Source organism: Urocitellus parryii, chromosome 5, assembly GCF_045843805.1.
Source record: "Urocitellus parryii isolate mUroPar1 chromosome 5, mUroPar1.hap1, whole genome shotgun sequence".
NCBI lineage: Eukaryota > Metazoa > Chordata > Mammalia > Rodentia > Sciuridae > Urocitellus > Urocitellus parryii.
In genome coordinates this window covers 6,344,358-6,484,470 of record NC_135535.1, presented here as the reverse complement: position 1 = coordinate 6,484,470, position 140,113 = coordinate 6,344,358, and the positions used below count along the sequence as shown (strand labels likewise).

At 50.9% G+C, this 140,113-nt stretch overlaps 4 protein-coding genes, 1 long non-coding RNA gene and 1 other non-coding gene across 8 annotated transcripts; 2 read left to right on the top strand and 4 right to left on the bottom strand.

The window, feature by feature from the left end:
- Nucleotides 1-44,958: 44,958 nt before the first annotated feature.
- Serhl2 (serine hydrolase like 2) lies at nucleotides 44,959-63,549 on the top strand. 2 transcript variants are annotated; one of them, XR_003301330.2, is made up of 12 exons: nucleotides 44,959-45,050; nucleotides 46,998-47,147; nucleotides 47,237-47,350; nucleotides 47,611-47,652; nucleotides 47,985-48,004; nucleotides 48,426-48,500; nucleotides 49,714-49,823; nucleotides 50,971-51,050; nucleotides 54,107-54,272; nucleotides 56,458-56,492; nucleotides 61,440-61,522; nucleotides 62,392-62,471. XR_003301330.2 is itself a non-coding variant. In XM_026394287.2 (12 exons), exons 1-12 carry the CDS (start codon nucleotides 45,047-45,049, stop codon nucleotides 63,547-63,549), a joined length of 930 nt encoding a protein of 309 aa, XP_026250072.1. In that variant the 5' UTR covers nucleotides 44,959-45,046. The 2 variants fall into 2 exon arrangements, 1 of the variants encoding a protein (XP_026250072.1); XM_026394287.2 differs by lacking the exon at nucleotides 54,107-54,272 and adding an exon at nucleotides 63,430-63,549 and having other exon boundaries at nucleotides 62,392-62,488.
- LOC144254800 (uncharacterized) lies at nucleotides 60,794-62,385 on the bottom strand. The gene is made up of 2 exons (XR_013343593.1): nucleotides 61,994-62,385; nucleotides 60,794-61,134 (listed from the first exon to the last, which is right to left on the bottom strand). It is a non-coding gene; the product is annotated as an uncharacterized LOC144254800 (long non-coding RNA).
- A 626-nt stretch (nucleotides 63,550-64,175) lies between the features above and the next one.
- Rrp7a (ribosomal RNA processing 7 homolog A) lies at nucleotides 64,176-70,966 on the bottom strand. Its single transcript, XM_026394288.2, has 7 exons — nucleotides 70,886-70,966; nucleotides 69,838-69,980; nucleotides 67,090-67,215; nucleotides 66,273-66,390; nucleotides 65,857-65,954; nucleotides 65,282-65,480; nucleotides 64,176-64,268 (listed from the first exon to the last, which is right to left on the bottom strand). The coding sequence occupies exons 1-7, from the start codon at nucleotides 70,956-70,958 to the stop codon at nucleotides 64,183-64,185; spliced, it is 843 nt and encodes a 280-aa protein (XP_026250073.1). The 5' UTR covers nucleotides 70,959-70,966; the 3' UTR covers nucleotides 64,176-64,182.
- Nucleotides 70,967-78,845: 7,879 nt separating this feature from the next.
- Poldip3 (DNA polymerase delta interacting protein 3) lies at nucleotides 78,846-111,131 on the bottom strand. 2 transcript variants are annotated; one of them, XM_026394346.2, is made up of 9 exons: nucleotides 110,681-111,131; nucleotides 98,006-98,396; nucleotides 97,222-97,308; nucleotides 95,924-96,019; nucleotides 93,047-93,226; nucleotides 92,440-92,517; nucleotides 89,180-89,309; nucleotides 82,204-82,270; nucleotides 78,847-81,408 (listed from the first exon to the last, which is right to left on the bottom strand). In XM_026394346.2, the coding sequence occupies exons 1-9, from the start codon at nucleotides 110,737-110,739 to the stop codon at nucleotides 81,231-81,233; spliced, it is 1,266 nt and encodes a 421-aa protein (XP_026250131.1). In that variant the 5' UTR covers nucleotides 110,740-111,131; the 3' UTR covers nucleotides 78,847-81,230. The 2 variants fall into 2 exon arrangements, with proteins under 2 accessions (XP_026250132.1, XP_026250131.1); XM_026394347.2 differs by lacking the exon at nucleotides 97,222-97,308 and having other exon boundaries at nucleotides 78,846-81,408.
- Nucleotides 111,126-111,275, top strand: LOC113186812 (U12 minor spliceosomal RNA). The gene has a single exon (XR_003301335.1). It is a non-coding gene; the product is annotated as a U12 minor spliceosomal RNA (small nuclear RNA).
- A 2,424-nt stretch (nucleotides 111,276-113,699) lies between these two features.
- Nucleotides 113,700-129,881, bottom strand: Cyb5r3 (cytochrome b5 reductase 3). The gene is made up of 9 exons (XM_077798720.1): nucleotides 129,800-129,881; nucleotides 124,574-124,705; nucleotides 121,894-121,966; nucleotides 121,440-121,546; nucleotides 119,925-120,054; nucleotides 119,400-119,483; nucleotides 119,231-119,316; nucleotides 117,927-118,026; nucleotides 113,700-114,612 (listed from the first exon to the last, which is right to left on the bottom strand). The coding sequence occupies exons 1-9, from the start codon at nucleotides 129,818-129,820 to the stop codon at nucleotides 114,440-114,442; spliced, it is 906 nt and encodes a 301-aa protein (XP_077654846.1). The 5' UTR covers nucleotides 129,821-129,881; the 3' UTR covers nucleotides 113,700-114,439.
- Between the last annotated feature and the right edge of the window lie 10,232 nt (nucleotides 129,882-140,113).

Below are 140,113 nucleotides of genomic sequence, written 5' to 3'. Positions count from 1 at the left end.
TTACTTGGGTTTGTGGTTTCAGAGGCTCAGCAGCCCTGGGCCTGAGGGGAGGTGGGACTTCATTGCAGAAGGGTGGGGGGTGGGTGGCCGCCAGGAGGCAGAGAGTGGGAGGAGCCAGGACTAAATATGTAATCCCCAAGGCAGGCGCCCAGTGACCCACTTCCTCCAGCCCTGCCCCGCTGCCTACAGTTAACAGTAATCCATTCAAACTATTCATCCATGACATGGATTAATCACTGATTAGGTTAAGCTTTCACGATCTGATCATTTCACCTCTGAACATTCCTGCATTGCTCAGGCACTTTGGGGGACACCTCATATCCAGGCCGTTAACAGGCAAACACGGATTCAGTTTGGTCTGTGTCAGATTTCTTCCTGGCACAATGATTACTAAAATGCCAGCCCTTCTCCGTCCCTTAATTCCTGCTTGAACCAGCTCCTCTATGCCAGCCAGCTCCCGGCCCTGAGCTCTTGCACCAATATTGACACAGAGGACAAACATGTAAACAAAGTGGGACTTTCACCCAAGTATGGTGTAATCCCAGCGGCTCAGGAGGCTGAGGCAGGAAGATCACAAGTTCAAAGTCAGCCTCAGCAACTCAGCGAAGCCCTAAGCAACTCAGCAGCAAGACCCTGTTTTGAAATCAAGTATAGAAAAGGGCAGGGGATGTGGCTCAGTGGTTAAGCGCTCCTGGGTTCAATCCCTGGTACAAAACAAACAAACAAACAAAAGGTAGTCTTTCTAGACTGGAAAAATCTGCAAAGGAAACACGAAGCTACTCAGGGCGCCCTTTCACTCACCCCACTTCCTGAGTGAGAGCAGATCCTTTCACCCTACGGTCAAACTCAGTTTCCCTGAGTCCACTACTCAGGGTCCTGGGGGGTCCTGGGAGCCCTCAGTGGCCTCTCTCCTCTGCCCTCTTGTCCTTAGGGTCAGTCCCCGCCCGCCAGCTAGGGAAATCCTCCAAAAACACACTGTCTTATTCTGCTCAAAACTCGCACGGGTTTCCGACTGCCCCAGCCACCTGAATTCACTGCTTGGTGACTTCTGTCCAGGCTCGTGCCTGGAGGGCGGGCACGGTTATTCACGTGCCACTTGTGCTCCCCAAAGGACGCTTGGCGATAGACACGTCGAAGCCCTGCCGCGGCACTCTCCCCTCCGCCTGGCCGCTCCTTCCCCAGAGCCCCTGCCTCCCCTCATCTGCTCCCGCCTCCGCCTCTACTTTCCTCGGTGCCTTTCATGACTGAGACCCTCCCCAGGTCCCAGCCTCCCTCTCCTCAGGGCTCTGCGTCCCTCACTCCTGTCCTCACAATCTGCCATGTGTTTATTTTTCTTATTGATTTATTGTCCCCCTGCAGGGACGTTATTAGCATCTTGTTCACTGCTGTGTCCCTAAAGCAGTGCTTAGCACCTGCCCAAGTGCTGGAGTTTGGATCCTGTGTGTCCCCCAGAGTCCCATGTAGTGACAAAGGTTTGCTCCTCAGGGTGATGTTTTGGGGAGCTGGCCGGCCTCCTGGGAAGTCTTCAGGTCCCTGGGGGATGGCCTTTGAAGGGACTGTGGGACCCTGGACCTTCCTCTCCATCTCTTTTGCTTCCCAGCCACAGGTGAAGGACTCGGCTCTGCCGTGCCCCTGCCATGACGTGCCAGCACTGGGCAGTCCATCATGGACTGAAAGCTCCAACCCTGTGAGCCAAGATAACCCTTTCCTCTCCTAAGTGGCTTCGCTCAGGTATTTGCCGTAGCCGCACACCAGGACAGCAGCCGCACACCTGGCTCTGGACAGGTGGTCGGGGAAGGCTCTCCCAGCAGCCAGCACGGAGGCTGAGGCTGGTCACAATTTCTAACAAATTACTGCAAATATAAGTGGATCAAACCAACAGACTCATGTTTTGGCAGTCAGAAGGGGCCCCTCAGGGAGACCCAAAAAGGGACTCACTAAGCTAACACCAAGGAAGCTACAGGGGAGAATCTTGTTGCTGCTTCTTCCAGCTTCTGGAGGTCACCCACAGCCCAGGGCTTGTGGCATTCTTCATCTTCAAAGGCAGCAACTTAGTGAGACCCTGTCTCAAAATAAATAAATAATAGACTATCCTATGAAGTGGCGATTTTGCCAGGACTTTAGGCCACAGGACAGAGGAACCTTGGGAAGAAGAAGAAACATGGTATGCAGCCATCACTTTTTCTTATCTTCTAGGGAAGTCTGTCACACGCCCCCCCCCACCACTGCTGCACCCTGTCCCTCAGATGGCCTTAGAATCCCCAGGAGGACGCTGGCCAACCTGCATTTGAAGAAGGAAGTAGTGAGATCCCTGGGAGTTTGCCAGACACCCTGGAGGCCACAGCAGGTGTGGGGTTAAAGGAGGATTCTGGGATCCTTCTCACACTTCTCCTTCAGTCTAGCCTGGCTGAGCTCAGGCGGCACCAGGCCTTGGGAGGGCTTGTAGGTCAAGAGCTGCTGCAATGTGCAGCGAGTGCAGACTGCAATGACCAGGGATCCCGGGCTCCAGTTAGCTCGGGCCTGGAAAACGGCGTCAGCAGCCCAGTGCCCGCAGGACCGTGCCAAGGGGATGCGGGACGTGACCGCCCCCGGGATGCGAGGTGGGGGTTGGGGGCGAGGGAAAGAATTCACCAGATGTTTAAACGGACGGCGCTCCTTCCGGACTCGCTGTCTTGGTGGGTTCCTGCCTTTGAGTTCTGCTCAACTTGCAAATGAACTTGCACAAGAATAAATGCCCTCGCCGCAGAGCCGTGATTTCCTCGGCAGGTGGAAGCAGGGGCTCGGAGACCCGTGATAATCGCCCTCTGCGAGGAGCACTCCTTCTTCCCGCTCATTACGGGCGGGCGGCAGCGCGGAGAGGAGGGCCCGGGCGCGCAGTGACAGAGACACTTGGAAACCTGCTGGGGGACGGCGCTCTGTCACCGGGAAAGACAATGGAATACATTAAAAATGTCTTATTTTCCCTTGTTCTGCCAAGCAGAAGCTTCGGAGCCCTTCGGGGAATTCACTTGACAAGGAAAGAAAACGCAGCCCGCGTCCCGCCCCGCCCTCGCCGCCAGGTGCGCCCCTCCGCCCCGGCGCCTGGGGACACCGCGGCTCCCCGCGGTGGCCTTGTTGAGAGGCCTCGTGGAACGCAGTTATTCTTCGCAGTGGCTGATTTCCCTTTCTGTTTTGAAGGCGCCTCTGTTTATTCCCATTGAACCCGGGCTCAGAGAACCGAGGCGAGTACAAAGCCGGGGAGCGCGGGTGCTGGCTCTTTGGTCCTCACAGCGCGGGTCCTGAAGGCTCCGTGTCACGACAGCTCGGCATAGCGACCCTCACTCATGCCGTAGGGTGGACCCCTGACTGTCTCCAGCATGAAGTTGCAAGAGAATGTCCATTTCTTATGCTCTAAAATATTTATCTTGCCAAAAAGGAAGTCACCAAAGAGTGACTGGAGACAGTGACTTTAGAGTTGAAGAGCTTGAATTGCTCGCTCTGAACTTATTGAACCACCAGGGCCATTCTGGTCAATGATCTGCAAACCAGCTGGGTCAGGAAACAAACCAGCCCAGCGCACCAGGTGACAACAATGAGAGATAATTAGGCCATTTTGGCCCATGGGGGACCCTTGGGGGCAGGGGGCGGGGGAGAGGACTGTCTTGAATCCGGCCTGAATTAAGCAAAGTGTAATAACATAAAACTGTTTTAAATAGTCTCTTTACAACCCCTGCCCCAAAGGTATGAAGGATGGACAAGGGGACTTGTCACATGCTAGGCAGGAGCTCTCCTAGGAGTAATATCCCCTATTTTAAATTTTGAGACAGGGTCTTGCTAAGTTGCTAGGGCCTCACTTAGTTGCTGTGACTGGCCTTGAACTTGCAATCCTCCTGACTCAGAATCCCAGATCACTGGGATTATAGTCATGAGACACTGAGCCCTTCAAAATGATGTTTTGACTCTTATTACTAATAACATTGAGGATCAAAGTAAATAATTTCAACTTCCCTCAATAGCCGGGAGGAAAAATTCTTCATTCATTAAAATTACAAAATAGTAGTAGGTGCACCTAGTGGCTCAAGACTGTAATTCCAGTCTTTCTGGAGGCAGACACAGGAGGATCAAAAGTTGAGGCCCTGGGCTGGGGATGTGGCTCAAGCAGTAGCGCGCTCGCCTGGCATGCGTGTGGCCCGGGTTCGATCCTCAGCACCACATACAAAGAAAGATGTTGTGTCTGCCGAAAACTAAAAAATAAATATTAAAAATTCTCTCTCTCTCTCTCTCTCTCTCAAAAAAGAAAAAGTTGAGGCCCGCCTAGGCAGCACAACCAGACCCTGTCTCAAACAAACAAACAAATAAATAAAAGATTTATGAAAATCATCAAAGACTACTTAGGGGCCAAAGTGTCCTTTTATAACCAGATTATAAAGTTGTTTTTGCTTGTTTTTACAGTGCTGGGAATTGAACCCAGAGCTCCACACATGCTAGGCGACTACTCAACCACTGAGCGACACCCCCAGCAACAGAATGCAAGTTCTTGGGCTGGGGCTGTCGCTCAGTGGCACAGCACTTCCCTAGCATGCATAAGGCTCTGGGTTCAGTCCTCAGCACCACATAAAAATAAACAAATAAAATAAATGGATTCTGTCCCTCTACGACTACAAAAATTAAAAATAAAAAGAACAGTTTCCAGAAAAATTATTTCAACCATCTACTAATTCTCCTTAATAGCTTGGAGTTTCTCAAGATGTTTAAGTCTGGACCTAATTTGTGCTACTCATAGTTCTGCAGTTTGCTAATCAATCTGAATTTAGATTCTCACAATACTGAGCTTCCCACTAGGTCATGAATATCTGCTAAGCACCTTTGAGAAAAGATCATGAGTCCATGGCAGGATGTACAATAGACGGCCTACGTGGGGAATATGTGCATGTGAGTTGTTTTTTTTTTTTTTAATTAAAAAAAATTCACATGCAAAAGAGACATTTTCCAGAACGCTTGTGCCTAATAATTGTATAATTACAGGAGAGGCAGACCAAACTGTTGGAAATGGTTGCCTTTGAAATACATTTTGGATGGAGTTTATGGGATCAATCACATCTTGATAATCAGGTATTTTTTTTAATCAGGTTGTGGCTTTGGTTTCTGTGATGCTCTGTTTGCAAAGTTCTTTGTCAGCATCCATTTTATAAATCAAACACCTGGAGCTCAGAGGCCCACAATGAGCCAGGGATAGAAGTGACTGAAACAGGAGGTGTCCTTTCTCTGTAGCCTCGGTGCCTTAGCCCTCATCTGCTCCACGCCCACCCACTCATCTATTTGTGGGACCCAGTATTTCCAGTAATCCTAGAACTGAACAGTTCATGTCTAAATGCAAAGTTTATTTAAAAGGATGCCTGAGGTTCCTATAAGTTTTCCCCAAAGCCTTATTCAATATAGAATAAATGTTGCCATTGCGTTCACTCTCCATTCCTGCAACCAATGGGAATTATTGCCCATGAATTGATTTACTCTGGGTGCTGGTATCATTGTAGCACCTAATCATAGATGAAATCAAGAAGACACAGGCACGGTCTAGATGAAGACCCTACAGTTGAAATCAGGAGACACTGGACAAATCATTGAATTTCTCTAGGCCTTAATTTCTTGCTCCATGAGGTTAAGGGTTCAACCCACAGCAGTATCCATGACCTGGCCTGTCTGCCTGTGTTCTGGGCACCACATCTCTCCCAGGCTGGCAGCACCACAGAGTTGACACTGTAACGCTTGCCATGGTCAAGTTCACGCAGTGACAGAGAAGCAGGTGCTGGCGTGTGCCTCTGCCTGAGGACAGATCCTTCCAAGCAAGGAGGGTAGCAGAGGTCTTAGGAGCAGTGCCATTGGCCCGGCTTTGGGAATTGCCTTTCCAACACAGAGTTTGAGAAGTTCTCTGCCTTGGCTTTAAGCTTCTAGAAGCCACCAAAAATGCATGCTATCTTAGGAGCACCATATGATGAGTTTTAATAAGTGCATATACTTATGACACCAGCCCAGGGAGCATCAATACCGACACATTTTCATCTTCAGGAGGTGAATTTTATTTCTGGAAATCTGCAAAAGTTATAACCAGTCTGATAAATAGAGATTTGAAAAAAAAATAAGGAATATCATTTAGGACTAAAAGCAAAACAAAACTCAAATATAGCAAATAAAGTAATGATGTTGTTGTGTAGCTCTGACTTCCTCCGAGGATTCTTTGTAAGAGAAGTTCCGAAACTATTTCTCAGTCAATGATCATAGCACCCAATGTAAATATCCTAAAATCACTTCTTTATTTAAATATATTACATATAATTTATCAGCGCATGCAATACATTTAAGCAGGGATGTGGAAAATATTTTTCTAAAAGGGTATCCATTGCCTAATAAATACTTTCTAAAAATCACATTTAAGCATAAAAATTACATTATTTATTTAATTGGGGAAAATATGTCGTTCATATTTCCACATACTTCTATCTAGTACTTGTCCTTGAGACGTCTATCTGAACCAATTCACTGAACATTCACTGAAGTCCAAACCTTGGGGCTTGTAACACAAGTACCGTCCTCGGTGACACCAAGGAGAGTCATTGTAATGCTTCCTTTTGTTCTCCCCCCTCACCAACTTGGGTACCAGGGGCACTTAGCCACTGAACCACATCCCCCCCAGCCTTTTTACTTTCTTTCTTTCTTTCTTTCTTTTGCGGGGAAGCGGGGAGGCTTCACTGGGTATTCTTATTTTGAGGCAAGATCTCACTAAATTGCTGAGGCTGGCCTTGAACTTGGGATCCTCCTACCTCAGCCTCCTGAGCTGCTGGGATTATAGGTGTGCCCACCACACCCAACTTCACTGCACTATTCCAAAGTGAGAAACTTGAGGCAGAAAGACCCGAAAGCAACCTTCTGTGGGGGCAGAGGGGTTGTCAGGGACACCTAGATGCATTTGGGGTTGTCCTGACTCAGGAGCTCCTAAAGCGTTGTGGGCCACAGGTCCTCGGAGACTCTGGTGAAGGCTCTGGACATGCTCCTAACAAGCACACAACACATGTGGTGTGCACATGCAAACTTCACACAGGACACACGATCATCAAACATGTGTGGATCCAGATTAGGGACATGCCTCTGCTACCTGTCCTCATCTGAGATGAATTTTTCTCTTTCTGAAATTTAAAATAATGTTTTTCTTTTTTACAGTACTGGAGATTGAACCCATGGCCCTGTGCAGCTAGGCCAGTGCTCTCCCACAGCTTCGCCCAGCCTTGACATTTAAATTTTTTTTAATTTGCTAATTTCAATAACTGAAAAGTTTGGAATGATAGATCACTAATTCTTCAAGATCAATGTCCCATACATCTCTGCCTCCTAACTTCCTCACACCCACTCCCTAGTTAAAAAACAAACAAACAACAACAACAAAAAAAACACTTTGTGGAAATTCTGAGAATAAATCTCTCTGAAACCCCAAGTTTTTGGTCCCCAGCCATTCTTAGCACTGCTCAGCGGGTGGCAGAGCCCCGAGGCCATTGGCTACCAACACACATTCATTTGTTCCTTCTATTTCGAAGGTGCCTACTGGCCTAGGGACTCAGAGCACAAGTGTGAACAACTGTGTTCTGAAGAGCCTGACACACACCTGTAACCCATGCCTTGGGAGGCTGAGGCAGGAGGATCGAGAGTTCAAAATCAGCCTTAGTGTTAGGGTCTGTAAACAAGTCAGGATGGCACCTGGCATTTTGCAGAGGGAGTGGTTTGTGAGGTGACCCCAGCGAGCCATTAAGTGTGGAGATTCCTGATTGGTTGACTGCTGTATCTAGTTTATGTTAATTAAGATAAGCTGTGTGGAATGTATATATACCCCTCCTGTCCTACAATAAACGGCTCCCACTCCTGTTGTATCAATGTACACAAGTTGCTCGTCAACCCCCTGTTATTTTGCCCAGCCAGCCGGGCTGCGGCACCTTAGCAACTTAGGGAGACCCTTCCTCAAAATAAAAAAATATAAAAGGGCTGAGGATGTGGCTCAATGGTAGAGCACCCCGGGCTCACTCCCTGGTACCTGCCTCCCACATGCTGGTGTAAGGACGCTGGCATTTGTGGAGGGGCTGGAAGGGTCAGTGCAAAATTTTGAGCAGGGCATCTGTGTTGAGAAGAGATTTTAGGAGGCCAAAGGAGAAGCAGGTGGCCCATGGAGTGTGAGAGCTTAGCATTCCCGATGAGAGAGGAGGGGCGGCAGAGGGGTGAGCAGGGAGCAGCTTCTGCACTGAATTTAACCCAGAGCTGAGGTGTCCAATGACAATGTGACTCTAGGGTGAAAGAGAAGGAAGAAAGGGTGACTAAGGGTTTGGGTCTGAGCGGCGAGGGATGGGGTGCGGTGGACTCAAAGGGGAAGATTGAGGGAGCCTGGGGGCTGGAGGACCCCTCTGCCCCCAGACCATGGATGTGCAAGCCCGGATCAGAGGCGGCAGTGGGCACGGGAGGAAGGCGTCCAGGGGCAAGGCGCTGGCCAGAGATGTAACCATGGGAGCTGTCAGGCACCAGGGGGGGATCCAAGCCAAGGGACAGAAAAGGTGACTTTTAAAAATTAATTCTGGCTCATGTTAACCTCACCCAGAGGGAAGGGTGTAAATATCTCCATTTGGAACTTCATTTGTGACATGTATTGTACTATTTTTTTGGGTGCTGGAGATGGAACCAGGGCCTTGTGCATGCTGGGCAAGTGTCTACCACTGAGCTACGCCCCCAGTCTCCAGACGCCATGTATAAAATTGGTACAACCTGTAAGAGGAGATGATACCTTCAGCTTTTAGTTCAGGTTCTGAACCTTTTTTTTTTTTTTTTTTGTACTGGGGATTGAATGAATGCGGGGTGCTTTTTTTCTTTTTTTGTCTGAGACAGGATCTCACTACCTGATTAAGGGCTTAGGGTCTCACTAAATTGCCCAAGCTGCCCTTGAACTTGCAATACTCCTGCCTCAGCCTCCTGAGCCACCAGGCTCAGGCTGAATCTTGCAATACTCCTGCCTCAGCCTCCTCACGACACCAGGCTGAATCTAAAACACTAGTGTCGTTTAAAAGTATAAAAACGAAGCTGGGCACAGCTTCACTTGCAACTCAGTGAGAACCCATCTCTAAATAAAATACAAAATAGGGCTGGGGACGTGGCTAAGTGGTGCTCCTGGGTTCAATCCCCGGTACCCTCCTCCTCCCAAAAAAAGATGTTTGAAAACAAGGCAGTCCCGGCCACTCCAGAGGCTACTCAGGAGATGAAGACCAGCAGGCGGGCAACATGGAGAGACCCTGTCTCAACAGAGAGGGAGAGAGAGAGTGTAAAAACATCAGATAATTTAACTTCTAGGATTATTTATCTTCTTTATTCAGCTGGCCTCTCAAAATGACCAAACATGACGTTTTGAAAGAGTCAGGGAAGGTGTGCATAATCTACTTGGAGATTAAAGTCTGAAGCTGCACATGTGGCCAGACGTGGTATCGTGTTTCTGGACTGCAACTAATCGTCTACCCCAGCATCTGGTTTGATGGGGAAACCATCCATCAGTGAGAGGACCGTGTTGAGGACTGAGGGGCCCCTGGTCACCGAGTGCCTGACCCAGGAGAAAGCAGGAGACAGACAAAAGCTCAAAGAGGCTAAGAAAGAAGGAAGTGGGACAGAGCAGAACCACAGCGCCGGCACCCCAAAATCAGAAGACCTGGGCTGCAGTGTGGCACGTGTGAAAGTGACTGGGCATCGTGAAGGGGACACTCATCCTGTCCTGCTCCTCAGTAACCCAGAGCCCTCCGCCCAGCAGTCACATGCCTGGGGTAGAGCATGGCGAACCCCAGGGGCCCTCTCCAGTCCGCCCCTGTCCACTAAGGGCTGCCCCGCCCCGGCGGCCACCCTGTCTGCTCTGCCTCCCGCCCTCATCAGCTGCTCACCGTCTGTTCTCTTGACGGCTCTTTCGTTTCTTTGGCCGCCCTCTCCTCCCCAGCTCGGGTCCTCCTTGCCCCCTCCTAGAACAAGGCGAAGGCTTCCCAACCCGTCTCCTCGGGGTACATCTGTGGAATTCCCCCCTAAGCACAGTTGTCACCATGTCCCTCCTCTGTTTATAAACAGGTAATAGCACCGGAGGGCAGATACAGGTAGGGGTGGCTGCTCCCAGGGCCTATCCCCTTGTAGCGACTCCACCACATCTACCTGCTCCCACCCCCACCCCCGCATACCACTGAAAATTCTGCCAAAAAACATCCCACAGGCTCAGGAGGATGAGGCAGGAGGATGGCAAGTTTGAGGCTAGCCTCAGCAACTTAGCAAGGCCCTAAGCAACTGAGAGAGAATGGTCTAAAAATAAAAAGCGGCTGGGGATGTAGCTCAGTGGTAAAGTGCCCCTGGGTCCAATCTGCAGAACCACCACCAAAAAAGACCCAGATCCAACTTGGGCCACCCCCAGTGGCTCAGCCCTGGTCACAGAGTTTGGTCGAGGGGTGGGCATGAGGCCAAGCCCAGAGAGTCAGAACAAGGACACCTTTGCCCTAACTGGAAAGGGCACGTGGATGAGCCCAAGACTGCTGACGTGGGTGGAGGATGTAGTATCTGGGAAGGAAGCCGAGACACAGAGTGAAGCCACTTCCCAGAGGTGGTCTCCCAGGGCAGCTCTATGCCCACCTCCTAGGTTACAGAGCTGATGAATCTCCTCGGGGACTTGGGCTCATTTAGGTTGGCCTTCTGCCATTTGCAGCTAAAGAATCTATATTCTGCACATCCATCTGCTAGCTAAACTGCCCGAACACCCTGTGAGCTTCCTCTGGTGGAACCGTCACCTCTGACGCCTCACCTGTCCCTCGTAGACACCCATGGGCCCTTACAGCCAGGTGGGCTGTCGCTCTCTGGCCTGTGCTTTCTCTTCTGCCTCCCAGTCCATACCCTCCTGCCTCTGAGTTCCTCTGAGTGCAGGCTCCCACATCAAGACTTGTCTCAGAGGTCTCCTCTGCCTAGGGATAGGTCCCCGCTGCTCCCTCAGAACACAGAGAATTCAGGATCTCTGTCTCCTAGCTCCCTCCCGCTCTGGGTTTTCATCAATCCCTCTGTCCCTCTCATGCCCCAGGGCCTGCTCTGGGCCAGACTCCCTCCAAAAAAGGCTGGTGGGAGAAGGAAACCCCTGGTATTCTAAAGGTTTAAGAAGAAGTTAAAACAGTAGATCTGTTAGGGCCATAGAATTCTAGATGATGTTGGGTATTTCACAAGGAAGATGCTGCCCGCAGTGATGGTGATGACACTCCTTTTGGCTTTCTTATTAGGGACCTGGCACAGGGACAAAGTTCATCATGCTGTGGTCAACTAGGAACTCGGTTTCCTCTTCCTGGGAGTGGCTTCCCGTCCCTTCTTCTGCTTCCTTTGGGGAATTCCATCCTCATTCTGTCCGGCCCTGATGTCAGTCCCAGGGCCCCATTCCCCGAGGTGGGTGTGTGATCTTGATCCACCAATCAGAGTTCTCCACTTTGCCCCCAGGCTTCAGGAAGGGGTGGTATCTCTGGGAAAATGAGCGATTGGGGCTGCAGCCCATCTCCCCTGAGTGCTTAGAAGAAACCAGCAGTTGTGGGACAGAATGAATCCATCACACAGGGAGCCCCCGTCTCCAGCTCTGCCCCAAACGTCCACCTTGGATGTCTCCAACTGTCCTTGTCCTTTGTGGGCCTCTGTAACAGAATTCTACCAACTGGACAATCCGTAACAATACTTTATTTACTGCCTGATTCTGGAGGCTGGAAGTCCAAGGTGGAGGGGTGGCCCCAGGTGAGGGCCTTCCTGCTGGGCCCCAAGGTGGCAGAAGGCTTGGCCATGGCAGGAGGGCAGGGAGAAGGCAGCCCAACTCTTCTATCAGGTCCACATCCTCCATAACCAACCACTCCCACAAGAGTATGAATTCATTCAGGAGGGCCCTCCTAGTCACTGTCCCCCACTCAGCAGCAACAGGACGGCCTCAGCAGATGCTGGCGCCCTGCCGTACAGACCAAGTCCACTTAGTGCGGTCACCCCAAATCCCAGCCCCTGCACAGCGTGAGTTCCCAGACAGCTTGGGCAGCCAGGGAAACCCTGTCTCAAAATACAACTTTAAAAAGGCTGGGGCTTGGGGCTGGGGATGTGGCTCAAGCGGTAGCGAGCTGGCCTAGCATGCGGGGGGCACTGGGTTCCATCCTCAGCACCCTCCCCATAAAAATAAAATAAAGATGTTGTGTCCACCTAAAACTAACTAACTAAATAAATATTTAAAAATTCTCTCTCTCTTAAAAAAAAAAAAAAAAAGGCTGGGATGTGGCGCATTGGTGCAGTGGCACAGCCCCGTTGGCACGTGCCCTGGGTTCAATCCCCAGACGTGAAAACCAAAACAGCAAAGAGGCAAAACCAGAGGTGGCCCTCGCTGTGTTTTACCCTCGCTGGTCCCTGACCACGCACAGCTGAGGAGCCCCTCCTAAGGTGTGTCGCTCCCCGTTTTCTCACCCGGGAAGAACCAAATCCTGGGCGGAAGACACTGGCCAGAACTGGCAGCAGAGCCCCAAGGGCCCGGGGCTTGGGAAGGTCCCCCAGGTCAGCCTCTGGGAGGCCACGGGTAGGGACCCCCGGGGGCGCTCCTGTCCTGCCTGCCTTGTGCGGCAGATCTTCCAGGGTGGCTGCCCGAGGTCGCGGCGCCTGAGGTCTCCTGCGGTCTCCTGCGATGAGGCTGTGGGTGTCACCGTTCGGCGCTCCTCCGCGCCCCTGTGCTCTCCCGGGCTGGACGCGGGGCTGCAGAGCCGCGGGCCGGGAAGCCTCCGGCTGTCGCCCTTCCTGCCGCCGCCCAAAGCCAGCTTTGGCCAGGACACAGTCGGAGAGCGCACCCGCTGCCCCGGAGCCGTGAAGCTGTCGACCCGCAGCCGCCACCGGCCACCTGGGGGCAAATCGGCGCCCATCCAGAGGGCCGGTGGCTGGCGGCGGGAGGGGTGGCCACGGGCTGGGCTAACCACGCACCTCCCCTTCCTCAGTGGCACCCGAGGGCCCAGAGGGAGCCCATCCAGGACGTCCCGGCGCCTCCGCTGCCTGGGCCCTTCCCCAGACTGTGAATACGGGGACCAAGGGACCGCGCCAAGCCGAAGGACCCCGAGCTGGCAAAAACGCAGCTGCCCTAATTAAGGCAGCGGGCGGCCGGCAGAGGGGACCCCAGGCCAGGAAACTGCCAGGAGCCGACCCCTAGTGGATGGCAGTGGGAGCCCAGGGCCACCGGCGGGGTGGTGACCTGAACCTCACGTCGCAGTCCCAGCACCGGGAGACCCCTCAGAACGCAAGTGCCAGGGATACAGTGGCACTCACCCCCTTGGTCACGTGGCCCGTGACCTGCCCTGGTGTGCCAGAGGCCAAAGTGACTGCCGCCAGCCTCCCTCCAGCTGAGGTTCACTGAGCTCAGGGCATCATCATGACCACCTCCAGCGTCAGGCCCAGAGGAGCCTGCGTGGAAGGCTCTGGTCTTAGGCTGGGTCTCTGAAAGGGGCAACAGAAAGCCTGCGGTCAGCACTTCCAGGAGAGATGCCAGGCTGGGCAGGAGGGGGGGTGCCCTGGGAGCCTCAGCCAATTCCACCCAGTTATGCTAAATCAGGGTAAAGGACTGCCCTTTGTACCACGGCTTCAGCTGGCCACTGGTCATGGGCTGCTCTTGGCAAGACATAACCCTGGTAGGGAGCTGGCTCTGTCCTGCCGAGTTACTCCGTGGTGAAGAGAATGTGGTTTTCAGGCCGAGCCCAACCCTGAGTCATGCATTTTATAAAGTACTCAGTAGCTGCCCCTGAGCTGCTCCGTGGGAGTACAGGGCTGAGGTAGGGCTCCACACCTTATCTGTCCAAGGCAGCCGCCCCCATCTGCCCGGCTCACACCCACAAACCAATCATGCTAATAAGTGACGACCACCAGTGACCTTATCAAATTAAACCAGTTGCCATGGATGCCTGGGTGTACCACTCCAGGCCCACGAGCCAATCAAACACCCCGAGCTCTGACGACAGCAAGCCCCTCGCAGGAGAGCACGGAGGAGGAGCACCCCAAGACCCATGGTGTGGGCACACACCCGCCATCATCGGACCATCTTGTGAAGGGGTCATGAGGTCCACAGGAGGTCACCGTGACCCTCGGACTCTGTCCCCAAGCTTCAGCTCGGCTGCATCTCCTGCTCGACAAGGCCCACCTTGCAACCGCCTGCCTGCCCCTGGACCCCGGCCGAGAGGGAGCCCTGTGCTCTGCCCGCGCTGCACCCGACCAGCCTTCAGCGGCCCCTCGTCCCCCTGAGCACTGCAGCCACTCTTGCTCTCCGCCTTCATCCTCGGGGCAGCCTCCGGGCCGTGGCCACCTCAGCCCTCTCTCTTAGCCTTTCTGTAGACTATATCATTGTGTAAAGCTGCTGTGTCACCTCAGTGTGATAATTAGAAATTAAGATGGAATGAAATAAAAGGACCCGTGACTGCCCAGCCGAGGACTGCCAAGTGGCCCAGGAGTGCTCCAGGCACTGCGACTGCCCAAGCTGGTGTAGCCGGTGAGTTTAGACCACTCAGTAAATTCTGCCACCGTGAAAGACACAGACGCCTTGGGTCTGGCAGTGGCCCTGCTTGTTCACTGCAGCTGGCCAGGGCAGCTCCCTGGGAAGAGCCCAGCTGTGAGGCCCGTGCTCCCTGGCAGCCAAAGGATGGCACCCCAAGACCCAAGAACGACACTCCACTGGGCCCCGGGGAGCCTGCTGCGCTCTCTGCTTCCTGCACATTTGGGTTTTTTCTTTCTGCCACTCGGGCTGCAGTGACAGATGACGGTCATAACAAGGCTTCTCAGGTAAAAAGAAAGAGGAAACTCTTTCTTTTTAGAGAAACCCTAAAGATGGAATATAAAACACAATTCCTGGGACACAGACCGGGACCCGACATGGCTCAGGTGATATGGCCTAGGGACAGTCACAAATACCTTTATGACCGTGTGGATGGGGTGGGCAGGTTCCCTCAGAGGAGGCACCCTGGGGATTAGGCATGCCCATCCGAAGGTGACAACTGCAATTTAAAGGTAACCACATCCAAAAGGAACTTGGGCTTCCAGGCTGAAGAAATAACATATGCCAAGGCACGGAGTGTGAAAAGGTATGACATGTTCCACAAATTCATACATTTATTCATTCAACAAATATTTACTGAGCACCTGCTAAGTACCAGACGCTATTTCCGGCTGGAGATACAACTGTGAAGAAAACACAGCCCCTGCCCTGGTGGAGCTGACATTCGAATGAAACAGATGCTGAAGCAGCAGGTGGCGAATCAGGGGTGCTCAGCCCCTCAGAGACCGCGAAGCCTGGGAGCAAGGACTGGCTGTGCCCATTGCAGGGGGAGGGGACACTGAAGCTGGTCAGAAATGGAAGCTTGTGAGCAAGGGCCTGCAGGAAGAAGCTGGGTCTGCCTGAGCTGGAACCCTGGGGTCGGGGAAGCCGCAGTCCCACCAGGGGCCTTGAGAGCAGGAGCAGGACTCTGGCTCTCCATGGGGTTGGAGGAGGGCCATCCTGGAAGGAGCGGCAGGTGTCCTCCCCCGGGATTGGCAAGCGAGGCACAGTGACTTCCTCGCAGGGCTGTTACCAAGGTCCTGGGCCCAGAGGTCTGACTCTGGGGGTCCCAACAAGCCAGGTCCAGCTGTTTACCCCCCCAAAACAGACAGAAAAGGTGATGGCAAAAAGCAGGAAAGGCTGGTAGTGAATTGGCCATACTGGGAAGGCAGAGTGACCTCAGGGTGCTGGAATGAGCTATAGAACGGGGGCAGGAGGCAGAGGTCTTCATAATTAAGTAGTCTTGCCAGGTGCCTATAATCCCTCCACTGGAGAAGCTGAGGCTGGAGGATTGCAAGTTCAAGGTCAACCTCAGCAACTTCATGGGACCCTATCTCAAAAATTTAAAAAAGGCTGGGGATGTAGCTCAGTATTCGAGCACCCCTGGATTCAATCTCCTGTGAACACACACACACACACACACACACACACACACACACTTAGTCTTGGTCAACCTTCAGTTTGGTTGATCCCTCTCAGTTTGGGTTCTTCCATTTGCTCTGGATAAGTCCTTTATCATCTGAGGGGTCAATTTCTACTTGTTGCTCAGGATGTTTATCTATTGGACCTGTGCTCCTAAAAGGGAACTAGAAAGGGCAATAGAATGAATTCATTTGGAAAAATAAGGGACCCAGAATAGCCAAAGCAATCCTTAGCAAGAAAAGTGAAGCAGGAGGCATCCCACTACCAGACCCTAAACTATGTTACAGAGCCACAGTGACAAAAACAGCATGGTATTGGCACCAACACTGGCTTGTAGACCAAGGGTACAGAATAGAAGACACGGAGACAAACCCACACCAATACAGTTATCTCATACTAAACAAATGTGCCAATAACATTCACTGGAGAAAAGATCGCCTGTTCAACAAATGGTGCTGGGAAAAGTGGAAAGCCACATGTAACAAAATGAAATTAAACCTCTGTCTCTCACCCTGCATGAAACTCAACTCAAAGTGGATCAAAGACTTAGGCACTAGAACAGAGACCCTGTGCCTAATAGGAGAAAAAGTAGGCCCAAACCTTCACCACCTCAGCCTAAGATCTGACTTCCTTAACAAGACCCCTAAAGCACAAAAAGTAAAAACAAGAATCAATAAATGGGATGGATTCAAACTAAAAAGCTTCTTCTCGGCAAAAGAAACAATCAATAGGGCTGGGATTGTGGCTCAGGGGTAGAGTGCTTGCCTAGCACGTGTGAAGCCCTGGGTCCAATCCTCAGCACCATATAAAAATAAATAATAAATAAATAAATAGAGGAATTATGTCCAACTACAACTAAAAAATAAATATTAAAAAAAAAGAAACAATAATATGAAGAGAAAGCCTACAGATGGGGAGAAAACGTTTGCCACATTCACCTCAGATAAAGTATTAATCTCTAGGGTATGTAAAGAACTTTTTTTTTTTTAATTTATTTATTTTTTTTAGAGAGAGAAAGAGAGAGAATTTTTTTAATATTTATTTTTTAGTTCTCGGCGGACACAACATCTTTGTTGGTATGTGGTGCTGGGGATCGAACCCGGGCCGCACGCATGCCAGGCGAGCGCGCTACCGCTTGAGCCACATCCCCAGCCCTGTAAAGAACTTTAAAAAAAAAAAAAAAAAAAAAAAAACCTTAACAACAACAAAAAATAACCCAGTCAATAAATGGGCTAAGGAACTGAACAGATACTTCACAGAAGAAATATAATCAATGTGAAAAATGTTCAACATCTCTAGCAATTAGAGAAATGCAAATTAAAACTATTCTAAGATTTCATCTCACTCTCGTCAGATGGCAATCATCAAGAACACAGGCAACAATAAGTGTTGGTGAGGATGTGGGGGAAAAGGCACACTCGTACATTGCTGGTGGGACTGCAAATCCGTGAATCCAATATGGAAAGCAGTATGGAGATTCCTTAGAAAACTTGGAATAGAACCACCATTTGACCCAGTTATCCCACTCCTAGGTTTATACCCCAAAGACTTAAAAATCAGCATACTACAGTGACTCGGCCACATCAATGTTTATAGCGGCTCAATTCACAATAGCTAAACTATAAAACCAACCCAGGTGCCCTTCAATAGATGAATGGATAAAGAAAATGTGGTATATATGTTAGATGGAATACCACTCAGCTTTACAGAAGAATGAAATATGGCATTTGCTGGCAAATGGATGGAGTTGGAGAACATTATGCTAAGTGAAATAAGCCAATCCCCCCCAAACCAAAGGCTGAATGTTTTCTCTGAGAGGCGGATGCTAATTCACAATAAGGGGAGAGGTGCAATAAGGGACGAATAGAGATACTTTAGGTAGAGGGGAGTGAAGGGAGGAAGGATAGAACGAATCAGACATTATTACCTTATGAGAGCATGACCCTTGTGATCCTATAACGTACAATCAGATGAGAAATTATACCCCGTTTATGTATGATTTATTAAAGTGCATAAATGCATTCTACTGGCTCGTATAACTAATTAAAACAAATAAACAATTTATAAGGTAGAAAAAAATAATTGGAGACTTTAGGCAGTACTGCAGGGGTCTAATGCCGCAAAAGCCGACAGTTCAGTGTCCCTGCAAATCTTATCTCAGTCTTGAAGTGTTACCGCTGTTGGCTTCCCCAGTGTTGAAGAATAACACCAAAGAAGCAAGCCGAGGCAAGGTCAGAGTAGAAATTAGAAGTGTATTAAAGGACAGCAGAAAAGACTTCTCCCGGAGGAAGAAGGGGACCCAAGAGGTGGAATCCGTGGAAGTGCAGTTGTCTCCCCTTTTTATAGTTCTTTCAGTGATGGAATGTAGGTGGGAAGGCCCGAGGGGTAGGACACAGGTGGGCCAAAGAAGTAATCTGGGCAGGAAGGACTCCTGAGTCAGCACCTTCAAGTTTGCTGGGGTTTTTCATTAACACGTCTTTGGGGTGGACTTTGGCCTAGGGCCTTCTTGGACTTCATTAACATTCCATGAGTTGTCCTGCATTTCCCTGAATCATTCTCAGCATGGCCTCCATTTTAGATTTCACTCGATATTAGACCCCATCTAACTACACTGACTACCTAACTTTAAATCTGGCTTCAGAAGCAGAGACAAGATAGGTTAGGTCAATCCAGAGCTAATAAGCTGGGCACACATCTATAATCCTAACAACTTGGGAGACTGAGGCAGGAGGGTCGCCAAGTCAAGGCCAGCCTCAGCAACTCAGTGAAGCCATAAGCAACTTAGAAAGACCCCGTCTCAAAAAACAAGAAGGGCTGAGGATGTGGCTCCGTGGCAAAATATCCCTGGGATTAATCCCCAGTTCAAATAATAACATATCTTGGGCTGATAAACCTGGTATCACCAGTTTTTAGATGAACACTCCTTAAATGATTAACAGGCACCTGACCCAAAGGTTAAGGTGATAAGGAGAGCGCAGGGAGGTGCCAGGCTTCCTCCTGCTTCCAGTTGTTCCCTGGGCATCTGCAGGCCTCAGAGTCACTGCATTCAGTAAAGGCAGCCTTTGTGAATCCCTGCTATGGGCCTGATGTTGGCATGTGGTATATTTTACTTAGTAACCCCCCATGCCACCCCCCACCCCCCCCACCCTGCCAGTCACCACCCTGCCACTCTGCCTCTTGGATAATTTGCTGGAATGGCTCACTGAACTCAAGGGAGCACTTTCCTTGCATCTACTAGTTTATGTTAAAGGATGCAACTCAGGAACAGGCAGATGGAAGGTGGGGGATGCAGGGAGCTCTGGCTAGGTGTGGGGGATGGGCACTTTCTTGCCCTCCAGGCACCTGCTGGTGCTCACCCATGGGGAAGCTCATCAGATCTCATTGTTTGAGAGTTTGGATACAGCCTGACCTCTGGTCCCCCTTTCTGGAGGTTGGTGGGTGAGACTGAGAGTTCCATCCCACTCATTGATAGCCTCAGGAATGGGGCTGGTCCCCAGAAAGACCTATCTAGGGGGCCCCTCACTAAGCTGCTCATTAGCATGAACTCAGGAGTGATCGGAAGATACTCCCAACCCTCAGGAAATTCACTCTTTAGGAGATCTGGGCCAGGAACTGGAGACAAAAACCATATATATTGTCTTATTATAATGCAAGTTCCAAGTTGTATTATCCATATGAACCTCTTAAGCCCACTCACCATGGGATGGACAAGTGAAGCGTGGTGCAGTCCTACTGTGGAGCACCGCGGGAGCGGACAGGAGCTACCCCAATACCACCGTGCGTGAGTGTGGGCCTCGCCAGCACAGCGGGCAGAGGAACCCAGCAGAGCCTGAGCCGGTCCCGGGCCTCGCTTGCTCTTAGCTGACTTCTGTGTCACTAAGTTGAGAGGTCACAGAGCTGGGCAGATTCCTGGACTCCCCCTGGCTTTGCTGTAGATAACACCCCCGACCTATGGGTCAGAATGGTGACGGTGGCCTAAGGTGTGCTTCAGGAACTGAGAGGCAGCCTTTGTCTTTCAAACTGATCGAAGAAGTCACTGTCCTCTTTGCTTGGGTCTGTACAAATATCACCTGGGTGACCTTTCCTCACCAGAAGTTCAAAACCCCACCCCAGATCAGGCCAAGGCCACGTTTTCTGAATGCCGTCTTATGAGAGCCGAGATGTTTGACTACGAATGTGTGGACCGCAGATTGCCTTTCCCCATGCCTTAGGCCACCTGCTTCCTTATCCCACAACAATCCTAAGCCCTGTTGACCGTGAGGCGGATCCCAGACTTGTGTAAGACGTCACTGCTTGGCATATGGCACTGGCAAAGCAGGCCCGGTTCAGTGATATTCCACTGTATGAATCTGCTTATAGAAAAACAGACGAAACTAACTTATGCTATTAGATTCAGGTTAGTGGTGATGTACCAAGGGAAGACTTAGTCAGCCCTCTAGCTTCACCTGCTCTGAGTTGACTTTAATAATCACTGGTTTTGGAGGCCACTCAGCTAAGCCATCTGTACCTTCACCTTTGAGTCAGGTTTCTGCTCTACTGTGAACGTAAACACCTTAATCATCTCTTTCCCCTAGAGCCCAAGGCTAGAGGCCTTCCTTTGGGCATTAAGATAAGCCAGGTCTGGCCACTCACCCCAAAAGCCAAACAGAAAAGGTAATGGTGAAAAGCAGGAAAGGAAAGTCTAATCGGGATGGCCCACTGGAGGGCAGAGTCACCGGTGACAGGTCTGTGGTTTACACGGGAGCCTTAGGGGGAGAGGTCCGCAGAGTTCCGCGGCCTTGGTCGAGCTGCGGTCTGGATGCTCACTCTCTCAGCTCTGATTCTGCAAGGATCAGTGTCCACGTATTGCTCAGGATGTTTATCCAACCTGTGATCCTGGAAGGGCACAAGTCAGTTCCCATAGGTGATTGCTCCTGTGTGTGGGGGGCAGTCTCGTGATGGGTGCTGTGTCCGCCAGGCTCCGCTGTTCCTGGAAGCTGTAGGCAATGACTGGAGACTCGTAGGTGCCACTCTAGGGGTCTTAACAGGACGCTGTAAAACCTGACAGTCAGTGGCCCTGCAAATCTTGTCTCAGTCTTGAAAGGAGACAAAAGAGGTTGGTTATCAGGGCTAATGAACCTCGGACTGCTAGTTTTTAGATGAACGTTCCTTAAATGATTAACATGTCTACCTGCCAAGGTGAGCCGGAACGCGACCTGAAGTTTAAGGTAATGAAGGAGATACAAAATGAAGGCAGAGATGCCAAGCTTCATCCTGCTCTTGAATAGCTGGAAGAGTTACCCAGTAAAACCAGGTAGGCAGGCCCCCAAGAGGGGGGGGGGAAGGTTGGTAGAAAGTGCAGACTGCTGCCTAAAAATGGGTTGTTCCATAGAGACCTTCCAACCCCCATCCAAGGGCGTAATGCGGGGGTAGGGACAGCCTACTCCCCTAGTGACTTCCCGGTGGCCCAGAGAAGTGAGAAAGAAAGCAAGGTGGGATGGGCCTGCGGGGAGCTGCAGATAATTTCAAACTCAGTGGCTAAAAGGACACAGATAAGCAGAATATCACGACCCAACCAAAGAACAAGTCACCTTCCAGACACCAGATTATCATATAAGTCAGGCAGCACCCTGAGCCATGCAGATAAATACCCCTAGGCCCAAACCCGCCCTCTGCAACCCTCTATGGGGACCCCTCTTGCTCAGTGAGAGCGCTTCCTTCTCTCTCGAAAAACTCTTACTCTCTCACACTCGGCCTTATCCACCGTGAATTTCATTCTTCGAGAACACAAGACCAGACCCTGAGAAGAAATCCCTGCTGATCTGCTGCCGAACAACGACGCTAGCAGGCATTGCCGCTGCGGAGCCAGAAGAGCTGGAACACGAACAGTCCCCACCTGCCACTATTGTGGCAGCAGCAGAAAATCCGGTTTTACTTTTTTTTTTTTTTTTTAAAGAGAGAGTGAGAAAGGAGAGAGAGAGAGAATTTTTAATATTTATTTTTTAGTTCTCGGTGGACACAACATCTTTGTTGGTATGTGGTGCTGAGGATCGAACCCGGGCCGCACGCATGCCAGGCGAGCGAGCTACCACTAGAGCCACATCCCCAGCCCCCCTGGTTTTACTTTTAATTACCCATCAGGGACCTGCAGGCCTGAGCATCACTGCATTTAGCAAAGGCAGCCTTTATAAGTCCCTGTTATAATTTAAGGTAAGTCAAGATTGATTACCCCTAGGTTTACCTAATCTCTTCCGTCCCCCAAGACTGAAGACATCAAGACAGAGGTGACAAAGATGTAGTCAAGATTTGCAGGGGCATCAGGGTCAGCAGATGGCCCACCACCACATCCCGTAAGACCTCCAGAGCGGCACCTAGAAGTCTCCCGGCTTCAGTCAACAACTTGTCCTCGTGGTGACTAAGAGGAACCCAGGTATGGAGGGTGCTGGGTGAGCCAGAAGCTGTGGGGTGCTGGGACTGCTCCTTCGTCGAGGTGCTGGGCACAGTGTGTGTTTGGTCTGTGAAAATCCACCCAGCTGTACGTTGGTGAGGAGGTTCACTTTTCTGTGTTATGTTCTACTTCAATAAAAACCTAACTTAAATCTTTGCCTATAGTCCTAGAACGATCGATCTGACATGTTTGCTAAGTGAGGACGTTTTAATGTCGGGAAGCCACGGTTATCCTAACAAACTTCCTTGAAATGGAATCAATTCCAACTTTTTGAGAAATCTTCCTGTGGTCTTCTTTGGCCATGAGCTGGTATTTGGGGCTCACTGGGGTGGGAAATGGGCTGGGGTGGGGAGCAAGGAGCGTTCCCATAACCTGACCAGGGTCCGGGCAGCCTGGGTGACAGAGCAGAGACGGCGGAGGGCAGAGCAGGGCTGGGAGATGCGTCAGCTTTTTCGCTGTTGTGACTAAAGACCTGAAAGAAACCATTTTAAGGAGGAAGAGTTTATTTGAGGGCTCACAGTTTCAGAGGTCTCAGTCCACAGGAGGCTGGCTCCATTCCCCAGGGCCTGAGGTGACGCAGAACTTCATGGTGGAAGAGTGTGGTGGTGGGAAATGGCTCACAGGATGTCAGGAAGCAGAGAGACAAATATAGACCCCAACGGTGCCCCCAGGGCCCACCTCCTCCAACAGCACCCTGCCTCCTTCGTTACCTCTGTGACTTCTGTCAGGGGATCCATGCACTAATTGGGTTAAGACTCTCACAACCAGATCATTTCTCCTCTAAACCTTCTTGCATTGTCCCATGTGGGCTTTGGGAGGAAACCTAATATCTAAACCATAACAGGAGACACCCCAAGACTTGGTCCCTGAGGGTTGAGGGTGACCAACCATTTTTTTGCTTGAACCTGGAAGATGGTGAAATGTTACTTGAGATTAGAAAATAAAGACGAGCCCCTGGGAAAGTATCCAATTTAATCATGGACGCGTTACCCTTCAGGTACCTTTTGAAATATTCAGGAAAAATTACGCAGGAGGCAGTGGTTATAGAGGCCCGGATGGATCAAAGACTCAAACTTAGAGATAAACGTGGGGCTGATGTAGCTTGGTGATAAAGTGCTTGCCTCGCAGGCATGAGGCCCTGGGCTGATTCCAGCAAAACACACACACACACACACACACACACACACACCACAAAAGCCAAAACTAAAGCTGTTACAAGAAAACATTGGGAAAAATCTTGTGGCACTGAATATGGTGAGAATGTTATGGACATGACACCAACAGCATAGGCGATAAAGGAAAAAGACTGACAAGTTAGACTTTGTTAGAGTTAAGAACTTTTGCACATCAAGATACCATCAAGAAAGTTGAATGAAAGGGAGAAAATATTTTCACATCATATATTTGATAATGGTTAGGATCTCACTAAGTTGCTGAGACTGGCCTCAAACTTGCAATCCTCCTGCCTCAGCCTCCTGAGTCACTGCATTCACAGGCATGTGCCATGTGCTGCCTTCAGCTAAGGCAAAGGGCTTGATTCCTTTTGAAGGAGGAGCTGGAGAGGCAGGTTGGGGGGCAGGCAAGAGAGGCTTCCTGAAGATCACTAAAGATACTGAGCAATACCCAGGGATTCTACACATCAAGTTCGTTAAGTGGGATGGAGATCGGAAGGAGCCTTGTGCAAGGTCCTCTGTCACCCTGCTGCATGTAATTGTAAGGACGGAGGTGGACGCTGCAGCTCCGCGGGCCGAGCAGTGAGTGAGCAGTGAGAATTCATCAAGTTTGGATTATGGTGAACCATTTGAGGCTCAAAGAGAGAGAACACGTAATGGCCTGGGAAGAAGGGGGATCAAAGTAAGTGGCTTCGTCTGTTTATAAGATGTAGGTCACCTGAGGTAATGATGGAAAGAGGGGGACGGACATAGAGGGCCTCAGAGGAGGCAGGATCGTGGGACCAAGAACCGGAGAGAAGACCGACCCTGCAGAGACGGAGGCTGCCCCCTTCCTAAACACAGAGATGGGGACTGGGATGGTCACGTGGCTGGGCCACCTTGACTGGCTGAGGGACACCCAGGGATCTGCTGAAGTATTATTTCTGGGAGTATCTGGAAGGGTGTTCGGGGAAGGAGTAGCATGTGAGAGGGTAGCCCGAGTGCGGCAGAGCACCCCACCAATGGGTGGGCCCCATGGAAGCGGGGCGGAGGTGGCGGCGGGCGGGCTCCTTCTGCTGGAGTGGAAGGCCACCTAGCCCTCCTGGTTCTCAGGGCGTCCAGCTGCACTGGGACTCACACTCTGGCTCCCTGCTCCTGAGGCCTTGGGGTTTGGAGTGGAATTCACGCCGCTGGCCCTCCCAGGCCTCAGCTTGCAGACAGCAGATCCTGGGCTCCTCGGTCTCCTAACAGCATGAGCCAGTCCCTCATCACTCATCTCCGTGTAGCTATCTCCCTCCTATTGATTCCGTGTCCCTGGAGGACCCGGACTAATACAGAAACCATTATAGGGGAAGTTGACTATGCTTTTGGAGCCGGAATAATGATGTGGAGTCTGAAAATGCAAGCAAGCTATTTGTTTTTTTGTTTTTTTTTTTCCTTCCAGTACTGGGGACTGAACTCGGGCCCAGCTCCCGCTGGGGAAGCACTCTACACCTGAGCTACCTCCTCAGACCTTTTTATTTAAGACAGAGTCTCGCTAAATTACCTAGACGGGCCTCTACCTTGGAACTCTCCTTCCTCAGCCTCCCAGGTAGCTGGGATTACAGGTGTGCACCAATCAGTAACTTTTTAAGAAGGAACCAAAGTCAGGTATGGTGTACACGCCTGCAGTCCCAGCTCCTCGGGAGGCAGAGGCGGGAGGGTCACTTAAGTTGACGAGTTTGAGATAAGCCGGGGCAACCGTGAGACCCCCATCTCAAAACAAAGCAAAACAAAAGAACAAACCAAAACCATGGTCACCAGGGCCTCTCAAATTTCAACACCCAGGCAAATCACCTGAGCCTCCTGTCAGGGCAGACTCTGATGGAGTGGCTCTTGGATTTGTTTTTTGGTTTTTTGGTTTGTTTGTTTTGGGTACCAGGGATTGAACCCAGGTTGCTTAACCCCTGAGCCACATCCCCAGCCCTTTTTATATTTTGAGATAGGGTCTCAGCTTTTTCCTCTGCTATGGCTAGAAGATCTTACCAGAACAATTTTTTTTTTAATTTTAAAAATTTGTTCTAATTAGTTGTACTTTATACAGAATGCACTTTGCTGTATCATATATAATGGAGAATAATTTCTCATTCTTCTGGCTGCACATGATGTAGAATCCCACCAATCGTATAGTTGTATAGGTACATAGGGTAATGATTCATTCTACTCTCCTTCCTACCCCCAACCAGAACAAGTTTTAAAGGAGGAAAAGTTTATTTGAGGGCTCACGGTTTCAGAAGTCTCAGTCCACAGAAGGCTGGCTCCATTCCTTGGGGCCCAAGGTGTAGCCGACCATCATGGAGGAAGAGGGTGGTGGAGGAAAGCAGAGAGGGTCCACTCTCCAGATACAAAATATATACCCCAAAGCCACATCCCACCTGCCTCTAGTTACCAATCAGTTCATCCCAACAGGGATCAATTCACTGATTAGGTTAAGATTCCCAGAACTTTCTTGCATTGTCTTACATGTAAGCTTTTGGGGGACACCTCACATCCAACCCATAACCTCACTAAGTTACTGAGGACCTCACTAAGTTGCTGAGACTGGCCTTGAACTTGTGATCCTCCTGCCTCAGCCTCACCACCATACCCAGCTTTGGCTTTTCATTTCTAACAAGCTTCCAGGTGAGACAGAAGCTGCTCATCTGTGGGCCAGATGGGAGCACCAAGTACCTAGCACGTGCTGTCCCATACCGTCGCAGCTAGCACCCATGGCTATGGAGCTTGGAGTGCAGCTGGTCTGGGTGGAGGTGTGCTGGGCGGGGTGGGCAAAGCCCCAGATTTTGAAGACTTGATATAAAATGAAAAGAGAACATAAAACGTCACAGAACTTTTCATGATTGCATGTTGAAAAGATATTATGTTGGATAGATTGGGTAAAATAAATGTTTCCTTTTTAGTTTTTCAAATAGGTTCCTAGAATAATTTTAATTACACGTGCAGCTTGCATTTCGTTTCTATTGGACAGAGCTGCTGTCAAATATTGGAAATGGAGCGACCTTCCAGGAAGAATCTGGGCCCCCCATCACTGTGGTTCTAAGTTTGAAGATGGCACGTCAGGGCACAGGTGGCATTAATGAGAGTTCATTCATAGACTGGCGGAGGGTGGGGGAGCCAGACGGGGGACGGAAGTCACTAGTGGTTTGGCCCGTGTGAGTCTCCTGCAGAGCGTGCACATGCGTGTGGGCATGATGAGGTGGGACTTGGAGACGGCGGTAAGAGCTGGGCCAGCCCCTGGGGCTCATCAAAGCCAGGTGAGGAGGGTCAGGAGAAGCCGCTGTGAAGGCAGGAGCCGCGCAGTGGGAGCCTGCAGAAGCAAGGAGATACATATAGAGATATTTTTTCTTTTTTTGGTCCCAGGGATTGAACTCAGGGGCGCTCGACTACTGAGCCACATCCCCAGCCCTATTTTGTATTTTCTTTAGAGACGGGTCTCACTGAGTTGCTTGGGGCCTCACTAAATTAGTGAGGCTGGCTTTGTATTCATGATCCTCCTACCTCAGCCTCCGGAGCTGCCGGGATTATAGGCGAGGGCCACCATGTGGGGCCAAGATAATATTTTTTTAGCAGATGTGCGAGGCTCCAGATGTGGAATAAATTTCCTCCTAAGAGTTAAACTGTACAGTTAATGCCACACACGGCACATTGAAGCGGAGATTGAGCAAACGCGCTGGGAGGCAGGATGCGTGGTCCCAGACCCGCAAAGCCCTAAGTCTCCGTGTGTCCTCAGGGAAGGCGAGGCCAGTGCTTGGCCCCAGGGCTGGTCGTGGAGCTCAATGGTGAGGCTCAGGAGGCCTTGGGCTCGCTCCCTGGAGTTGCAAAAATAAAGCAAAACAAAAATAAACCAGCTGTCAATCAGCCCAAACTGGCCGCGCCCACTGCTCCTGGGAACTCACTAGCTCCGCCCACGACTGCAGCCGCACCTCCAGCCCCTGGCACACGGCAGCCCCAGCCCTCCGCCCCTCGGCTCCCGCCACCCTGGTCCCACCCTGCCTGGCCTTGCTCCTCCGCGCCCCGTTCCTTCTTGGCAATCAGGGATTGCAGTTCGAACAGCAGGTTCAGATCGATTGTTCTGTCAAATTCCTCCAGGGGCTTCAATCTCAGGCCCAGGAGTCCCTTCTTGGGCTGTGCTAACTGGGCACAGTGGCGCTGACAGGTCTCCCATGGCCCTGCTCCACCATCCTGGCCACCTTGTGCCCACACCTCTGGCCTGGACATCCTGCCTGCAGATCCCTGATCCTTCCCTGGTGTCCTTCAGGCCTTCTCTCAAATGCAAGTGTCACCACTTGAGACCTTTCCTGACCCCAGGAAACGGTGGAAGGCAAGCAACCCCCACTCTATCCACAGGACTTAGCGCCACAACAGTGCTCCTGAGCGCTCTAGCCCATTCTGTTTGTCCGTCTCCCGTCACTGTGGCAAGCTCCGTGGGGCGGGGTCTTGACTGCTGTCCCGCTGGTTGGCCATCACAGTCTGTGGACCCCGTGAACGGCCAAGCCGCCATCAGTCAGCTCTTCTGCGGTGGGGGTCAGGGGCACTCTGCCGGCTGTCCCTGTGGGGAGAGAGCGGCAGCCAGGGCAGGGGAGGAACAGGGACAGGGGCACCCTCACCGAGGCCCATGGGAAAGTGGGAAGCTGAACTGGTCCTCTGAATTGAGGAGACATGGACACAGGGTGTCCCGGTCAAGGCAGCTCTCATAGCCAGGGCCACCACAGCTGGTGACCTTCCTGAAAGCTGGGGAACAAGGGCTTGGTCCTGGAAGGAGGGGATCCTGTGGTGCAGGGGTGCAGCGGGCCCATCCAATCACCCATGGCCAAGGGAGGGGTCTTCTGCGCCACCAGAGCAGGCCGCCCCCTGCCCCATGTTGGAGGGAAAAAAGCAGAGAGAGCGGAGGGAGGGGCTGAGAGGGGCCAACGGCTGTTACTCTCAGGAGCACCCGGGGGCCACCGAGGAGGGGAGGGGACTGACACAGTCTGGGTCTGGGGTGGAGCCCGGCCCCACATGCTAGTCTGCACGGAGCTGCACCCCAGCCCTAGCTTGAATCTGAGGGTCCCACAGAGGCCCAGGTTTGAAGCTTGGTTCCTAGATTGTGACACTGTTGGGTGGTGGAGCCTGAGGAGGGGGGACATAGAGGAAGGAAGTTAGGCCATTGGGGGTGCCCTCGAAGGGGACTTCATGTCCCCACCCTTTGCCCCCCTGCCCGGAGGCGAGTGGGCCTCCTCTGCGGCTGGCTCTTGCCATGATGAGCTCCTGCCACAGGCCCAAAGCCACAGGGCCAGGAACCAGGGACTCGAACCTCTGAAACCACGAAAATAAACTTTCCGTGCTTTTAAGTTGATGATCTCAGATGTTTTGTCACAGGGACGGGCAGCTGGTTCACCCAGGGAGGCCGAGCAGGGACTTTCAATGACTGGGTGACTTGCTAAACTGCAGCAGAGGGCCACCCAGCTGCGGCACGGGTGGGGAAACCCGTGTTCAGAGGCCTGAGAACATGCAACAGCCAAGCAGCCATGCCAACATGGAAGAACCTTGCACTTGGCAGGTTCAAGGCCCTGGGTTCATTCCTGGCACTAAGGAAAAAGAGAATCCCCCGGGAAATGTTGGTAAGTAAGTTCAGTTAGCACGGCCAGAGGCGCCCCTCATCCCCGTGACGATGGTAAGGAAAGAAAAGCCTCCTGTTCCGTGATCGGGCAGGAGTTGGAGAGCTCTGGTGTGTTGTTCCTGTTGCCTAATCAACCACGAAGAGCCGGGTTCTCTGACAGAGACCAGGGGAGAGCAGGATGCAAGGGACCAGGACGGAGCTGGGAGGGGCAGCCAGTGGCCGTTCAGCAGCACAACAAGGTGTGCTGTTTGCATCCTCATTCTCTGGTCCAGAGGGCCAGGAGAGGAAGAAGGTTCTAGAAGCAGCCAGTGTGGCTCAGTGGTAGAGTCCTGGCCCAGTATGGACAAGGCCCTGGGTTCAACACCCAAAAGAGCTTTTTTTTTTTTTTTTTTTTTTTTTTTTTGTAAAAAGAAAATAGTAAAGGTGTTTGTTGTGAGCCTCTTGCCCTCTCTCGTTTGTTCATTTAACTACTGTTTTGGTGGTGCTGGGAATTGAACTCAGGGCCTGGCTCTGTACTGTGTGAGTGCACTCTCATTTTTGAGTGAAGGTTTTTTCCCCCTTTCATCTTTTTTTTTCATATTTATTTTTTAGTTGTAGTTGGACACAATACCTTTATTCATCTTTATGTGGTGCTGAGGATCGAACTCAGGGCCTCACACGTGCTAGGTGAGGGCTCTACCGCTGAGCCACAACCCCAGCCCCTCCCTCTTTCTTCTTAAATGAGATGCTCATGAGTTCTCAAGGACAGGGAGAGAGCAGCTCTGGGACAGAGGTGGGGCAGAGGGTGCTGGAGAGGGGCCAGGGCCCAGGATGGGCACAGTAGGAAGCTGAAGGGTCTTCCTGAGACTGGGGGAGGGTGGAGAGGGGAGTGGAGCCGGGCAGCAGGTAGGTCTCCCTCCATTAGCCCTGGAGGCAACAAATCTGCTGAGAGTGAAGGGTGGCCGTGGGGACAAGGGGGATGTGGGTGCAGGAGCTGGAGGTGAAAAAAACCTTCTGGAGAATTTGAGCCTATGATTTTTTAAAATTTTTTTATCTTTCACTTTGGGTAGTTGGGATTGAACCCAGGGACACTTTACCACTGAGCTACATCCCAGCCCATTTTATTTTTAATTTTGAGATAGAACTTTGCTAAATTGCCCAGGCTGGCCTCAAACTTGTAGTCCTCCTCCCTCAGCCTCCTGAGTTGCTGGGATCACAGGCCTGGCCACACCCAGAAAACCTAGTATTGTAAGGGTCCAGTGAAACGTCAGAGGAAGAGACCACAAGGGACCAGCTTCATGCAATATGCATAAGGGGATATTTATTGTTCCAGCATGCTGGGGCTCCGTGCCCACTCAAGAAAGGAGAGCAGCCCAGAGCCCAGAGCAGAGGTCAAGCAGAGGTTAAGTACACTTTTTGGGGAGGGCGGGAGGCTTTGCATACATTAGAACAAATCATCATGAGGCACGGGAAAATTGAACAACAACTCTGAGACATGATTAGTGCATTCGTTGGCAGGAACAGTCTGGACGGGGATTACAGGTTCTGGGGGTAGCAGAGGAATTTTAACAATACCTAGTCTTTTACTTTTTAACTCAGGCCTTGCAGCTTGGAAACTTTACAATGCCCGGTCTTTTACACTTTAACTCAGGCTTTGCGGCTTAGAATCAGCTTAGAAATTTTACCTTTACAGTATCACTTTTAAAATTCAGTTGATCATTGATTTTTTTTTCATTAAAAACAATTGATCACAGAGCCAGACATGGTAGCCCTCTCCCATCTCCCCAGGCACTCAGGAGGCCGGGCCTGAGGATCACTTGAGCCCAGGAGCTTGGGACCAGCCTGGGTGCCGCAGTGGGACCAGCCGGTCTGTCTCGTGGACCCTTCTGTTCTCCTCTATCCAGAGTCTCTCAGTGCAGACTGCGTCACACAACATGAGCGTCCTAGGACACACTGAGGTTTGTTACTCCTGTGGTTTCTGAGGTAGGAAATGAGGAGTTGGTGGGGACAGTGAACCTGAGCTCAGGTCAACACAGGGCGGAGGAGTCAAGCCCTTGAATAATCATTTTTTTTGGGGGGGGGCTGGGGATTGAACCCAGGGCCTTGTGCATGCAAGGCAAGCCCTCTACCAACTGAGCTATGTCCCCAGCCCTGAATAACCTTGATACAAAGCTAAAAGGCGACAGGGAATATAGGAGTTTTTTGTTTTGTTGTTTATCATTTTATTATGGAAAATTTCAAACACAGTAGAGATTAATATAACAAACCCCAATACACCCATGTTCTGGGTCGTATTCTGTCTCCAAAACACAGCTATGTTGGAGTCCAAACCCCCAGTACCTATAAATGTGGCTTATTTGAAATTAGGCTCTTAAGGAAGACAATCAATTAAAAATGAGGTCACTGGCGTGCCTTAATCCAACACCATTGGTGTCCTTATAAAAAGGGGAAACTCGGGCTCAGAGACAGACACACACAGAGGGAAGGGAGCACGAAGTTGCAGAAAGAAATTATCATAAAGAATTTCACACTCACAGGAAAGCAGAAAGAATCTGCTTCCATCATGTGAGGATGCAGGCAAAGATGGAGGCCAAGGGGTACCAAAGAATGCCAGCCCCCCCAAGGCCCAGAACAGTCTTCCTCACAGCTGCCAGCATTGTCCAGTGCTGCGTTTCCACCACTGCCCAGTTGGCTTCCACTGAACCATCTTCCACAGATGATGGTGTAAAGCTGTGGCCTGGGATCACCGGGAAACCACCACACGAAGGCAGACGCTGGGTGGGGGTGACTGGGAGAAAAGGGAGGGTCTGAGCGTGTCCCCCTCCTTCACGTGAGCGTTGGCCTAAAGGCTGCCCCAGTCTTCACCACATGGACAGCTTCCGCTTCCCTGGCTTGGAAAGCTAGAGAGTGGAGACTCGGGTGACCACACTGCCACAGAGTGGCAGCTGGAAAGTGGGGGCACAAGTTCTAGAAGGTGAGAGCTGGAGAGGAAGAGACTCAGAATCTATGTCCACACTCAGCCCAAACCTCTGATGGAGAGGTGGCCACCCTGTAATCCCAGCAGCTGGGAGGCTGAGACAGGAGGATCGTGAGTTCAGAGACAGCTTCGGCCGTTTAGCGAGGCCCTGGACAACTCAGCAAGACCCACCCCAAAATAAAAAATCAAAAGGGCAGGGGATGTGGCTTGGTGGTAAGCGCCCCTGAGTTCCATCCCCAGCCCGGGGCTGTGTGGGCACAGCAGGCTCCGAGCAGCCCAGTGAAGGGGGAAAAAAAAAACTAAACCAAAATTTGAGTTGCCTCCACCACAAAGGAGACAAATCTACAGAATTTCCACCAAGTAAATTGTCTGTTCAAACAGATGAATTAATAGTCTCTGGAGGGTCGTAGCGGAATCCAGACTCCGGATAATGTATCATTCACGATAACCAGGACAAAACCCAGGTCCCTCACTATTCAGAGAAACAGGGAAAAGTGGCCAAGAGAAAAGAAATCAATGGAAACGGACCCAGGCGAACCCCGATGCCGGAATGAGCGAGGAGCCCGGCAGACGCAGGACCTCCTAGGAGCCCCCTCGACACTGTTTGGACGGCATTGGATTTCTCTCCGATTTCCCTTCTTTCTTCCTTCTTTCCTTTCCTTGGTGGTGCTGGGGATTGAACCCAGGGGCGCTCTTTCTTTATTTTGAGAGGGGGCTCACTAAGTTGCCGGGGCTAGCCTCGAACTCGCCATCCTCCTGCCTCAGCCAAGCGATGGCAACTGAGTTTCAGCACGTGTTGGGAGGGGACGGTCACACCTCAGCATCCAGCAGGATGGATTGCACCTCCAGCCTCCCAGCACCTCCTGTCCCGCCCTTCTCTCGGCAGCACGCATCAGTGTCCTGAGGCTCATCCTGCGGCTCCTCTCCTCCAGCCACCCCTCCTGCCCAGGCGGCCCTGAGCGTCTCTCACCTGCGCCTCTTCCGGTCCCCTCACCGTGTGCTCCCAGGGACAGGTGTCTCTAGGTCTCTCTAGTCTAGACTTGGTCTCACACAAACTGACTGCTCAGACAGTGCTTCCCAATGAATCTGAAAGCAGAAGGGTTTGGGGACCAAGGAACCCCGATTCCTCTCCCGTGAGACACCTGGAATAAAGGGCGTGTAAGTGGCTTACGGCGCGGTGACTGCAGCCACGGATCAGGTGGCAGCCGCGCCGACGGGGGGGCTAATCTGAGCCCCTGGGCGGCCACACAAGTGGGACACTCAGGTCCTCGTGGTGGGTGGGAAGGGGCTTCCCCGTGCCCCTCCCCAGGGACCCTCTTCAGACCTGCCCAGGAATGGCCACAGCCGGCGCTCCCCAGATGGAGGGTCACACGTCCCGAATAACACGGTCTCAGGAGGCCCGGGGGAGGCCAGGCGCCCGCTGTCCAGTCAGGATCTGTTGGTTTCAAAGGCCCAATGTCCCTGAGCACGGCGCTGGGGACAGGCTGCGGGGCAACCAGAAAGAGCCTCTTCCTCGTCTTCTCCCTTCCAGCCCCAGCTGCCTCGGGTCCAGCCCCGCCCCAGGGGTGGGCAGGAGGACAGGGCAGCTGTCCTGGCAGAGGGTGCTGGGGCCACTGTGGCTTAGGCCAGTAGCCACAGAGGGTGGTGGTGAACTCCCGTGTCACCAGAGGGGGTGACAGGAGGTCCCAGAGAAGGCAGCGGGGTCCTTGACGTATGTGATGGAAAGATCCACTTAGGAAAGCAAGGAGGACACCTGGGAGGGAGAGTGGAGGCCACCTGTCCACCGAGAAGCACTTTGGGGCTCTCGGGCCCTTCTTTTAAAGGACCTTAGCAGGACATGAGGGGGTATGTGGGCTGGCACCCCCCTGGTCACAGCTGCTCTGGGGGGGACTGGAATGGTCAGGCCCTCGGGTCCCCCCCCCCCGACTGTGCGCTGGCCCCGGCCTCGGTGCTCAGCCTGTTCTGCAGACGCGTGGACTGGGGCTGATGATCGGTGCCCGGGGGTGAACCTTCCAGCGATTTTCAGGCTGTGAGTGAAGATCGTAGGCTTCCCCGAACCGTGGAAGTGACCGACCCGGGAGGAAAGCTGCCCGGGGAGGAAGGTGTGAGGGGCCCAGTGGAGGCTCTGGGGGAGGCCAGCCTCCTGCCGGACCTTGGCCTCCTTTCTACCTGGGGCTTATTTCCTCTTTTATCCTGACTCATTCCCACCCCTTGTTCCTCAGCGTCCGCCATGAAGGGTGAAGGTCTGGCTTCCAGAAGGGCTCTGAGCTGGACAGAGACAGCGTCCTCCTGCCTGATCTCAAGGAGACAGACAGGAACTGGTGGACGGGGACAGTTGTGGGATGGACTGGCACCCTTTGGTTGGTTGGCTTGTTTCTGTTTAGGCGCAGACAGTGATTCACTGAGGAAGCAGAGAGAGACACACTCAGGGGAGATTGTGGGTCACCTCAAGACAGTGAGAAGCAGCCGGGGTCCCCCATTGCCCGCCTCTCGGTGTGGAAGGCTGCAGTCGAAGATGCGCTCTTTCACGAGGAGATTAAGAAGGAAGGGCTTGCCATGCGCGCCCTGTGCACCCCTGGAATCCCAGGCGGAGACAGGAGGCGGAGACAGGAGGATCCAGGCTCAAAGCCAGCCCCAGCAACCTAGCAAGGCCCCGCCTGAAAATAAAAAATAAATAAAAAAGACCTGGGATGTGGCTCAGTGGTTAAGGGCCCCTGGGTTCTGTCCCAGTTCCCAAAAAATAAAGCAAGGACTGAACAATGGGGAACACAACCCAAGTCCTTGGAGTGGGAACAGCCAGCGGGGGGGTGGGGGCGCGAAGGTCAGCCCCACCGAGGGTGTGCGCCTGGTTCTGTGGGAGCGAAAGGACTTCCCCACAGCCAGAGGAAAACACCCACAAGAGGGGCTGGGGCTGGGGCCCAGCGGTGGCGCTGGCCTAGCACGTGCGAGGCCCTGGGTTCGATCCTCAGAGCCACATAAAAATAAATAAAATAAAGGTATCGTGTCCAACTACAACTAAAAAATAAGTATTAAAAAAAGATAAACCACCACAAGAGCAAAAAGGCCCAAAGCCCTGGTTTATACTACAGAGGGGAACTTAGCTTAAATAGGTTTTTTTGTTTTTTTTTTTTTAAACAGGACTTGGACATCCTCTAGGGGCTTACACAACAAGAGGAGTTCTTCTTTTCCTTCTCCTTTCTCTCTCTCTCTCTCTCTCTCTGGTCCTGGATCTGCAAACCCCAAGTGGGATGGGTTTAATTTTGATCAGGGGTCCGTGATGTCTGCCAGTGGAGATCCCCACTGCGGGGGTCTTGGGGGACCTGCACAGGCCCTTCTGCCCAGGAGTCTGAGCCTGGCTCCTCCTCTCCCTGGTTACCCCGCTGCTGGAAGACCAAGCAGGTCGCCCTGAGTTGGCTGAACACCAGTCTGTTGCTGGGTTGATAAGGTCAGTCCAGGCTTCTTGGGGTTACCCTTGGGGACTTTGCGAGAAGCCGCTCAGTTCCTTTAATCTTTTCCTCCACCAGTCGTGCCATCTGCCAGGATGGGCCGGGGTCTTGCGGACCACATGGCTTCCCTTGGAAAGGCTGGGGACATTCCCTTGTCCAATGGTCCTCCTTTTTGCAGAATATGCACTGGGTGGCTCCTAGTCTCTGGGGTCTTCATAATCCCCGAGTGAGAGGTCGATGACTCACCAGAGTTGCAGTTCTCCTAGAGGGAACTGTCATTCCCTGGGTTCTAGCTGATCTTAGAGGGTGAGGGCCAGAAAAATGACCAATTTCCCCTCTTTATACTTTTTATTTCTTGTTTTTATTTTCAAGTCTCTGATGTTGAATAGTCAGAAGATCAGTTCCACTGTTGTTTTTTCTTGGGGGGGGTACTGGGGATTGAACTCAGGGGCACTCGACCACTGAGCCACATCCCAGCACTATTTTGTATTTTACTTAGAGACAGGGTCTCACTGAGTTGTTCAGAGCCTCACTTTGCTGAGGCTGGCTTTGAACTCATGATCCTCCTGCCTTAGCCTCTGAAGCTGCTGGGATTACAGGCGTGCACCACTGAGCCTGGCCATTAGTTCTTTTTAATGAATAGGGATCAATATAGCCTATCTGTCCTGTAGATGATGGCTATCATATTAAAATATTGCTTAGGTTGTTTCATCAGAAGTTATAATTCTGTAAAATGTTAACTTTAAGGAAAATAGATAACAAAGTTGTTGTTGTTATTTGTTCATCTATTTTTATGGTACTGGGGATTGAAAACAGGGGCCCTCTATCACTGAGCTACTTCCCTAGCCCTTTTGATTTTTTGTTTTGAGACAGGATCTTGCTAAGTTGATCAGGCTGGCCTTGAACTTGTGATCCTCCTCACTCAGCCTCTGGAGCGGGGGTTCTGGGAATTGAAGCCAGGGGTGCTTTCCCACTGAGCCACACCCCAAGTCCTTTTTATTTTGAGACACAGTCTGACTTAGTTGCCAGGACTGGCCTTAAACTTGCAATCCTCCTGTCCTAGAGTCACTGAGGTTACAGACATGTGACACTGTGCCCATCTTTTAACTGCCAGAGTAGCATGGTTTGGGCACATCAAAATAGTTTTGGGCGGGCTGGGGATGAGGCTCAAGCGGTAGCGCGCTCGCCTGGCAAGCGTGTGGCCCGGGTTCGATCCTCAGCACCACATACAAACAAAGATGTTGTGTCTGCCAAAAACTAAAAAAAAATATTAAAAAAAAAATCTCTCTCTCTCTCTTTTAAAAAAAATAGTTTTGGGCACATCTAAATAGTTTTATTGAAAGACGACAGTCGTAATACAATTAGGAGTACAAAGATTAACACTTGAGAAAAGCTCTCCTTACTAACAATTTTAGTTTGGAAGACATTGTCTTGGTAGAGTCTTAGTTCCTAAGCTCTGCGTTTTAGAATGCTCATGTCCGTGGCAAACACAAGTGTAAGGGACCGGCGAAACGTAGGAGGAAGAGACCACCAAGAGACTGCCTCATGCAACAGCAAAGGGTTTATTGGGGTCCAGCATGCTGGGGCTCAGAGCTCACTTGAATAGAGCAAAGAGCCCTGAGAACAGCTTACGCAGAGCTCATATACTTTCCTTGGAGAGGGCAGGGAGGGAAGTTCATTGACGGGTCAGGGCGAGTGGACAGTTTTCCTGCAACCCGGTGAGTGAATACATTCTGCAGTTTTCCAGTTGGGGACAGCACATTCTGGGAAGAAGATTAGCAAACAGTTCTCAGTTGGGAACGGCACATTCTGGGAACAAGATTAGCAAACAGTTCTTAAGATTTCAACAGTGTTTTGTTAAGCATATAGAAAAACGGAGTGACAAGTACCTATTTTATTAACCTTTCATTGAGATTAACGCTTAAGAAAAGCTCTCCTTACTAACAATTTTAGTTTGGAAGACATCGTCTTGGTAGAGTGTTAGTTCCTAAGCTCTGCGTTTTAGAATGCCTATATACCTGGCAAACACAAGTGCATTCGGCATACAAGATCCTCACACTTACCTAGAAGTCCTTTATATATTAACTTAGCTTTTACTTATGGAGGGAAATTCAGACTCCTCGGCTCCATAAGATCACTATAATTACAGGTCTACCTGGGCTAACAGCATGGACCAAGAACCACTTTAGACCTCTTCTAAGTTCAGGAAACAGTGTTAATGACCCTTCATTAACTCAATTAACAAAGAACCTTCCGGGCTGCTTGCAGATACCTTTGCTATTCCAGAAATCTCTTGTTACATAACCATCCTCCCCAAATGCCAGACAGAGGCTCTTCTGTGGCTGTTTTAAAATCACCCTCTCTGGGGAACAAGATATGTGATTCATGTCACAGAGAAAGAATGCATCTCTCTATCACTTAAAGAGTTCTAAATAACAATGGGCTGGGGTCAGCTCCCAGCTCCCCCCCCCTCCCCAGCACCACAAAAGAAAAAAAAAAAAACAGAAAGAGTTCTAAGAAATAAGGAAAGAAAGTGAAAAACCATGGAGAAGGAACATGTAAAAATACAAGTGACCCTTAAATATGTAAAAATATAACTAAGTTAATTTATAAAAAGAAAACTTCTGATTATAAGTACCCTGAGATATGATATCCTACTAACAGACACAAATTCAAAACTTGGACCCTCTCCTCATCCATCAAGGCCAAGGTGGGTTTGTCCAGCTCAGGTGGGATACAAAGTGGGACAGTCTGGTGCTGGGGAACATCTGGCACAACGACGAAGGCTCTGAACTTTGGCTCTGTCTGTGAGCCTCTGGGATTGCATCTCGAGGTCACTGCTGACCACGTCATTCCTTGCAGCACTGTTTATAAAGCAAACAATGGGAAAGATCCCACTTTCCCTTGCTGAGGGCCATTGCCAAGTAGGAATGACGCATTGAAATTTCCTTGCCAACGTACCCCATGTTAAATGGACTTGCCTTGGAAATTCACTGTGACATTGCATGTGTGTTTGAGAAAGGTGACCCTGCTCAAGGACCAGGGTGGATCCAGGTTTAGGGTGGATCCTGCAGGTTTTAGGAAGTATCCCGGTTTAAGATAATTTGGGTTTAGGGCGTTCCCGGTTTAAGACAATCTGGGTTTAGGACAGTTCAAGGTTTAAGGTTATTCCTGCAGGGAATAGGGATAAAAAGCCTCGTGGAGTAGGTGAAATTGGCGGCGGCAGAACTTGGATTTCCCCAGAACGTGTGTAGAGGCCGGTGTGAGTTCGGGAATAAAGAATTGCTGTTTGAATCTACAAGGTGTGTGGTGGCTCGTGATTCTGTGCCCAGCCATAAAAAAGTACCATAAAAAAAGTCTTGACATTTTTAACCATTTTTTATCTTATTTCTATCTTCTACTTTTCTTCTAAGGTTTTTATATTTACCCTTAGTTGCTTTTTTCTCTCCTAGTTTTCTTTTGTTTCCTATTTTGTGGGTTTAAAATTCTTGTCTTTCTACATCTTTTTTATCTTTCTACATCTTCTCTCTTTTTTTTAACCTTTCTGTACTTCTGTTTTTAAAGTTTTCCACTTCAAATTTTTAATCTTCTTTATCTAAATATCTTTTATCTTTCCATTTTTATGGGTTTTTTTTCCTCCATCATGAAGGCATCTTAACCACCTTCAATTTAACCTTTTAAAGCCTTTTGCAACTTACTTAGACATTTTACAACTTTTTACTTTACCACACAAAGATTATCTCATCTCCCTCTTTTTGGTTTAAGAAGTACATTTTAATAGTTTGATGAGTAAAGCAATCTTTTTTCCCGCCATGAAGGTATCTCGACCACCTTCAATTTAACCTTTTAAAGCCTTCCAATTATCATCTATACTGTACTTTTAAATGTACTTTTTCACCACCTACAGCTTCACTCTTTTAAATAAGGCTTAGATTCTGTTTAAATTGCTTTAATGTTAGTTTACATGGCTGCCCTTCAAACAAAGGCTTTTTTTTTTCCATTAAGAAGCTTTGTCTCTGGGCTGGGGATGTGGCTCAAGTGGTAGTGCGTTCGCCTGGCATGCGTGCGGCCCGGGTTTGATCCTCAGCACCACGTACAAAGATGTTGTGTCCGCCAAAAACTAAAAAATAAATATAAAAAAAAAAAAAAAAAAAAAAAAAAAAAAAAAAAAAAAAAAAAAAAAAAAAAAAGAAGCTTTGTCTCAATCTGCCGTGTACAAATATCTTTTTCTTCTTTCTTCCTTTCTCAAGCTTTTAAATTAAGTCTAGTTTCCTCAAAATCTTTTTAAATGGCATTTTACAACTTTTTACTTTACCACACAGAGATTATCTCATCTAGAAACATTTCTTTTTCCTTTAACCTTTTATATTAAACTATATTTCCACATCTTGAATCTTTTTTTCTATTTTTTAACCATTAACCCTTTTTATAAATTCACATTCTGAAACAACCCTTATAAAATTTCTGATTTAGACAAATTACTCCACTTTAATAAGATGAAATACTTTCATGTTTTTTATGGTACTATAATACTATAATTGAAACCCAACTGAAACTTCTTATACTCTTTTTTTTTTTTTTAAAGAGAGAGTGAGAGAGGAGAGAGAGAGAGAGAGAGAGAGAGAGAGAATTTTTAATATTTATTTTCTAGTTCTCGGCGGACACAACATCTTTGTTGGTATGTGGTGCTGAGGATCGAACCCGGGCCGCACGCATGCCAGGCGAGCTCGCTACCGCTTGAGCCACATCCCCAGCCCTATACTCTTTGTATATAAATTACACATGATAGAATCTTAACTCTTAGTACCTTGTTTCAGCAAAGACACAGACCAAAGCAATATTAAACTTTTTTCTATTTACCAATTTATGAAAACACACACAATGTTTAAATATATTACCTTATGGAACTTAATAAGTAAAGAGTACTAGATTTTATATTTAGTGGTTGATATTTTAACACTTTAGCTTTATAAATTAGTCAGATGTCTGTAAAAACCAAGATCTTAGACAAGTATAGTAAACAGAACTAGCCATCTCTTTGTTGTTGAAGAAAGATCCTTCTACAGGATACCATGATGGCCCCATTGATATACTTAATAACTCGTCTTTAAAAAGCCATGGGCTACATTTTTGTACTGTATCAACGTATGCCCTTATTGTTCTTGGTCTTACTGGGGTGCCTCCTTCCTCTAACAATTTCTCTTCCTCGGAGAACAACTTCAAACCTTGAGTCAACCATTTTCCCCAGTTTGCCTGAGAAAGTTCTAGGAACAGGCAACTTGAAATAAAAACAAAATAAATCAAAACAAGAACACATTGTTTTTTGAAATGGTCACCCATTTTTTTGCTCTCCTTCAGGAGCGAGCAAATTCACTTACCCCCAAGCTTCAGACATCCTGCATACGGACCACCAAATACGCAGTCTTGGCTGGGCACAGAATCACGAGCCACCACACACCTTGTAGATTCAAACAGCAATTCTTTATTCCCGAACTCACACCGGCCTCTACACACGTTCTGGGGAAATCCAAGTTCTGCCGCCGCCAATTTCACCTACTCCACGAGGCTTTTTATCCCTATTCCCTGCAGGAATAACCTTAAACCTTGAACTGTCCTAAACCCAGATTGTCTTAAACCGGGATACTTCCTAAAACCTGCAGGATACACCCTAAACCTGGATCCACCCTGGTCCTTGAGCAGGGTCACCTTTCTCAAACACACATGCAATGTCACAGTGAATTTCCAAGGCAAGTCCATTTAACATGGGGTACTTTGGCAAGGAAATTTCAATGTGTCATTCCTATTTGGCAATGGCCCTCAGCATTCCCTCAGTAGAGGGACAGATAAAATTGTGGACTAGTAGAAGACTGCACAAATATAAAGAAGCAGGAAGAAGCTTTTGGGTCCTTCTTGACAATTATGGGGATGGCTAGAGGACCCTTGCTAAGGTGGAGAACAGTGTGTAAGCTAACCTGCTTTTGAGGCCAGATTAACCTGCATATGCATTTTTTTTTTTTTTAGAGAGAGAGAGAGAGAGAGAGAGAATTTTTAATATTTATTTTTTAGTTCTCGGTGGACACAACATCTTTGTTGGTATGTGGTGCTGAGGATCGAACCCGGGCCGCACGCATGCCAGGCAAGCGCGCTACCGCTTGAGCCACATCCCCAGCCCCACCAGCATATGCATTTTAAAAACTGAAGAATTGGGCTGGGGATGTGGCTCAACTGGTAGCGCGCTCGCCTGGAGTGCGTGTGGCCCGGGTTCGATCCTCAGCACCACATACCAACAAAGATGTTGTGTCTGCCGAGAACTAAAAAATAAATATTAAAAATAAAATTCTCTCCTCTCTCTCTCTCTAAAAAAAAATAAAAATAAATAAAAATAAAAACTGAAGAATACTGAGAAATCTCAAACCATTTGCTATCGTTTGAAAGTGTCCCCTAAATTCCAGAGGCTGAGGCGGATATAGGGGTGCATACCTGTAATCCCACCTATTTGGGAAGCTGAGGCAGGAGGATTGCAAATTAGAGGCCAGCCCCAGCAACTTAGCGAGACCTTATCTATACAAAAATTTTTAAAAAGGGCTGGGGATTGTAGCTCACTGGTCCAGCAACTGTGGATTCTATCTCCAGTACCGCAAAAAAAGAAAAAAAAAATGCTTGTTAATGACTACATTTTGCGGTATGACCTAAGTGCAAGCCCCTCGTGTACATAATTGAATTTGAATCAGTGAAACCAAATGTTCTCATCTGGGTTATTTACAAAAGTAAACTCTTAAGTGATGGTGTAAGTCTAGATTTACAGAAAAACTGCCACCATAGTGCACAATCTCCTCCCTGCCCTTCATCCCATTTCAGCCACGGCAGTCTGGCGCTGCATGGTTCAAGGCTAGAATAAACACTGGTCCTTCGCATCAGCTAGCTCCAGGCTTTATTTGGATTCTCCCAGCCTCTCCACCTACATTCCTATTCTGTTCCAGGATCCAGTCCAGACCCCCGTGCTGCGAGCACTTCAGGGACCTTGTGATTGCACAGGCGTCCTCAGCTGATGCAGGAGGGCACTCCTGGGGACCCATCTGTCACTCACAGCTGGGAATGTGAGCTCCTGATCACCCCTCCCATCCCTCGGTGCCTGAGGACTCTCTTACTGAGGGATGTTAACCAGGGGTAAGAACGAAAGACCTGAAGAATCGCCCATGGTACTCCCACCCCACGGGGGGCTTCCTGTAGGCGCCCCCAGAGAGCCAGGGAGAGAGGGGTGCTCATCCTCAGATTCCATCAACAGACACTGACTGAGCCTCTACTGTGCGCAAGGTCCACATGGGGGGAGACAGAGTTGAATAAGCCCTTCTCTCGCTTTTAAGGGCTGCCATCCAGCCAGAGAGACAGCCTGACCCCCAACTCTGGAGGTGGGGCTGAGACACAGGTAACTGGGCAGAGACAGAGATGAGGAGATGTGCTTCACCGGGGAAGACTGAAGGCGAACCAGGCCCGAAAGGAGGGTGGGATTTCAATGGTAACGGCAAAAAGGAACAGTGTTGTAACTGAAGGAACAGCAGAGGCCAAGGTGCAGAGGCGTGAGAGTTGGGGGCAGGGGCTCAGGACTCCTGGAGCTGAATGTAAGGGGAGAAGGGCCCCAGGAGGGTAGCAAATGCTGGGGCAGGAAATCCACCCTTCTCCTGCAGGCAGTGAGAAGCACCTCAGAGTCCCACACAGGGAAGATGGGAGCCATGTGTCTTTTAGGGAGGAGCTTGTGGCAGTAGGACAAGAGGGTGAAGGATCACAGGAACGGAAGAGGATGAGGCAGGCAGAGCAGAGACGGAGATGGACAGTGGCTGGGATACGAGGATGGGGTGGAGGTGGGGTGACAGAGACCACAAGACAGAGGGACAGAAAGTGGGGAGCTGATGCCAATCTATTGAAGGGGCCGGTTGGACCAAGGGATTTTGAGGTTGAAGATCCCTCCCCAGAGGTCACACTGAGCCTGGTGCTCAGGTATAAATGAGGCATCATCCATGAAGAGGAAGTGGCAGAGGGTCCTCTGGGCAGAAGAGGAAGCTTCACAGGGGTCATGTCTGCAATGCCTGTCACCCACAATCTATGACCCCTGCATAAGTCCTTCAGGATCCTTGTCACAGGAGGTCAAAGCTTTTCCTGGGCTAATAACATCGCCACGTGTGCACCCCTCATAGAAATGGTCTCACTGCCTGCCCCCAGCTCCTAGTCTCCTGGACTGCAGCATGCACAGTCCCATCACAATCTGCTGCCACCCCACTCTCAGCCCCTGGCCCTCTTGGGCCCACATTTTCTAGCCACTGACAACTTTCCCTGCATTGTGTGGCTGGGAACCCCCTTACCTTCCGCAGACCGTGGTCTTTTCAATCTTCAGGTCTGGGCTCCCTATCATCCTAGGGACAAGGCACCACACAGGTCTTTCTCCTGCCCTCTGTGGTTCATCAGTTATGGGCCGCGGTGGGACTGTGAGCCTGGAGACCATATCCCGTCCTCTCCAGGGTTCCAACTACCAGCGCAGTGAATGAGCAGGAAGTATTTGCCTGAATTTGTCCTAGACTTCCCACTTTAAAGATTCAAAGGGAGCATTTTTCTTCCATCATTGTAGGCCCTCCTATAATGAAATCTCCTCACCCCAAACAGGGTCTTCCTGACGTGGGGCTATTGACCTATTGCACACTAGATGATATTGGTTAGAAACTTTCCCCAACTGGGCTGGCGGGGTCCTTCACGTTCCCAGTTTACACATTTAGTCCTCTGTCTGTACAACAAATATTAGGCTGGTTTGCGCCAGGCTCTGTTGAGGACCTCAGGACACGGTGGAACACGTGGACGCAAGCCGGCCTTCGAGGTAGGCATTAAACGGTCATCGCGTTGGTGGCGTATTCCTATAAACCCAGCGACGCTGGACGCAGGAAGATCGCAAGTTCGAGATCAGCCTCGACAACTTAGTGTGACCCTGTCTCAATACATAAATAAATAAATAAAGCGAGCTCCCGCCCCTGCTCGCTGTGGGTGCCCGCTGGGCAGCTACGGGTACTGCGCTAGGGCCAGGGTCCCGCCACCCGCGCGCCCAGCAGAGCATGATCCGCTCCCTCCGACGCCGCCCGGGTGCAGCGGGGGACTTTGGAGGCTGTGAGCCACCTCCCAGGGCTCCGCAGCTCAGTCTCCGCCGCGCGGCTCGGCCTCCAGGGCAGACCACACAGGGTCTCCGGGGCTCTGCAGATGAGCCTCCGCCAGGCGCTGGGAGAGCGGAGGGGAGGCGGGGCCGGCACCTGGGGCGGGGCCTGCGCCGGGGCGGGGTCTAGGGGCGGGGCTGCGGCCGGGACCTGAGCTCCGGGCGACAGCTCTCCTCCTTGGGGCCGCGACCTCGCCAGGCCGGAGAGACTGCCGCGCGCCGCGGGAGCGGAGCGATGGGTGAAAACGCTGGGCCAGGGCCCCTTAGACTAGACCCGGGCGGGGGAGGCCACGCGCGAGCACCCAGGTGCCCACCCATCTTCTCGGGCCCGTGAGCAGGGACAGTGACCGCCCCCGCACTCCTGAGTGTCGAAGCTTCTTCATCTGCTGTCCCGGGAGCTAGCCGAGCCAGACCAGCTGGAGGGTGGGCGCCCACGCTGCCTCGCGTGGCCGCCCAGGGTCTCGGGAGGAGAGAAGTGTGGGTATCTGGGGGCGCAGAGGTCTCCAGCCCGGCAGGGGGAGCCCACGGGGGAAAATGTCAGCGCCGGGCCAGACCAGAGCAGGGTAGGCCCGAGGCAGCGCGGTGCTGGGCGGTAGCGCCCGGGGCGTGGAGTGGTGCTGCCAGCTCCAGACCCGCTGTGCATCGCGTTCCCCTGCACGACCTTGGGCATGAAGTAGACCTCCTGCTGTGTGAAGCGATGTTGTGGGGAGTGGAGAGTTCGCTGTGTCAGGTGCCCAGCACCCACGTGGCCCTCAGTAAAGGCTGAACCCCGTCTGTCCAAAGTTTTCATTTCCAAGCCTCCAGTTATCCGAGGTCCAAAAATATCCAATAGCAACTCCAGTTTGAAATTGCCCACTATTGTGAGTAACGTGATAAAATCCAGCTGCCTGAACGGGACTCACCTTCACCTTTTGTCTCTCCTAAGGTATTTTGAGAGAAAGAGAAAGAGAGAGAGATCAGTCGCATAACTTTTGTTTGCTGCCCTGGGATTGAAACTAATTGGCTCTTGCTGGTGATGCTCTACCACCCAGCTGCATCCACCAGTGCCCTCCACCTGTTGTACTGGCGTTATTTATTTTATTTTATTTTCACTAAGTTACCCAGGCTGTCCTCAAACTTAGGATCGTCGTCCTCAGCCTCCTAAGTAGCTGGGGGTTACATGTGTGTGATATCTTACCCTGCTCCACATAACTTTTAATACAGTATATTGTTATAACTGTTTTATTTTATTATTAATCTTTTTCTCTCTTTTTTTGGGGAGTCCTGGGGATTGAACTCAAGAGTACTCTACCATTGAGATCTAGCTCTTGTTTTTGTTTTTTGTTACTGGAGATTGAATCCAGGGAGCCACATCCCCAGGCTTATAACTAACTATCCCTCCCTCCCTCCCTCCCTCCCTCCCTCCCTTCCTTCCTTCCTTCCTTCCTTCCTTCCCTCCTTCTTCTTTTGTGCTGAGGATTGAACCCAGTGCCCCAGGCATGCCAGGAGAGCGCACTACCACTTGAGCCACATCCCCAGCCCCAACTTTATTTATTTTTATGTGGTGCTAAGGATCGAACCCAATGTCTCACATGTGCAAGGCAAATGCTCTACCACTGAGCCACAACCCCAGCCCTCATTGAGTTTCTTAGGGCCTCACTAAATTGCTGACCTGGCTTTGAACTTGCAATCCCCCTGCCTCATCCTCCCGAGCCACTGGGATTACAGGTGTGCACCACCATGCCTGGTATCCCTAGCTCTTTTTAATTTTAAGGCAGTGAATTGCCAAGGCTGGCCTTGAACTTTTGATCCTCCTGCCTCAGCCTCTGGAGTCCTCAGGATTATAGGCATGTGCCACCATGCCCAGACTTTACCCCACTTTTACAGAAAAGGAAATTGGGACACAGAGACATTTCAGGAACTTGCCCAGGGTCACACAGCTAATTAGTGGTGGATCCAGGCCACCCAAACCCCAGCCCACTCTCCAGTTCTGCCCCGGTACAAATGGGTGCATTCTACCAAGCCTGCCAAGGCTTTCTCTCCCTCCTCTGGGTATCTGCACACCCACGTCTGGCAGGGGTCCAGCAGGGGCCAGGGCAGGGGTCAGTGGTGCTCATGTCCTGGGAACACTGGGCCTAGATGAGGGCCCAGGAAGGGCTGGCTTCATGAACAAACTAGTGAACAAATGAATGTCGTGGGTCCTTCAGGTCTGCTCTCAGAGCTCAAGCTGACAGTGCCCTGGGGCCACATTGCTGCCAAAGCCTGGGGCTCCCTGCGGGGCCCCCCAGTTCTGTGCCTGCATGGCTGGCTGGACAATGCCAACTCCTTCGACAGACTCATCCCTCTCCTCCCACAAGGTAGGGCAGGGGTGAAGGGAAGCTGAGGGGCCGCCTGCAGTGAGAAGCGGCTGATGGGGACCCTTCTCCTGCCCTTATCTCTGGCCCAGACTTCTATTACGTTGCCATGGATTTCGGAGGTCATGGGCTCTCGTCCCATTACGGCCCAGGTGCCCCGTATTACCACCAAAACTTTGTGAATGAGGTCCGGCGAGTCGTGGCAGGTGAGCAGGAGGCCGGGGTGTGGGGGTGCCCTGGGATGCGCCCTCTGTGCTTGCAGCTGGGTGTGGCTCTGGTCTGGCCCCAGTTCCACCAGCAATTCTTGGGTGGAACTGGGGAGAAAGCTCTTCTCCAGGAAGAGCTCCGTTCCTCCAGTGCCCCCCTAAACTGGTCTCCTGGGGGAGAGGGATTTTCCCAAGCCTGGGACAGCAAGAAAGAGGCCCGTGGGGGCGCCATCCAGACCTCCTGCTTTATGTATTTTCAGCCTTGAAATGGAGCCGTTTCTCTCTCATGGGCCACAGTTTCGGTGAGTACCCTTTGACCAGCGACTGACTGGCCTCTTGCAGGGGCTGTGGGAGCCCAGGAGTTGGCACCTGCTTCCTTTCTCTGCACCTCTGAGAACCGCAGAGACACAGATATCTTGGACATTGACCTTTGGCCTCTGTGCCCTCTGACCTCAGACATGTGGCTCAAAGGTGGCTATTCTCTGACCTGATGAGGGAGAGGTGGCCCCATGAGTGGACATGTCTGGAAGGGGTCTGATGAGCCAGGGGAGGGGGCCTGAGTTTGAGAAACAAAGCCCTGGCTGGAGCCAGGGTATGTCTGCTGACTGCTCCTTTGTCCTCTTTTTGTCCCCAGGAGGCTTTGTAGGCAGCATGGTGAGTAGATGGCTTTGCTCTGGCCACCTGAAGTGGTGGGAGTGGGGGAAGCAGGAGGAGGAAGTTCCCCCGGACAGGAAGGGCCTCCTCACGGTTCCGTAGGGGCCTCTCGGCAGCCGGACAGCACATCATGGTAGTAGTCGCCCTCGTGAGGAAGTTGGTGTCAGGAAGTGGAGACTCCTGATAGAGTTCAGAGTTCCCACATTCCCGCCCATCAAGGGGACCCTGGAGTCCAGCTGTCACCAGGGTCTGGAGCTGGGTGCGGGTGCAGACTTGGGGGGTCCAGGGGAGGAGCCTGAAGGGACAGAGGGTTCTCACTCTGACCTCTTGGGGGCCCCTTCGCCCAACCAAAGCCTTTTCAGGAAGCGCAGGGGAGAGCTGTGTCCTCGCTCGGCTCACCCTCCCCTTTCTGTTCATCTAGTTTTCCTGCATCTTCCCTGAGATGGTGGATAAACTTATCTTGTTGGACGGGACGCCGTTTGCCATGGACACTGATGTAAGGAGGGGGCTTCGTGCCGGCTGCCATGGGAAGCCCCAGGCCCGGCTGGTGCCCTCAGCCCTGTCTCCTTTGGTAGATCAGGGAAGCTGGAGGAGGTGGCGGGGTGGACCGGGTCGGGGAACCTTCACAGAGGGGAGCAGTCCATGCTTGTACCCAGGAGTGGTCAGGGGAGGGCCCGTGGAACCCTGTGTGTGTCCTGGGAGCCACAGAAGGCAGGTGGATCGTGGGAGGGCGGGGTGGAAGAGGAGAGGAACTGCAGGTTGAGGAAGTGCGGAGGACACAGCCCGTGAGCCCACGACACTCACGCTCAGCCAGATTACTTTGTGCCATGCACACTTGCACAACCACACAGAGCACACTCGAGTGTGGACTGACCAGAAAAGTACTGACCCCTCCAGCTACCACCACCAATAACAGCCAGTGCTGTCCCTTTATCTGAGACCTGGCTCTGTGGTTTACGATCTGTGTAGCCCCAGGCAAGTCACTTGGCCTTTCTGAGCCTCAGTGTCCTCACCTATAAAATGAGAAGTTGCACTTAGTGCTCTCGGAGATCCCTGCCCGCTCTGGTGGTCTGCTGTTCTCTTTCGGAAGGCTCAGCTCTTGGTGGTGACACATCTATTTCATCAGTTTCAGTTTTCTTATCTGTAAAATGACCACAGTTCTGCAAGGGCAAGAACATATCTTTTTATCGCCATGTCCCGGGGCCATGCTTAGTAGTAGGTGCTCAGTAAGAGCCCTTTGCATGAACCGTGGGCAACTCGCGGACCGCCAGGACTGACCTGCTTTCTTCCTGTATTTCCCCATTGATGGGACAGACAGCACCCAGGGCCCCCTCCTGAGGCTGGGTGAGCGCTTGGGTCTCCCTGTCCCCTATTCTCAGGTGGGAGTGGGAGGGCCTGGCTCCACACCCCCTCGCCAGCGCTCCCACCAGCTGGCGTGGTGGCATTAGTTGAACCAAGTGAAGTCGCCCACCCTTGGTGGTCATGACTGATCCTCTGATATGTCTTTACAATGCACCTAACAGAGATGTCCTTCCTTCTCCATCATCCAACCTGGTCCCTGCAATGTCCCTGCAGGCAGGGTTGAACTGGCCATGGCTGTCAGAGGACTCACTGGGTATCACTAGCAGGGGCCCAGTGAGCTGGGCCAGGGAGGGGACCCCTAGTCTCTAGCCTGGAGCCCTGCCTACCCAGCCAATGGCAACCCCTAGGAGATGGAGAACTTGCTGACCTACAAGCGGAGAGCCATAGAGCACGTGCTGCAGGTGGAGGCCTCCCAGAAGCCCCCGCGTGTGGTCAGCCCGGAGGAGATGCTGCAGGGGTGGGTGTTGGGAGAGGTGGGGAGGGAGGCTGGGGCACTGCAGGGCACCCTGGGAGGAACCCTCTGCCACCCAGGGAAGACTCTTCCCACCCATAGTTCCACACAGACCTCTGTCTTCCTGTGGTTGCCCTGAGCACCAGCCTCCTGGTGGACGCCCCAGAGGGGCTCTATCTGCCTTTGTTCCATCCTAGGCGTTAAGCCATGACTGCCACCCTGCTCCAGTGGCCCTCCCGTCTACACACACACACACACACACACACACACACACTCACTCACTCTCCCTCCCTCCCCCTTCCTTGCTCTCCCTCCCTTCCTCTCCCTCCCTCCCCTTCCCTCCTTCTCTCTCCCTCCTCCTCCCTCCCTCTCTCTCCCTCCTCTTCCCTTCCTCTCCCTCCCTCCCCTTCCCTCCTTCTCTCTCCCTCCTCCTCCCTCCCTCTCTCTCCCTCCTCCTCCCTTACTCTCTCTCTCTCCCTCTCTCTCCCTCCTTCTCCCTTACTCTCCCTCTCTCCCTCCCTCCCTCTCTCTCCCTCTCTCTCCCTCCCTCTCTCTCTCTCTCCCTCCCTCCTCCTCCCTTCCTCTCCCTCCCTCCCCCTCCCTTCCTCTCCCTCTCTCCCCCTCCCTCCCCCTCTCTCCCTCCCACTCCCTACCCTGCCATCACCCTTCCTCACATAGTCTTCCCTCCTAGCTTCTAAGACTGCAGCTCCCCCAGCCTGACCTGTGATCCTCCCCTGCACCTCGCTGGCCTCCCCACTCCTGCTTCAGCCTCAGTGGGCTGCTTCCCTCTGGAAGCCAGCCATAACTACCCTTCCTTCCCTGGAGGTGACTGCCCTGTCCTGCTGACTCCCTGTCTCCTCATTGGCCAGGAGCCCCACAACCATGGATGGGGACTGTGGCCATTTGGTAACATCTGTCTGTCCTGCTCCTAGCAGTGTGCCCAGGGGTCAGGGCTCACAGTACTTACCATCTAGAGTGGAAACACACACTCATATTCATAGGACACGTAGCGACATGCTGGCACAACACACTGGCACGGCCTGCGGCACCCAGGCGCGTCCTTCCTGGGTGCCTCCCTTTCACCACCCTGCTCCCCTCTCCATCTGGCCCCTGGGCCGGCCGTGGCCTTCAGCATCCCTCTGTCCCCCCCCAGGTTCCTGAAGAACAACAGCCATGTGGGTGAGGAGTGCGGGAAACTCCTCCTGCAGAGAGGAACCACCCAAGGGGCCACAGGTAAAGGTCTCCCTCTCCAAGCTTTGTGGACTGTCACTGGCATGGCATCGAGGACTTGCATGGACCAGGCATGATACTTAGTGCTTAGTGCTTTGCAAACACGTCCGGGCTGCATTCAGGTCGTGAGCACCATCTGTTGGACTTGTGCAGTTTAAACAAAAACATTGGGGGAGGGGATAGGTCACCTGTATTTAAAATAGTAAGATTTTATGTAGAAATACAAATTCTGCTTTCTTTTGAAAAGTTGGGAGATCTGGCAACACATTCTGTTCCCTACAGACAAGGAGTAGCCCCACAGAAGCCCCTCTCCCTGTGAACAGGCACTGTGCCCACTCTGCCAGGCTTTTGCTGGCATCTGTGTCGGTGACCTCAGGAGGTCCCAGCAGAGGCCTTTGGGTTTTGGGGATTGGCTAACTTCACTTAGCATTATCTTCTCCAACTTCATCCATTTAGCTGCAAATGCCATAGTTTTATTCTCCTTTAATCCTGTGTAATATTCCATTTTGTATATGTACCACATTTTCTTTATCCATTCATCTACTGAAGGGCATCTAGATTGGTCCCACAGTTTAGCTGTTGTGAATTGTGCTACTGTAAACACTGATGTGGCTGTGTCCCTGTAGTATGTTGTTTTTAAGTCCTTTGGGTATAAACCTAGGAGTGAGATAGCTGGGTCAAATGGTGGTTCCATTCCCAATTTTCCATAGTGCTTTCCCTATTGGCTGCACCAATTTGCAGTCCCACCAGCAATGTATGAGTGTGCCTTTTCCCCCACATCCTCGCCAACACTTATTGTTGTTTGTACTCTTAACAGCTGCCATTCTGACTGGAGTGAAGTGAAATCTTAGTGTAGTTTTGATTTGCATTTTTCTAATTGCTAGAGATGATGAACATTTTTTCATATATTTGTTGATAAATTGTGTATCATCTTCTGAGAAGTGTCTGTTCAGTTCCTTGGCCCATTTATTAATTGGCTTATTTGTCTTTTTGGTGTTTAGCTTTTTGAGTTCTTTATATACCCTAGAATTACTGCTCTGTTTGATGTGCAACTGGTAAAAATTTGTTCCCAAGCTGTAGGCTCTCTGTTCACTTCACTGATTGTTTCTTTTGCTGAGAAGCTATTTAGTTTGAATCCATCCCATTTAATTCTTGATTTTTTTAATATTTATTTTTAGTGGGGCTGGGGATGTGGCTCAAGCGGTAGCGCGCTCTCCTGGCATGCGTGAGGCCCGGGTTCGATCCTCAGCACCACATACCAACAAAGATGTTGTGTCCGCCAATAACTAAAAAATAAATATTAAAAAAAATATATTTATTTTTAGGTGTAAATGGACACAACACAATGCATTTTATTTTTATATGGTGCTGAGGATCGAGCCTGGGCCCCACCCATGTTAGAGGAGCGCTCTGCGCTGAGCTACAATCCCAGCCCTTAATTTTTGACTTTAATTCTGGCACTGTAGGAGTCTTATTAAGGAAGTAGGGGCCTAATCTGACATGGGAAATTTGGGCCTACTTTTTCTATTAGACGCAGGGTGAGACCCAAATCTTGATCTGCAACTATGAAAGGAAGGAGGCAGAAGACAGGGAAGTGGACCAGCCCCAGGAGGGCTGGAATTGACTAGCGTGGGTCCTCAGGAATCAGGGTCCCTTGGTTTACGTGTGTGGACACCAGGGCCAGAGGGCTCTGCGGCCTTTGAGGGCATCCGTCCATTCGCACATTCAGCACATCTGACATACCAGCCTGAGCCCCCACCCTGAGCGGGCCGCGCTGCCTCACGCAGTGGGTGAGAGGGTGGGCAGAAATAGAGAAGCAGCCCAGCTCCCGCCCTCACAGAGCTCCCAGCTGGCGGGCAGCTGACAGGAAGTAACCACCACCCACCCACACACTGTTGGCCCAAGCAGCTGGGTCCTGCCTGGTGCTGCTCAGTGATGGGCAGAATGGATCCTTGGAAAGGCTGGAGGACGTGGCGTCGGACCTCAGGCCATAGGAGACGGTGCTACCCTCTGAGATAACCCCCTTTTTGATGTATGTTCCTATCCTTCGAGCTGCTAGAGCCTCGGGAGGAGGAAGATGGACCTTGGTGGGCTCTGGTCCTGCCAGGCAGTGAGGGCATCATGGTGAAAACCCAGAGAGCCAGGGGCCGCTGCCTGGGATTCAAGAGGCTGGGGTGATCTGTGGGTGTAGCAACCAGAACCTCCCAGGCACAGGGTCCTTCTAAGCATGCGGAGACACAAAGCCCTGGTTAGAACCTCTATCAACAATTAAACATTAGGGCTGGGGATGGGGCTCAAGCGGTAGCGAGCTCGCCTGGCATGCGTGCGGCCCGGGTTCGATCCCCAGCACCACATACCAACAAAGATGTTGTGTCCGCTGAGAACTGAAGAATAAATATTAAAAATTCTCTCTCTCTCTCTCTCTCTCTCTCTCTCTCTCTCTCTCTCTCTCTCTCTCTCTCTCTCCTCTCACTCTCTCTTTAAAAAAAAAAACAATTAAACATTACATTTATCATCTAAGAGTTCCATAATCTCTAATTAGAGTGGAAAACATAATAATTACGGAAAATATCTCTCCTTCATGTCTCTGTGATTGTTTCTTCCTCAGAGAGCCACATCCATGTTCAAATGTTGGCTTTCCAGCAAGGAGGCCTATCCCCGCCCTACTTCTTGGACATCCCTGGGGGTCATGGCTTTTCCAAAGGGGCTGGGCAGAGGTGTCCACCTAGACATGATTTTAGTTTCATTTTTCAATTTAATATTAACTTTTTTTTTTTAGCACATACTAAGTCACAGGAATAGAAAATCTCACAGTCTCGTTGTTCCCATCCATCTTTTTCCTCATCTCACCTGCAAGTTAATCCCCCTTCTGAGCTTTTTCACATTCATCTTGATCTGCTTTCTGTTGCTCTAACAAAATACCTGAGGCCAGGAAATTTATAAATAATAGAAATGTAGGGGCTAGGGCCTAGCTCGGTAGTGATTGCCAGGCATGGTTCAGTCAGAAGGAGATGAGGAGAAAAGAAGGTGCAAACGGACAGACTTCTTCCACTGTCCAGGTTCTGGAGCCGGGAAATCCAAGAGCACAGTGCAGGCATCTGCCCGGCATCTGGCGCGGGCCTTCTTGCTGCAGAGGGCATCACATGCAGGAGCGTCGGAGAGCGCTCCAATCAATCCTTTCATGAGGGTCACCTCCCAACGGTCCCCTCCAGATACCACTGACAGGTGAGATTGGGGACGAGACTTCCAAGACAGGAAATTTAGGACGTGCTCAAGCCACAGCGACATCCTTCCAGGCTTTCCTGGGTGGAGCACAGGACTCCCCTCCACTTGTGTGGCTGGTCGGCACCGGAGAGTCTCCTTGGAGGCCTCCCTGGTAGGAAACTGGAGGCTGGTCCCCATGTTCCCTAATGGTGTCAGGCTAACTTAGCAGTCACCTGAGGAGGGACACTGGCTGTGAGTGGTCTGTGCTGTCCCCTGGCCATGTGGATGTCTGCACAGCCAAGGACGAAGGCAGGCACACAGACCAGAACCCAAACTGAGGCACCTCTTCCCTGGCCAAGGTGAGCGCAGGGCCTCCAAGACATTGCCAGTGTCCTCACAGCTGCGCCTTGGTGTCCTCTCAGCCAACTCTGCTGGCTGAGAGGCCTGTGTCCCTGGATGTCACTTGTTTGGAATTTTGTCCATTTCCTAAGAACTGGTATCTTCCCGTAGTTGTAGCTCTGTCCTCCTTCTTGGGTAGGACCTGCGTTCCCTGCTTTTGCCCCTTGCCCTGCTCGACACCTGTATCTCAGTTTGAAGACATTTTCATCTGTGGGGAGACTGGATTGCAAATACCTTCCCCTGGGTTTTATTTTCTTTTGTCTTTAAGGTAGTTTCTTTTTTTTTTTTCCTTCTTGCAATGAAGAATATTTTTATTACAATTGAATCTATGACTTTTTTATGGCCTCTGAATTTTGAGTTGTAGTTAAAAGCTCATGTTTGAGTCTAATACTGTTTTGTGTTTAGTATTTGCATTTAAACATTTAATACTGTGTACTTATCTAGTGTAGAGAATGAGGTTTGGATCTGACCTTATCTTTTTCCAGATAGCTCCTCGGTTGCCTAACACCTTTATTCTTTTCTTTCTTTCTTTTTTTTTTTTTTTTGCCACTACTGGGACCAAATCCAATGTTTTTCATATGCCCTCAGCCCTTTATAAATTTTGAGACAGGCTCTCATTAAGTTGCTGAGACTGGCCTCGAACTTGTGATCCTCCTGCATCCGCCTCTTGAATAGCTGGATTACAAGTGTGCACCACTGCACCCAAATTCCATTCTATTCTTTCCTGTTATTTTTCCAAGTGAATGTTAGAATCAGGTAGTTAAGTTAAAAAAAAAAACAAACTTTGTTGGTATGTTATTTATATATACATTGAAATATTAACAAGTAATAATGTTAATAGTAATAACGTCTACTCATCATCCAACAAACAACAATAGAGAAGCATCCATTCCCTTGAGCCCTCCCAGCCTCTCCCGCCTGCGTATTCCTTCCACAAGCGCTCTGGGCCAGCTCCGTGTCGTGTGGGCCAGACTGTGTTCTCATGGAAGCTGTGGTCTAGCAGGGGAAAGAAGTGGCTTCATCAGTGATAGAGCACTTTAGATAGTGCCATGGTGGCCGAGGGTGGAGCTCAGGGGTGTAGCAATGGAGAAAATCAATCAGAGGGGCCTAGGAAGGCCCGGGCGAGGTGTGTGCAACTTTGAACAGGAGGGCTGCTGGTAGGTGGCATTTGACTAAAACTTGTAGAGAGGGAAGGGTGGCTTTATTTTCTCACCCATGTGGATGTCCGCAGCTCGCGTACCCCTCTCCCCTGCTAAGAAGGTCCCCTTCTTCCCCCCCCACCAGCCCTGGGCAGCTTCCAAGGTGGCGCTTACCCACTGTGCAGCAGGGGATGCTCCGAACCCCCAGTCCCCACGTGGGTGTTCTCCCTGTGGCACTGTCCAGGCGTGGCGCTGCCACCGTTCATCCTTCCTAGGTGGGGCAGAAAGCCGAGTCACTGCCTGAAGGCGGTGGCCCGCGGCCTCAGTGCCTCCAATGTCTGTTTCACTTTCCCTTCAGCAGGGAGTGACGTGATTCTTAGCTGTCTGCTGCTTCTTTCTCCGTTTCCCAGGGGGGTTTTCTGATGTGCTCAGACTCGCTGTTCCCCCCCATCAGCACCGCCCTGTGGGGTGGCCTGACTCCCGTGGGCTCTGTGGTCAGGCTCTGCTCCCACAGAATCCCAAGACTGGAGTCCAGGGCTGGCCCAGGGCCGCAGCGGTGGCCTCACCAGCCCAGGGGGTAGAAATGTCCCAGCTGAGGAGGCCCCAGGGGAGCGGCGGTGAGCCCCTCCGACTCAGACCACTGAGGACCCTGCCTTGTGCCTCTCCAGGTGTGGTGCTGAACAGAGACCGGAGGATCTCTTGGGTGAGTGCTGCCGTCCTCCAGCTCCTTCCTGGCTTGCCTGCTGCCGGGTGTTGGTTTTAAGTTGTTCTTCAATGATGCACCTAATATAGACATACACAGTATTCGTCCTTTTAACCGCCTGTGAGGAAGCAGCTGAGTGGAAGTGGTAACCTCTAATTTTGTTTCCAGTCTCCTGGGTTTGCCTATTAGGCACCTCTAAGGGGGATTGTGCCACGTTTGTCCTGTGTCTGGCTTCTTTTTTAGTTGTAGATAGACACAATATCTTTGTTTATTTATTTATATGTGGTACTGAGGATCAAACCCAGAGCCTCACACCTACAAGGCAAGCGCTCTACCACTGAGCTACAGGCCCAGCCCCCAAATCTCCTTTTTAAGGCTGAATAGTATTCCATTGTGTATTCCACATTTTCTGTATCACTCATCTGTTGACCCACACCTGGGCTTCCACCCTTGGGCTACTGTCGATAATGCTGCTGTGAACATGGGGGTATAAGTGTCCATTTGGGTCCCCGCTCTCAGTTCTCTTGGCTATACCAGAGTGGGACTGCTGGGGCACACAGTGACTCTCTGTTTAACCTTTTTCAAAACAATATTTTTATTAGTTGTTGATGAACCTTTATTTTATTATACACATGAGGTGCTGAGAATCGAACCCAGTGCCTCTCACCTGCCAGGCAAGCGCTCTGCCACTGAGCCCCAGCCCAGCCCTCTGTTTAACCTTTTGAGAAACCACAGAATCGCTGATCCCTGCAGTTGCAGAGGGTCTTCTGCAGGCTCCTCCTCCACCGACACTCATCTTGCCTGTTTTTGAGGATGGTGTCCTAGTAGCTGTGCAAGTGCCTCCTCACTGCGGTTTTGACTTGCATTTCTCTGCTGACTAGTGTTGTGAACACCTTGCTGTGTGCTACTGGCCACTTGTCTTCTTTGGTCCATTTTTAAATTGGATTGTGTGGGGTTTTGTTGTTGTTTTAGTTCTGGATCTTAATTCCTTATGAGATATATGACTTGCAAATATTTCCTCCTACTCAATAGCCTATTATTTTTTTGGGGGGGGGGGCGGTTCCAGGGTTTGAACCCAGAGGTTTTTAACCACTGAGCCTCTTCCCCAATGCTTTTTTATATTCTGTTTAGAGACAGGGTCTCCCTAAGTTGCTAAAGGACCTGGCTAAATCATTGAGACTGGCTTTGAACTCACAATCCTCCTGCCTCAGCCTCCTGAGCCACTGGGATTACAGGCCACTACACCTGGCCTCTTCACTTTTTTTTTCCTAGTATTTTTAATTGTAGGTGGACACAATACCTTTTTACTTATTTTTACATGGTGTTGAGGATGGAGCCCAGTGCCTCACACGTGTGAGGCAAGTGCTCCACCACTGAGCCACTTTCTTGATGCACAAAAGTTCTAATTAGGGCTGGGGCTAGGGTGAGAGGTAGAGTGCTTGCCTGTGTGAGGCACTGGGTTCAATTCTCAGCACTGCATATCAATAAGTAAAAAAATAAAGGTCCATTGACAACAAAAAAAAATTTTTTTAAAGTTCTAATTTTTTTTTTTGGGGGGGGTGTCTTTTTTGTTTATTTTTGGTGATTGAACCTAGGGGCTCTTAACCACATCCCCAGTACTTTTTGTTTGAGAGAGGGTCTTGCTAGTTGCTGAGGCTGACCTCGAACTTGCCAATCCTCCTGCCTTAGCCTCCCAAGTCAATGGGATTTCAGGTGTGTGCCACCAAGTCCAGTTATTTATTTTTGGTACCCAGGATTGAACCCAGGGGTGCTTAACCACATCCCCATCCCTTTTGTGTATTTTATTTATTTATTTTTTTTAAAGAGAGAGAGAGAAAATTTTTTAATATTTATTTTTTAGTTATTGGCGGACACAACACCTTTGTTTGTCTGTGGTGCTGAGTATCGAACCCGGGCCGCACGCATGCCAGGCGAGCGCGCTACTGCTTGAGTCACATCCCCAGCCCCTGTGTATTCTATTTAGAGACAGGGTCTTACTAAGTTGCTTCAGCCTTGCTAAGTTGCTGAGGCTGGCTTTGATCTTCCTGCCCCAGTCTCTTAAGCTGCTGGTATTAGAGGCACACACAACTGTGCATGGCTCTAATTTTTTTGCGGGGGGAGTGTACTGGGATTGAACCCAGGGCCTCACACATGCTAGGCAAGGGCTCTACCATCAAGCCACATATCCAGCCCCATCTGATTTGATGAAGTCCAATTTATTTTTGTTATCATCTGTGCTTTTGATATCATGTCCATAGCAGCATTGCCAAATACAGTATCATGAAGGATTTTCTTATTTTCTTCTTCTTTTTGGGGGGAGAGTGTGGGTGCTGGAGATTGAACACAGGGCCTTGTGCATGCAAGGCAAGTACTCTACCAACCGAGCTACATCCCCAGTCCTCAATGTTTCCTTCTAAATAAGTTCTATAGTTTCAGCTCTTAAGTTTAGATCTTTGATGTATCGGAACCACTTTTCTAAATAGTTTTTCCGAATGTTTCAGAAGATTCTGAAGTGTGACATGTCCATAATTAAATTTATACTTTTCTTAGTAGGTTCCTTCGCCTACCCTGCCCCTAGCTATTTTTTTTTTTTTCTTGCAGTGCCGGGCATTGAACCCAGAGCCTTGCTCATGCTAGGCGAGCAGTGTACCACTGAGCTATACCCCAGCCTTTTTATTTTGAGACAGGTTCTCACTAAGTTGCTGAGGCTGGCAACTTATAATCCTCCTGTCTCAGTCTCCTGAGTTGCTGGGACTACAGGCATGTGCTATGCTCCTAGACCTCATTTATTTTCTGTCTCAAATGACACATCACCATCTTCTAGGTTCCCAAGCAAAACGATGGCTGCCTGATGTTGGCCCAGTCCCGTACAGACTCCATGTCCTGTGTTGTTTCATTCCTGTTTTAGGGCTTTCTGTTATGTTTACATAAATGATTGCAGAGTGAAAGGAGCCAGCAACAAAAGGTGACTCTACTTGAAAAATCAACCCACAGGGCTGGAGGCCAGAGTAGTGCTCTCCTTAAAGAAAAGCCCTGGAGCAAGTTGGAGGGCAAGGGCCCATTGTCTTGGCCGAGTCAAGGTTACATGTGTATGTACACAGGGAAAGGCCATCAGGAGCTGACTGTCCAGCCTGGGCTTTGCTATAGGTTATACTTTAATTATTTTTAAAAACTGATCAGGAAATGAAGCTAACAAAATCTAAAAAGAGGTGTGGAGGAAGAGAGAGGGAAAAGACAGAAAGGGGAATGATACACCCAGCAGCCCCCTGGCCGCAGATGCTCTCATGGAGAAAGGGCCTGTTGCTGGTTGGGAAACTGCTGCAGAAACATAAGCCTGTGTTGCTCCCACCTCCAGAGACACGAGTGGAGAGAATGTCCCTCCATCCCTCCCTGGGAGATCAAGTTAAATTCAGCGAGGGCCTCACTGTGCCCTGGAGCTAGACAGCCCCAATCTTAGCAAGAACAGGAGTGTTAGAGAGGCTCAGCCTGAGCTTGAGTCCTGGCGCCATCTCCTGTTAGCTGTCAGCTGTGACCAAGTTCCTGGCCTCTGGGATCTAGCCTGCCTTCTGGAAAGCGCTTGCTTTAATGTTTGCCTGAGTGTGGGCCTTGTGTAAGATGTGGAAACCTGCTTTGGGAAAAGCACCAGAGGTCGTTTTAGTCATGAAAAGCAGGAAATGGCTGGAAGAGCCTCAGGACAGAGTTTTTTGTGGCCATGACCAAATCCTCAGGATTTTTTTCCCCTTTTATGTGGTGCTGGGGCTGGAACGCAGGGCCTTGTACATGCTGGGCAAGGGCTCCACCACTGGGCGACACCCACAGTCCCCAGAGGGATTTTATGTTCATTGTGGTGGTGAAGAACCTTAAGGAAGGCTTACTGCCATCAGTCCTCAAGGGAGCTTTCTTGAATCGATCGAGGCACCTGTACTTCTCTGTCACCACATGCTGAGAGGTACAAACATGGACAAAATTTGAGAGCTCCTGTCTCTGAAAGTTCTCAGACTAGAGTGCCAGGCCAGTGGTGAGCCTCATGCAATAAAATTTTCTAGAAGCCCTAAGAGTAAAAAGAAAGCAGGGCTGGGGTTGTGACTCAAACGGAAGCGCGCTTGCCTGGCATGCGCGTGGCTCTGGGTTCGATCCTCAGCACCACATAAAAATGAAATAAAGATGTTGTGTCCACTGAAAACTAAAAAATAAATATTAAAAAATTCTCTAAAAAAAAGCAGGCAAATTAATCGTGGTTCTGGGGACCAAGCAGAGGGCTAGCACATACTAGGCAAGCTCTATTCCACAGAGCTACCTGCCCCAGACCAACTGTAATATTTTTATTTAACTCATCCAAGATGCTGTCATTTCAAGACATGATTGACATCAAAGTTGTTATTTTTCCAGTTGAGTCCCAAACCCAGCAGCATTTCACAACAGGGCACCTCAATAGCCCTAGGACTGGTGGTCACAGCACTGGACAACACAGCCTAGACACACTCAGTGGTCATGACAGGATGGTCAGGGCTGTGGTGGAAGCCAGCAGAGGCTGGGGTGAAGTCACTCTGCACTGTGATCCAAGCAAGTTCCTTTCTCGTGGAGAGGTCTCATGAAGGTCCGGGGCTCTGTCTGGTGTCCAGGTGACAAGGTACAGGGCAGCCTGTGTAGTAAGAAGGGGGCTGTGAGGACCACACCTCAGTTCTAAGATCTAGGTCCAGAAGTACCCTGAGTCACTTCCCTGCCTTCAGTCAAATGGCCACACAGCTGAAAAGGGCTCAGGCAACAGTCTGGCCGGCAGCCATGAGCCAGGGAGGAGACAAGAACAGATGTGGGAAAGTGGGAGGCCTGGCAGAGGTGCCATGGTGGGGCTGGGCTTGGTCTGGAGCAGGTGCTGAGGTGACCTCACCAGGACCAGGACTGCAGGGCTCCTTGCCACAAGGATTCACCCTGGCTTTGTCCCTACAGCCGCAGTACAGCTTTGACTTCGTCAGCAGGGAGGTGTTCACGAACTCCATCCAGCAGCTGCAGGCCCGCGTCCTGCTTGTCAAGTAAGTCGGACCCACCACCCTTCAGTGGTTGGCACCAGCCACCCCCATCATAAGTCAGCTTCCCCAGACACCTGTGGGAAGGTGTGCGGTCTTCCTGGGGAAACCTGAGGTGCCGTGGTTCTTTGGAGGCTTTGACTTTCCGTTGGTGCACAAGTAGAAACTGCACTTGGGACTCTGTACTTTTCCTGAGCTAGCAACACGCAACCTCATTCTCCCGACACTGGGCAGTGGCAGCACCCAGTAGGCCCTGAGATCACAGGGAAACTAGCAGCACCTACAGTGCTTGGGTGTTTGGCAGGCTTGGCGTAATCGAGGCATTTTCCACCTGCCATGGAGCCATAGGGACATAACCCGACCATGAACTGAGGCGAATCTGTACTAAAACCATTAAGTGGTACATTTTCAATAGGATGACTGTATGGTGGGTATGTTGTAGCTCAACAAATCTTAAAAAATAAAGCAAAGCCTGACCTTAGGTGGGCACAGTGGCATACTCCTGTAATCCTAGTGACCAGGAGGCTAAGGCAGGAGGATCACAACTTTCAGGCCAGCTGCAGCAACTTGGCAAGACCCTGTCTGAAAATAAAAAATAAAAAGGGGTGCAGATGTAGCCCAGTAGTAAAGCACTTAAGCTCAATATCCAGCCCCAGCATTCAGTGGCTGTGACCCTGGGCAGTCATGTAACCCTGACCCCCCGAAAAGTCAGTCTGGCCTGTGGCTCATACTGAATGACTGTGCTCAATAAATCTAAGCTTAAAGGGAACCAGCTGTGGGAAAGTCAGAGGTAGCAGGTAGCCCAGACCTGGTGTCTTCCAAGGCATTGCTGGGAGGCAGGGTCCAAGGGGTAACCCATTTCTTCTTGCTTCCAGAGCAGCACAAGGATACAGTGATGTGAGACGGGAGGATGGTGCCAACACGGAGACCCTGATGTTTATGCTGGACACAATGAGATCCATCCTAAAAGAGGTAACAGCTGGGCACTGTGGTGCATACCACCAATCCCCGCAGCCTGTGAGGCTGAAGCAAATCACAAGTTCAAAGCTAGCCTGAGCAACTTAGGGAGACCGTCTCAAAAAAGGACTAAGGATGTAGGTCTGAAGCCTGGAGACAGGAGGGCAGAGAGCACTGTAGGAAGCAGTGCATCCCTGGTTCAAATGCTACTACCTTTAAAAAAAAAAAAAAAAAAAAAAAAAAAGGCAACATGTGGAGGCTCAGGGAGCTGGTGTCCAGGCCATGCTCACCTGCCCAGGCCCACGTGTCCTGGGGAACTAGTGGCCTCAATCCCCACTGTGGCCAGTCCAAGTTCAGGCAAGAGGCCTTTCATTAGCACAATCTTCTAGTTTTATTGTTCTCACATGTGTCCCCTAGGCCAGGCACAACTCGGCCCATCTGCCACAGCCCCACTCGCCTCCACTAGTCCTGCTAGTGGGTGGGGCTTGTGCTATGACCCGGACCCCTGGGAGCACCAACACTTTGTGATCATTATCCACACAAATACCCAAGTCTGGGGCAACTGTACCCCCTCACAAAAGGGCAGCCCTCCCATGGGTGCAGGTGAGAGCTGTGGCCAGGCCTCCCTGGTTGGTGTTCCCTCAGGGACTTGCCAGTGCTATGACCTCACTTCTCCAGGGGACCTCACCTGTCAGGATCACCGGCAACCCTGACAGAGGCCTTCCCCCACTCAGTGCTACAGCTTCACAACTCAGATGGTCCTCAACCCAGGTGGCCTGAGTCCCTAGGGTCTGAGGAGCCCCAGCATGCTGGGAACACTGGGATCCCCAGGGAGTGCCTGGCCCACTGGGAAGCAGTAGGCCAAGGGAGGGCACAATTGAGTTCCTGGGCTCAATGGCCACAGGTGGGCACTGCTGCTTCCTTTGGCCACACCTCACGACCCTCCCTTCCTCCAGCGGTTCCAGTTTGTTCAAATCCCCGGCAACCATTATGTCCACATGAATGCTCCCCACCTCGTGGCCAACGTCGTCAGCCCCTTTTTACAGAGCAAACGCAGGATCCCGGCCCAGCTGTAGCCTGGGCCTGGGCTACGGACATCTCACTCTCACGCCAGTCAGCCTCCACGTGGCTGGCATGGTGGCAACAGGCCTTCCTGAAAACCAAGATGAACAGGAGAGAATCCTGTGATGGAGGTGGGGGAAGGGGCAAGATTCTGACATTAACATCTGAGACTTCAGGGGGACAGCATTTAGACTTAGGGTGTCCATTTTGTAGTTAATGACCTGTAGTGAGCTGCTACAGGCAGAAGGAAGCTTGCCTGTCATTTGGTGGCTTCTGAAGCCTTCTCCACTGCCAGCCTGGATACACAATAAAATGTTCTTGCCTTCCTCCTGCCTTCGAGGCTGTTCCATGGCCAGCAGGGGGTTCCGTTGAGGAGAAGGGGAGACACAAGCAGTTACTTGTTTTCCTGACAGGCAGGAACCACTTCTGAGGGCCACATCTTCCTGCTGTGCTCCAACATGCTTCAGCACAGGGACCCGGGGTGAGCCTGTCCTTTGCTTCCAGCCCATGCAGACCTGATGGGGCCAGGCCACAGGACACAGTGGCCCTTTGGCCTACTGTCTTGCTTTACAGAGCACAATCTCAGGCCAGCAGGCCCCGTGTCCTCACTGGCCAGGCCCTGCACTCCGGGTCACAGCCTGGCAGGCTCAGTAGGGTCGGAATTTGCGCTGGGCCCGCATCAGCTCAATCCTCTGCTTGTCCTCTTCGAACTTCTTGCGCAGCTGTGCAAGGTCTGTGGTGTGAGAGGTCACAGAACAGGGTCAGGCAGCATCCTGTGGGAGACACCCGCTGCCCCCACTGAGAGTGCTGGCACACCCCTCACTTCCCAGGGTCGGGGGGTTCCACCAGGCCTCCCCACCCTGCCCGCTTTGGGTCATGGTCTGGATTCTGCAAGGAATCAGAACACAGTACTTGACTGCAGACCAGGTCAGAGGCAAGGCTCAGGCAGGAGGTGACATGCCAGAGTTTTGAGGTTAGAAATGCACCAATGAGAAGCCCAAAGAAAACAAAAAGATCCACATGCCTACTCCACCCCCAGGTGAAGGAGTCCAGGTGCCTCCCTCTCCAGCCCTAGGGCCACCAAATTCAGATGGTGACTAGTCAATGAATGATCTAGGTCAAAGGGTAGGGGGGGATCTGGAGTCTAAAGGAGAGAAGGCCGATGGAGGCCATGAGGTAAAGTTCAGGATCTGGAGAGAAGAAAAGGACCAGTACAGGAGAAGGGTCAGTGCAGCAGTGAGTCTCAGAGTGCGCCAGCAACAGGGCTGGGGGTCAAGACAGCTGCAGAGCCCACCCTCCAGCTCAGGCCAGGACCCTCTCCTCCGACCACACACAGCTGACCTACAGGACAGCTGAGACAGCAAGAGACCAGGACAGTGGAGGAGGGAGCTTAGCAGCAGCACCAAAAGCAAACCACAGGTGAAGAGATGGTGAACCGCAGAGAGCCCCAGGGCCCCCCTGGCCTTCTCTACAGCTCAGCGACTCTGGAGATCACCTCCAGACTTCTTGCTGGCTGGAGGCTAACAGGTTCCAGCAGTAAGGGCTCAGGGGCTTGGAGGTGGGTCCCCATCCCAGATGCCTCTGTGGGTATGAATAACCCCACCCACCACTCCTGGGCAAATGCAGCTGCCCCTGGGAAGCAGGAGAGTGCTGCCAGGCTGGAACTCTAAGCCCAGAGCGCATGTCCAAGGATGCACTCCCATCCCAACCCACAAGGCCATCTCCTGCCTTGGAGGAGGCCCTTACGCTCCATCTTGGTCTCCCGATGCTGCCAGGCATAGAAGTTGAGCAGCTCCTTGCGTGCACGCTTCCGTTTCTCCTTCTCCAGCACTCGCAGGCTGGCTGCCTCAGTTCGTGGAAGCACAGGCCGCCGACCCCGGCGGGTCACCTTCACCCAGCCCTCCTCATCAGGGACTCCCTCCTCCTCCTTGGCCTTCTCCTCCTCCTGCAAGGAATGGCACCCTGCTTTTGCACCCTGCTGACCCATGGCAGGACTCCTCTGCAGGACAGTGCTCCTGACCCCTCCAAAGCCTCGAGGGACGGAACCTCCCATCCTCCTCCAGTAGTCAGACCCGCCCTGGCAGGTCCTGCTAGCACTCAGCCCCATGGTGCAGGGCACAGGCTGAGTATGGGGACAGGGCACCCAGGTGCCAATGCTGCTCCTCCCCCACCCCCCTACAGACCATCTATATTCAACGTCACCAAAGATTCAGTAGAGAAAGCCTGGACCCATATGGTGACCAAGGACAGGCTGTCCCCCGTGGGAGTCACATCACATACTTGCAGCCCCACCCTCCCACAGGGAGGCAGTGTCCCTTTACCGCAGCAATCTTCTGATCGTAGGCCTCCATGAATGTGTCCACCTCAACTCTCAGGGCCTCAGGGTCAGTCACTGAATCTGCATAGTCACTGATCCACTCTGGGGGATGGGGAGACAAGGAGACCAGCTGCCTCAGGCCTGCCGGGTGTCAGGACTTTCTGACACAGGCTGCAAGGCCTCGAGACCTGTGGGCAAGTGCTGAGATTCTAGGGGCAACAGGCTGGGTCTCCACCTTTGTCCACCTGGTGCTGAAGTTCCAGGCTAGCATCTCCTGACGCACCCCAACTAGCCCTGTCTGCCTGCGTCTCCCTCGCACTGCCCTCAGGGAGCTGGCTAAGGCTGTGGCACCCAGAGGCTGCTCCCAGAAAGCTTCCCTCACCAACCCTGGGCCCAGAAAGGAGGTGCTATAGCACTGACTATGAATGCCACTCTTCACAGGGTGACTCTCCGTAGAGACCAGCAAAGGGCCCTTCAGGGTCAAGGCGGCCGACACTCCACTTGGCTTCTGGAACACCACGTAGGCTACTTGGAATCCCTGGGGGAAGAGAGAAGTCCGAGTGGGGGAGCCCTACCCACACCAGCACAAGTTCCCACACCTGCCCTCACCTAACCTGTTGCTGGGCCAGGGAAGAGTTTAGGTGGGGGACAGTCACACTCAGTTACCCAACTGCTGCTGGAAGGGAGACTCATTCCCAGCTCTTCCTCCAAGGACAGGGGATACACGGGACATTTCTTCCAGTTTCAGGAAGGAGTCAGTGAAAAGTGGGTTCAACCTTAGGGCAGGCTCGTGGAAACCAGGCCCAGAGAGGGCACTCAACCGGTCAGACTCTCCTGTGCTGGGAGAAGGCGTCAGGTCCAGGCACTTGGGAAAACATGGAAGGCATAGTGCTCCTGGAGACCAAACCCTGGCCTGAGGAGGACTCTACCTCAGGGAGAAGCAAGCAGGGAGCCCAGGGGGCCTGCAGGAGAGTGCAGAGATGGCCCCGAAGCTCTAACATGGAGAATGGAAACCACCAGGCAGGAAGTCCAAAGATGTTGCACAGCTGGCTCCTAGACCAATTGGAACTATGGAGGTTGGGAATGTCTACTATAGGACTACAGGACATGCTCTCAGAGTCCCACTGCCAACCTCTGCACCTACATACACACCTCCATCCCCTACACAAGGGACACTAATTGCCCCCACCCCGCCTTGTGCTGCCATTCCAGTGGAACCTGGAACTTGAAGGCCTACCGGAATGGGCGTAGGGTGAAAAAACTTAGACTTGGGTTCCTTTGCGCTCTCAGCAAGGTCCGGCTTCTCCTGCAACTCCACAGACTGGACAGTGCCACAGGGGGACAGCAGACGAGTCAGGCACTCCTGCCACGGCCAGAGGGAAGCACAGGGTGAACATTCACAGGGCTTTCCCCAGAGCTTCCCCTACACCTGGGTGGACAGTCACATCTTTTAAAAAGGGATCCCAAAGGACCAAGAGCCCAAGTCTACCCAACCAAGAAAGCCAGGGTGCCATGTCCAGTTCCCACATTCCCAACCTCCATAATAAGAAAGGTGGGGACACTCCTGATATTATTCTTCTAAGACAATTAAGTTAAATGAGAGTCAAATTTAGGGGCTATGAATACAGCTCAGTTGGTAGAGGGCTTGCCTAGCATGCACAAGGCTGTGGATTCAATCCCCAAGCACCACCAAAGAAAAGAAGGAGTCAAATCTACACTTTCAGAATCAAGATGGTGATGATCCGAAGCAGAAAGGGCATGAGGGAACATCTGGGGTGTGGTGATGTTTATCAATTCACACACTGATTATGTATGTAGCCATGTTCAATTTGTGGAATGCATCAAGCTATTCACCTATAGCCTGCGCCCTTCTCTCAACATTTGCTACACTTTAGTAAAGGTTATCTCTCATTAAGTTGCTGAGGCTGGCCTTGAACTTGTGATCTCCTGCTTCAGCCTCCCAAGTTGCTAGGATTATAGGAATATGCCACCAAGCTTAGCTAGGTTAACTTTCTTCTTAATGCTTCTTTCTCCCTTGACCTTAAGAGGAATCTTTTAGAAGTAGAGTGCTTGCCTCACATGCAGCACAAGGCCCTGGGTTCAATCCCCAGCAAAACAGACAGACAGACACACACACACACACACACACACACACACCAAAAAAAAAAAATTTTTTTCTTCTGAAAAAAAATTCATTCAAAATCCAGCAGCTCCCTGTTTTACTTCTATAAATGTATGTAATACTAAATTTAATACTTTCTGTGGAAAAAATTAAGGTGTTTCGAGACAGAATTAGAGGTAATTTTTATTTTCTTACATTTTTCTTCAACTCCCATGGATAGGTGAAGCACTCAGCCCCATTTTTTTAAAAAAATATTTTTTTAGTTATAGTTGAGCACACCTTTATTTTATTTGTTTATTTTTGTGTGGTGCTGAGGATCAAACCCAGTGCCTTGCATGTGCTAGGCAAGTGCTCTACCGCTGAGCTATAACCCCAGTCCAGATAGGTATCATTTTTACATTCAAGAAAGAACAATGTGGACTGGGGTTGTAGCTCAGTGGAAGAGTGCTTGCCTAGCGTATGTGAGGCATGGGTTCGATTCCCAGCACCACATATAAATAAATAAAATAAAGATCCACCAACGATTAAAAAATATTTTAAAAAATAAGAAAGAACAATGTAATTCAACAATTCTGGGTAACATATCCCTCAAATAATTTTTTAAATTTTATTTTTTAGTTGTACACAATACCTTTGTTTTATTTCTTTTTATGTGGTGCTGAAGATCAAACCCAGGGCCTCACACATGCTAGGCAAGCTGTCTACTGCTGAGCCACAACTCCAGCCCTCAAATTATATTTTTAAAATATAATTAAAGCGGGGCTGGGGATGTAGCTCAAGCGGTAGCGCAATCGCCTGGCATGCGTGCAGCCCGGGTTCGATCCTCAGCACCACATACCAACAAAGATGTTGTGTCTGCCGAGAACTAAAAAATAAATATTAAAAATTCTCTCTCTCTCTCTCTCACTCTCTCTTTAAAAAAAAAATATATATATATATATAATTAAAGCTGAGCATGGTGGCATAAACCTTTAATCCCAGCTACTTGGGAGGTTGAGGCAGGAGAATCATAAATTTAAGGCCAGCCTCAGCAATTTATTGAGACCCTGCCTCGAAAAGAAAATTAAAACTTAAAAGGGCTGGAGGTGTAGCTCAAGGATAGAGTGATTAGGGAGCATGTGTAAGGTCCCAGGCTCATTTCCAGTACCACCAAAAACAAAACAAATACTTTAAAAAAGCCAATTTTCTTGGCTGGGGTTATAGCTTAGCGGTAGAGCTCTCACCTAGAGCGCGTGAGGCCCTGGGTTTGATCCTCAGCACCACATAAAAATAAATAATATAAAGGTATCATGAACAACTAAAAAATAATAATAATTTTTAAAAAGCCAATTTCCTGAAGCCAGGAGAGGTGGCACACGCCTGGAATCCCAGCGTCTCCACAGACTGAGATGGGAAAATTGAAAGTTCAAAGCCAGCCTCAGCAAAAGCAAGGCACTAAGCAACTCAGTGAGACCCTGTCTCTAAATAAAACACAAAACAGGGCTGGGGATGTGGCTCTGTGGTTGTGTGCCCCTGAGTTCAATCCCCAGTATCCCCCACCAAAAAAAACTCGCCAAAACCTGATTTCCTGGCTGGGCTCGGTGGTGCATGCTGTAATCCCAGCAACTGAGGAGGCAAAGACAGGATGACTGAATCCCTTTCTCTAAATTAAAAAAATACAAAAAGAGCTGGGAATGTGACTCAGGGGTTGAGTGTCCCTGGGTTCAATCCTCAGTACTAAAAAAAAAGAAAGAAAAAGAAAAAGCCAATTTCTTTCCACAAGAGGTAAAGGCAACCTTCTCAACATTTGACACCCCTCCACTTTCTGAACATTTTGACCCTGGGGCTCCCATTCCAGAGCTCACAGGTCCCCTGCCAGTTCACCTCGTTGCAGTATGGCGGCACATTGAGGACAAAAAGGGTGCGCTTCTGAGGCCATGTAGACTGCGTGCCTTCTCGAACTCTGTGTTCTCTCACATAAAGGTAATGAGAAGCTCGCTGCTTTGCTGAGAACTTGATCGGAATGGCTGGAAGGGAAATGGTGGCATGGGAGTCAGGGTCAGGCTACCGTGAGTGCAGGTGAGCACCTAATCCACCCAATTCCCTTTCTCCACGACCCTTCCTAGGCCCGTGGGTCCATCGCGCATTCTTCCTTCTGTGAGCCCAACCTCTCGGCGGAGCCTCACCACCTCGGAGCGTGAGCACACACATCCGCAGAAGGGGGACTCCCAAGGGGGTGGAGGAGAGAACTCATCTGGCAATTACACGGGGGCGCGTGAGAGGGGGGCTCCAACTCTGCTGCTGTTGGGGTCAACACCCAAATCCTTCTGGAAGCTGTGTGACCGGCCTGCCACGGTGTCTCTTTTCACCCTCCCCTCCCCCACCCCGACTCTGGGTTCCCCAACAAGCCGGGCCTCACACCTGCCCTCTGCCTGCGCACCAAACCTCGTCCCTGCACCCATTCTTCAGGTTCTGGCGCAAACTTCCCTTTCTCAAGGGAGCCGCACCCTCGCCCGGCCTCCGACCGGCTGAGGTCCACCTGCTGTGGATCTAGTCCGAGGGCCCTTATCGGCGCGACTCCCTAAGGGCCACCTTCACGAAGCTAGGGGGCCGCTCACTTTGGGGACGCACGCGGCCCCGGGGCAGGAGGCTGGGGAGCAAGAAAGCAGACAGCAATCTTGTATCGGCTAAGAAGGAAGCACTCAGGGCGAAGGGAGCAGGCAGTTTCCTCGCACAGGCCTTCAGAGACGGCTCTGTGAGGAAGGCTCTCACCAAGAAGGGCTGACCCGGGAGAAGGGCGCCGCGTGGGTCCCGCGGAGCCAGGGGCTTCTCGACTTGCCGTGGCCCAACCAAGCGGCCGCTCCCGGGGCTCCCGGGACACCTCCCAGCAAAGCCTTTCCGTCTCCCAACCTCGCGTCCCCGAGCCGCTCACCGTAGTAGCCGGGTGGGCTCGGAACGCCCGCCTCAAGGTCCCTAGCCGCACGCTTTCTCCTACGCGCCACCATCTTGCCAACCGGAAACGCGGGGCTTGCTGGGAACTGTAGTTCCGCGCGCTAGCGCGTTTCCATGACGACGGCGCCGCGAGGGCCCCGCCCTCTCGGTCCCAGCCCTGCCTTCCTGTCCCCTCCCGCCCCGCCCTAGGCGCAACCCTAATAAGCTCAAGTAAGGGAGATCCTGGACCAGGGCTGTTCAGGGTTGCGAACCCGGAAGAGCTTTCCTCCCTTCCCCCTTTCCTCCCTCCTACCCTGTCTGCCTTTCTCCCTTCCTCCCTCCCTCCTTCCTACCTCAAAATAACAAGCGTTAGAAATACAAAGGCGAAGCCGGGCGGGGTGGTGCGCGCCCCAAATCCCAGTGGCTCGGGAGGCTGAGGCAGGAGGATCACTAGTTCAAAGCAACCTTAGGAAAGGTGAGGCCCTCAGCAACTCAGTAATACTCTGTCTCTAAATAAAATACAAAATAGGGCTGGGGATGTGGCTCAGTGGTTGAGTGCCCCTGAGTTCAATCCCTGGTACCAAAAGAAAGAAAGAAGGAAAGAAATACAAAGGTGAAGCAACATCCAGCCCTCCTGGAGTTTATATTCTAACAAGAGAAAGAAACAATAAACACAAAAGCAAACCACAAACATCTGCTATGAGATGTCCTTCCTTGCCACAGAGCCAGAGGCAACAGGGCCTACCAACCATGCACTGAAAACTCCAAGTCAGGGGCGGTGGTGCAACTTGGGAGGCTAAGGTAAAAGGATCATAAGTTCAAGGCCAGCCTTAGCAACTTAGCGAGGCCCTAAGTAACTCGGGGAGACCCTGTCTTAAAATAAAAAAAGAGCTGGGATGTGGCTCAGTGGAAAAGAGCTGCTAGGTTCAATGCCTGGTACATTTTATTTGGTACCAGGGATTGAACTCAGGGGCACTCAACCATTGAGCCGCATCTTCAGGCCTATTTTGCATTTTATTTATTTTTTTAATATTTATTTTTTTTAAAAGAGAGAGAATTTTTTTAATATTTATTTTTTAGTTATCGGCGGGCACAGCATCTTTGTTTGTATGTGGTGCTGAGGATCAAACCTGGGCCGCACGCATGCCAGGCGAGCGCGCTACCACTTGAGCCACATCCCCAGCCCCCTATTTTGCATTTTATTTAGAGACAGGGTCTCACAGAGTTACTCAGTGTCTCCCTTTTGCTGAGGCTAGCTTTGAGCATGCCATCCTCCTGCCTCAGCCTCCCAAGCCACTGGGATTGCAGTTGTGCACCACTGCGCCCATCAGTTTTTATATTCATGTGCACATATCTATGAAAATAGTTATTTGCTTTATGAAGAATTTCTAGGTGTTTTGTAAGATGAGGGTTTTCCACATTACCCAGTTCTCCTTATTGCAGGAAGCAAAAGTCTATATTTTAGCTTTAAATGGCTGCTGTGGCATTTTCCTGGGACAACCTCCACAGTTCCTCCCACTCATGGGGGTGCATGCTACCTTCCAGTCTAGAGGTGAACCCTGCAATCTCTCTTGAACCTGGCTGTCCATGATTTGCTTTGTGTTCAGAATGTAACAGAAGTGAAATACAGCAGTTTCAAGCCCAGGATTAACAAGTTTATAGCTTCTGCTCTCTTGGGATCCAGTGATGTCAAGTAGGTTGACCTAAACTTTTGAGTGACAAGAAAGGGAGGCTGCCAGCTAAGTGGCAGTTACATGAGATAGGTGATATGTGAAGTTTCAGCCCCAGCTGAAATGGTGGAACACACCTACACCGGTGACCCCCAGCTCTGATCCCAGGAGAAGTCTTAGAGGGCTTAACAGAGATGGCTAAGCCCAAATTGCCCAAATTACAGTCTGTTGAAAAACTAACTTATTCTTGATTACACCACTAAGTATTTTTTATTTGCTGAAAAATGGACAATTTATCTTTCAATTACTACTTGGTCACATCACAATCTTTGGGGATACTAAGCTAGAAACCATGTAAAAATCATATACATCTGCTTGCTGAATTGGAAAATTAAATGAATTTCACCTGTGAATGAGACATTTGAATAAAAGATTATAAAGCAAACCACTAAGTATTTTTAAAATAACTTTTAAACATATAATTCACATGCAATAAAATCTGCCCTCTTAGTATATACAATTTAGTGAGTCTTAGTATATTCACAAGGTTGTGTATTTATTATTTGTGAATATAATTGCCCCATGGCTGAGTGGTAGAGCCCTTGCCTGGCATGCTCTGGGTTTGGTTCTCAGCACCACAAACAAGCCAACAAAAACAGCTGTCCCTGTACCATTTGTTGAAAAGACTATTCTTTCCCCAACTGAATTGTCTTGGCAGATTTGCTGAAAATTGAGCAGAGATGAGGCTTTATTTCTGGAGTTTCCATTCTGTTCCACTGATCTATATTTTTAGCTTTATGCCAGTGCCACATGGTCTTGATTTCTGTAGTTTAGTAATCATTGTAGTAAATTTTGAACTCAGTGTCATTCCAGTGTCTTCTTTTTCAAGTTTGTTTTGACTACAGTATCTCTTTAATTTCTTCTGATGTTGAGTAGTTTTCAGAATGTAAATTTTGCACTTATTTTGTTAAATTTATTCATAAAGTGGGTGTGTTAGCGCATGCCTGTAATCCCAGCAGCTCAGTAGGCTGAGGCAGGAAGATCATAAATTCAAAGCCAGACTCATCAATTTAGGACCTAAGCAACTTAGTGAAACTCTTGTCTCAAAAAAAAAAAAAAAAAAAGAGCTGGATGCCAGGTGTGGTGATGCACACATGTATCCCAGCAGCTCGAGAGGCTGAGGCAGGATCGTGAGTTCAAAGCCAGCCTCAGCAAAAGCGAGAAACTAAGCAACTCAGTGAGACTCTGTCTCTAAATAAAATACAAAATACAGTTGGGGATGTGGCTCAGTGGTTAAGTGACCTGGGGTTCAATCTCTGGTACCAAAAAAAAAAAATTCTTTTTTATATTTTTTGATCTATAAGTATTTTATTGATTTTGATGCTAAGAATTGTTTTCTTGTTTTTTGGAGCATTCAGGATTAAACCCAGGGGCATTCTACGCAAGGGCTACTTCCCCAGCACACCTGCCTTTTTTTTTTTTAAAGAAATTCTTTTATTTTAAATATTTTTTAGTTGTATATGGACATAATACCTTTATTTTATTTATTTTTATGTGGTGCTGAGGATTGAATCCATGGCCTTGCATATGCTAGGGCAAGCACTTCACCATGGAGCTACAACCTCAGCCCTCCTTTTTTTTTTTTTTGATACCAGGGACTGAACCCAGGGGTGTTCAGCCACTGAGCCACATCCCCAGCACCCCCCACTTTTAAAAAATATTTTTATTAGTTATTGATGGACATTTATTTACTTATATATGGTGCTGAGAATCCAACCCAGTGCCTCACACATGCTAGACAAGTGCTCTACCACTGAGCCACAACCTCAGCCCCCCAACCCTTTATATATATATATATATATATATATTTTTTTTTTTTTTGAGACAGGTCTTGCTAAGTTGCCCAGGCTGGCCTCCACCTTGTGATGGTCTTGCCTCAACCTCCCAAGCTGCTGGGATTATAGTCATGCGGCATTGCAAGGAATTGTTTTCTGATTTTGATTCTTTCCCCAACTGAATTGTCTTGGCAGATTTGCTGAAAATTGAGCAGAGGGCTGGGGTTGTAGCTCAGGGGTATAGCGCTTGCCTTGCACACGTGAGGTCCTGGGTTCAATCCTTAGCACCACATAAAAAAATGAATATATTAAAAAATGATATTTAAAAAAATGAGCAGAGATGAGGCTTTATTTCTGGAGTTTCCATTCTGTTCCACTGATCTGTATTTTTAGCCTTATGCCAGTGCCACATGGTCTTGATTACTGTAGTTTAATAATCATTATAGTAAATTTTGAAATCAGGAAGTGTCATTCCAGTGCTCTTCTAATTCACCTTTTTTTATTTATATGTGGGGCCTAGTGCCTCACATGTGCAAGGCAAGCGCTCTTATCAGTGAGCTGCAACCCAGCCCCTTATTTTCATGTTGTAAATTGTTCATTGCAAGTATATATTGATCTTGCAATTTTATTAGTTCTAATGTTTTAGTGAATTCCTTAGGATTTTCTATATGCAAGACCATGTCATCTGCAAATAGTTTTCTTCTTTCTTTACAATTTGATTTTTTTGTTGTTGTTGTTCTTGTTTTGTTTTGTGCCTAATTTCCTGGCTAGTACCTCCAGTGTAATGTTGAATAGGAGTTGTAAGAGCAGGCCCTCTTGGTTTAGCTCTGATTTAAGGAGAGAACCACCCAGGCATTGACTCCATTGTGATCAAAGAATACACTGTGCGGTTTCCATTATTTTTGCAAGTTATTTGTTTTTTACAGTGTTGGGGATTGAATCCAGGGCATACACAAGCTCAGCAAGCGCTTTGCCACTGAGCCACATACACTCCCAGCCCTGGTTCTTTTGTTTTGTTTTGCTTTTCTTGTGTTTGAGATGGGGTCTTGCTGTGTGGCCCAAGTTCCAACTTGCCATCCTGCCTCAGCCTCCCAAGTATCTGGGATCATAGGCTCATGCTACTGTACTCAATTTATTTGGTTAAATTTCTTTTTTGTAGTTGTAGATGGACAGAATGCCTTTATTTTATGTTTATTTTTATGTGGTGCTGAGGATCAAACCCAGTGCCTCACAAGTGCTAGGTATGCGCTCTGTTACTGAGCTACAACCCCAGCCTCACAATTTATTATTTTTTATGGCCAGGATATAGTCTGTGTAGGTGTATGTACCATGAGGACTTGTAAAGAATACTGTTGTGCTGATGGTGTTCTATGCTGGTTTGACATTGGTGGATGGTATTAAGATTACATATCTGCAGATGGTTCTACCAGTATGTTAAGAGTGTTAGGTGTTTTTTAAAATTTTTTTTGCAGTTGTAGATGAACAGCATGACTTTATTTTGCTTGGTTATTTTTAAGGATCAAACCTAGTGCCTCACACATGCTAGGCAAGCGCTCTGCTACTGAGCTACAGCCCCAGCCCTCCCACTGTCTCTTTTAATGGGCAAATTAAACCACTTTTTTAAAAAAAATATTTATTTATTTATTAGTTATTGGCGGACACAACATCTTTGTTTGTATGTGGTGCTGAGGATCGAACCCAGGCCGAACGCATGCCAGGCGAGCGCGTCACCTCCCGAGCCACACCCCCAGCCCCAAATTAAACCACTTACATTTAATGTACTTAGTGATATTTTAGGACTTAAGTCTCTCATTTTATTTTTGTTTTGTTTTCTGCCACTCCATGGGTTTCTTGAACATTTTTGAGAATTCCGTTTTTATTTACTTAATAGTATTTTTTTTTAAGAGAGAGAGAGAGAGTGTGTGAGTGAGAGAGAGAGAATTTTTTTTTAATATTTATTTTTTAGTTTTTGGCGGTCACAACATCTTTGTTTGTATGTGGTGCTGAGGATCGGACCCGGGCTGCACGCATGCCAGGCGAGCGTGCTACCGCTTGAGCCACATCCCCAGCACTACTTAATAGTATTTTGAGCATATTTCTTATCTTTTTTAGTGATTGCTTTAAGAGCTACATCATACATAAGTTATCACAGTATACTGTTATTAACTTAAAATCATAGTTCATACACATGTAGTTCTTGTGAATTTAGAAACCCTCTCTACATCCTTTACTCACCCACTTATAAAATTTCCTCTACACACATTTAAGAACCACATCATATTTTTTCTTCAACCATCATCTGTAATTTAGAAAACTCAAGATTGCCTAGTGTGCACAAGGCGCTGGGTTCAAGTCCTAGCACCACACACACAAAAAAAAAACTCAAGAATTTGTATTTTTTCAGTTTTATTCTTTCCCTTATTCTTCCTTCCCAGTGTTGCAAGTTTTCCTCCTTTAGTTTTTCCTTTGTTTAGAGAAGCTTTTTTTTTTTGGTACTCAGGATTGAACCCAGGGGCACTGAACCCCTGAGAGACACCCAGCCTGTTTTTAAAATATTATATTTAGAAACAGGGTCTCACTGAGTTGCTTAGGGCCTCTCTAACTGGCTTCGAACTTGCGATCCTCCTGCCTCAGCCTCGCCTTTTTGTTTAGAGAAATTTAATAAAACAGCCATTCTCTTAGGTTAGAATTTGTGATAATGAATTCTACTAGTTTCTCTTCACCTGAAAATGTCTAAAATTTCCCCCTTGATTCCTGAAGGATATTTTTGCTGGATATAGAATTTTTGATTGGCAGCCCCTCTTTCACTACTTGAAAAATGTGCCACTTCCTTATAGACTTAGGAGAAATCTGTTGTTAAAATTGTTTTTTCCACATAGGAAGATATTTTTGCATTTTGAGATGCTTTTGTATTTAGATCTCATAGGCTTGACTGCAATGTATCTTGGTGCAGACTTCTTAAGTTTTTTTTTTTTTTTGGCTGGGCTTCACTGAGCTTCTTGAATCTGTACATTTGTGTCTTTTGTCATCTCTGGGGAGTTTACAGCCTGGGACACTAGTGGCACAGAAATTTTAGATTTTTTGTTGTAGTATAATAGGTCCCTGAGGTTCTTTCTTTCTTTCTTTTTTTGGTTCTAGAGATTGGACACAAGGGCACTTAACCACTGAGCCATATCCCCAGCCCTTTATTTTTTTGAGACAGGGTCTTGTGAAGTTGCTTTGGCTATCACCTAGTAGCTGAGGCTGAACCTCAAACTTGCAGCCCTCCTGCCTCAGCCTCTGGGATCACAGGCACTTGTCAGCACAACTGGCCTGAGGTTCATTTAAGAAAAAAAAAAAAAATTATTTTCTCAAGTCTTGTTCAAATTGGGGAGCTTCTATTTTATCTTGAAGTTCACCGATTCTTTCCTATCTCATGTATTTTTTTTTAATCTTTAAATGGTTTTCTATTTCTTTACTGACTTTGTTCTCAAATACGATTCAAGTGTATTCATAGTGGCTTCCTGAAGCAATTGGATAGTTGCTTTAAAATCCTTTAGGTGGTTTCTAATGTCTTGTCCCCGTGGTGTTGATGTCCATTGATCATCTTCTGATTCAAGGTGGGATTTCCCTGGTTCTGGTATGAGTGATTTTCAATTGAAACATGGAAATTTTAGATACTACTGACTCTGGGTCTTATTTTCTTATTTACAACTTCTGTTATAGCACACCTCCTCTGACATCACTCTTTCAGGTTGGAAAAGCATCATTGTTACTGCCAGGTATGGGAAATTCAGGTTCCTCTCTTGTTTTATCTGCCAGCGCCCAAGATGGGAGGGTCTCCTTGCTACTGCTAGGTGGGGGCCAGCTCATCATCCCTCTATTCTCTGTGGCTGACTCCTGGAGAAACCTCATTTCTCCACCCCATATGGACTCCAGTGACCACCACCAATCTCAGGCTCCCCACTCAGCCTTCTGTGACAGCACCCCAGCAGGGGTCTCAGGATGCACCCAATGCAGTCTGGTAAAGAACCTCTATGACCCAACCTGACCTTTGCTGGGAGAGGAGCAGCTGCAATTCCTTCTATGCCCTTGGCTGGAGTTTTCAGACCTGGCCAGGCGGGACACTTTTCTCAGGCCTTATTATTTTTTGTGGGATGGGGGAGGTCCTGTACCTGTTGGCATTTCCAGGTTAGCAGAAAGAAAACCCAGGAACTCAGTGCTAGTCTTTCCTTGCGTCCTGAAGTCCCAGCCTATGTGCCTCCTCTTCATCTTTCTCAAGTTTCATGTGCACAAGAAATGAAAAATATGAGCCACCTTATTGTTTGTTTTATATAATATCCAAGGTTGCATTTAGTGGGGAGGATAATTACTTCTGATCCATTGTGTAAAAAAAATTTTTTTAAATATTTTTTAGTTGTCAATGGACTTTTATTTTATTTATATGCAGTGCTGAGAACTGAACCCAGTGCCTCACACATGATAGGCAAGCACTCTGCCACAGAGCCACAACCCCAGCCCTTCTTACCCACTTTTAATTGCATAATAAAACCATAAATAATTTCTTCTTTTCTAATGCCACAGTTTACGTAAGAGATAAATTATACCCACGAGTGTAACGTGTTCAATCCAAGGCAAACGCCCTTTGTCTGGCTGCCTTGTTCCCTAACAGTTCTGCTGGAGCAGCTGCTGCTCACAGCCAGGGCTTCATAGATGTCATCACACACATTCTCAGCTGTGGATAATGAGATTCAGTGAGTACTGTGAGTAATGCCCAAGAAAGAGATCAGTAAAGCAGAGAGGTCTAAGGGCCACTTAGCACAATCTTCTAAGAAATTACAACTTAAAGGTAGGAATAACAAACATTTATTCAGAAATGGATAAGTAATACAGAATCACCTCCATCCCTCAATGCCTCTTCCTCGACTTCTGAACAAGAGACACTTGATGAACAATGTAAGGGAGCGGGAGGTAGAGGACACAAGGGTTGGCCCGCCACCTTCTCTTCCTTGTTCCCAAGATGACATCCTGTAGAACAGAGGAGGTAAACAGGTCCCTTCCTGTTCTCAACGTACCATATGGCCAAAGACTGCGGCTGGACTCAGTGAAATCTGTGAACACCAGAGCATGCCTGGCTTGGGAATGGGAGGTAAAGCCACCGTAGGAAGGCAGGGTGTTGACCATCCCTACTCTCAGCACAGTCCAAGCTGTTCCCAGTATCTGAGAAGTCAGGTCCTAGTGCCTTCTGGGTGTAGACACCAGTGTAGAAGGAATGTCTTCCAGCTGCTATAAGAGACATAAGTTTGTACCCATTTGAAGGGGGTAAGAGAAGAAAAGCAGCATTCTTCAAAAACACAGGAAAGTGGAGCACCGCCTTTCCCAGAATCTCTGGCTTGGGCAACCTCAGCGCTGGAGGACTGAATCTGGATCCAACCTTTGGATCCTTCTTGCTTGAGGGACCTAACTGTGGAAAGGTGTGTTTCTAGGTGCTCTTCACTGGGCGTCTAAGAGGCTCCTGGTGTCTCAGGCCCCTTTGCCTCCCGGGCTTGTCCTTTTCTTAGCATGTGCTCCTGATTTTGTACAGCACCCAGAATTCTAGCCCTCAACCCACTCCAGCTCTGCCATCCTGGATTCCCTTCACAGCTCCAACAAACCAAAGAGCCTGCTCCAGGACAGCCGCTCTGGCATTCACACAGTGCTTCTATAATGTATGGGAGCATGCTGGAAAACAGCCGCCAGCTTGCCTGGCAGGACCGCCTTTCTCTCCTGACTAACTTCTCTTCCCCACTGCCAAGGCAGGAAAATACCCCTCTGGTCATGGCCGGGCACATCCCCACGGCAGTGGGGACAATGCCCCTTGTGGCAGCTGGATATATGCATCTGGCATCCATGATGTTGTCCTGTAGACAAGTGAGGACAGAAAGGAAGAGCCACAAGCAAGCCAACATCTCCCATTCAAATAACCCCCCAACCCTCAGTACTACAGAACAGGAAGCAGAGCCTTTGAAAGGCCCACTAGCTAACAGCTGGCACTTGCACCAAAACAAGGATGGGACAAACACCAAGCCAGGTGAGAAATGGGAGGGCTAACAATGCAAGCCCCTCCCAGAAGTGACGCCCAGAAGGCTCTGAACTGGGGTGGGGCATCTGGCCCCCCTCACAGAAAAAGGGAACATGGATTCTGGAAATTTAGGTTGCCTGAGACAGTGCAGGCCCTCAAAACCGAGAGCTGGGTGGCACTGTTCCTAGCAGAGCAACAGCCTCAGCCTGCCCTTGCCACAGAGCCCTCTGTCGACAAGCAGTCAGGCCTAAAGACAAAGAGGCCTGGGACCCAATTCCCCTAGAACATCTCCACTGGTCTGTGGGTAAGCAGCACTGCTCTCAAGCTGACCTGGCTTCCATTGGCAAAGGAAGAGTTCCCATTCCCTACTTTATTTGAAAAGTTTGAAAAACAGAAAGGGAAGGCAATCCCTCAGCCCCTGGAAAAAGCAGTGTCTTTCAAACAGCCCTGTCCTGTATCCCAAGGGGCCTTAAGAAAGCCCACCGGGGAAACTTAGTGCACCATTCCAGGTAAGGAATCAGCGTGGGGCCGAGGGTGGAGGGAGGTACACTCAGATACACAGGCCTACCATGGTGATGAGGTGGAGGGCAGAGGAACACACTACGGGAAATGTTAACATACAGAAGAGCACAGGGGAGACACAACACAGAAAGGTGGGTCCCGTCCAGTGAGGAAGCTCCACCCCTGGACCCTTCCCACGCTCAGGGGGCTTCAGTCCGACGGCCCATTGGTCACAAGTGTTGCCTTGGGAAAACAGAGCCACCCTCCTCTGCCCCACTTCTGGCTGCCTCACTTTCCTGCTCAAAGTTTGATTTTGAATTCTGTGGGCTGTGTGGTCACAGAGGCCCCTGATGACTTGAAGAGCGCCTTCAGGATGGTGTCAGGGTCCACCTCGGCAGGAGGGTTGGAAGAGGAGGCGGAATTCACCCTTCGTGGCAGCTCGCTCTCCTTTTTCACTGAGGGACTGTCACTCAGCCGCCTATAAAGAACAGAGCAGATTGAAAATCCTGGAAGGTTTTCTAAGAAAACCTGCTTCCGCGGTGAACTAGGCACTGTGGGCAGGGCTCTCCTCAACCCTTTGTATCACTTCATCTTGCAGCAAACCCATCACGGCTCTTATTTGCTGCCCAGAAAACTGAGATGCAGCTGCTGTGTTACGTTTTAAGCTTAGGAAACACTGCTCCTCCCTCATGGATGGTAACAATAAAGTCTTAAATACACACAATTCATTAACTATCCATCCCAAACTGAGCAGGTCACCAAACCCTAAAAAACATATTTGGAACATACTACATTTCTGGAACTGGTTTTAGAGACTTGTCAAAAACACACCATTCATTACCCAGGCTCAAATCCCAGTATTTCTAAATCTCAGTCTGCTTCAGGCCTGCCCTGGACCAACTATCCACCCACCTTGGCAAGTCTAATCTCCTCCATGGGTATCTGCTTCAGTTTTTGTGTGTGTGTGTGTGTGTGTGAGTGTGTGGTGTGAGGTGTGTGTGTGCCTCTGTTTTCCTCACAGCTGTCTCTAATTTCTAAGGCAGCGGCAGAGGTCATAATGCCAGCCCCTCCAGGGTCATGGTGAGACAAATGATGGGAAATGAGGAAACAACCACTTCATCCCACTTTCAGCACTTGACTAACCATTAGCATCAGAAGGAGAATGAAGGAAAGCTGTGACATGGCAACTGCCCCTCAGAATAAAAGAGGTGGCCCTGCAGGGTGAACAAGCAGAGAAGCCCTGCCCCCCCACCTCCCTGCCTTTGGGACTCACAGCAGGATAGGCTGGTCTGAGGTGATCACGTTCCCATTCATGTGAAGGTTGCACTTCATCGGCTGCCCTGAAAAAAACAGAGAAAAAGCTCTGCCATGAGACCTCAGCTCCTCACACCAGAAGGACAAGGCCAGAAGGGTAAGGCTGTCACCTCCACATCAGGTAAAGCCTCACCATGGGCAGCTCTGGCTCCACACTGGGAGGAGTGGTCTCAGACAAGCCAGGTCTCAGACAAGCCTTTGCTATAGTCTGTGGACATGTTCTGTCCCCAAAGGTTCCTGTGCTGGAAGCATGATTCCCAGTGGGGCTATGTTGAGAAGCAGTGGCACCTTTAAGAGGTGGAGCCTCAGGGAGCTAGCTGGCCATCAGGGGCAGACCCAGGAAATGGCTAGATTATCATAGTTCCCAAGGGACCCCAGCTCTCTCCACCATGATGAAACAGGAAAAACCTGAACAAACCTTCTAGCTTCATTTTCTTTTTTTTCCCCCTGCCTCAGCCTCCCTGTAGCAGGGACACCAGGCATGCGCTACTGGGCCTGACCTGCTTCACTTGCTTTTAGCATTTGCTTTCCTAGCCAGTTTTAGAGGTCGCAGAGCTAAGCGATATAACCCCACCATCAGCTTGGCTATAGATGACACTTCTGATGTCTGTCCACAGTGGTGATGGCTGCCTAAGTTGTTCAATGAAAACACCAATCCTCTGCTTGGGCTCCACAAGTGCCTGAATAGTGACAATACAGGTCCAAAAGGCAACCCTCAGATCCTAGTAATGTCACCATTTTCTGAATATATACCTTAAGAAGAACCATGTTTGATTATGCACACACAGACCACGATGGCTCTTCCTTCCCAGCACACGAACCTTTGGGGGACAGACATGTCCACACCTTTTCCCATGCCTGTTTTCCTATTCTGAGGATACCCTAAACACTATCCTCAGAGAGGTGCTAGGAGACTTGCCCTCCAGTCTCCACACCTGGCTCACTAGTGAATAAATCATTTTTCTTTTTTCACAATTCATCATTTCACTGAGGTACATACTGTGCAATGGGAAAAATATGCCTGGTTCAGTAACAATGAAGTACCAGAGCCAAACCAACGCCAGCAGAATGCCCCTGAGCCTCCAGAACTGTGACCTAAGCAAACCTCTTTTCTTTATAAAATACCCAGCCTCAAGTATTTTGCTATATAACAGAAAATTGACTAATACACACAGACACTAAGAAAATGCCAAGGTGCAAGGAAAACTCGGCAATGAGAACACCAAGCAAACTGACAAGCCTTGCTTCATACAGGAAGAGGTGAGCATGGAAATGAGAAATTCTTCAGGGAGAAGCCATCCAATCTTATCTGTGAAGCACATAATAAGGAAAAATGTTTATGCTATGTAATTAAATGAAAACAGGACTCAAAAGTATATGTTCAGACTCTCTCATCCACAAAGGATTAAATGCTATGAAGCTGTGCTCCCACTACCTATAAGATGTGACGTGTCACAGAAATGGCCCAAAAGAAAGGAAGAATGAACTATATAGGAATAACATTTCACTAATTAGAACTAAGTCAGCATTAATCTGAAAGGTTCAGATAACTCACAATGTACACTGTAAATCCCTGAACAACTAGGAAGAAAATGATTCAAAACACACTAAAAAGCTCATTAAAGGAATTTAAAAAACTGAACATATAAAAACCCACATACAAATAAAACCCCTGAATAACTATAAAAATGACTGAAAATACATGCTGAAAAACTCATTTAAGAAATTAAAAGAAATGTCTCTAAAATGCATATTAAAAATAAAATGTATTATATATAAAAAATATATATGTGGGGTAGTGCACGCCTATAATTTTAGCTACTCAGGAGGCTGAGGCAGGAGGATCCTAAGTTTGAGGCCAGGCTCAGCCATTTTAACAATACCTTGTCTTAAAAATAAAAAAATAAAAAGGGCTGGAGGTTTTGCCCAGTTATCGCGAGCCATCCATGGGCTGTGTGTGTGAGCTACGCGCATTGGAGCTATATGAGGGGACAGGTATGGCAAGGCATGCTGACTGGGCTATGCAACACAAGTGCGCCTCTCCTCTCACTCTGCCTGTGATCCCACAGGGCACCTGAGATGGGTGTGACTTGTCAAGATGTCAATCAATCTGCTGACCACAAGACATTACGAAGCAAGACTCTCCAACCTTATCCCCTGCTTTATTTAGTGAAGAACATTCCATCAAAACTCCTTTGTGTGTCCCCCCTATAAAAATAAAGAGATTCCAGGTGCATGCTCTCTTGTCTTCCAGCATGGAAGAGAGGACTGAGGTCGCAGAGCAGTCCTGCCCTCAATCTGAGAAACTCATGTTCATGTGTTGCATGATTTCTTCACCATTTTTTGGGTTAAATGTTGTAGTCTGCTCCTTTGAATCCAGCTCATCTCATCAGTACAGATTGCTGGAGAGACCCAGTGGTGGAACACCCCTGAGTTCAAACCCAGTATTGGGGGGAGGGGTTGGGAAGCTGGGTGCAATGGCATATACCTTATAATCCCAGTGTCTTGGGAAGCTAAAGAAGGAGGATCCCAAGTTCTAAGCCAGCCTTAGCAAAAGTGAGCCACTAAGCAACTCAGTGAGACCCTGTCTCCTAATGAAATACAAAAACAGGGCTGGGGATATTGCTCAGTGGTCAAATGCCCCTGAGTTCAATCCCCAATACCCCTCCAAAAAAAGAAATAAAAAGAAAAATTCAAGTAACATAAAAGAAAGTCACAGAATTTAAAAATAATAAAATAAAATGGTAGATAGAAACCCAATTATCAATAACATCAAGTGTGGCTGGAGTAAAATTATCTGATTAGATTATAAACATGCCAAACTATGGGTGAAGCTCATTTTGTTGTACTTAATTTTACTGCACTCTGTAGATATCTTAAAAAAAAAAAAATTGTAAGTTCACAGCAGCTCTGCTTTGAGGTTTGTTTGTTTGTTTGTTTTTAAGGCTGGTGGGTACCAGGGATTGAATCCACTGAATCATTGGGTCACATTTCTAGCCCTTTTTATTTTTTGAGACAGGTTCTCACACTAAGTTGCTTAAAGGCTGCACTAAGTTACTGGCTTTGGGCTTATGATCCTCCTGCTTCAAGCTGCCAGGTTACTGGGATTATGGGTGTGTGCTATTGGACCAGGCTATTTTGAGCTATTTTATCATTGACACTTTTCCAATAGTATGTGCTCACATTTTGGTAATTCTTGCAATATTTCAAGCCTTTTCATCATTGTTATATTTGTTTTGATGATCTGTGCTCAGTAATCTTTTATGTCATTATTGTAATTGTTTTGGGATGCCATGAGCTGCACTCATTTAAGACAGTGAACTTAATAAAATTGATGGGTTCTGAATACTCCACCAACCAGCTGTTCCCCTCTCTCTCTCCCTTTCCTCTGTCCTCCCTATTCTCTTAAAAAAAAAATACTGAAATAAAGTCAATTTATAATCCTATAATGACTTCTAAGTGTTCAAGTAAAAGAAGTCACATGTCTTTAACTTTAAATCAAAAGTTAAAAATGGCCGGGCTTTGGGCTGGGGATATAGCTCAGTTGGTAGAGTGCTTGCATTGCATGCACAAGGCCCTGGATTCAACCTCCAGCACCATACACACACACACACACACACACACACACACACACACACACACACACGCCAGGTGTGGTGGTGCACGCCTGTAATCCCAGCTGCTCAGGAAGCTGAGAAAGGAGGACCTCAAGTTCAAAGCCAGCCTCAACAACTGTGAGGTACTAAACAACTCAGCGAGACCCTGTCTCTAAATAAAATAGAAATTAGGGCTGGGGATGTGGTTCAGTGGTCAAGTACCCCTGAGTTCAATCCCTGGTACCAAAAAAAAAAGAAAAAGAAAAAAAAAAAGTTCAAAATAAATTAAAATATAGGCTTCTTGCACCAAACAGTTATCCAAGCTGTGAATGAAAAGTCCTTGAAGGAAATTAAAAGTACTACTCCAGTTAACACACAAATACAAAGAAAGCAAAACTGCCTTACTGCTGATATGGAGCCAGCTTCAAGTGGTCTGAACAGAGATTTAAAAAGCCAAAGCGTTCTTTGAAGCCACAGTTCAACCCAGAGCAAGGCCCTAATTCTCTTCAATCCTATAAGGACTGAGAAACATGAGAAAAAGAAAAGCAGCATGTAGCTAGCAGAGGTTGACTGTGAGATTTAGGCAGAGAAGCCATCTCTGCAACATAAGAAGGTAAAGCAGCAGGTGCTGATGGAGAAGCTGTGGCAAGTTATCCAGAAGTCACAATCTTTGGTAAAGGTGGCTCTGAGGAGATTTACAATGTAGCTGAAATAGCATATGATTGGAATATGATACCCACAACTTCCATAACCAGAGGGATGTCAATGCCTGGCTTCAGAGCTTCAAAGGACAGGCGGACTCTCCTGTTACGGGTTAATGCAGCTGATGAAGGTAATGCCAATGTTCATCTACCATTCTGAAAATCCTGTGACCCCAAGAAGAATCCTCAATCTACTCTACCCGTGCTCCTTGAGTGCATGGGATAGCAGAGCCTGGATGGCAGCCCACCTGATTCCAACATGGTTTATGGCATGTTTTAGGCTCACCATTGTAATCTACTGCTCAGGTAAAAAAAGATTCCCTAGATTCCCTTCAGAATATTACTGCTCATTAACAAAGTGCTTGATTACCCAAGAGCTGAAGAGGTATAATAAGATTAATTCATGCCTCCTAATATAATATTTATTCTGCAGCTCATGGATCAAGAAGTAATTTTTACTTAAAATCTTATTTGTTAAGCAGCTCAGTGAGGTGCTGTCTCTAAATAAAATACAAAATACAGCTGAGGATGTGGCTCAGTGGTCAATTACCCCCGAAATCAATCCCCAGTAACCCCCCCCCAAAAAAAAAAGGAAAGAAAGAATACATTTTATTAGGGTATTATTGCCTTAGAATAGTGATTGCTCTGGTGGATCTGGGCAGAGTGAACTAAAAATCTGGAAAGGATTCACTATTCTGGATGCCATTAAGAACATTCACTGCTGGGTGCGGTGACGCATGCCTGTAATGCCAACCGCTTGGGAAGCAGAGGCAGGAGGATCATGATTTCAAAGCCAGCCTCAGTAATAGAGAAGTACTAAGCAACTCAGCAAGACCCTGTGTCCAAATTAAAAAAAAAAAAGGGTTGGGAATGTGGCTCAGTGGTTGAATACCCTGGGTTCAATGTTCAATAACAAAAACAAAAAGTTATGAGCTGGGCTGGGGTTGTGGCTCAGTGGTAGAGTGCTCACCTAGCATGTGCGAGGTCCTGGGTTCAATCCTCAGCACCACATAAAAATAAAATAAAGATATTGTGTCCATCTACAACTAAAAAATAAAAAAAATAAAAAATAAATTTTAAAAAAGTTATGAGCGATAAAGAGGACACTGGTTAAATGATGAGGAAGAAAACAACTGTAATGTAAATGCAACTAACAGCATAAAGATAGAAGTGAGGAGAAATGCATATAAACAATAAGCTGAAAATTTCAATACTTCACTTTCACGAATGGACAGAACAAACCAAGCAGACCAACAATGCAAGGGAAGATCTAACCAACATCATAGGCCAACTGGACACAATAGTCATCTCTATAAAACACTCCACCCAACAACAGAGAAACACATATTCTCTTTACTCATGGAATAGAAAAAAAATCAGAAAATTTATGCAGATATGGAAATTAAATAAAACTTATAAATTGTAGCAAAAATAATGCTTAGAGGAATATATAGCTTTAAATGCTTATATTTAGAAGGAGGCGTGGAAAAAAACCCTACAGATTGCAAGAAATTACTAGTGAATCATTTACATGTAAAGGGACTTATATCAAGAATATATAAAGAACTCTTGCAATTTAATAATAAAAGTGAACCCAACTGAGCCAGGTGTGGTGGTGCATCCCTGTAATCCCAGCAAATTAGGCAGGAGGATTGAGGCAGGAGGATCACAAGTTAAAAGCCAGCCTCAGCAATTTAGCAAGGCCTTAGGCAAGTTAGCAAAATCCTGTCTCAAAAATGGCTAGCATTGTGCCTCACTGGTTAAGCACCTCTGGGTTTAATCTCAAGTACCAACAAAACAAAACAAACACCACACAAACCCCAACTAGGCCAGATGCAGTAGTGCATGCCTAAAATTCCAATAACTCATTTGGCTGAAACAAACTAATAAGACCCTGTCTCCAAATAAAAAAGAAAAAGGGCAGGGGATGTAGTTCAGTGGTAAAATGCCCCTAGGTTCAATCCCCAGTCCCTCCCCACCCCCACTTCACCCCCCAAAAAACACAATTAAAGAGTGAACACAAATTCTGAAGAGACATTTCTCCAAAGATGCATAAATGGAGAATAAGCACATGAAAAGATGCTAACATAATTAGCCACCAGAAATATGCACATAAAAATCTCACTGGCTAAGTTTTTAGTAGTCTCTGCTTCCCTACTTCTAGCACAGGGCCCTGGCCAGAGTAGGTCCTCAATTCATACAGAAAAAACAATCTTTTGGAAAAGGACCAGGTCAGAGCTCCTCTCTACAGGCCATGCCGAGATGAGGAAAACAAGCAGTTATTCATTAGGACCTCACCCACGTGACAACATATGGACACTGCTCCAAGCCTTTGAGGAACCTGTATCCTAGCAGTAAGTAGTCCCACACTGGCAAAAAAGGCTGTGGCTCTCGGCTTTTCTGTAAGGCCCCTTACAAGAGCCATCTATAGAGAAATGGTGTCACTTTCTTGCAGGGCTTCAGTCTGAACTCAAACCCACCAAGAACCCACATCCCTGCCTGTCCTGGCGCATGCAGGCTCCATTTCAACTGTCCCAAAATATCTTCTACCCATCTCAGAGGAAGGCTAATCCCAGAAGGCCTGACAACAAGAGAGGGAGGACTAGAAGGCAAGGTGACCATTTTCTCCCCAACTTACCGTCCAGACACCGGTTGTTGTACTTCTTATAAGCAGTGATGGCGTCATCCTTCTTCACAAAGACCACCTCTGCTACCCCAGGATGCACCAGCCGAGCCCGCTTGAGGGCTCCACACACACAGAAAAGCTCCTGCAAAGAAGAAAAGGGGTTGGGGAAGAATTTGTGACTGCCTGCCATGCACGTGCACTGAGGGCTCTGGGGTGACTGTGTTACAGGAGGGCTCTATTTTAGGTGGTATTCTTGAGACAATTACAAGCCCCCAAGTTAAGAACAGATGAGGGATAAGCTGTAAGGCAGTGAGAAGGGGATCTAGGTTTTTAAGCCTTGCAGTACCTGTGATGTCTTACCAAGTCACTGCTAAGGTTCCCACTTCCCCAATTGGGATAGCAGCCATAAAATCTGAGAGCTGTCATAAAATTGGACATGCAGGCTCACCAAAGGGACAGTCTCTAATATATTACCCGTGAACCTGTTAAACCACCACTTCTATATTCTACCAGCGTGACCACAATTCCTAGGCTGAATGGATTGAGGCATTTCTCAGGACAAGGGACTATGAGTGTTAAAACCAGGAGAAGAATCCCTAGCAAAACTGGGGCAGTTGATTACTCTGAGTCACACAAATAGGATTTGATCCCTGGGACTCTGCCTTCTATCAGCTGTGTGACTGCCTGCAAGTTTCTTAACTTCCCTGAAACTACTACCGCTTCTGAAAACAAGAAAAGGACTGTCCACCTCCCAGGGTTGCTGGAAAACTCAAAAATTTTTTTTTTTTTGGTACTAGGGATTGAATCTAGGAGCACTTAACCACTGAGCCACATCCCCAGACCTTTTTATTTATTTTGAGACAGGGTCTTACTAAGTTGCTTAGAGCCTACTAAGTTGCTGGGGCTAGCTTTGAACTTGTGATTCTCCTGTTTCAACCTCCTGAGTTGCTGGGATTATAGGTGTGCACCACTATGCCCAGCTTCAACCGAGTTAGTTTTTAAGATCATGCTTTGTACCTGTGTTCATCATTAACTCTAAATTCCTCATTTTACTGATAAGGAGTCTAAGGCCAGACTAAGATCACCACAGGGAGATGTAGACAGAGGCCAATTAGCATTCAAAGCATTTCTTCATATGTAATTGCCATTTACAAGGTTGTTTCGAGAAAAAGATGGCTTATGAAAAGATCCTTGAAATGATTTGGTTTTTAATGACAAAGGGGAAAATGTTAAATATCAAACCACGTTATGGGGCTGGGGTTGCGGCTCAGTGGTGGAGCACTCACCTAGCACATGTGAAGCAGTGGGTTGGATCCTCAGCACCACATATAAGTAAATAAAATAAAGGTATTGTGTCCAGCTACAACAACAACAACAACAACAACAAAACACACTATGAAATTGAATAATAGGTATCCTCCCAATGATATTATTGTTCTTTTAACGTTACCTATTGGGGTAGAAAAGAAGTTGAGGGTAATTATTATTGGCAATTTTCTGAGGCGTAATCTTTACAAATATTTTTTTTTAAGTTGTAGATGAACAGAATGCCTTTATTTTATTTGTTTATTTTTAGGTTGTGCTAGGCTGTTAGGCAAGTGCTCTGCCACTGAGCCCCAGCCCCTACAAGTAATTCACTTTTCATTAGCATATTTTCACAGAGCTCTCCTATAATGTGCCAGTGCTCAATAAATGGTGGCTAGTTGTTGATGGACATTTATTTGTTCATTTATTTATTTGTATGTGGTGCTAAGAATTTAATTAAATTAAACCTCACATGTGTGAGGCAAGCACTCTACCACTGAACACAACCCCAGGCCTATTTCTCCTTTTTTGCTTTTACTTTGAGATGCAGACTAGCTAAGTTGTTCAGGCTGGCCTTGAGCTTACTATCCTTTGTCAGTCTCCCGAGTAGCTGGGACTACAGGTATATGCCACTGTACCCAGATACTTTAATAATTAAGAAAATTTTTAAAAAATTAATAATATTTATTGTTCAGTTGTAGTTAGACACAACACCTTTGTTTTATTTATTTTTATGTAGTATTTATTTTTATGTGGATGGAACCCAGGGCCTCACACATGCAAGGTGAGCACTCTATTGCTGAGCCACAACCCCAGCCCAATTCAGAAAACATTTTACTTCTTTGTAACATGTCCAGTATGACCCAGAATAGGCCACATTTCTACTCGTGTGCACACCACTGGCTGCACTATGCCTGCTAAGGAAGGGGAGCACACTTAGTTCTAAAGCCATTCGTGTGTTTCACAGTTCAGCCCCTTAAAAATCATGATGGCCAATGTGAGCTGTTACAGAACCTGAGACTTAGCTACAGGGTGCAGCTGGAGTCTCCATCTGCATTCACTGAAATTTCTAACAGTTCAAAGGATGTCTGGATTTCTAAAATGTTTTTTTTGACTGACTAAACTAAAACAGGCCCCACTAACCTGGCACCTGATTTAGGTTTTGCCCATGTCTGCCATGGGAGGGCAGAATGGACCAAGAAGGCAATCCTGAGGAATCAAACACCAGTCACTACTAATACATCTCACTATATTAATATGACAGAATAATCACATAAACCCCCCAAAGTAGACAAGAAGTTCCAAAGACTCATGGGAAAATACCCGCCACTAGGTGTTGCATAGCAATGCTAAAGGATCCCATTTAGGACCCATTATGGTACAGATATCCCATGATTCTGAGATTCAGGCCAGGCCAGCGGCACTGGTTTAGAAGCTTGCAGTACAGTGAACAGCTGGCCTGGCTGCTATACTGAAAGGTCTGCTTCCAGGTGGGCCACTGGTTGGCATCTGGGAACCTGAATTCCAGGAGGACTCTACCACCTTAAATGATGAGGTAGCCCACTGTGCCTAAACTGTGTAAACAATATGGTTCATGCTGAACACTTGTTTGTCCCCTGCAGAGTGTGGAGCTCTGGTACATGCTAGGCAGAGAATGATTAAATGACTAGTCCCCAGTGAAACCTTTGGGCACTGAGTCTTTATGAGATCCAGGGTTTCATCAGTCATTACAATGTGGAGAAATAAAATACATCCGGTGTGACTCCACTGGGAAGGCTCTGGAGTGCCAATTTCCCCCAAACTACACCCTGTCTTTCCTTTGGTGACTTTGCTTTGTGTCCTTGGGCTGTGCTAATTTTTAGCTCTAGGCCTGATTATATGCAAAGTCTTGAGAGTTCCAGCCAATCAGCAGACCGAGACTTGTCTTAGGTTTGAGATTTAAAATTCTCACATGCCACAATACTTACAACGATGTCCTCCTCTGTGACTCGAGGATGCAGATTATTCACAGTCATCTTGGTGCCTTCCAAGGGGCTGAGAACAGGCTGCCACACAGACAAGAATATTACCAGGAGCTGAAGGGCAGACATGCCCCCACAAGGCCCAGAGGAAACAACTCTGCAGAGTCTACCACAACTGGGCTCCTCAGATCCCGACATGGATCACATCCCCCCCCCACACTCCATGCTAAAGGAGCCAATGCTCTTCAGGTCCCTGAACATTTGCTTGAAATGCTACTCATCATTCTAGACCTGGCAGCTCAAATGCCATGTTCTTGGAGTCTCCCCAGATCCCTAAGAGGCAAAATGCTCCTTCCTCACAGCTTCAGCAGCTTTCTTTTGGGAAACCCTCCACAGTGTCACTACACACAGTGATCTCTCTGCTGGTCTGGTGTCCCCTTTGGCCCATGAGCTTTGAGGATAAGGGTTCCTGGTTCTTGGATTGCTCATCTGTAAAATGGGGACAGCAACACCTACTTCACAGGGGTGTTGTAAGGACCCACTGGGATCCATACAGCACACCGCCCACCCAGCATAGGCCAACTCTCGACTAGGGTGGTCACCTTCACCTTACCTCGGCAGGTGGCAGCTCTTTGGGGGGTTCTTCCTTGTTCACCAGTGTCCGGGACATGTTGGCCAAGGCTTTTGTTCGAATAGTGGAGGGTAAAGCAGGAGCAGTGTAGGCATCATTTTGAACCACTTTGGTGAGAGGGAGGGCCTTGGACATGGAGAGCTTGGAACTGCTCAGCCCGGCCTATAGAGAGGCAGAAAGGAATCTGAAAAGCCAGAAACCCAGACTCTTCTGAAAATGCCCTGAAGAGCCAACAACTAGATGAATGCATGAAGCTTTGATGTTGCTCAGCTCCAAATCCATTACAAGTTTGAAGCAAAGAAAGGCTGCCAATAATATCCGCTAGGGAAGGGGCAGAAGGGGAGAAAAGCACATGGCCCAAGCATGTGACTGTAGAAGACAATTCCCACAGTGCTAGAAGCTCTGGCAGGAAGCTTCCAAGTCTTGATCTAGAAACTCCCAGGAGCCACAGGCTCACCCATTCTTTACTTCAGACTTTCCAAAACCTCTATAATTTGGGGCTGGTCAGAAGACCAAAAGCTTGAAGTCAAGTTCATTCCTAGATAAGCTTCTATCACAGTGGAATGATCACCAGCTCCTGGCTGGCTGGGAACAGGAACTTACTCTTAAGAAGGTCCAGAAACCCTAGCTTTTTGGTCACTGATCTGGACACACAGAAGCACCAGAGCCATGGCATCCTCAGCAACCAGACTGTCAGGGACTTGCTGGCACAATCAGAACATACAGACCACCAAAAACGATTCCTATTCCAACTGGGGATGTGGTCCCATGGATACATAAAACTCCCCTGTATTAATGTGTCTGAGAAAAAAGATGCTTGATACAGAAGCAGCAGGTGGTATTGCTGATCTAGGACACCTGGGTCTATAAGGCACAGACCCAGGGATAAAGCAGCAATGCAGCAGCCAGAGGGATAATCAGAATACAAGGCAGGCCCCATTCATCAGGTCTCTCCAATGGAGTGAAGTATCCTCTCCATGCTGGATTCCAGATCTCTCCAGCTGCTCTGTCTCTCAGTGTAGTGGTTACACATGGGCCCCAGGAACCACACTACTATGGCAACAACTAGATCTACTACTTACAAGCTGGGTGATGTTGAGGAGGTTAACCTTTCTATATCTGTTTCCTTATCCATAAAATGAGAGTAAAAATACACACTTCACAGGGTGGGAGGACAGAGGCCTTTTGTTTTGTTTTTTTAACAAGGGAGTGAATCCAGCCACTGAGCCACATCCCCAGGGCCCTCCCATTTCAAAAATTTTTAACTTTTTTAGTCGTAGATGGACACGATACTTTTTATATTTTTTATGTAGTGCTGAGGATTGAACCCAGTGACTCACACTTGCTAGGCAAGTGCTCTACCACTGAGCTCCAACCCCAGTCCCCCAGCCCTTTTTAAATATTTTATTTAGAGACAGGGTTTCAATAAGTTGCTTAGGCCCTCCCTAAATTTCTGAGGCTGGCTTTGAACTTCAATTTTCCTGCTTCAGCCTCCCTGGGATTACAGGTAAGTGCCTCCATGCCTGGCTTAGAGAAGGTCTTAAATGAGTTAATGTAAATACTGTTTTTAAAATTAGGGTAAACCACTAACTGAGCCAGTTGATAAGCTGTTCTGGCATCAGACACAAATGGTCTATTTAATAGAAAGGATTGGTCCTTTTATAAAGAAATAAACTGCCAACATTTAGCTTCACATACCATTCTAAGAGCTTAATTATAACCAGGAGATTGGTCCATACACTCAGGTGGTGACTAAAACTGAATCTTCGAGCCTCAAGGTAATACAAAGGCGGTATCTGCCCCAAGGAACTGGCTGGGCAGCCCATCAACCTCCCTGCTGTGGCTCAGTGGTACCCACTAAGCTGAGTGCTAGAAACACTCTGATACTGTTTGCTTCTCTGCAGGACGTCTGACCAGCACCACAGCAGGCAAGCCTTTCTTGCAAAGAGGCTGTACCTACTGGAGCCCACCAATCAAATGAGGTTTATTCCTTACTGACACCAACCCAGGGAATCCAGAATCTAAGATTAAGGTCAGGGAGTATCAAGGAAAGAAAAGGGATTCCCTCCTGTGGGATTGATACTATGATTCAAATGTCCTCTCCAAAACTGATGTTGAATTTTCGTAACAACAGCATTAATAGGTGGGACCTTAAGAATTGTTTTGGTGGGGCTGGGGATGTGGCTCAAGCGGCTAGCGCACTCGCCTGGCATGCGAGGGGCGCTGGGTTCGATCCTCAGCACCACATACAAATAAAATAAAGATGTTGTGTCCACTGAAAACTAAAAAATAAATATTAAAAAGTTCTCTCTCTCTTTAAAAAAAAAATAGAATTGTTTTGGCTACCAGGAAACCATTCTCATGATTAGATTAAGGCCAACCTCATAGGAGTGGATTTTGCTATCTCAGGGATGATGCTCCTGATTAAAGAATAAGTGCGGCCTGATCTCTGTCTAGGGCATGCTTGCTTATTCTCCGATGACTCAGCAAGAAGGCCCTTGCCCTGTACAGCCCCTCAGTTTTAGACTTCCTGGCCTCCATAATTGTGAGCAGAGTAAATATCCATTATTTAAAATTCACCCAGTCTGTAGTATTCTGCTACAGTAGCAGGTAACAGACTTTCCCTTGAGTGTCTCAAACATAGTGCCGGGGACTGCAGCTCTGCACTCCACCTGCAGTGGGACCTTGAGCAAATCCCTGGACACAGCCTGTATCCAATTTTTTAAAAAGCAAATGGCTGGACCAATTCCAGCTCTGAGAATCTTACAACCCAAATCATTGAAAGACCCTGTTATCCTCAATCTCTGCTGTCCACCAGATCAGACACATACAGTGACAGAAAAAGAAACAATGCCATACCATGTGGTGGTGAAAGCTGCTGGAGGGTGAAAACTTCATTTGCTTAGTAGGAACGGGTGCTATGACATCATCATCTTCATCCAGGTCATATAAATTCTGAGAATAAAGAAATATAAGCTAATGTAACATGCAGGTCCATAAAAGACATCCAGCCCCAGCATTAAATGAAAGATCAAGGGAAAAGGTGGGCATGGCGGTAGTGGTACCTGGAGAGACTGGCCTTGGAGTCTGGGGTTCAAGTCCTGACAGGGTGACTTCTACTAATGAGGCCCAATTAAAAATGCTCCATGTACATCAGAAGTACATTTTCATAAGTTCATAACACCCCTCAAGAATCCCTAAATTAGCCAGGCATGTGGGTACCTATCAGTAATCCCAGAAACTCAGGGGGCTGAAATAGGAGATTTCAAGTTTGAAGCCAGCCCCAGCAACTAAATAAGGCTCTCAGCAACTAAGTGAGACCCAGTACAGGAGGGAGGAAAAAACAAATCCCTAAAAAGTTTGTTTACAGTCATGTATCTCAATGACAGGGATATGTTCTGAGTAATGAATTATTAGGTGATTTTGTTGTTGTGTGAACATCACAGAGCATACTTCCACAACCATCCAACTACACACCTATGCACCCCAATACTGACCCAAATGTCACTAAGCATCACATGACAGTATATCCTTTGCTTTAGAAAGTACATTCTGGATAATTTGGCCAACAGCAGTAAACTCAAACCCTATCCCAACAATGCCTATGTTGGGATTTTTAACAGGGAATTTTAACAGGATTTTTAACAGGGAAAATGGTCTAAATAAAATATCCAAACAAATAAACGTCAACTCAATGAATTGAGCAGTTATGAAAAATGTTTACACTTAATGTGAAAACAGAAAATGCTTGAGTTAAAATAAAAAAGGGCACAAACTTAAGAATAAAATTGCAACTATAACTAGTGTTAAATGTAAAACAACACAAACACACACAAAAAAGCAGGAATCTTAAAAACAAACAAAAACCCCAAAAATCTATGACCAAATTTCAACAGTGGCTGACTCTGGAGAATAGGAACATGAAAAACATTATTTTGTGTGTGCAAATTGTCCCCTCACTAAGAAATTTTTTGTTAAAACTCTCAAATTACAAAAAGTCAAATGTCTCTGGGCCTGGCCCCAGCCAATCCACCCGTTAGCGTCATCAAGATATGTGTGCGTGCGTGTACATACATACACATACACACACACACACACACACACACACACACACACACTCTCTCTCTCTCTCTCTCTCTCTCTCTCTCTCTCTCTACCTGTTTGGCCTGGTGGTTATTGACAACATTGATCCTCATTCCAGCTGGATGGGCATGAAGTGGCACCATGGCCTTCTGCTGTGGAACCTAGAAACACTCAGTGATCACAATCTATCCCATAGGGTTCATGAACATCCTGTGAGTATGAGGTCACTGAATTTAAATACAGTAGGCATGCAGTTTGGGTCTCTGGTAGGACTAGAGTGCCTTGCCCCCAAGTAATAAGGTATCCCCATGCAGTAATACAAGTGCAGGGCTTTAAATGAAACTTGGCTCCATCAATGTCTGCTGCCACTATGCCTATTACCAAAACCAAGACATTAAATGACATTGTTTCCTTTGGGGGGATTGGGGGGACACTCTTGATTGGCAGCCAGATCTGACTGGGCTTCTACTCTGGTCCTTCCACTACTGGTTGTGTAATGTTGGATATGGTATTTCATCTCTGAGATTCAGATTCTTCTTTAATAAAACTGGGGAAACAGTCCTAAAGTTGGAGTGAGGAATATATAAGACCAAATACACTAGGTGCCTGCGCATAGCAGATGGTCAAAATGTTTCATCCTTTCCCTGCTCTTCCCTCTACTATTTTTCACTTAAGAAAGTCACTTCATGCCTTTCTCATGTTTGCTTGGCTATAATGTATACAGAAAGCCTTTGTAAACAGCCAAGGGCTGTACCAACACTTGAGAGAACTGCACTTTTGCCCAATCCCCTCTCCCTGCCCAATCTTCCTGCCTAAATCTGCCTGTCTTCTGAGTTCATGACAGCAGTCACAACCTACCTGGATGGTTTTGGTGAGCTTCAGAGCAGGCGTCACTGTCCCAATGGGTGGGCTTGTGAAGGCATCAGGGGAACTCCTCCTCAAGCTAATCTTCTCCCGGGCATCAGCCACTTGGCGAGGCTTCTGTGGCACCGTGCTCTGCTGCTTGCGAGAGTTCAGCATCTCTCTGGCATCCTGCACTTTCCCTTTGATCCGAAACCGTGCATCTTTCTGCAAAAGTTTCTCCCGAGCATCTTTGACTCCCAGCTTGAGCCTGGCATCTGAGAGGCCTATCTTCTGCCGGGCATCAAATCTCTGCTGGAAGGTGGCTGTTCGTGCTGGCTGGCTGAGAAGGTTCTGCTGGATTCCAACTCGAGATCGGACACCTCCAACTCCTGGTCTGGCACTGAGCCTGTGAATACAAACTGCAATAGTAAGTGGATCTGAATATCACCAGTGGCCCATGGAGGAAAGCCTGGGAATCTGGGAATAGAGCAGATCCTACAGAAACCAGAAAGCTGCTTCCTGCCTGCATTTGAGTCAATAATTAATCCAACAGAAAGTAATGACTTCCTTCCTACTTCTTGCCTTTTAACTTTGTATCATAAACAAAATAAAGAAAGAGGGTTTGGATTTTCACCATTAGTTAAGTCTGCTTTACTCCCCAAATCAGTGGGGTTTTTTTGTTTTTTTGTGGTGCTGAGGATTGAACCCAGGGCCTTGTGCATGCAAAGCAAGCACTCTACCAACTGAGCCATATCCCCAGCCCCCAAAATCAGGTGTTTTGAGAGATCTTTTTGGACAATAATCTCAGACAACGCCAGTCAAATAAGAAACTATCTCCAGGGGCTGGGGATGTGGCTCAAGCGGTAGAGCGCTCGCCTGGCATGCTTGTGGCCCAGGTTCGATCCTTAACACCACATACAAACAAAGATGTTGTGTCCGCTAAAAACTGAAAAATAAATATTAAAAAATTCTCTCTTAAAAAAAAAAAAAACAACTATCTCCAAAATATCAAAACCCCACTCAACCGAAGAGCAACTTGTTTCCAAAGCTCTTCCACATCACCATTCTTCTTCTTCTTCTTCTTTTTTTTTTTTTTTGCATTAGGGATTGAACCAGGGGCACTTTACCCCTGAGTCACATGTATTTTTTTAGTTCTTGACAGACCTTTTTTTTTTTTTACTTTTATGTAGTGCTGAGAAATCAAACCCAGTGCCTCATACATGCTAGGCAAGTCCTCTACTATTGAGCTACAACCCCATTCCTCATCCCTAGCCTTTAAAAAACAAATTATTTAGAGACAGGGTTGAAGTTGCTTAGGTCCTCACTAAGTTTCTGAGGCTGGCCTTGAACTTGCAATCCTCTTGCCTCAGCTTCCTAAACCACTGGGATTACAGGCATGTGCCACTGCTCCTGGCCACATCCCCACCCACTCTTTTTTTTTTTTTAATATTTATTTTTTAGTTTTTTAGAGGACACAACATCTTTTTGTGTTTGTATGTGGTACTGAGGATCGAACCTGGGCTGCACGCATGCCAGGTGAGCGCGCTACCGCTTGAGCCACATCCCCACTCTTAATCAACCCTCTCAGCACCTAGAGCGGCACCTATTATGCCTGCTTTATAGAGGGAGAAGCAGATCTGGCGAGGCTGTATGATTAACAAAGGATGCCTCTAATGCAGGTGTCTCTAATGCCTCTTTTGGGTTGGACCTAAGGAAGTCAATATGTGGGTCTCAGAGCTAGACAACTCAAATAATAAAGATATAAAGACTTAGAAAACAAAAATAAATGCTTTCTGAAATAACAAATATTCAGAAACTGTTAAAGACAGAAATTGATTAAACTTCATTAAACAAGTTCTATTCTTTCTCTTTCAGCAGCTTAAGAAAAACAAAAAACAAAAAAAACAATGCCTCCTGAGTATAACACTAAAGGTCCTTCCTGGGATCCATGGGTTTTTCCTGACTCACCCATCCATGACCCACCCCCAAGACTTCTCTATTCCACCCCTGTGCCCAATGTCCCACCTGGAGACTCCAAGGTCAATATCTCCTTTTCGGGAAATCCTTCCTGATTCATCCTCCTTTGTGTTTATTAATATACCTGCTAAGTTTTCTGCCTGTCTTAGTCTATTTAGGCTGCTATAACAAAATAGCATAAACTGGGTGGCCTATAAACAAAGGAAATTTATTTCCTCTGGTGCTAGAAGCTGGGAAGCCCAAGATCAAGGTACTGGCAGGTTCCATGTCTGGTGGGGGCCTGCTTCCTGGTTCTAGAGCATCTTTTCACTGTGTCCACATAGAGGGAAGGAAAAAGGGGACTCACTCCTTTTACAGGACCAAGTACCTTATGAGTGGTGCTGAGCTCTGGCTGAGCCTTGAAATTCCTGTGGAGCTTCTAGACCCTATCCCAGAGCTACTAAAGCCTCAAACTGGGGGAAACTTGGGTGACTGCATTTTGAACTCCACAGGTGACTGAAGAGCTATATTGAGAATCCCTAATCTGGTGCTAGGAGGTCAAACTGTGCTGAATAACAAGTTTATCTACTGTTTCCCACTTCACAGCCTGGGCCTCCCAGGAGGCTTCCTCATACTGCCCAAGTCACTGGGATCCTCCTACTGCTTACTCACCTGTCCACCTGCACTTCGAATAAACAAAGTGTACCCCAAGGTGAATCTACTTGGTACCAATAAAAGCAAATCTGGCCAGGCATAGTGATACATTGTTTGTAATCCCAGCTACTCAGGAGGCTGAGAAGGAGGATTCCAAGTTCAAGACCAGTCTAGACAACTTAGTTTAAAATTTTTAATATTTATTTTTTAGTTTTCGGCGGACACACATCTTTGTTTGTATGTGGTGCTGAGGATTGAACCCGGGCCGCATGCATGACAGGCAAGCGCAGTACCACTTGAGCCACATCCCAGCCCCCAGTCTAGTCAACTTAGCAAGATCCTGTCTCAAAATAAAAAGGGCTGGGGCTGGGGATGTGGCTCAAGCAGTAGCGCGCTCGCCTGGCATGCGGGCGGCCCAGGTTCGATTCTCAGCACCACACACAAAGATGTTGTGTCCGCCGATAACTAAAAAATAAATATTAAAAAAAAAATTCTAAAAAAAATTTTTAAAAATAAATAAATAAATAAAAAGGGCTGGAGATGTAGCTCTGTGGTAGAATTCAATACCCAATACCCAGCCCCACCCCACAGAAAAATCTAGACCTTTATCCTCTGAATAATGCAAACACACCTGCTGTCTCCAATATGCCAGAGACTCAAAGCAGTAACATATTAAGTGTTTATGTCCCCCAAATTCCTTTGATGAAACCTAACTCTCAAGGTGATAGCATTAGAGGCAGAGTTCGTAGGTTATGAGGGTAGAGTCTTCGCAATGGGATCAGTATTCATATAAAAGATGTCTTCAGAAAGTTCCCTGGCCCCTTCCTGTGAAGTCACAGTGAAAAGATGGTCTAGAACAAGGAAGCAAACCCTCACCAGACATGGAACCTGCCAGTGCCTTGATCTTGGGATTTCCCAGCTTCTAGCACTAAGAGAAAGAAACTTCTCTTGTTTATAGACCACCCAGTTTATGCTACTCTGTTATATAGCAGCCCAAGTAGATTACTACAGTGATGCACAGTACCCTTTTTCTCTTTGGGAAATGGCAACTTACTTTAGGATCTGTGTTTTCCAGTGAGTTTGACTGGGTAGGGAAGAGGATGGAGGGGTCATTAACAGAATCACTTAGACTAAGTTTAAGGTTGAGGGGGCTGCTATGCCTCGTAGTGCGTGCCTGTAATTGCAGTAAGATTTGGGAGGCCAAAGATTCTAAATTTGAGCCCAGTACCAGAAACTTAGCTAGACCATAAGTTGTAATTCAGTGGTGGTAGAGTATCCCTAGATTCAATACCTCCAGTTAAAAAACAAAACAAAACAAAAAACGTGGTGATGGCTGCATGTTCAGCCTACTCTATTTCTTCATGTAAAGACTCTGGAAAGGCTGGATGTGGTGGTGCATACCTGTTTCCAGCAGCTCAGAAGGCTGAGGCAGAAGGATTGCAAATTCACAGCTAGCCTGAGCAACTCAGCACCCTAAGAAACTCAGTGAGACCCTGTCTCAAAATTAAAAATAAAAAGGGGCCAGGGTGTGGCTCAGTGGTGTGCGCGCGTGCACATACACACACACAAAAAGGACCCTGGAAGATGAAGGCATTAGAGAAAGCAGAGCCACAAGGAATGGGGTGTGGAGGGAGGCCGCATACACAATTAGGGAGAAGGAAATAGCTATGTGGTGGACAGCATCCACCTCCCCTGGCCTAGGCTACCCTAGGCTTCATGGTCCATGGACTGTAAAGCCATGGACAATAGTGGGGTTATATCCAGAAACCTGTAGCTACTCTGAAGGGCTCTTGGTGAGAATAAAGATCCTACCTTCTTGCAGGGTGCCCCCCACTGACCTTTTTTTTATTAACAGGGATCGAACGCAAGATTGTTTAACCACTGAGTTATATCCCTAGCCCTTTATATTTTTTATTTTGAGACAGGGTCTCACTAGGTTGCTTAGGATCTCACAAAGTTGCTGAGGGTGGCTTTGAACTTGCCATCCTCCTGTCTCAGCCTCCCCAGCCTTTGGGATTACAGCCATGTGCCACTACGCCCAGCCCCTCCACCGCTGGCTTAAAAAAAAAAAAAAAAAAAAAAGTTTTAAGTTCTCTCACATCTGTTAGCAATGCCCTTTGGAAAAAAATACAGGATATGGGTTCAGACCAGGAGCTGCTACTGAAATCTACTCATAAAATGGGAAAAAAGGTTTTGGTCAACAATTGCCACTGAGAGCCATATAAAATCAGGGCCAGTAGAAAGCATCCCAAATGAGAATGTTCACTTACTGAATACCCATCGAGGCCACAAGTCTTGGGTCAGGCAATCAAATTATCAAAAGTAACATGGTAAAGTACAGGTCTCCAGGTCCTCTAAACTGAAGTGAGGCATACAGATCCCCAAAAAATCACCACACTTCTACTCCAAGAGAGGGAGATACAAAGTGTGAGAGGATACCATAAGCAACAGAACACCCAGAGGGCCATGGGAAGGCTAAGATACTGGCCTAGGGTGTCTGAGAAGAGCAGCTTGTCAAAGGGCATTCTACATGGGCCAGATGCAGAAAAGCCTATTCCAGCCCATGGCCTGCAGCTTCTTTGCTCTTATGGCTCAAGCAGGTATGTGCATTCCTTTACTTTTCCCATATCACAAAGCCTCTGCTATCCGGGTCTCTAGATGAAGGCCTCCTCCTCGGAGAATTCATTCAACAAAGTTTCCAGTAAGGCATTTACCATGCTGTATCACACAATGATCTGTTTACAAGCCTGCATCTCCCACGGAACTGCTAGCTTCTCAGGGGGCACACCCCTGTACCCACTCAACTTTGTCAAACCTGCATCAGGGAAATGGTTGGGCTCAAAGGGCTTTCTTATGTCAAGGAGGCTATGAAGCTCCTAGTATACCTTCATCCTCCTTCTGGGCCCAAAATCTCTGAGGCTAGCTGCCGTCATCTCCACCTGATTACTAGAAAAACTGAATCACAGAGCTAGTGGTCATAAACAAAACAGAACAGAACTCCAGGGCGACCTGACGCCACAGGCTACCCTCATTGTAACAGGCTCCAAGTTTCCCTCCTTCCTACTCCAAGCTCCAGGGAAGTAAGATGGAGAAATAATGGTTGCCCTGAAGGCTGCTCCTATAGGAGCCAGCCCTTATTGACTACCCACTACTCTGCTGGGATCCTGACCTCCAACCAGCCCTGCCAGCAGAGAGGGAGGCACCCATGTAGCCAGGGCACAGGAGCTTCAGAAAAGGTCCCCTGGAAAAGAAAGATGATGGTGTCGCACTGTGACAGAACATCATAAATGGATAAACAAAAGTGGAGGACTTCGTCAGTAATGGTGTCTGCCCTACAGTGGAGTCAAACACATTCCAACCAAACTTGACCCTTCCCAAAGACTTCCTAACTTCCATCCTCTCCAAAATCTACCTCCTCGCATCACCAGGGCACCTCTCACAAAGGGCTCCTGATATTTATAACTAAAGGAGATGAGACGTCTTATCTTGTAAAATTTCATGTTACGATACCATAAGACTGGGTAAATCTAGAGCTCCAGCGCATCAATTTTGCTTTCAAAAGTTAACTTACCCAGTATGACCAATCACAAAAGCAATAAAACACCACTACCAAGACCAGGAAGAGTATGTGGGGGGATGAATAACTGAATGCCTCATTTTAAATTAAGGTTAACAATGAGATTCTTTTTTGGACCCAGGATTAAACCCAGGGCACTTAACCACTGAGCCACATCCCAGCCCTTTTTATTTTTTTATTTTTAATTTTGAGATAGGGTTTCACAAAGTTGGTGAGGCTGGCTTTGAAGTTGCAATCTTCCTGCCTCAGCTTCCTGAGTTGCTGGGATTACGGGCATGTGCCACCACACTCAGCAACTATGAGATTCTTAAAAACAAATTTCATATCCCTGAGTGGAGAATGGATAAAAGGGCAGATTCACATTTTCTGACTCACTATAATACTGCATTTAACCTTCACATGAGGAGGGGTAGGGGAGGGAGGTTAGGTTTCTCCTATCCTAACTTATTCATATTCCTCAATAGTTTCCATTCTCTTATAATCAGCAACGACTGTCTGAAGTGCTATATTGAGAATCCCAAGGGAATTTCCAGACTCCACAGAAGCATAGGGTAGATAAGCAATGCCTGCTATGGCCACAGAAGAGGCAACTAATAAGGTTACGAAAGATAAAGATTTGAGGGGCTGGGTGTGTAGCTCAGTGATACAGCACTTGCCTAAGAATGTCTGGGGCCCTGCATATACTACAGGCTGACAGATTTCTAACACACACCTCCTTTAAGGCTCACAATAACCCTGTGAATAGGGTAACTATTCACATTTTATAAATAAGGAGGCAACCTCAAAATCACAGGCACTAATGTTGAAGAACAGATTTGAACTTCATTATATCTAGTTGAAACACCAATAACGCATGTGTCAAAAGTAAAGACTAGATCTTGAATCAAAACTAAATAATCTTCAGTATTATTAATGTCTATTTTTTCATTCTGTTATGAAACTCTTCAAAATTAAAATAAAACAATACAAAAGTTAAGGGTGAATACTGTTTCCAGATGGAGGAAAACCTTGGAACTCCAGTCACACCCAGGAACACACATACCATCATGCTTTTTTGGCAGGAAAGACCATTGAGACTGTTTGTCTTGGCCTTTGTGTGTGTGTGTTGTGCATTGTTCTGGGGATTGAACCCAGGAGTACTCTAGCACTGAGCTAGGTCCCCAGCCCTTTTAAATTTTTTGATTAAGAGACAGGCTCTCACTAAGTTGCTGAGGCCGATCTCAAACTGCCTCAGTCTCCCAAGTACAGGAAGTACAAACATGGGCCACCTTGTCTGGCTTGTGCTGATATTTTAATACACAGTCATGCCTTACTTAATGGCAGGGACATAACCTGAGAAGTCCATGTACTTACAGAAACTAAGATGGCCTGGCATCACCAGGTTGATTTAACTCTAGGGGACCACCCTCCATGTATGTAGTCTGACATCACTGCACACAGCACTCGACTGTGTCTGAGCAGCAGAAAAGGTGCATGAGCAGGAGGGAGGTGCGGGCAGGGGATGTAGTAGCTACCCACAGTGGGAGTGAGCAAGCAATTCCTCAATCTGATGCATTCAGTTCCCTGGTTATGCCAGTCCTTTCAACTCCTTTCACAAATAGCTTTAGGGGGCTCCAGTGTTCAGGCTTTTTATAATCATGCTCCCTCTTCCTGCATGAAAAGACAGCTATTCATCCCAGCAGGCATTAGTCATCAGGAATTTTTCAAATAAACACCCCTGCTAGGGGTAGGTCTCTAAAACATAGAGTCAATCATGTTACCCTCCTGCCTAAGAACTGCTGAGGGCTCCCCAACAAAGCCCAACCCCTGGGGGGAGCCTCCAATCTAACCCCAGCTTCTGCCTGCAGCCTCACCTCCCACTGTAGGGACTACTTGTGTTCCCAAAACACATTCTGCACTTTTGTTCTCAGTAAATGTTTAGGAAGGGTGAGGGAGGGAGGTTTTGAGCAAGTCTTTTAATTGCTCTACTTCAGCCAACAATGTCAACAGTGCAACTGTCCTCCGTGGGGTCCTGGGGAGAGTACTGCAGGACAGTAAGAGGGCAATGCCCCGTTGAGCCCTCCCTGCCCCCATTCCTGAGACTGGAACCTGGCACACTTTTGAGAATCAGGGAGGGTCTGTAGGGGTTAGCAATGCCTCACCCTCCTGGCTCTGTGGAAGGCAGAACTGCAGGAGGCTCTGGACAGATGTCTAATCCGAAAGACTCAGGCCCATGAAAGGAGGGACCTGGACTATAATCCATGGGGATTTCTGGATTATAGTAGGTATATGTTGAGTTTCTTTCTTTCTTTTTTTTTTTTTAAGAGAGAGAGAGAGAGAGAGAGAATTTTTTAATATTTATTTTTTAGTTTTCGGCGGAGACAACATCTTTGTTTGTATGTGGTGCTGAGGATCCAACCCGGGCCACACGCATGCCAGGCAAGCGCGCTACTGCTTGAGCCACATCCCCAGCCCCTCTTTTTCTTTTTTTTTTTTAAAGTACTGGGGCTTGAACCCAGGGGCTCTTTACCACTGGATTACATCCCCAGTCCTTTTTAAAAATTTGAGACAGAGTCGCTGAATTGTTGAGGCTAGGTATCAACTTGCAATCCTCCTACTTTGGCCTCGGAGTCACTGGGTTTGCAGGCATATGACACCATGACCAGCTTTGAGGTCTTTTTTTTTTTTTTTAAAGTATATATTTTTTAGTTGTATGTGGACACAATACCTTTATTTTATTTTTATGTGGTGCTCACAATTGAACTCAGTGCCTCACATGTGCTAGGTGAGTGCTCTACCACTGAGCCACAACCCCAGCCCCTTTGAAGTCATTTTTATAAGAAAGACACTAAGACACTATCCCTTTACCCAAGAGTCCTAAGCAAATGTTTCATTTTAAAATCTAATCCTTCCCCTCCAAAATTATGTAACAACTCACTTGTGTTTAGGTCTATATTTCCCTTATCTTATCTCAACAAGGAAACAGGCAATGAGTACAAGTCTGGGGCCTTGGTCTGAACAGGAAAGTTCACTTGCCCCCAACCCCCACAGCTCCAAGGACTCCCCAAATGGGGCACCTTGCCCTGAGCTGCTCAACTCCAATACTTTCAAGGTTACTTGAACTAGTTGGAGGCAGCACAGCTATCCTCTGAGAGCTAGACTAAACAATCCAAAGAAGAGCTGCTTCAACTAACTCAGTGACACTATCACATCTGAAGGCAGAAGTCAACACACCACTCAGGTCTACAATGTAGGTGGTGTCCAGTACTGTCCTGGAGAGACTCATCTATCCATTCCTCATGCTTGAAGTCACTAGAGTTGGATGGCGGGAGAAGATGGAGTCCTAGGGTTTGGGTGAAGTGTCACTCAAAGCACCTCCTCCAGTTCTAGAATTTCCCGTTAAGCAAGAAATCTTAAGATGATTAATTGGAGGACCAGGTAACAATAATGACTCTTTTCTTGACTTACAAGTCTTGAGGAACACAGCAGCAGGAGAATAAGCACATTCCATAAATGCTATCTTCAGGGTCACAGGAAACAAGTGGCTAGACAGATAGGGAAATAGGCTATTTACACTTTCACAGAATCCATCTTTTGTTTATTTCCACTAAAAGGAAAAATGCTAAAATAGTCACAGGTCCTACCTAAAAATTACCGAGCAAATTTTTTTTCCTGAGATTTCCATACAACTTTAAGACCAAAGTTCCCAGAACGGTGATTTCTTCTAAGAAATACATTAAATAGAATATATTAACTACAGGAAATGACATTGGTTCACTGAAATTTGTTCAGACACCTCATATCTTTTTTTTCCCCCCCAGTATTGGGGGTCAAATGCAAGGGCACTTTCCTACAGAGTTACATTTCTAGCCCTTTTTATTTTAAGGTAGGATCTCATTAAGTTGCTGAGGCTGGTTCTGGACTTGGCCTCCACAGTAGCTGGGATTACACCCATGGCCCACCATGCTCAGCTACCTCCCGTGTCTCTGATAGAGAGCCCTGGATAAAGTTTTTCTCTTTGTAGGTTGTACAAGTTTCCAGAAAAGATTTAATCCAAACACAACATGTTCTCCAGTTTCTTTTACCCCAGTCTTCCACCCTGCACACCTGCCCTAACATTCTTCACCTAACATCAGTACTCTTGCAATGAAAATTGGATCATGTTATTTCTTCACTGAAAAAGCCTTCAACAATGACAATGACAAAATAACACCTACTGAGCGCTTAGTACTGCCAGGCTCTTTTTGGAGCACTTTAGGTATATTGATTTACTCAGTCCTGATGAAGTAGGTATTACCCAGTTCTATACGCAAGGAAAGGGAGACAAGGAACAGTTAAGCAATTTGCATAAGACCATATGGAAGGGAGGAGGAGGAGGGAACTGAACTTTGGCAATCTTACTCTAGAGCCCCCATCTTTACCTAGTCTGTCCCCAGGGGTCACATGTTTCTATTCCTTTAAGGAGATGTCCATGACAACTGCCATCATTTGCTAAACACTTACAAGGTACAGGCTTAAAACATTTACTCTTGTATTTAATTCTATCACCAGGAACACTATTATAATATGATCTAGGACACTGGCCAGCTCAGAAGTCACCTGGCTAGGTGCACAGAACCTAACAACAGTGGAGCCTGCTGGGTGGCTGGCTGCACAGCCCTGCTCTTTCTGAGGATCCACACATCTCCCTTTCCTGCAGCCCTACCCACCTCAACACAAGACTGCACACATCAAGGTCAGAAAAGTACAGATTGGCGGGGCTGGGGATATAGCTCAGTTGGTATAGTCAGTGCTTGCCTCGGATGCACAAGGCCCTGGGTTCAATACCCAGCACCATCAAAACAAGAAAGAAAGAAAGAAAGAAAGAAGGAAAGAAAGAAAAAAAGAAAGAAAGGGAAGTACAGACTGAATAGATACTACAGAATTGAGAGGAGCAACTTCAGAGAGCTCAGGACCCCCCTGGGAAGGGGCTCACTCAGGAATTACTGAGGGAACTTCTAGATTCAGAAGCACCAGAGGATCCAGCACCAACTCCACATCAGTTCCGTGAGGGGAAGACCTCGTTGACAAACATACTGCTTAGGTGTTAAGAACCAGAATCCAAGTGAAAGTGCCAGCTGGTGAATCACAGGGTGGTGGCAGTAGCAGTTGTAGTGAATATGCGTGTGGAGGGTGTACATTTCAGGCAAGAATGAATTTAGGATGAATTTAGAGAATGAATTTAGAATGAATCGGGCATAACTTTCCTAAGTTCATATATGAATACACAACCAGTGTAACTCCACCTCATGTTCAACCACAAGAATGGGATCCTAATTAGAGAAGTTATACTCCATGAATGTAAAATATGTCAAAACACATTCCACTATCATGTATATCTAAAAAGAACAAATAAAGAGAGAATGAAATTCTGGCCAAAGACACAAGGAGTCATTAATAATAAACATCTGCCCAGGGAATGTATGAGAAAACAGTGATGTTTCTCAACCTGACGATTTTACAGAGACGTTTAAACTTATTTAGTGTGTACTGGAAAACTACTGGCCAAGGTCCCATTTCTTCATACAGGCAACCTTAGCTCACGCCAAGCTGGAAATGCCATAATATTTAAGAGTCCTAGAGAAAAGTGTGGTGCACAAGCTTGCAATTCATTTCCAGGACTCCTCCCCCAGCAGCTCCAGGACATCCCGAAGCCCGTCCCACCTGTTTTCTGCCCTTGCCTGAGGCCAACTGGGCAGCGGTGCCGTGTGACAACGCTCACAGAGGCTCCGTAGCCTCGGGCCAGTCACCCCACCACTCCCAGCCTCGAGTTGCCAGTCGGTAAAATGGGGATGCCATTAACAGTTAGCAACCAGGGGCGCAGGCGCGCCCCTGAACCCCTGACCACTCGGAGCACCGTCTGAGCCCAGGAGTTTTAAGGCCAGCCTGGGCGACACAGCGAGACGCCTGTCTCAAAAAAAAAAAACAAAAAACCGAAAAGGGTGGTCAGGGAGCAGGCGAGGCACTCCGTCTGTGGAAGCGCTTAGGAAACCTAAAATGCTGTGCCAGGGGGCGGCTGCTAACAGGCGGCTGGGAGGGGACCCGGAGCTCCGGGCTGGAGCCCCAGCTCCGTATTCCGAGTCACTTCCCCGCTAAACTTCGGCTGTCCTGACTCGAGGGGGGTGGAGACGCGGGTGGAGACAGCGCCGGGATCCCGCAGGACAGGGCCCCTTGCCGAGGAGGGGCGCGGCGCGGGGCCCCGGGAACGCGGCCCTGCGGGGCTACCGCTCCCCACGCGCCGGGCTCCGACCTCGCAGCCGCCCCACCCGCCGCCCGGGGTCCGCCCGCCCGACGGCGCCGCCAGCCAGTGGGCGACCGGGCGGCCCGGCTGGCGGCGGCGGCGGCGGCGCGGCCAATGAGGAGCGCGGTTGAAGCAAGGGGCGGGCGCAGCCGGCCCTCGCGTTGCGCCGGGACCGCTCCCTCCTCCGCCCTGAGCTCTGCTAGGCCGCAGACTCCGTGCTTCGAAGAGAGAAAAGGCCACTCACCGTCCCTTCGTTGCCGCTCCGCGCTTCCGTATCAGCTCGTCCAGGGAGATGTCCGCCATCTTGCGCCACCGAGCAAGCCAAGAGCAGCTTAGACGCCCTCAGCCCGCGAGCCCGCCCCTTCGGCCGCTACGGTGAGACGATCTGCTTCCGGCGTCCGTCCAACCAACTCTCGCGATAGTTCACACGAGGAAAGGACCGGAAGGGGCGTGGATATTCCCATCAGCCTTCGCGATGCGCACTCCTTATCTGCATAAAGAGGGTCTGAGCCCAGGGGGTCTGCTCTTTTTCCTGAACAAATGAAATTTAAAAGGTCATAAGAAATTAATAACAAGTAAAACAAACCTCAAAAGAATGAGGCTGTAAGTTTAACGAGCAACTCTGTACTCACCATAGGTTTAATAAGAATAGAATCTGCTACCCAGGAAATGTAGAGCTCTCTTTCTTTATGCCTTAAACTTATGAGTAAGGAAAATAACGATTCGGGGTGACGCCCGAATCCTCACTGCAAATGTGAGACGAATTTTTGAGCGGGTAAAGGTTGCCCCTAAGGTGACCCGCCTACTTTGCGGGATGCCTGGGAGTCGCGATCTGCCCGTCCCCTATAAATTGAAAAAAAGTAAGGTTTTTGAAAAGTTTTTATCTCTGAGTGGCTGGTGACGTTATCTTTCAGCGTGGGAAATTTTTCCTTTTTTGCAAGTATTTTTATATATAGTGAGCCACAGTGGTGGTTAGTAGTGACAAGTACTGTCCTCGGAACGGGAATTCCTCAGGTCCCGCTGGCTTTGAGGTTTTTCATCGTGTGATGTTGGTTTGGGTGAAAGCTGCAATTCCATTGGTCGCAGGATTTTCTCAAGCAAATCGCTCACGATTCTGCGCCTCTGCCCTCCTGTAAAATGGGACAAACGACGCTAGCCATTGGGCAGTTAACTAGTCCAGTTCGTTACTGTTCCATATGTGCCATGGCTCTTCATCTTGCACCCTCAAAACCAAGACGCTGGGTGGGATCCCCAGCGTCACTGATACAAAACACACGATTAGATCAAGTGGAGTTATGTCATTTGTGGGGGACAGGGATGGAACCCAAGGCCTGTACCAGTAAGCTACACCCCCAGCCCTTGAATTTTGTATTCAAGGAAGTTAAGAGAAAGGGAGGCCCACTGTCGAACTCAGCCCTGGGGCCAGCTGGACCTCAGGGCCAGATGCAGGGGAACCTGGAGGGGTCGGAGGAGCAGGGGTAAGGCCCTCTCTTGCCCTAACCTAGATAAGTTAAAGATTAAAATGGTACTTTTTCCCGAAGCCAGTACAACGAATCATTAACTGTGTCATTTAATTCTGGGATGGTGTCTCTCCCCTGGGCTTTGGAACCTTCTTGGAGTCTTTCGTTGTCCAAAGACAAGGATCACCTGCACTTAGGGGTGGGGACTGAGGTGGGGCAGCCCAGGGGCACTTCGGGGTCCTCCCAAGATCCCCTGCTTTCCTGGAGGGGAGAGTCCCTTTACACACCGCTGAGCCAGGCCTTGGGTCTGTCTGTGGACGCACAGGACTTTGGTGTGCACAAGCTGGAACCTCCAGCAATGCAGCTGGGCAGCAGCCAGAATTCCACTCCAAAGTGTTTGGAAATTGGCCCTGTTGTCCCAGGAGTGCACTGCACATGTGGGGCTGGGAGAGTCCGCAGGGACCTTGCATCTGTGCAAACTGCTGTCCCTGTGGGGTTCTGCCTCCTGGGGCACTTGGGCTCAGTGCTTGCTTAATGATATATGCATGGTTTGGTGTAAATAATTCTTTATTGCTCTTTCATAAGGTAGTTGCAGCTTTGTGTGGATCTACTGAATTCCTTGCATAGGAAGGTGGTACTGCCTGTGAGCTCTCTCCAGGGAACATAAAGGGGGCAGCTGAAAACGTTATTCAAGTGACCTCGGTCTGGGAGGAAAGGGACTTGGCTCCATGAGTGAACTGACCTGGTTCACTAATTGGTTCTGTTTTTGAGGTGCTGGGGATTGAACTGTAGGGCATGCTGGGTGAGAGTGGTCTATCACCCAGCCACAGCCCAGCCCCCTCAGCCTTTTGTGGATGGGGACACGGAGGCCAGAACAGGTCCAATTCCTCTTCTGGCCCTGTTTTCTCATCCTCAGACGGGACAGGAATGAGACCTGGTGTGTGTCAAGTGCTCCAAATAGTCCCTGCACACAGTGTGGGGAAGGGCCATGGGGGCCTGCAATTCCTAGGCAGAGTCATGGCCTTGCTCCTGTATGTGGCCCAGGACCAGGGGCAGTATGGAAGAGGGGCCATACCTCTCAACCCCTGAAGACGGGCATTTCTTCCTGCTCCACTCCACTCCTGCCTCCCTGGCCCTCACCACTTCCTCTGCCCCAGGACCTTTGCACCTGCTGTTACCACTCTGTGGAACACCTGCCCCAGTGGAATCGGCTCCTTCCCTTCTTGGAGCTCATGTGCATCTCCTGGGAGGTTTCTGCAGCCCAGCTTTAAGAACATTCCTCCCCTGGGCCTTGACCTATCTGCTGCCTTGAAGTCACCATCCTGCAAATGGTACGTCCTGTTGGTGTGTGGTGCCCTTCCCAGTGAGTACCAGGACCAGGGGGCAGTAACAGGAAGGGGACCCAGTTGAGCCCCACACGTGGGCCCAGGTGTGAAGGAGTGAGGGTGTACAGGGCTTTGTGCTCCTGAGACAGGCCTGGGGGCCTTTCCACAGGGAGGGACAAGGCTGAGCCCCCGGGGCCACACCCTGGCTGGACCTTCTTCCCAGAGCTGGAGCAGGAGAGCTCAGTGGTGGGTGCTGGTGAGGAGGGTGGGGGGCCGCCATCACTTCCAGACTGTCAGCTGGAGGCAAATGCGTCATGATCACCTGGGCTTCCGTCAAGGGGGGAAGCTGGGGGACACTGAGGGAAGCCGCTGGTGGACAGGGGCCCAGTCAGCCGTGGCCTCTGGCGGCCGCGGCTCTTTCCTAACTACCCACAGCTGACTCTGTCCGCGGCAGAAACAGACCCGGCTGCGGCCACAGTCGTCGGCATCAGCAGTTTTACTTCAGCTCTCAGCTGGGACAGCGGACAGCCACCGTCACGGCAGCTGGGACAGGAGGCACCGCTCAGGTCTCAGGGGGCAAGGCAGGCGGGCGGAGGCTGGGACAGAGGGACAGAGAAACGCCAGGTTCCCTGCGGGGTGACCGCTACCTGCCGGGCCCTCCCCACCAGGCCTGGGGGCCACCTCCCGGGGCAGGGGGGGGACTGCTGGGGCCCGGGGTGGGACGCAGCTTCTCACCCCTGCCACGCCCTCCCAGGGCCTTCAGGTGTGACCTGACTCTGCAGCGTGGGGGCCATGTCCCAGGGCCCTGGCTGGGACATTCTGGGTCACCTGCAGCTCTGGGCTGCCTTTCCGTTTGTCAACTGGGGCTGCCAGGAGGGCTGGGTGGGGCGCGGGCAGCAGCGTCGGCCTGTGCCTTGCTGTGGGGGGACCGGGGTAGACCAGGGGTGGCATCTCCGGTAAGAACCAGCTAGTGCCAGATGGGAAGCTGTTCCCAAGGTGGCCAGCAGTGGCCCACCTGAAACAGAACCTTGCTCCCAAAGGGCCCCTCAGGGGCCAGCTCAGCTGGTGACCACCAGGGCACGGGCAGGCCAGGCTGAACCCGGGGCCCCAGTGTGCGTGGGGGTGGACGTGGGGGAACCGATGGGAAAGAATGGCGGTGGGGGGCGAGGACGGACGTGGAGAGTTCCCGGCGACGCGCGTGGGGCCAGCGCCCGGCCATCAGAAGGCGAAGCAGAGCTCCTTGGGGTGACCCACGCGCTCCAGGTTGGGCAGGCAGGCGTACTGGATCATGGGCGGGGGGCCACACATCAGCACCAGCGTCTCCTCCCCGGGGGGCGGCAGGTGGTCCCGGATCATCTCCTCGTTCACAAAGCCCTGGCTGTAGTCCCAGGCTGTGGGCGAGAGACCAGGTGACTGCGGCTCGCTGACTGCCCGCTGCCCCCCACCCCCTTCCTTTCCAGCAAACACAGGCTGCAGAGGGTGACCGGCGGGCCCCACCCCAGCCCTAACACCTGTGGCTTTAGGCCCTGCCACTCAGGGGCCAGGAGCCCTTCAGCGCTCCTTGCGCTGCACTTCACAGTTTGCAAAGCCTCTTGCCTCCATCTGGCCTCTCTCGTGGCCCCCACAACCACCCGTGGGCTGACAGGGCAGGGCGTGCTGGCTCCATCTTATAGATGTGGACCAAGGTCATGCCAGGAGGCAGGGACAGTCAAGACACAAGCTGCACGTCCCACGGTCCCCGAGCCAGTGCCCGGCCCTGTGCAGGTCAGGGTGTGGTCCTCGTCCTCCCACAGGTTCTGGCCTGACTCTGCCCCCACAGGACATGGGCCCCTAGGAGAGGGCCTGGTCCACCGGGTGTCCTGGGCCTGGCACACAGTGGGTGCTCAGTGACTGAGCACGGCGGAACTTGTCCCCTGAAGCAGGGCTGCGGGCCTGCAGCAGCTCAGCCCCAGCTGTCCATCACAGTCCATCTCTGTCCCGCAGACCCCCAGCCACACCGTGCCCCCAGGGCCCCCTGGGTCTGGAGCGCCTTTTCATTCCAGGCAACTGGCAACGCGGGGGAGGGGGCGGGTGCTCGTGGACCCCCAGGGAAGAAGTGGACACCAACCTGCCCGCACAGTGGCCAGCAGGGGTGTGGCCCTGGGCTGGCAGGGCTGTGAGGGAGACGGGACCAGGTGGGGGCAGCAGGGAGGAAGAGGAGGCGGGCGTCCACCCTGGCTGCAGCCCGCCAGGCACCCCACACGCCCTGTGCCTCCGTCCCCACGTGTGGACTCAGTCCCTCCCGCCTGTCCCACAGAGGTCCAGGGGAGAGGGGTTCCCTGCTGCTCCCCAGCAAGGAGGGCGCCCGGGCCTGGAGCGCAGGGCAGGTGCTGGTCACCAAGCTGCGCCCCAGCCCAGGCCCCGTCTGGAATGCACCATTTTTTGAGATTTTTTCCAGTGGGACAAACACCAGTTGGGACCTAAGGGCACTGCAGCTGTGGCCTTCCCACATGACCGTGCCAAGCAGCTCAGCCCCAGGAGGTGCAGGGGCAGGCCAGCTGACGCCCACCGCCCGCCTCGAGCTTCCCACCTGAGGAGCCGCCGTGGGAGCCTGACCCCCGCCAGCCCCCAGTTCAGCTGGAGGGTGACACTCGGGCAGCTCCTCCCGCGTGGCTTGGGAGGGGGACAGGGATGGCCAGAGAGCGCGGCAGCAGGGCTGCACGCCCGCGGGGTGGCATAAGGAAGTGGCAGAACAGACAGAGGGACGCTGGGTCACCAGCACCTGCCTTTGGAGCCCCTACTGGCTGGGACAGTGGCTTCCTGCCCCATGTCCCCCAGCCCTGAGCACCCAGGTTTGTTCTTTGCCCCCGGAAAGAACCTTCTCAAAGGCCAGGGCAACGCGGTACTGCGGATGCCCAGGGTGAGGGGCGCGGGCTGACGGGAGGCACCTGCCCAGAGGGACCGCGCCCCCCGCGGCACCCAAGCCCGCTCACTGGGGCTCCTGGGGCAGGAGGGACCGAGATGCTGAGCTGGGCCGGGAAGTCTACTGCCCTGGGCGAGGGGTCTTCTTCTCCTGGACCCCGCCAGCCTCCCCTTGGCTGCCGGGAGACAGAGCGAGGCGCAGGCCGTGCGCTCGTGGGCACCTCGGCGCATTGGTCCACCTCATTCCCGGCTCCGCTTCGTGGCCCTGCCCTGGCTCCTCTTCCACCCCCTCGCACCTGCACCCCTGTGACTCCCCGTGTGACCCCCGAGCTTCCTGTCCCCCTCCTAGAACAGGGGGCACAGGGAACGTCTTCACAGCTTGGCCGCAGACTCGGAAGGACTTTGTAAAAGGCTACCTGGGAGAAGCCGAGCGCCAGACGTGAAATGTGTGGCTGAAGACACGCGTCCCTGGCAGGAGGGGGACTTGGTGTCCTTTTGTTTACACACGTGTTGGAGGGGGTTCCTGGGGAAACTGCAGGGGGCCGCCCGGTCCAACATCGTCGGCTCCTGTTGGACTGTGGGTCAGGCGGGAACAGATATCCCCATGACCCTAACTCCCCAGGAGGTGGCCCACATTGTCATATGCCACCAGCAGGGGTCAGCACTGGCCCTGCCTGGCTGGGGGCTAAAGTTGGACCTACCCTTGGGGCACCATTAGTCACTGAAGCCAGAGGGCCCACCGCAGCCCCCTGCCCCCCTACAGATAAGTAAGATAACGTTCCTTTTGTTACTGGAGAAAAAAAAATGCAGCTCCAGCTCCCAGGCCAGTGGCCCTGCGGGCTCCCCACAACCGGTGGAGGGTGTGGCAGGGAGGGGACTGGCTGGGAAGGGCTGACACCAGTCCAGCCAGAGGCCTGAGGACACAGCTGTCAAGTCCCGGAATCCACCAGGCCCAGGCCTGGCTCAGTCTGGAAGGCCTAGAACCCAATTTGGTCATCCCAGAGGGCGCCAGTCCCCAGAGCCGGCTGCTGTGGACAGAGCCTCCCGCAGCGGGCGCCGTGTGCCCCGTGCTGTGGAGGAGTCTGGGGGAACGGCCGCACTGCGCAGAGCAGGAGCAGGGCCAGCGCAGGAGGGGGACGCAGACCAGGAGGGTGCTCCAAGAGGCGAGCAGAGGAAGGGCCTGGAGAGGCCTGGCCACACAGGGCCCAGGCCGACCCCACAGGCCACCCCTGCAGGGGCCGGACACTCAGTTACCACCGCGCCCTCGGGTCTGGCTACCCTGGAGCCAGCACCACTGGCACTGCCCCCCAGGAAGCTGCGGCTGCTGCTCTCCTTCTGGCCACGGAGCAAGGTGCTTCTTGGCAAGTGGAGCTGGCCTGGTTCCCAGAGAGCAAGTTTTGGGGTGGCCCTCATTCACTGCCTCCTACACGGTCAACAGCCTGCCCACCTGGACGGGCAGAACGGAGGTGGTCACACCAGCCAGGCCCGCTCCCAGGCTGTGGTGGGAGGACAGTGGAGTCCGGCCGCGGCCACCCCGCCTCCCAGCACCACCCCAGAGAGCAGCCTCCTCCGTCCAGAGGGGCAGCGTCCTGGCTGCAGGACCGGAGCTGAGACCTAGAACAGGTCCAGCCCGGCTCTGGCGTTTCCTAGCTGAGCAACGTGGGCACTCACTTCCCCTCCCTGAGCCCTCACTCCTCATCTCAAGAGGGGCTCACACCACTGCCCCCTCACAGGGTCATGGGGACACCAAATGGGACGCACCAAGGGCCAGGGCAGCCACCCCCCTGGGGCCTCTCGCTCTCACCTTCAGGGGCTTTGTCCACCGTGTACCAGAGCTTGAAGCGGGCGGAATGTTCATTCCTCAGCTCCTCCAGCTCGGGCCGCAGCAGAATATCCTTCTCCGTCTGCAAGGACAGGGCCACCCTTGGAGACGCTCACCAGGGGCAGCCACCGCTCCCACACTGGGCAGACTTCCAGCAGGGCAGAGGGCACAGCCCACCAGAGCCCTAGGGACGCCTCACCTGCCCCCACCGCCCACCTAGGGAGCCCTGAGCTGCCACCAAGAGGGTCGTGGCGCCCACACGGGGCTGGGCAGCCTTTCAATGCCGCACACTACAAAGACAAGTGGCAAGACAGAGGCCCAAACCACAGGGGACACTCAACAGGACTCAGAACAGCACAGGGACGGCCACCCCGTCACCACGACCCCCAGGGGCTACGAGACCACGCAGGAACCGGCCCCTTCAGGTGGAGGCTTCGCTGCCCTCGGCCCTCCAGGCCAGCTTCGCAGCTCGGGGATCAGGGCCTACACCCCCATCAGGATCGCGGACACCACCCGCCCTCAACCTGGCCCAGCCCCTCTGCAGCAGCCCCACCAAGCAGCTCCCAGGCCTGCAGCTTTCGGTTCAGCATCACCCCCTCCAAGAAGCCCTCCAGGACTCCCCTGGGGGATCAGGGACTCCCCTTCGAGATCCTCTAACGGAGCCCCTGACCACAGGCCGATGCCCAGTGTCGGCAGGTCATTCAGAGACAGGGCTCCTCAGGTCAGTGTGCAGTGTCCCTGACCTCATGGGACTCTGAGAAACAAGGCCCAACAGCACTGCCAGCCAGAGAGGGGCAAACAGTGCTGGGTGGACACTCCCCAGCCAGGCAACCCAGGGAGGGTGACTTTGACCTTCAGGTGCATGATCCACGGGGCCTGAAGGCACTGAGGGGCACAGGGCAGAGGGCAGAAAGAGGACCAGCATGTACCTAGCCCTGCAGTGGGGTGGCCACCTGGCTGACAGGGAACAGCCCACATGTGGCCTGGCCCCTGTGGGACCCCACAGCTCCGCTCCCCAGCGCTCTCAGGGCCTCAGGTGGGAGGCACAGGCCCCTGCTGGCCCGGAGTGGGCGTCGACTGTGTTCCCAGGCTGTGGGGGGCAGCTCCCTCCAGCGGGGCCCAGGAGGTGGGGTGCACCTCCGCCCGTCTGCTACACAGAGCCTTCAGAGACCCCTCCTGTGCCAGCCATCCCCCAGCCAGAGCCATGTGGGACCCTGGGCAGCCTGTCCAGCCCCATCTCCTGGCGGTGGAAGCCAAGCTTACACATTTGGGTGACGTCCACTGACCTGGTTGGCAAAGAGCAGGTGGCAGACAGTGTGGTCATCCGGGTCCTTCATGATGGCGCGGATCACCTGCAGCATCGGGGTGATGCCTGCAAAACAGCACCTGCCTGTACCTGTGCCTCCTCCCACACCTGGACCTCGGCCCATGGCAACTCAGTGGGGGTCCCCGTACCTGTCCCTCCTGCAATCATGCCCACAGACTTCACCGTCTTGATGACAGGGTTGGATTTCTTGTCCGGGCGGATGGCAAACTTCCCTGGGGGAAGAAGGGGGGTGAGCCGGCTCAGTGGGCCAGGGTGGACTGGGCTGCAAGGGTCCAGGGAGGGGGCAGCGCCGCACAACCCAGGACAATTAGGGTGAGAGAGGAAGGTGGAGACCCAGGGCCCCACCAAGATGCCAGAGGGGATTCCAAGAGGAGTCTGCAGTCGTGGAGGCAGAGTGCAGAGGCTGGTGCAGGGGAGGCTGCCAGGGTCTTGTGCTGGCTTGTGTGGGGGCACTGAGTCACCCAGACAGGAGGTCTGCAGGATGGATCTGGCCCCAAGGGCAGCTGGCCAGCCACCCCGGTGCTGGCCACCTATCCCCTAAACAGCCAGGGAGGCTCAGGACGGCTTGCCCCACCAGTCTGCACCAGAGACTCGGGTCCCCCCAGCACACGCCTCTCCGGGTCCACGCAGCCCGGGGAGCCAACGCGAATCACCTTTGCCCTGGTAGACCAGCAGCCCGTTGGGGCCCCGGAACTCGATGGTGTCTCCGATCTGCATGTTTTCCAAGTACTGCGACATCTTCCCTCCATCGGGGAACTTGGGGTGGGTGTCCTTGAAGTAAACCTGCAGGACAACTCGTGCAACTTGGTCCCTGCCTCAGGGACGCGGGGGGTGCACCTCCTCTGGGTTCTCATGAGGCCCGTGTGGCCTTCTCCCGGAGGGACCCTCCCCCACCAAAGCTCACCACCCATGTCCTGTGCCCCAGGAATCTGCCCTCCACCCAATGTCCCTGGGAGAGCAGGGTCCCAACTCCCACTGGGACTCCGCTGGCCTGCATAGCAAAGGCCCCGGGACCCGGTCCTCCTGGCCCAGGTCTCTCCATCTGTCCAGTCATAAAACCATCAGCCTTGGAGTGGCCCCCTCCCCAGCCCTCAGGACCACGGCCCTGGGAAACGGGGATAACGCCCTGGGAGATGTGGGGAGACGGGACAGCGGCACTCTGCCAGGGCTGGGCCAGCGTCCAGGGGCACTGTGCTGGGCATGGCTCACGGGTAGAGCACCTGCCTAGCAGATGCGAAACCCTGGGTTCCACCTCCAGCACCAGGAAGAAAGGGGGGCCCAGTGACAGGGCTCAGGGGTCCCTGGAGGCGCTGGGCAGGGAGGCCAGGGACGTCTGCATCTTGACTGGGGAGTCTTGGCCCGCGGCCGACAGCCTGGGGGCTCTCACCTGCTGGGTGTGCTCTCAGATCGGGGTCGCCCCCTGAGCTGTGTTTCTAATCTTATAACGTGGGACTCGCTGCTGGTGGCAGTTTTCTCTCTTTCCACTCATGTGCATTTTTTTGTTTTGGGGGGTACCAGGGACTGAACCCAGGGCACTTAGCCACTGAGCCACACCCCCAGCCCTTTTCTGTATTTCATTAGAGACAGGCTCTTGCTAAGTTGCTTAGGGCCTCACTAAGTCGCAGACGCTGGCCTTGAACGTGCCATCCTCCTGCGTCGGCCTCCCAGGCCTCATGACCGTGCCCGGCGGCATGGTGTTGAAGATCCCTGCCAGGTGCTCGTCCCTGGTCTGCTGCTCTGACAGCTGCATCCTGTCCACGGTGGGCATCCACTTCCCTCCCCGTGACAGACCCCAGAGAACCCCTGGGCCCAGCTCCCTGAAGGACATCCACAGTTTCCTCACAGGCTCCCCAGTGGACCTGTGGGCCACAGAGGCCCTCTCATAAGCACGCTCGTCACCCGGCCGTCGCGCCTCGGGAGTGTGTGTCCACTCCAGCTGCTCAGCCTTCCTGGCCCCTTTCTGCAGATCGCCTGTCCTGGTTTCGAGACGCCCAGCCTGGCCCCTGGCCCCACCCTCTGCCGAGACCCCTCATTGGCTGTTGCTGGTAAACTATAATTTGCTGTTAACTCAGAAACAGGGGCAAGGAAGCACCGGGCCTTCAGAGACTGTGGGGACTCGGGTGTGGCTATGCCACACTGCCCCCTGAAGCCGCGCCTTGGGACCTCACCTTGATGACCAGGTCCACGAAGCCCTTGTCGTCATCACTGGACACAGGTGTGTAAGGACGAATGACCAGGTTCCCGTTGATGCGAGTGGAGAGGTAAATGTGCTGACCTGCAAGACAGGAGGGGTCACTCTGGGCAGGGGCAATCATGGCAGACCACCAGGGCCGTGCACCTGCCTGCATTCAAACCCCGGCCTGGTCTTGGTTCCCACGGCGCCACCACCCCCCCAGGGGGCCCCCAGCATTCCCAGCTCCCTACCTCTGTCCCTGCTGGCGCCACCACCCAGGACCCCAGGGACCTTCCACTCACATTCTAACAGACTCATCCCCCAAGGCCTGGGACGCTGTCACCTCCCTCTTGAAGCCCTTCTGCTCTCCCTGGAATTGCCAGGCGCCCACCTCGCTGACCTAGCGCCCAGGTCTGCAGCTCCCTGCAGCCAGGTCGGGTGGGACTCACCGATAGGGAGGCCCAGGATGTGCTGGGGCGACGGCAGGGCAAAGCGGAAGCGCCGGGTGTCGTGGCTGATGATCTGCAGAGAGGCCCAAAGCCGCCGATGGCACCTGGGGCAGGCGCACTGCCGCACCCCAGGCCCCCCCTCCCCAGGGTCCCTGTGCGTCCTTCTGAGAAGTGACGCTGACACGGGAGACGCGCTCACACCAGGGGCCCTCTGCTCCTGCTGGTCCCTCCCTGCCACAGCCCCAACAACAAGGGGGTCAGAGCAAGGATGGACCCAGGGCTCCAAAGGGAGGACATCGGGTGCCCAAAAGTGCCCCAGGGGAAGGAGGACCCAGCCCCAGCTGAGCCAGGGCCTGGGAAGAGCCGACACAGGCCACATGTGGCCCAGCTGCCCAGGTCCCGCTGCAAGACGGGCTCTAGTAGCCACTGCGGTGGCCCTGGAGACATGGCACAGCCAGGGCCAAGGGGGCTGTGTAGGGCGGTGGCCCGGCAGCCCCCACTCCCAGGAATCCGGGGCCTGCCACACCAAGAGCCCACAGCCAGGCCTCCGCTCTGCACGCTGGGCCCCGGGACAGCTGGGCTCCCTGGAGGTGGCTAAGAGCCAGGCCGGCTGAGGAAGGAGCTGAGACCAAGCCCAAGTCCTCCCTAGTTAAGTGGAGGGTCCATCAAGGCCAGGGAGCAACATGGTGAACCGGTCAGAGCTGGGACCAGACCCAGTGTCCTCTCTTGCACCAGGTGTCCGTATGTGGCAAGGTCCCCAGTGGACAGAGAACCATCACTTGGGGGAAGGACAATGGACTTTGCTAAAGGGACAGGTCATCACAGAAGCCTATCCTGGCCGGTCTCAGAACTCCTGACCCTTCAGAGGACAATGACCTCTGTGGTTCATGAGCAGAGACAAATGTCAGGGAGGACAGGGCCCAGGTGCCAGCTGGCATGGGCTTGCGGGTGGCCTCTCTGCCCCAGCCCAGACCTCAAAGCTGCCTCCCCAGACTCGGCCCTCAGGGCAAATGGAGCCTCAAGCCTCCCAGGAGTGGAGTCCAGGATTACTGAGTGGTCAAGGTCAGACATTTTTTGTTGGGATTACAGAAATGAGAGAAGCCACTGGGAACTATGGGGCTGGACAACCTCCAGGCTCCAAAGAAGCAACAGCAGGCCACCAGCCACCGGCCAAGCCAGAGGGCAGCGTGGGAGGGCAGAGACTGACTGCAGGACATCTGCACCTGCTCAATCAAAGGGACCGGTCCTTTGTGTAACATCCCTGTGACAAACACTGGACTGTCATTCAGAAACGAAGCGGCTTTGGATTAATCATGAACAGATATCCACGCCCCAGGGCCGCGCCAAAAAGAAAACCAGGTTAGCCACAAAGAACCCGGCGTGCCCCTATCTGTCCTGCGCACGTCACAGGCGTGTGAATGTCATGCCCAGAAGACGGCCCACGTCACAGGCCAACTCACGGCCAGCGCCCCCCACCGGGCCTGGGACGCAGTGACGGATGGGGCTGGGGCCAAGGGACCATGCAACCTCACAGTTTTCACAGTGAGCGCGTCGGGACCTTTCGTACTTCTAGAATCCAAAAACGTCAACAATTTAAAAAACTGGTTTCAAAATATTATGATTTCGGGCTGCGGCTGGGGCTCAGGGGCAGAGCGCTTGCCTAGCATGTGTGAGGCCCTGGGTTCGATCCCCCAGCACCACATACAAATAAACAAACAACTAAAAAAATATTAAAAAAAAAAAAACAAACTACCATTTCATTTTGGTTAAAAAAGAAAAAAAAGAGCATGTGTCCACATGCATATAAAATATACGGAAAGGGGGAGAGGAGCGATTTATTTTTTATTTTGCGATTTTTTGCTTCTGTCTGGTTTTTAATTTTTCTAAGAACTTGGGATCCCCTTGGTCCCAGAAGCTGCAGGCTCTAGCCGCAGGGATCCAGCGGGGCTCAGGTCAACCCTGCTGGACACCAGGGTAGGGGGAGGCCGGGCCTGGAGCAGAGCCTTTTCTGCCCCGTGACTCAGGCCTCCCTGCCATGCCTTCCTAAGGCACCGAACAAGGCCAGGAAACAGCCCTGACCAGGCGGCCAGGCGACAGATGGAGCAGCCTTCGGTCCTGCTCAGAGGACCAGGAGAGGAGACCAGAGGGGGCAGGAAGCCGGGGCCACAGGGAATCCATGCAGACGCAGAAAATGGACAGATCTTCCGGGTCCGCATCCCAAGGAACTGGGAGCCCTGTTCCCTCATCTTCTAAACGGGGTGCGCACCCCAAGTCATGAGGAGCTGAGGCCAAGCCCTAGTCCTCCTTAGTTAAGCGGAGGGTCCATCAAGGCCAGGGAGCAACATGGTGAACCGGTCAGAGCTGGGACCAGACCCAGTGTCCTGATTGTCCCCCAGGCTCTCTGGCACCAGGTGTCCGTATGTGGCAAGGTCCCCAGTGGACAGAGAACCATCACTTGGGGATAGGACAACGGACTTTGCTAAAGGGACAGGACATCACAGAAGCCTATCTTGACCTTCCAGGGGCTGAGTGGGGTCAGAGACCTGGTTTCAATCCCCCTGCCACTTCCTGGTGGCCTCGGCAAGAGACGTCACCTTGCTCTCTGCACCTATAAAATGGGCAGAGAACTGACAGGGACCAGAGTAGGTGCCCAGGACACCAGGGGACGCCCGGCACCCACCTCCTTGTCGATGAGCCGCAGCGGGTACTTGATGTCGGGGCTCTCGAGGGTGATGGCAGGCGAGGACCGCTGGAACAGCTTCATGAGCAGGCTGTAGAGGAACCAGACCGGGGACAGCACCGCGTGGCCCAGCTGCAAGGACAGGGGTGGACCCACCAGGTCAGCTCAGGGCAGGAAGGAACCCGGCAGACACCAGTCGGTTCCCACCCCAGACCCCTGCCCACCCCACCGCCCACCTGCAGGCGCTCCACCATCCACCCGGCTGCCTGCTGGGGGAAGCTACAAAACCGGACAAATGACACCCGTCCCCGTACTCCTCAGTCTTCTGAGCTCAGCACCCGGAGAAAAAGTCCCTGGAAAAGCTCCACGTCCCCTGGAACAGGGACTCAGACAGTGACACATCTGAACAGATATTCCTTTCTCACTCTGGCTGCTGGGAAGCTCAGCGTGAAATTAGCCCCGAGCACTGTGTCTTCGGAGCACTCGCTGGGAGCCGTGCCCTCTGAGGGCCTCCGCTGCACACTAGGCAGAAGGCCAGGGCCCAGAGAGCTGTGGCCCTCGCCTGCGAGAAGTGACTCAGCTGACCCAAGCCCCACTGGCTTGCTGTGGTAGCCTCTGCAGGAGACAGGAGCCACCTGGTGGCCCTAAGAAACTGGGTTCAAAGGGGCAGTGGAGCCCCGCAGGCCTCTTAGGTGTGGACGGCGGGTGGGTCCTTCGGTGGATCGGAGTGGGTGATCATTGATTCGTCTACACCTACTTAGCTGCGCTTTGTAGACTGAGTAAGGGAGGAAGCTCCAGGTGGGGCTCAGCCCAAAGAAGCAACAGCCTGCCACCGGCCACCGGCCAAGCCAGAGGGCAGCGTGGGAGGGCAGAGACTAACTCCAGGACATCTGCCACCTGCTCAAATCAAAGGGGCAGGTCCTTTGTGTAACATCCCTGTGACAAACACTGGACTGTCATTCAGAATGAAGTGGCTTTGGGTTAATCATGAACAGACATCCATGCCCCAGGGCCGAGCCAAAAAGAAAACCAGGTTATCCAAAAGGCCCACAGCTGTCATCCCATCAGCTCTGGAGGCTGAGATAGGAGGATCGGCAGTTCAAAGCCAGCCTCAGCAATGGCGAGGCACTAAGCAGCTCAGTGAGATGAGACCCTGTCTCTAAATAAAATATAAAATAGGGCTCGGGGTATGGCTCAGTGATCCAGTGCCCCTGAGTTCAGTCCCCAGTACCCCCCACCAAAAAAAAAAAAAAAAATCTAAGGCCAAAGAAGTGGACCAGCTACGGAGGCTCCAAGGGGTGGAACGCTCAGGGGGAGGGAGGGCAGAGGTGCTCTGAGCTGCCCGTCTGCAGTCACAGTCCCTTTGTTGGGCTCAGAACAAAACGCCTCTCCCAGCTGAGGCCTCACCCTGGGGTTCCCTGGCATGTGACCAATGGGTCTACAAGGAAGGGCCGAGGGTGCCCATAGCCCACCCGTGCCACGGCCACGGAGCACGTCTCACCACCACCCAGCCACCCCACGGCGGCTCGCCCATTCTGGGGCTCTTGGCTCTGGTGGGCAGCATGGGCTCTGAGGTCAGAAAGACCTGGGTTCAAGTCCCAGCTCAGGACCTTGGGAACGTCTTCCCAGGTCCCGTACTGGACTATGACAGCCCCGGCCCCTCTCTGGAATCCATGGGGACAAGGACACTCTGACGATTTCCCTGTGATGGATGGGGCCATGCCAAGCAAGAAGCCATATCCCCCAGGGGAATCGGTGCAGGGTCAGGTGAGTGAGGACAGGTTCGCAGAAGTCACCCCTGTTGGGAGCCCTGGCCATGAACTTGAATGACACGAGCCAGTGGGGCTGTGTGGTGCACCCCGAGGTTTAATTTCCCCCAGCACTGCCGTTCAAGTGCACAGTCAAGTGTCACGCACAGCCCCCTGCCCTGGGGACACATCCTGCAGCTCCACCCCAGCCTCCACCTCAGTGGCAGGAGGTAGGGACACCTCTCTTCCCATCTGACAAATAAGGGCCCTGGGGGGGGGCCTGGGCCTTGGTTCCCAACGTTCTGTGGCTCACCCCACCTCGCTCTTGCCTGTGTCAGGGCCCTGGACTCTGGCCAGTGCTCACACCCACCCGGACCAGCCCAGGGCTCAGCTGCTGAGCCAGCTCCCGTGTGTTCCCAGGTTCCCTGGAGTGTCTTGTCCCCACTGCCCCGGTCCTCAGTGCAGGAAGCACTCAACAAATATTTGTGGAATTAATTACTGAAGAGACAACAGCAACCCCCTCCCTTTTTGTCTGGAAGTTTCCAGAACTAGGACAAGAGCCCAGCCCATCCTGTTTGTCTCATGCCCTCCGCCAGGCGGCCTGGGGTCTGGGCTGCTCCTTCGCCTGCCTCCACCCTGAGGGTGCAGAGGGTGCAGAGGAGCAGACTCACAGGGCGCCCCTATTTGTGCACAGCCAACCAGCGCTCTGCCCCACTGCCTCACACCACCCCAGGCTGCCGTCCACCAGGGAGTTGCTCCCTCCCATTTCAGGTGAGGACAATGACCTAAGCCCAGGGACACTTATGGCCACTGAAAGCAAAGCAGTGAGGTTGTGGCTCAGAGGTAGAGCGCTCGCCTAGCACGCTTGAGGCACTGGGTTCGATCCTCAGCACCACATAAAAATGAAATAAAGAGTATAACTAATTAAAACAAATAAAAAATTAAAAAAAAAAAAAAGCAGTGGACTTTTTTGTGGGGGCACCAGGGATTGAACTCAGGGGCACTTAACCACTGAGCCACTCCCCAGCCCTTTTTTAGATTTTATCTAGAGACAGGGTCTCACGAAGTTGCTGAGGCTGGCTTTGAACTCGCCATCTTCCTGCCTCGGCAGTCTCTGGGATTACAGGCGTGCGCCACTGCACCTGGCAGAGGTGAACTTCTGATGTGTAAAAATTCCTATCTGGCAGCTGTGGGCAGACCCCCCCACCCTAGGAGCACGAGCCAAAGGGGCAGAGGTCACCGTGGCCAGGAGACTGGAGGGTGAGGCCTTGCTCTCTGCTCCCGCCCATGGGAGTAGAACAGGCTTGGCCCCATCCAGGTCCCCAGCAAACCAGCAACAAACCGGAGATGCCACGGCCCTCCCCAGGTCCTCCTCAGCTGTGCAGGGGGCACGCACACCCCACCCCCCCATCCAGCCACCTGGAGGACCTCAGGGCAGCTGCCTCCCAGCTCTGCCCCACCAGGAAACCCACCGCCTGCCTCTCCTTGCACCCAGGACATCCCCAGGGAGCCCAGAGACAGTCCCTAGCTCTCTCACCATGGTCAACAGGCTGCTCCCAGGCAGGTGCCCTGCCCAGCTGCCCACCCCTGCAATTCCTCACAGGGACCCTGGGACCCACTCTGCCCAGGCCAGGGATGGGAGGGGAGAGAACCAGCTCACCCACAAGTGCCAGCTCCCTGGCCTGGGGCTCGGACAAGCCAAATAGCAACTTGTTTACCTGTCCGCCACCAGACCGCCTGCTGTCCCACCAGGATCTGAGGGCCCACCTCCCTCACCGCCCTATTCTAAGCAGAAGGAAGTGGGAGGGAGGAGAGGAAGTCCTGTAAGGGGGGCTCTGGGCTGGGCTAGGAGTGTGAGTGAAGGAATCAGGAGGCGGCAGGTGGATGGCTCAGCTGCTCTCCACGGGGGAACAGGGCCATGCTTCCCTGGGCTGGGGGTGCTGGGCCACAAGGCACAGAGCTTCCAGGGGCAGTGGGAACACCCTGTACCCCCTACCTGTGGTGTGGGCCTGTGGGGGCCTGCTGAGCGCTCAGGCTGGGCTGGAAGCTAGGGAGTCCAGGACAGCAGGCCAAACCGCCAATGTTCTCCCCAGATGGATGGCCGACTCTAGTGCCAACCCCTGGACCAGGTCCCCCAAAGTGTGGAGGAGGCCTCCCGCGGGGCCTGCACCACCCAGATAAGACCTGATGCACTCAGCCCAGCGGCCTCTGCCAGGGCATGCAGCATGCCTTGGATGGGCAGGTCCAGAGGCCTGGCTCAGGGCATGCTGTGGGTGTCAAGGCCCAAGCTGGGGTCCCAGCAGAACCTACAATGCCGGGGCAATCCCAGACACCCTTTGGACAGATGAGGCCAGGGGTTGGTGGAGATGTCCTGCTCCTAGACATGGCTCTGCCTCTCACAGGGTCTGCTCACAGCACAAGATCAGAGCAGCAGCAACTGGGCCAGAAAGCGAGAAGCCCCTGGAAAGCAGAGCAGGGAAGGGGTGGGCGGGAGGCCTCAGACCTCTGAGGCTGCCCTTGGTCCGGGTGTCCCCCAGGTCCTGGGCAGGCTCACTTTGATAAGCAAATGCTCAGCACAAGAGGCTTCTGCCCAGAGTGGGGAGGAACGTGCCCTGTACGAGGTGGTGCCTGGGGTGGAGGTGGCCTCTGCTCCCAGTGCAGCCTTCCCACACTCAGTGAGCCACCCCTGGGGCCAGGGGGTGTGCCTAGGGGCGGTGTCCGCCCTCTGTAGTCACAGCTCTGTCCACACCGGGCACAGCCTCCACTCCCTCCACAGTTGTTTTTAAGAAACTGGAGAGAGGGAACTGGCCCAGGGGTGCACACCTGTCGCCCCAGCTACTTAGGCAGAGGTGGGAGGGGCACTAGAACTTAAGATCCGTCTGGGAAAAGCAGGGAAAGAAATCAGAGAGGACAGGGCCTGGGGGGAGGGGAGAGGGGCAGGGCGGGCCTGGGAGGAGGGGAGGGGGGAGGGGAGGGAGGCCTGGGCCAAGCAGAGTGACAGCATGAGTGGACAATGCTGCCCCACAGGTCCAGGATCCCGCGGTGCTGCGGGCCGCGGGCCAAGTCTGGGTGGCATTTCTTCATCTGCGAAATGGAGCTAACGGCGCCGCCTCAAAGTAGGGTGGCCGCGCAGCCTTGCTGGGGCAGGGGCAGCCGAGCCTCGGGAGCGCCGCGGCCCGCCAATCAGACCAGCCCCGCGGTCCCACCCGGCGACGCGGCGCCGCACGCGCCCCCCGCCCCGCACGCCACGCGCCCTCCGCGCGCGCCCGCGCCGCGCCCACCCTCCCGCGCCCACGCGCCCGCCCCCGCCCCCGCCGGCCGCACACACCCATCTGCGCACTTCAGCGCCGCACGCGCCCGTCGCAGCCTCGCCCCGGCCTCGGCGCTGCGCGCGTCACACGCCCGCTCTCACGGGCGCGGGGCAAGAGCCGCGGTGGCCCCCGCCCGGCGTCCGCCGGCCGCGCACCCCGCCGCCTACCGTGCTCAGCTGGGCCCCCATGGTGCCGCCGCGCTGCGCTGCTCCGCCGCCGCCCCGTCCGCCGGCCGCCGCCCCAGCCCGGCCCGCCCCGGCCGCGTCACCTGGGGGCGGGGCCGCCCGCCGGGGCCAGTCGCGGAGGGCGCCGCCCGCTTCCGCCCGCGAGGGCCGCGCCCCGGCCGCCCGGTGGCCCGCGGCGCTGGGGACAAGATGGCGCCAAGAGGGACGGAGCTGCGCGAGCTGGCTCCGCCCGGGTCCCCGAGCTGCGCCCCCGGGCCACTGCCCACTGCGGCCCAGGTGCCTCGGGCCAGCCCTTGAGCCTTCTTCAGGGGTCAGGTCCTCTGGCCCCTGCTCCACCAGGGCTGCCCTGACCCTTAGTGTCGCAGCATCTCTCCACAGCCATCTCTGTACCACTGGGCATTTATCTGAAGTCACCCTGCGTGTTCCCTCCGGAGGGTCTGGCCCACGCGCACCACCCGCTAGTGAACTCTAGGCTCCTTAGGGCTGGGGCCTGGCTGCTTAGGAGTCCACTGCCTGCCTGGAGTAGCACAGAGCTGCCTGGTCTTAGCATGTGGCTTTAGCACCTTGCGTTCTAGGCCACAGAGTCTTGTCTGAGGCTCCTCCTGTCCCAGGATCATCAGGTCTTCATTTCCTTATTACACCTGGATTAATAATGTGAACAGGTGTTATGTTGGAGTTTCTTGTGACATTTGGAGGGGACTGACTTGATTTTCTCTCCATCATTTTTACAAGCTGTGACAAATTCCCACCACACTCTTCCCTGAAAGACTCAGCACCCCGAGGCACCTAATAAACAAGACTTAAGTGCGTTCAGGTTAAGGTACACGTGCCAGGCCAGCAAACGACGCTACAAAATGAGGGCCAGGGTGGAATCCATCCATTTGTCTGCCTTGTATGGTCATTTACATTGTTATATGTATTTGTAGACTAAAGTTGTCACTCTGTCCCCATTCCCCAAACCAGGCCTGTTCTGCCTGCCACACAGTATGCCAATCAATGAAATGATTATCTTTGGGAAAAAGAAAGGCTTATTCACAAAGTGGCTGAGTATGTGGAGAAGGGAGACCAAGGCTCAAATTTGCCTCCTGAAGGATCAAGTTTGAGGATATTTATGGGGTAAAGAAGCAGGGAGGGCTGGGGTGCGGCTCAGGGGTAGAGTGCATACCTAATATGTGTGATGCCCTGGATTTGATATGGTGCACTGTGAAGAAGAAGAAGAAGAAGAAATCAGTGTTCTGCATGTGCATAATCAATCTCTTAGCTCTTCATAGGACACATGTTCAGAAAATAGAGGTGATAGCTCCATTAGAGGGTGGAACATTGAACCCTCTGAGGTCAAAAAGTCACCCACTGGATAACTGTACAGGCCCAGGTAAAAGATTGGGGGTTTCAATAATAGCAGGCATCAACTCCCTAAAGAGTAACCTAGGCAACCATTGTCATGACCCACATTTCAGAGGTGTCATCTACACAGCAAAGCTAGTGCAAGCCTGATAGTACATCGTTAGCTGGCACGGCCTCCAAAATAAGTGACTCTTAAAGTGAAGCTAGTGGTTTTATTTAGATTTTCCCTCGGTTTCATTACTGACTGTCCTAAGATCATATTAATTCGTGGTGCATGCCTGTAATCCCAGCAGCTCAGAAGGCTAAGGCAGGAGGATCACAAGTTCAAAGCCAGCCTCAGCAACTTAGGGAGGCTTGAGCAACTCAGCAAGAGCCTGTCTCTAAATAAAATATAAAAAGGGCTGGGGATGTGGCTCCATGGTTAAGTGCCCCTGGGTTCAATCCCTGGTACTAGAAAAAAATCATATTAACTGCCCATCATTTTTCTCATTTATGCGGTTGAGCCTCTTCAGAATTGTTTCTGTATGTAAAGTGAACGCCGTGGAAGTGTTTTCTGTGCTGTAACAAGTTCTGTCTCTGGCATCATTGCAATAGGCAAAGGGCAAAAGGAGATTTCACCCCTAGATACATCTGAGCCTCTCATAGAAAGTGACCGCCATTCCGTGCCTGTCCCCATGCCGACGTCAGCTGTCGACAAGCTGTGTGTGCTCCAGGCCCACGTCCCCACGTGAACTCAGGGAGGCAGAGCAGGTGCACACAAGTGGACGATGGTGGACACCGAGGCTGAAACAGGAGGCGGATTTTGTCTGCGTGGGGTGCCCTGTGGTCAGGACAGTTGCTGTGACCTCTGTGCCATGGAGACCATGAGTCACCAGAGGCCCCTCGCTGCCCACACCCTCCAGCTGGCTTGGTCCCCAGACCCGGCAATTCTGTCTTCTGGCTGCCTCCAGCCCTGGCAAGGGATGGGCCCAAGAGTGTGTGTCATGTCTGATCATCAATCCGAGCCTCGCTCCCAAGAGTTGCCCCCTGGGTTTGAGTCGGTGTGCAATGGCTGAGTGAGGCTCCAGGACTTTTGCTCTCCAGGGGACGTTGTTACAATCCCTGTCCCTGTTCCTCTTCCCTCCGGTCTGATCCTGCCTGCACCTGGGTAGGTGGAGCTATCTCCAGAAGTGATGGTCGAGCAGGTGGAGGGAAGTTGGGGCCCAGTACCTGTGGAGAGGGTGGGCTGGATCTCTCAGCCAGACCCCCCAAAAGCGCTTGTGTTGAAGACTTGGCCGCAACGCAGGGGTGGGGACGCAGGGATGGGGCCGCAGGGGTGGGGCTTTTGTGAACGATTGGATCAAGAGGTCTGTAACTTCATCCGCAGATGAACTCATCTGATGGGTAAATGTTTTGAATGTGTGGGGGGGGGAGGAGTGGGAACTGTAGGCAGGAGGTGGCATGGGGGGGGCGTAGGTCACAGGGGGTGTGTCCTTGGGACTGTATCTTGTTCCTGGCCCTTTCCTTCCTTTTCTTTCCTCTTCTCTCTCTTTCTCTCTCCCCACTTCTCTCCGTCCTGGCTGCCGTGAGCTTGGGGGCCTTGTATCTCCGTGTGCAAAGGGGTCAGCCCACCGTGGACTGAGGCTCTGAAACCCTGAACCAAAGTGAAGTCGTTCTTGTCAGGTATTTTGGTCACATCACAGCAGGCACGGAGCTGCCCGTGGGCAGCCTGAGGGACTAGGGAAAGGAAATGGTGACACTGATTCGGTGTCCCCCTCCTGTTCTTGGGGCCCAAACTCAGGGCTGAGGCCTTGTGTTTGTAGCTAGTAGGGCAAGGGCAGGCCATCTCTGCGCTGCTGCTGCTGCTACTCACTGTGTGACCAGAGTCCTGTTTAAGGAAGGGCAGGCAGCCCGCAAGGTCTTAAGGTCTGTTAAAAGAAAACCTTCTGGGTATCCCTCCCTCTCTCCCTCTCTCTCTCTCTCTCTCTCTCTCTCTCTCTCTCTCTCCCTCCCTCCCTCCCTCCCTCCCTCCCTCTCTCCCCTTTCCCCAGTACAGAGGATCAACCCCAGAGCCTCAAGCCTGACAGGCAAATGCTCTACTAGGGAACCACATCCACATCCACAATTTGAATTTAGCACTTTTTTAAAGCAAATTCTTGAATCGGGCAGCACCCTAAACCAGTCAGAGTGTCACGAAGGCAGAAAGAGGCCGCCTGCAGGAATAACCTGATTGGTGTCATTTGGACCCGTTCTGGTGGTGCGAAGCCTGTGGTTGGTGAAAACTCTGCTTCTATGATTGGCTGAGACCTGGCTGTTCATTACAAGAACATGCTCTCAGGTTGCAGTTGGTTTACCTATTAATTCAGGTTACAATTTACTACCTCTAGAGGCAGCTTTAAGCCAAATTTAATAAGCCCTCTTCTACTTCTCTTTCACCCCTCTAGTCCCTGGTACTAGGGATTGAATTCAGGGGTGCCCTACCCCTGAGCTACAACCCAGGTCCTTTTTTTTTTTTTTTTTTAAATTTTGGGACAGGGTAAGTTGCGGAGGCTGGCCTCCAATTTGGGATCCTCCTGCCTCAGCTTCCCGAGTCACTGGGATCACAGGCGCTTGGCAAGCCCCCTCTACTTTTGCTATTTTATTAGCAATGTGTGCTCCCCAAACTTTTGGTCTGGAACAATATTCAGTGTACAGAGAAACTGCAAGAAAAGTACAGTGGACAATTAGATGAATCACTACTCTCCCGCCTCCTCCCCGGCCTTCCTCCACTTTCCCTATCTCCCTATTTGCTCTTCGGAAACCATGAAAGAGTCGCTGGAAAAATATTCGATTCCACCCACCATGTAGCCTCAGACCAATGTGTAACTGTCAAATTCGGGACATTTTTGCGTGGATGCGACCCCATTGTCTCCTCTGCAGAACCTGTTGATGGTGGCGGTGGCCCCGGATGCTCTTTCTAGCTCTTCTTTGCCGATCTCGGGGGGACCTGCAGTCACTTGGCAGGTGTCTTTAATCTGAGGCGGATCAGAGCAGGAGGTGGATGTCAGCTGCCCCAGTGTTGGTGGCGCCTGCCAGCTCTCCCACGGTGAGGTGACCCTTGACTTTTGTAGTCATGCGGGGTTCAGTCACTGCTGCCAGTGGAATCCAGGAAACCAGAGGCAGAGTGACGGAAAGAAAGAGCTCCACTGGCAACAAGCCGCCCTGTGGGCAGCCGGCTGGCCCTGGCCTTCAGAGACCCTCTCACCTGAGGAAGAATCTTGTATGTGATTTTGCAAGGGGAGATATGAGGGTCCTCAGTCTCCAGTATTCCAAAAAGTCTCCTCTCGGAGCCTGGCCGGTCAGTGTTTGTGGCAGGCGCCTCCTGGGGTGGCCTGGATCCGTCATCAGTTCGTGGTTTATAAACTGCTCTGGAGGAAGGGGAGAGGAGACCCTGACCCGAGTCCCTCAAGGTCGGCCATTCCCTGCAAACGCCTCTCTCCTCAGGCCTGTGGGCCTGGAATCCCAGCTCAGGCACTTAGGCTTCAGGAGGGGCTGGGGCGGCAGGCAGAGGAATCCCAGAGAGCAGAGAGTTAGGGTGACGCGATTCCCCCGGGAGTCTCTGGGCTCGGCCTCTCCGGGGACACTGGGGTTGGGGAAAGAGGCTCGTAGGCCGAATTCCAGGGCAGATTGTGGTGCCTGAGTTGGAACTTCCCTACCCCAGGCAGTCCCCCAGGTGCTGGTTAGAGGTACAGGAATCATGTTGCTATGCTTAGTATAAAAAAATACAGATGCCAGGCCCAGTGGTGCTTGTCTGTAATCCCGGCAGCTCGGGAGGCTGAGGCAGGAGGATGGTGAGTTCAAAGCCAGCCTCAGCAATGGCAAGGCATTAAGCAACTCAGTGAGACCCTGTCTCTAAATAAAATACAAAATAGGGCTGGGGATGTGGCTTAGTGATCAAGTGCCCCTGAGTTCAATCCTTGGTACCCCCCCAATAATAATAATAATAAATAAAAATTAAAAATACAGGACATATTGTCAATTAAATAAAGAATAGGGCTTTAGTATAAGTATGTCCCAAATATGTCTTGGGGGGCTGGGGTTGTGGCTCAGTGGTAGAGCACTCGCCTAGCACGTGCGAGGCGCTGGGCTTGATCCTCAGCACCACATATAAAGAAATAAATAAAATAAAAAGTCAAAAAATATATATGCCTTGGGACATACCGATGCAGCAAGATTCCACTCAAACTTCAAATGTCTGGGTGGTGGGCTGTGAAGGATCTCCTGGAGGGGCTGTGTTTCCGGTTCCTGCCCCCAGTCACCACTCCCCAATGTCATTTCTGCAGCAAGAAAAGCCCGCAAGACCCTAGGGTCCCTAACCCTTGCAGGGGAAGCAAGGAGAAGCTCACCCTCCTGCCCCATGCACACCCCCTGGGGCCCTGGTGCGGTGGAGATGGGAGGAAGGAGGAAAGGGAGGTGCACCTGGGGAGGTCTCGCTAATGCCAGACCAAGGCGTCAAGGGCAGGACTGTGGTACCTGCTGACCAGGAAGGGAGGGGGCGCTGGGACAGCAAAGCTGCCTCCAGGGTCACCCAGGCTGTCACCAGGCTCTTTGAAGCCCCACAGTGTATCCTGGTGCAATCTCTGAGCAAGCAGAGCTGGTCTTGTTGAGACAGGAACGGGCGCCCGCGGGTGAGCTGTGTGGGAATCCTATCAGCGCTTCTCATCAGCCGCATCAGCGCCTCCCGGCCTGGAGGAGCCAGACCCACGGAGCAGGAGGAATGGGGCCGGGACCCCCGGGGGCCGGGAACAAGCGCTGGGACGCCGAGCAGCACAGCAAGCACCCCATCCCATCCAGGGCATCCCTGGCCCTAAGGCCAGGCCAAGGTCTGAGAAGGGGAAGCCTGGCCAAGGGCGCGCAGCTGGACAGGAATCTACTCATTTCTGCACCCTGGCCGCCGGCTCCTGGAATTCTGCATCTGGGCTTCCACTTGCTGTTAGCCGCCAGACGGTGGATGGCGGGGGCGTGCTCTGGGTCACCCCCATAATGGTCTCCTTTCCAGGCCAAACTCCAAGTCCTGGCTCACACCGTTGACCTTGGGCCAATCACTCCTCTCTCTGGGCCTTTGTTCTCTTGGCCAATGGAGGTGATCATCACCTAGAACCTAGATCAGAGCTCAGAGGGAGCAAAGGTTGCAAAAACCAGGCTGGAGGACAGGGACCCGCCCTGGAGGAACCTATCCTGCTGGGGCCCGTTTGAAATGGTCTTGCTCTTGCTTGACTCTGGCTTCTTGTGACCCATCCCAGCTTGTTGAGCCGGCTCCCAGCTGTGGCCCCGCAGGCCCTGGTGTCGGCCTGGAGGTGAGGGTCCCTGGTTTCTCAGCGTCTTTGGAGGCTCCCGGCACGGTCGGTTGTTCTCCTGTGCCTTCTTCCTGAGAAGATTCCACAAGCTCTGGCCTGGGCCAGCCACCTTCTTCTCTGGGTCACGTCTGTTAACTGGGGCAATGACGTCACATTCATCTCAGAGGGACGTGGGGAGGATGAGCTGAGGAGCCAGGTCAAAGCTGGCTCTGTGGACAGGTGGAAATTAGACAAGAATCACCATCACCTGGGGGTCCGTGTGCCCTGGGAGCTCTGAGATGAACGAGGCACAGTTGCAGAGACACACACACCAAGTCGAGGAGCCGAGGAGGAATGGCAGACCCAGGCCCTTCACTGGGGGGTGAGATCGGTAGGAGGCCTCCCAAGGGCCCCCTGTTTTCCCCAGGACTTGAGCTACCACCAACGGATTTACTCATTCCACGTTTCTTTACTGACCACCGACTAGGTGTTAGGTGCTAGGGGTACAGCTGTGACCAAAATGGAGCCAGGCATGGAGGCGCACACCTGTGATCCCGGAGGCTCAGGAGGCTGAGGCAGGAGGATCATGAGGTTCAAAGCCAGCCTCCGCAAAAGCAACACGCTAAGCAACTCAGTGAGACCCTGTCTCTAAATAAAATACAAAATAGGGCTGGGGATGTGGCTCAGTGGTCAAGTGTCCCCGAGTTCAATCCCCAGTGCCAAAAAAAAAAAAAAAAAAAACCCTGACACACACACACACACACACACACACACACACACACACTGTCCTTGAATGGCTGTAGCTGACATTTTAGTGTGGGAGAACAGAGTGAACAAGAAAAGTGAGAAAGAAACATGTGATGTCAAGTGGAAGGAAAGGCGGAGCAGGGCAAGGGGCCGTGGAGTGGGGACAACTATTTTATAGGAGCTGGCGTGGAGGGGTGGGGGGCTTCCTGAGGTGGTGACATGGAAGCAGGGACCTGAAGGAGGTGAGGACAGAAAGTGCAAAGGTCCTGAGGCAGAAGTGAGCTTGGCTTCTTGAGCAGCAGCTGCCACGTGGGTTTGCCCTGGTGCTGTAATGCCAGCTTCGCCACGCTCCCACGGCTGAGCCACGTCTGCCAGGTGTCTTCTTCTGAAGGGCCCTTCCAAATGAGGGGTGATCCCTTGAGACTGTATACGTGTTGATTTAATCCCCACAGCAACTTACGGCAGCTTAAAATCCTGTCTGTGAATCTTTGACATGCTAGCCAAGGGGAGGACGCACACCTGTGATCCCAGTTCCGGGAGGCTGAGGCAGGAGGATCACACGTTCAAAGACAGCGTGGGAAACTCAGCAAGTCCCTGTCTCAAAAAATATAAAATAAAAAGTACAGGGTGGAGCTCGGTGGTAGAGTGCTCTGGGGGTCAACCCCTAGGACTGAAGGGGGGACTTTGTCATCCTACCTCTCAAAAGAATTGGGGGCCTGCTAGGGCTAGGATGTAGCTCAATTGATAGGGGGCTTGCCTCACAGGCACATGGCCCTGGGTTCAATCCTCAGCAACACACACACACACACACACACAAAGAATCGGGGTCTGCCCTCCCCTCTTCTTGAATCTGAGCGCTGTGCTTGGCTAAGGGAGTGTGTCACAAGTGTCTGTGCCTTTTCCTGGCTGTGAGGAATCGGTGGCTTGCTCTTTCTGACTCTTGGGACATCGACTCTTGAAATCCAGCCACCATGCCGTGAAGAAGCCCACGCATCCTGGAGAGAACCCCATGAGGACAGAGGGACAGGGACTGAACCCTGCGCTCCTGGCTCCCAGCCAATACCAGCCCCAACCCGCCAGCCACGTGAGCAGATCCTGGTGCCCCACGGAGCTACCTGCCTGGCACCCTGGAGCAGAGACAGCGCCCTCCCTTCCCACCCCCATTAATCCCCGTCCAAATTTCAGACACATGAGTAAACAGTTGTTTTGTGCCACTATGTTTTAGAGTGTCTTTTGGCTTCTCTTGGCACGGGGAATTGGTTCCAAGGGTGCTTAACCACTGAGCCACATCCCAGCACTTTTTATATTTTATTTAGAGACAGGGTCTCGCTGAGTTACTTAGCGCTTCACTAAGTTGCTGAGGCTGGCTTTGAATTTGTGATCCTCCTGCCTCAGCCTCCTGAGCCGCTGGGATTACAGGTGGGAGCCACCATGCCTGGGTAGAGGGTCTTTTTTTTTTTAAACACAATAATAGTTAAAAGGAACGAACCTTGGGTCTCAGGTCTCCCCATTCCACAGATGAGAATGGAGGCACAGAGCGTCAAAGTCCACGGGAGTCTCACGGTTAGGGGGACAGCTGGGATTTCACAGTTGTTTGTTTGTCTTGTTGTTTCCTGTTCTGGGATCAAACCCAGGGCCTTCCTGAGCCGGGCAGGCACAGCACTCTACCCACTGAGCGACACCCTGGCCCTGAAGCTGGCTTCTTAATTTTGGTAAAGCCCAATTTGTTATTCTTTTATGGTCTGTGTGTTTTTGTGCACCATTTTGAGACATGGTATTTCTTCACGTGGGACTGCAGAGCCTTTCTGCAGGTTCCGACTCCTCTGGCCTCCGCCTCCTGAGTTGCGGGGACCACAGGCGGGCGCCACTAAACGGGGCTGAGAACAAGGTTTGGAAGCTCCTTGGCCACCCGGTCAACCTGCCCAGGCCCCTCTGTGATTGTGGTGAGTGACCCGGACCTGCCTAACCAGTGTCCACGGCTGGCCAGCTTCCACAGACAGAAACCGACAATGTCACCACTCAGGTGGCGCCAAGCTCTGGACCAAGGCGCTTCCCCCTGGAGTCTCCGAGGGAAGGTTTCTGCGTCCTTTCCTCTTCCTCACTCCCTCATGGAGTCATCCAGTGGTGCCAGTCCCTGGAGTCCGGGCCTACTCTGAGCGCACGAGGATCCCATCCTGACATCTTGATATCTGCCAAGACCTGGTTTCCAGGAAGGTTCACCTGCCGAGGTCCTACCACACTGGGCAGAGGCCGCGCTCCAGAAGGCACAGGACCCAGAGTGCCCTGGCTGAAGAGTGGAGACTGTGGGGTCACAGCTGGGGAAACTGAGGCAGCGAGCCGTTCATCACCTGCCAGGTCACACCCTACTGAGTGCTGGAGGACGCCAGGAGCCAGCCAGGACATGAGCCCGTGGAGTGTTACTACCTGGGACCGAAGCCTAAGGAACCAGAGGCAGGAGGCGTTTCTGAGGGTCCCTGGCTAGCCCCTCGGAGGGAAGGAGGGGCCTTGAAAGGGGAATGACCCGAGCCAGGGCCCTGCGGCGGCTGGGCCTCTCCCCACCTCTCTGGCCCTCTGCCGGAGAACCTTCTCCCCTGCCAGCCTGGGCTTCTTTGCACCTGGACAAACCCTTGGGCCCAGGTGGGTTGGTTTCAGGTAGAGAGATCCTCAGGAAGGGCCTGGATGGTCTGTTTTGTCACATGCCCAGCTTCAGCCCGGCACACTGCAAGGGGTTGGCTCGCTAATTGGTCCAGCTGGGGGGGGGGTGTCCAATCCCTCCAGGGAGGAGGGCGGGCTCAAGTGAGGAGCTGGTAACTCCCCCTGGGACCCCAGAGGGGGTCCCAGAAGGAGCTCCCAGAAGAAGCCCGCACAGGCCGGCTGGGTGGACAGAGCTGGCTTTGAGCAGGAAGCTCCG

What these genes read in the sequence shown, in the direction of transcription:
- Cyb5r3 (XM_077798720.1), bottom strand. Translation starts at nt 129,820, where the DNA reads ATGGGGGCCCAGCTGAGCACG. An exon ending in ACCTGCTCTTTGCCAACCAG is followed by an intron (nt 118,027 to 119,230) that starts GTCAGTGGACGT and finishes CTGTCCTTGCAG; the next exon opens with ACGGAGAAGGATATTCTGCT. An exon ending in GGTGGACAAAGCCCCTGAAG is followed by an intron (nt 114,613 to 117,926) that starts GTGAGAGCGAGA and finishes TCTCGCCCACAG; the next exon opens with CCTGGGACTACAGCCAGGGC.
- Poldip3 (XM_026394346.2), bottom strand. Translation starts at nt 110,739, where the DNA reads ATGGCGGACATCTCCCTGGACGAGCTGATACGGAAGCGCGGAGCGGCA. An exon ending in GGAGCGGCAACGAAGGGACG is followed by an intron (nt 98,397 to 110,680) that starts GTGAGTGGCCTT and finishes TTGTATTCACAG; the next exon opens with GCTCAGTGCCAGACCAGGAG. An exon ending in CAACAACCGGTGTCTGGACG is followed by an intron (nt 82,271 to 89,179) that starts GTAAGTTGGGGA and finishes TGTTTTTTTCAG; the next exon opens with GGCAGCCGATGAAGTGCAAC.
- Rrp7a (XM_026394288.2), bottom strand. Translation starts at nt 70,958, where the DNA reads ATGGTGGCGCGTAGGAGAAAGCGTGCGGCTAGGGACCTTGAGGCGGGC. An exon ending in GAGCCCACCCGGCTACTACG is followed by an intron (nt 69,981 to 70,885) that starts GTGAGCGGCTCG and finishes TTTCCCTTCCAG; the next exon opens with CCATTCCGATCAAGTTCTCA. An exon ending in TGCCGCCATACTGCAACGAG is followed by an intron (nt 67,216 to 69,837) that starts GTGAACTGGCAG and finishes TGGCCGTGGCAG; the next exon opens with GAGTGCCTGACTCGTCTGCT.
- Serhl2 (XM_026394287.2), top strand. An exon ending in CGTTTGCCATGGACACTGAT is followed by an intron (nt 48,501 to 49,713) that starts GTAAGGAGGGGG and finishes GGCAACCCCTAG; the next exon opens with GAGATGGAGAACTTGCTGAC. An exon ending in GAGACCGGAGGATCTCTTGG is followed by an intron (nt 56,493 to 61,439) that starts GTGAGTGCTGCC and finishes TTGTCCCTACAG; the next exon opens with CCGCAGTACAGCTTTGACTT.